Consider the following 132,762-nt stretch of genomic DNA (forward strand, 5'->3'; position numbering starts at 1 on the left):
TCATGTGGATAAGGAAATTTGCATGAGTTGGGCGTCAGTTTGGCGAGATTTAATAATTCCAAAAAAAATCGATAGATTTTTGTTACAATTGTTAATGTAGCAATTTTTCGCCCAAGGGGTTTGTCTATATAGAAAATTAATACAATGTGTGCTGCATTAGCTAACCCAATGTGCATTGTGTTATGAAAGAGCTAACCTACCATGCACAAAAATGGTAATCTAACATGTGTGGAGTTAATAAGTAGGTGTGTATAGGGTCACTAATCCGCCATGCACTAGGTTGCTAGATTAGCAAGGTCATTGCATTGCTAACCCCAAGAGTTCACTACATTGCTAACCCAGTGAGCTTGATATGTTAACCTTAATGTAGTGTTCTTTCCAACTTGTCTCTTTTTTAGCACTTTTTAACTTTTTGGGACATTTCTTGATATTTTGGGACTTAGTCAAGGGTAGCTCAGTGGGGGAGGTTCTTGTCTTAGTCTCTTGACAATTTGGAGGGCCATTGGTGTAGATGGCCTAGTTGCCCATGGGTGTGAATTGCTACCTTTGTCCTTCATATCGTGTAGGTGTGTGCAAACTATGAGAACCCTATTCACCTAAGTTGCTTCATGAGTGTGGACTCTTTGATGGTACATAGGGTGCTATTTTCACGTAAGGATCAGGACCCTATTGTGAGGACTACTATTATCACCTATGTTGTGGACCTCCTATTTTCACCTAGACCCGATGATATGATAAATAAAATCACAATTGCGAGGGCTTAGGTTACCTAGCCTCTTTCCAATCTGGGTATCTGCTAAGAGTGTCTATAAGATGGGTAGAGAGTTGTGCCTTAGAGTTATGGATGTATGGCATCATCAGCTCATTGATGTTAACTTGCCTGGTCCTAGCATGTGCATTTAGTGAAAATAATGTGGCCTTGAAGTTTTGGGAGACTTGTAGCCTTGAACATATCATGTGGTCTTGTTGCTACCTTCAATCACAAATAAGGCAATTAGTTCACTATTGCAAAAGCTTGTGCATCAAGAACCATCAAGTGATAAAATAACAAACTAAAAAGCTAAAGGAATATGAATTGAAACGCAATTTGTCAAAATTGACGAGGTCCCAAAATGCAAGACCATTCATTAGTGGCTTATATATTAAGTAGGTTGATATAATGTTCCCTTTATCATTAAGAAAGTATAAACCCTCAATTTATTCCTCAAGAGAGGAAGGTAATTAAAAGGTTACAAAAGAAAGGGCGATCATATCAAAGTAGGCTGACATAATCTCCATATTGTTACCACGAGCAAGAAACATTAGACTACATTAGTTGAAAAAATGAAGGCGAATGGGGATATGGTGTAATAGCAATTGTTATATGTTGTCGCCTTATGGACCAAAAGGTCTTAAAAAGGTAAGCATAGTTGAGATGCCACATAGATGCTTAGAACCAATTAGCTCTTAACAGGGCATTATTACTAACCATTCTCTTAAGTGGATGAGTTTGACCCTACTTGTTTTTAAAGAAAGTAAGAGTGGTTGAGATGCCACATAAATGCTTAAGAACAATTAACTCTTAACATGGATTATTTGCACACTTTCTTAATTGAGTTAGCTTGACTGAAAGCTAAGGAAAAGAGGGCATCAACCCTGACTAGTGTACCTTTCAAAGGCAGGCCAAAAAAATATTTTATCAATTTTATGAAATGTTGGTAAGCAATGGAGTTATAATTTATATGTAAGAAGAGGTGTCAAAAATTGGTTGAGAAAAATGAACAAAGATGATTGTAGCAAAAAGCACACACTCTGGATGATGCGTTCCTATCTTTAGGCAGGTAGCATTGTGGGATGAAATAGAAATCTGACCTCTCCTTGAGCCATGTGTCATGTGAGCCATAAATAATTAATAACATACTTTAGCTTTTACTATTATCAATTATCAATGCTCTCAGGACACCATCCCTTCCATCATCATGGAGAAATAACCACCTCTGCAAGACTAATGGATTGGTAACCTCTTCCCCTTCATCTCTCCCTCACCTTCCTTGATCTGTCAACAATCATGCCCCTTGCTCCCTAATCCTTTTTCCCCATCGCTTTGGTTCTTTTGACTCAAAGCTCTAGCTATGGTGATCACAACCTCTTCTACACACGAAGCTCTGGTTATGGCGATCTAGAGATTACATATGCTTTTCATCCCCTCTTTTCCTTCTTCCTCTGTCGCTATGTCCATCGTCAACCTTACCTCATCCCTGCACTCTCACTTCGATGTGCTCTGATGCTTCAGCACACCCAAATTCATCTTCTAGAATTACCACATGCTTGTACTTTCTTGCAGCTTTCTTGTTGCATTTCCTTGCCTGTATTGCTAGCTCATCGTATCCAGCAAGTAAGTGGCTATAGGTGGAAGAGGGTGTGAGCGATTCTCCTTCTACCACCGCAGCTGTTTGAAGGCTAGGTTCTATGCTAGTTACACAATAATAGAGGGGAAAGGGCATGGTCGTCTCTTTTTCAATCCAGTCTTCAAATCCTGGCGATTGTTTGCAAAGGGAAGCCCTTTGTCATCACCTTGGAGAAAGCAATACCTGAGGTTTGTGAATCCCAAAATGGCCCTCGATGGCGGATGCACTGTTGTGAAGTAGTTTTGGACACAGATCCTGATTCTCAATGCAGTGCAATGGATGCACTGAAGGGTCACGTTGAGCAAGTGGACATGAAGACTATGGCACATTTCCTTGATCAAAAGAGAGCGAGACTTCCCATCAATATGCAATCTCTCTATAAAGGGAAGTAGCCAGGGTGCACAAGCAGGAGGTGATCCCTTTCATTCATTGCATATTGCTCTGTAGATCGGAGGCCAAGTACTTGTTTTCCACAAGCAAGCAACCAAGTAGGCTTCTTCAAGCAATTTACAATCTCGACAATGCGGATGAGTAGTGCAAGACAAGAAGAAGAAGGCAAAGGGTCAGGGGATCATTTCATACATAGAATTTTTGTTGTAGATGCTTCTTCACTACCAGGTATGTCTTCCCGCAAGCAATTTCATGTCGTTTCTCCACTTTCATTGCTATAATCAATGCTTTCTTCCACCCAAGTTGCCTCTTCCTTCAATCCGCTGATAGGAGTAGGTGACTTTGATGAAATCAAAATCTTGTGGAGGTTTCTTGAAAGCGGCTGACTGAATCGATTGAGGACTCTTCCCTCCAATTGTTGGAAAATTCCGTTTCTAATGTTATGCCATTGCTTCAAGATTTTTGAAACTGGTAAAAGATGCGTTAGGTAGATGAGAAGCAGCCACGCTTTCCTCAATTGTTCATTTTGTGATCAATTGTATGCGTTGGTGCAAACTTTTTGACTCTGAGACTAGGTGAATCACTACTCACCTTAAGAAGCTAAGCTATGGCTTGAACATGGAGCACTGTGATCCTATTCAAGTTGCTCAGAAAGTATGTGCTAGGGTTTAGAGGGGCATCACCACCAGTCAATTGGATGAGCTCGCTGCCAAAACAACAATTGCATTGACTACCAACCATCCCCACTATGCCATTGTAAGAACCTAGCCTTTCCCATTGCGCATTGATTTGGCTCATTCCGTTTTTCCATAGCTCTTGTCTAATGATCTACTTTCCAAAAAAAATTCGCAACTGGCGGCTAGGATTGTAGTATTTAACCTCCACAAGAACACTAAAAAATCATTCTCCGAAACTTCAGTAGCATCTTGGCCTCACTTTTACATTTTGCATTCTTTTCATACTTCTTCAGCTAAGTTTTGTTCTCAATTGTGCTGAGACTCTGCTGCCTCAAACGATTGCTTCTCCAGAGTAAAGATTATGTTCAGCCATGTGAACGAGCGGTCAAATTTACCAGCTCCTCTAATTGCGGATGATGTTTTTGACATTGTGATGAAGGTAATCTGAAGCTCATGAAATCATGATGTCCATGTCTTCCTTGGAGTCATATCAATTTTGATTGATTGATTGATTTTCTTTGCAAAAAAGGTTCTCTTCTGAGTCATAAATGGACTTTTTGCTTGTAGAATTCTGCTTGCCTCGATAGCGAGATAATTTATGACTAAGACTTCATTTATGCTACTTTGCATTTAAGACCTTGAAGAGATCTTACCTCTTAAAGGTCAATGGAAGGGTGGTTGAGAGGCCTCACCATATGCTTATGATGGTATCTATAGGCATTCATAAGGAGGATATCGAAGCAACTATTAAGACTTATCATATGATGTTCCAGTGCTAGTTTACTCATGCCTCAAATAAAATAATATAAGCTTGTATGTGCAACTCAGTAGTTGTTTCCTGCTTTGTATGAAAGAAGATAGTATAGAAGGTATTTGTGCAACAAGTAGCTACATCCGAGGAACCAATGGAGCTTCGAATGGCATTGTGCCTATGCTTTGAGTATTTAATGATATTGCCCGCTATGTAGACTAGGGTGGAGGAAAAAGAAAGGGTATGGGGATTGCTTGAGAGTGTGCCATAGAATCACATTGGGATATTATATACCTTTGACCCTTTTGGACAAAATTTGCACATGCATGTGATTGTAGGTGCATTTGCAATTTATGTGGAGCCATGGAATGCATATATTTTTAATTGGTAATTGTATTGTGTGATTGGAGCATGGCATCTTCTTATGTAGAATACCTTTGATAGGAAGAAAGTAGAGCACGTGATTTATTTTATGGGTTATGGACGCCAGACTTGTTCATGAGGTGTGTTCAAGATAATGGACCCTGGTCTTTGTTTTGCCCTAATGAAGCTCCAAGATGGACAGATTGCTGGGGTGAAAAGTTTGAAAACCTTTATACCCAGTATGAGAGAGAGAGGGGTGTACTGTCAATGCTTGATATGCTAGGGATACATTATGATTCAAGCGCTTCTTTGATAAATTAGACATTGCCCTTTGCAAGGGAAGGCAAAGAAGGTAATCCAAGCTCAGAAGATATGGTTTGCAATTCGGAAGCACAAGTCGAGACAAGCAATTCTTATATGCTATTTAAGGTTTGCATTACTCCAACCTGAAAGTAGCCATTCTCCATTTTTTATGGCAGTGGTTTTGTTCATAGTATTTTCTCTGTTTGTCTACAGGACTCTTCCACTAGTCAAATATTAGGAAACAATAAATGTTTTGAGCCATATACCTCTAACATCTATTGTAGAAGAGTGTTGAAGTTAGCATCTAGATTGCCAATGCTCGTTGATTGTGTCATGCCAAGGTAAGAAGATTGAGCAAGTAAGACAAAAGGGCGAATTTTTTTCAACATTTTGCAAGGTATCAAGATCCCTTAGTCTCCATTTTGCAGTCTTTAGGCCACAACATACTAAGCAAATTTTGAAGTGTTGCATGGATCCTAGGCCAGCCACACCACGACATTTTCTCTCCTTATTGCAATGTTTAGGTGAGAAAGATTCATTTTCATTTCATTTATGCTTCAGGGATTGTGATGCTCCAGCTCTTTGTTTGCATGTATTAATGTCCTAAACAAGTATGCAGGTGAATGGCCTTTGATGGAAGCCATGAAACTAGCTTGTTTAAGCATGCGATGCATAAAGATATGTGTGCCGATTCTCCTCCCACATCAACAGGTGGTTACATATATGAAATGTAAAGTGCCATGTACAAAATGAAGTTCTAGGTACCGAATTCAAATTTTCATATGCTAAATGCAAATGTTATGTGAACAATTTAAAGTGATATATGCCCAAGCAAGGGTACTTTCCTTAGTTGAATAATTTTTTGAGAGGAGGTTCCCTAGACACGTGTGGTGATGTGGTAAATGCAAAGTATCATGAGCCAAATGCAAATTGCTATGTGCTAAAATCAAATTGCTATGTGCTGTATACAAATTGCTATGTCTTAGATCCAAATTGATATAAACCCAAGGGAGGGCACGTTCCTTGGTCTTATAATTTTTGGAGAGAAAGTGTGCTAACTCTCCCCCCACACAAATGAGTGGTTATGTGCTAAATGAAAAGTACTATAAGCCAAATGCAAAGTGCTATATGCCAGATTCAAATTGCTATGTGCAAAATTGAAAGTACTTTGTGGCAAATGCAAATTGAAATGAATAAGAAGATGAATTTTGTAGAAGTATCCAACAAGTGCAAAGTGCTATGTACCAAATGAAAAGTGCTATGTGCTAAACTCAAATCGCTATGTGCTACATACAAATCGCTATGTGCTAGATACAAATCGATATGAATCCAAGGAAGGGCACGTTCCTTGGTCTTATAGTTTTTGGAGAGGAAGTGTGCCAACTCTCCCCCCCCACAAATGTGTGGTTATGTGCTAAATGAAAAGTACTATAAGACAAATGCAAAGTGCTATATGACAGATTCAAAATGCTACGTGCAAAACTAAAAGTGCTTTGTGGCAAATGTAAATTGAAATGAATAAGAGGAGAAATTCTGCAGAACTATCCGACAAGTACAAAGTGCTATGTACCAAATGCAAAGTGCTATGTGCTAAACTCAAATTGCTATGTGCTATATGCAAATTGCTATGTGTTAGATACAAATCAATATGAACCCAAGGAAGGACACGTTCCTTGGTCTTATATTTTTTGGAGAGGAAGTGTGTCAACTCTCCCTGTATACAAATGTGTGATTACTATAAGCCAAAATGCAAAGTGCTATATGCCAGATTCAAAATGCTATGTGCAAAATTAAAAGTACTTTGTGCCAATTGCAAATTGAAATGAACCCAAAGAAGGACACATTCCTTGGTCATATAACTTTGGTAAGGAAGTGTGGTAACTCGCCCCCCACATAAATGTGTGGTCATGTGCTAAATGCAAAGTATTATGTGGAGAGTGTAGAGTGCCATGTGTTGAATACAAAGTGCTATGTGCCAAATTCAAATTGCTATTTGCTGATTCAATTTTCTAAAGATAATACATCTTGGTTATATGCTAAAATTACAAAATTCAAATAAAACATATTATCTATCAATAGAGCTACCTGTCCGGATCCAGTTTCTTTTTTGGAATGAAGGAGCAAGCAGCCAGCATCAACGTCGGACTGTGCGCCTCAATAAGCGTATTCTAATTCCTTTTCTATTTCCTTCCTCTCTCGTCTCACCATGCTCCTTGGTTCTCATCAGCTCATCCATGGGAGCTTTCTCCTGCTGCAGATCCGGATTTGCTCCCTCCAAACCTCAGCCCCTCTCTTTCGACCTCATGACTCGCGACTACGTCTTCGTCGTCAACCCCAACGGTCCGTATCGCCCCCGTTCTCTTGCCCTCTTTTTTGGACCTTGCTGCCATGATCATCCCCGCAATGTAGCTCCCTTGGCCAGTCGCTTTCGTTTCATCTCGCAGCCCTTGCGTTAGAATGGCACGATCCGAGAGTCAGAGTTCTCTGTTTGCTGCGTTCTTAGCTAGCCTGTTTGCTAATGTCAGTTGCAATCGGTTTTAGGGCAATGCGGTCGTGTCTCTCCTTGTAGCACGGAGCTCCGACTGCATTCAGTCCATAACATCGGCTCGGTTAAATTTAGACGTGCTCCTTCTGGGCAAAACAGGATTTTTGCTGACGTCCAAAGAAGAGAACAGCCAAAAAATTTATAACAAATCGAGCCTAATCAGAAATTTCTCGATGTCTGGGTTTGGCTGACATACTGGTCCAAGAGTCATCACAACATTTTGGTTGGCCTCTCGGCAAACCTTTTCAGCTCGGCTGGTGGCTTCAAGGCGTAGAGTGTGGGCTTTCCCCTGTCAGGGGCTCTGCGGGGAGTTCCTGTTTACGCACACTGACGTGGGCGAGTATGTCAGTCACTCCTTAAAACATGCGGTCATTGTCTCCACTTCTATGCCGATACACATCTACTAAACGTGTTCCTCAGACATAGTCATATTTAATTTATTGTGTTGTCTTGCACCACATGATCTTGCCAAACGAAGCCCTGGTCGGTCAGAGCTGGTTAGCCAGGATTGGTTTGCCATAATTTCCAGGTCAGCCAGCAGAGCATAGGTCTCAACATATTACAAGCCAGGTCGGCCAGCCAAAGGAGGGGGAGGGTACTGAGCATAGGAGGCTCCTCCCAAGCCCTCGTTCGAGCTGCATACAACGTTTAGAAGCTTTGTTTCACGAGATTTATTTAATTAAGACTTGAAACTAATTATGAACGTAAAATTAATAACAATCACTTCCATCATCCACACATAGTTTAGAACATAAAATAAAGAGAGATTGGAACACAGAAAGAGCGACATCACGTGGGGTATGAACAAGATCACCGCTAAGCACCGGGCATATTTTTGTATTTCACTAATGCATCTCAATGAGAATGGTTGTATGCTGTAAGATGTGTCAGCTGTGGCTACCCTCATGAAAGGTGCCACCACGTTTACTAATGCACCTCAATGAGAATGGTTGTATGCTGTAAGATGTGTCAGCTGTGGCTACCCTTGTGAAAGGTGCCACCACCATTGTCTTGCTCGTGCTATTTGGTGAAGCGGGCCAATCCTTATGCCAAACGTTTAGATCGAGTATGCATTACGGTGAAAGCCCAGGGCTTATCCTTTATGTGAAAGCTCTCTCAAAGGGAATGAGAATGGTTGTATGCTGTACGATGTGTCAGCTGTGGCTACCCTCGTGAAAGGTGCCACCACCATGGTGGTGTCAGAGAATAGAGGCTTGGTATGGCCGACTCCTATGCAGCGGAATATAGATGGCCAGGAGAAGCACACAACGAGTTTCAATTATAGCCTGTTACAGTTGAAGGAGGAGAGTTGCAATTTAGACTATGTATATAGCTTTTGGAGTATGTGCCAACTCCATTGGGCTCTTCATGACCTATGGAAACAAGCTGATTCATTTAGAAGGATCCCTGAGCTCTAGAGGGCATGATGACGTCGTGTCCAACAACCAAGGGGAGACAAACGAGAGCACTTCTAAGTTTTGATATGCAGAAAATACTCATATGTACAGCCCTCATATATAGATGTCAAAACCAAGTATAGAACCTGCCAAACACCTGCAGCAAACACACCGTGAAGTAGGGCACCGAACTCAGGCTCTGTTTGCTGAATGTCCTTCTTCTAGATTATCCCATGCCTCACACAGGCTTCTGTAGCTGCACTAGGTGAGTCCTCCTGCTCACCCTCCTTGGTCCACACTATGGCTCTGCTATGCTGGGATAGACCTGCTTCTGTGTGAGGTTCTGGAAGGCCCAAAACACTAACAGACTGAATGACTGAATGCCCCCCAAGGGGCCCCTTTTATAGGGCACTAGGTCCTCTGATCTGGCCGATCAGACCACAGATTGGGCCGATCCAGTCTGTGCACATCTGCTGTATGGTCAACTCTGCCACATGGCAGTGCCACTGGACCCTGCAGACTGTAGTCTAGCCTTGAATCTGCTGCTCAAATCACCGTACCTGCTGCTTCTGTACTGCAGACCTGTTGCAGGCCTTCCGCCCGCTGTACCTGCTGTTGCAGTAGCTGTACTTCCTGCAGTACCTGCTGCTTCATTTGCTGTCCTATCCTAGAGACTTTGACCCTTTCCATGGCTCATGGCTTACAAACATGCCCAAACACTGCCCAGACTGGTGGGCTGTCTCAGCCCTAATTTCTGACTTCGGTGGCCTCATGGGCTGCCCCATAAACAACCTAAGAAGGATGTTCTGTCACTGCCCATGTTTCAGCCTGTCTGCACACGTGGCAGTCTCTCCCAATCCTTCTACATGTGCCATTATGGCACCAAATACACCCTTACATAGAAAGGTGTCAAGCCCTGTCTCGCTCCTAATTTGGGTGCTGACAGGTGGGGCATTGACCCTACGCCTCCTCTCAATGTGTCATTCTGGTCCGATACCCACCGTGTTGAAGAAGAGCATGCTTCGTCAGCTCCCAATGCAGAAGCCTTTAGGAACAAGTCGAGGATGTGCTCATCATTTGGTCCACCAAACCGCACCTCCAGTATCTCTAGGTAGTGCTCCACATCATACAATTGGAACAACCTTGGTACATTGGTATAATTACTGAAGTCGTGAACATTCTGGAGTCTTCAGAATACCCAGGCACCAGCAGATCCATTCAGGAGTCGCCTCAGAAAATAGGAAGAGACCCAAAGTGCACAAGATCCTAGGTCTGTTTCAACTTGACATCAAACCAGCACCATCCATGTCCTAGTCCTTGATTCCATCAGCGTAAGATCCTTGTGGCTGCTCCACATTGACCCTCAGTGGTAGGAATTCCTCCAGCTGTGTTTGTGGTGTAACGTTGCACCCAATCATCCTTCCTTGATCTTTCAAATTCCTTATCTCCATTTGTAAGTCTTTGATAGGATTGCCATGTGGTTCTTCCAGCATCATGCAACTATGTCTGCTTGGAGAAGCCTCATGATCACCTCCATTGATCAACAACTTGGCTTGTCGAAGTCTAGAGCGAGTGCACATTTGCATAATATTTTGTGACATATTTAGGCCCATTTTTGGCCCAGAAACATAAGCATCCATAGTACCTATTATCCAGATTCCAGATTCATGAACCATGTGACATGTCACATATCAATGTTAGAAAAATAAAAGCACACCCACAGTGCATCCATGATCATAGTAGGAGAATGGAGAGGCTAGAGTAGGACAGCAAGAGAGTGGAGAGGCTGGAGCAGACGATTCAGGAGGCGAAATGAAGCATGGCGCGGCACGGCTAAAACCTCTGCTCATGGTTTTTTTACAAAAACAGAGTGTCCGAAATGGCATTTCGCCATTTCAGAAACAATGCCCGTTTTCGTTTGCATGAAACGGCATTTCGTGCAATTATGCTTACACAACGGGCAATACTTTTGGGAGGTACCTAGCTTGCTCCAATGGCAAGCAATGCCAAACTGAGTTTCCAGGATATGTATTCTCAATATACTTCATTGGAGAAATCAGTAGAGTGCTATGGGATGGTTGTTTGTACAGGAATTCTTAACTGGTTGGAGAATGAAGGGTGAAAGCCTTCCGTACAAACAAAAGGAAAATCTCTGATTGTGGATGCTTTCGACGCCTGCTGCAAGATTACACTTGAGATTCGAGACAATCTTCTCACTTTCAGCTCGGCTTTACCTCGGAGAGATTGGGCTCAGGTTTTGCAGTAGGAGTGATCGCTTGTTGCTTGAGATAGTGCTCATGTGCCCGCATTATTGGACGCTTGAGCAATGCACCGAGTTGTTTGGGATAGACATAGGTATTGAGTTAGTCGCGATGCTGGTAGGCTGGTGCACATATACAAATTACTCTCTCGCCAAACTCCCTTAGAAGTCATAGAGGTCTGATTCTCAGGAGCAGGTTCCCAAGCCTTGTTTTCTACCACCCCCTCTCCATGAGCTGGACCATGGTGAGATGGAACGTGCATGGGCTCCATGACCGTGCACGTATTCAGCTGCAGTATCTGATACTTCGACAAGAGTTGCAGAGAGCAGTGGTTGAACGAGCGGTTGATTTTCTTTTGATTCGGGAGCACATGTTTTCAGCAGCGGATATTGGACGTCGCCACCATCTCCTCCCTAGGAGGTTCCCAAAGGTTTGGTTCGTAGTAGTAGGCCGGATTGGAGAGGTTGGCATCTCAGTCTCCCAGGCAGTGGCCTGGGAGGTCTTTGATCAAGGTGAGCTCATTGCAGGTAGTGCAGTTTGGATGGGTCTTCGTGCAGGTGAGTCTAGGATTGGGATCCTGAATGTGTATGGCATATGCACCCACTTGTAGATAGCACCGCATTGCTTTTTGGAGGCGGTTGACAGAGTGCCTCCCAAATGTTGACTCTTGGATATTGTTAGGGGACTTTTAAAAATCTAGAGTTTGCGGGGGACAAGCACGGAGAAGTCTCTTTCGTTGAGATGCCGGCAACGGAGAGCAGTACCTGGCATACAGCTCATCTTTGTGATCAGTGGTAGAGAGCCTTGGAGGGAGGCATAGTTTACTAGGCTCCCTAACAATCTTCATTTTTCTTTTGGACAGAGGAGGCATGATTGCTTGTGGGAGCACCTCGACATATTTTACGTTGGGCACTGGGCGCCGCAGGGGGAGGTTCCATGGGCATTTTAGCGGGCACCATGATGTCAGATCATTCTCTGATTGTACTCCATCTAGAATAGTACCGCCTCAGACTACCCGAATGATCTCCTTCGGGAGGCAGAGGTGCAACAGGCAGTAGCCGAGATCTAGAGGCGACCAGAGGGGGGCTCAGAGAGGGCTGGGAGTCTTGGGTAGCAGATACGATCCAACGGAGCAGCTAGGAGCTACAGTCCAGGCCCTTAGTCATAGACATGCTCTTCAGCAGCGAGGGAGAGACTGCGGCGAGACCTAGCATCCATCAAGAGACTTGGAGAGAAGGATTCAAGTTCTTAGTGACTAGTTTGAGAGCGTGGTGCTCGATTTGCAGGCCATGGAGGCTCATTGGGCCGAGTTCTTGTACTACTACTCCCGGTCTAGATGAGTGCAGTAGGGGCGCATGATGACCAGGCAGTTCTTTCAAACCTTGGGCCATGGTGAACTGGGACTCAGCTTTAGAGGTTGCTGGACATGCAGGGGCAGACGCACACGGATCTTGAGTTGATCACAGACTTCTATTGGCAATTGTTTTAGTTTGAGTCGTCGTCGTCGCCGACTCTAGTAGCCGGAGAGGTAGTTTGGTTGCAAGTTCCGTCAAGTGTCCCGTAGAGCTTGAGCACTCGACTAGAGGCTCGTTCATGGATAAAGACCTTTGGGAGGCCCTTTAGGCTCTCCCTCCTCAGAAGCGCCCAAGGGAGGATGGCTTTCTTTTTTGAGGTCTCCGGGGCCTGGATCAACTGGACCAAATCAATTGGCTTCGGGCAGCCTTTGCAGGCTGCCTTCCCTGCTTACTTAGGCTGCCTTCCCTGCTTACTTGTCCAGCCTTTGGGGGCCCTAAAGGGGCTCCTAACCTAGGCTAAGACCTAACCTATAAGATGGAAACACTTAACCTACTGTTCTCCAGTGGGTACTAGTGAACAAGAACTGAATTATTGACTTGACCTAAGGTTGAGAGACTGACCTACGTAGCTTGTGCCTGATTGTCCCGGGACAAGGGCTCACAAAGGGGTCACAACATACGACAAAATCTCCTATTTGGAAACTATATAATGCACTTGTCAATGTCGCCAGTGTGTCACCTTGCACCCAAGTGCAGGGGTGCATGTGACATTCCCTCCTTAACTTGGCGGTAGGTTCATTGCTTCCAAGTAGTCCGCCAATATCTGGGGAAACTCTTGGAAAAAATCTTTGTCCAACCACACTGCTTCATGGGCACCTCGATCACGGAACTTGGTGTAAAACTCACGGATCGTGCATCCTGACCCATGCTTGAATTTATCAAGAAGGATCTGTTCTGGCTTTAAAACGTCGGCTTCATCAAGAAGTTCAGGTTGTTGCTCGTCATAAATCTTTGAAAGAGGAGGTCCAAAATATGGCTTTAACCAAGCTACATGGAACACGTTGTGCATAGTCCAACTGTCTGGTAGGTGTAACTTCATTGAGACATCGTTGATCTTTTGAATAATAGGGAATGGTCCGAAGCTCTTGAAGGATAGCTTAGGGCATCGCTTGCCCACCTGCTTCAATCTTTGCTTGATAATGCGTAAATACACCCACTACATCTCGTCTGGACTTGTTAGCCTGGCACGTATACGATGCTTGAGCTTTGGCGATGCGGCCTTTCACGGACTCCGTAATCTCTGCCATTGATTCGGTGGTTTTGTTGGCTTCAAGAGATGGAGACACCATCCGGGTCAGGATTGAGGTAAATTGCCGTCCAAACGCCACTTCATAAGGTGTGCGACAAATACGCGAAGAATAGGTATCGTTCAGATTGGCCTGCATAAGCGGAAGAAACTGCTCCCACTTTCCCCGACAATATGATTTCAAAATATCAAATGCCATACCATTATACTTTTTCGTCTCGCCGTTCAATTGCGGATGGAAAGCGCTAGACATCTGCAGCTTAGTTATCAAACAAGGCTCGCCAAAAGTTAGACGTGAACTTTGAGTCCTTGTCGGATGTGATGGTCTTTGGCAACCCTCCAATGGGATACCAATACTTGATAAACAAACGAGCTACATCTTCAGCGTTGGCCGTTTGTTTGCAGGGAATGAGCATGCAATATTTATTAAAGTGACAAACAATAGTAAGACATTGAGTATTACGCGTACCTGCGGATGCTAGAAGTGGCCCCACGAAATCCATACCTATGTCCTGAAAAGGACCGTTCGGGATTGGCAATGGCATAAGTAAGCCTGCCGCTTTCTTGTGGGAAGCCTTGACCTTTGGCATATTTGACAATTCTGCACATAGCCATATACGTCCTTTCGCATCTTTGGCCAATAGAAATAGCGCTCTAACTTCTTCAAAGTCTTGTTGATACCTCCGTGACCACCGATAAGGGCGTCATGGGCATCATGAAGAGACAACTGCCATTTGTCTTTAAGTACACATAATCTTTTCTTATAAAAAAGCCAACCGTTCTCTAATGAGTAATGGCTTGGAGCAAGCGTCGTGGCTAACTGGAATTGCGTGCCAAACTCAGCTGACTCCATGTACTATGCGTTCATGCTATCAAGATCCTTTCCTTTGATTTTGAGCACAGTGGCCTACTCAATGGTCTGGATGGAACCTTTCCGACTGAGAGTGTCTGCGATGGGGTTGTTTTTTCCGGGAACGTACTCGATCATTCTCCGAAACTGCTAGAATATCTGCCTCCACCGATGCTGCCGATCGCTCCATTGCATAGGCATTGTCTGAAGCCACTTAAGGGCTTGGTGATCTGTCTCCACTATGAAAGTCCGTCCGTATAGGAAAGGCTTCCAATGTTTTAATGCTTGGATGACACCGAGGAGCTCTCTATCATACATTGAATAGTTCTTTTCGGCATTGTTAAGCTTTCTGCTGTAGAATGCCACGGGCCTATCCTCTTGCTGTAAAACTGTCCCTATGGCGACATAGCTAGCGGCTATGATGACTAGAAATGGATCATCCCAAGAGGCAATCTTCATAATTGGTGCTATTGTGGCCAACTGTTGCAAGTCGTGGAAAGCCTGAAAAGCTCTGTCTGTGACTTGAACTTTTTGTCTGCGTGTCTTTACCCCCTTGAGTTAATCTGTAAGAGGGGATGCGTATGTTGAGAAACCCTCCATGTGCGAGCTGTATGCTTGACACAAATCCACAAAGGAGCGGATCTCTTGGGTCGTCGTGGGGACAGCCCAACTTGTGATAGCTTGGATCTTCTCAGGGTCCAATCGAATCCCTTGAGCACTAATGATGTAGCCCAAATACTGAATTTTCAGCAATCCGAATTCACTTTTCTTTGCGTTGAGATATAGCTGGTTATCACGTAATAACTGCAGGGCACATCGCACATTCTTAATATGCTGCTCGGCTGTTGCGAAAAAGATAAGGATATCATTGAGAAAGATGAATAGGCACTTCCCAATATACTCTGCGAATACTCGGGACATCATCTTGTTGAATGTTGGTGGTGCATTCTTCAGACCAAAGGACATGACGATGAACTCGTAATGAGCTCGCTCAGTCGGAAAGCTGTCTTTGGGATGTCAGCTTCAAAAATCCGGACTTGATGGTAGCCACTCTTGAGGTCAATCTTTGAAAAAAATCTTGCACCATTGAGTCTTTCCAAGATGTGCTTGATGCGGGGCATAGGAAACTTGTTGCTTACGGTAAGCTTGTTGAGTGCTCTGTAGTCGACACATAGTGGTGTGGACTTATCCTTCTTTGCCACAAATAGAATGAGTGCAACAAAAGGTGAAGAAGAAGGTCTAATAAACCCAGCGCGCAGTAATTGAGACAATTGCTGCTCTAACTCCCTCTCCATAGACTTTGAAAGTCGATAAGGGAACTTACTTGGAGGTGTCGAGTCCGGAAGTAAATCGATGCGATGGTCTTCCGGTCGGTTGGGAGGCAGCTGGGGTGGCAGATCATCCTGGAGCATGATGTCTTTGAACTCTTGGAGTAGATCCACCATTGCTTGCCCCATCGGAGGAGGGGCTTAAATTGCGGTGATTTGGCATTGGACATAGACAAGTGCACACATGGCACCCATGTGGGCGGCGCGACCTGCTTCAATATGAGAGATTAACGGAATCCCTGGTATGCTCCGATCACGGCGGGCTCAGGTAAACCTTTCACAATCGTGAAGGTGTCCTGCCGCCAATTAGACGTCGGAACATGCTCACGGAACCATTGAATCCCGAGGATTATGTTGCATCCCATCAAAGGAGTCGATATAAAATCCCGCGTAAACATGGCCTTCTGAACTGAAAAAGTGAAATGGATGGCCTTATGCGTGATGTGTGTGCGCAAGCCGGGTGTGAACCTGTCCACTGCAAGCTCGTGAGGCACCAAGGTGCACCCCACTATCTTGGCAAGCTGAGGGGAGATGGCATCTTCTGAACTCCCCATATCAAACAGGACAATAAACTGATGCCCGTTAGGTGTGCCGTATGCTCGAATGAGCGCTTTCTTTTGATCTGAGAAGTCGCCCTCCTTCTTACCTTGAAAGACCACCGTGGGAACGGCGTTCAAAGCAGGGAAGACGGCATTCATAGCTGAGGATGGAGGCAGGGTTGGAAGAGCCAATACATTGGTGACGGACGAAGTAGGTGCTTTCGCAGTCTTTTCGGAGGCCACTTTGGACAATCCTTCTTGCCATGCCCAGCGATGTGGTGGCAATGAAGCATCGATGTTCTTGGTGGTACCGCTTCTACTCGTCGGGCTGTAGATAGCCTCCCGTAATACCCACTTTAGCCTTCTCATCCGGAGTCATCTTTGGCTTGGACTCCTTCTTTTGACCGGCCGTCTTTCTTTTGGAACTGGTTGTCCTTCTTCTGATCCTTACCCGCTGTGTTGTTTGACTGCTGTGGGGCTTGGAATCTTTCTGGACTTGCTTGGGCTTTCCCCCGTTCAGCATCATCTCCTGATTCTGTGCGAGAGTCAGCGCCTGCTCGTAATCCGGCGGGTCGAACTTCCGAATGGTAAAACGTATGTTCGTGTCCAATCCTCGAATGAATTGCTTCATTTTGGCGCTCTCCGTCACGCCCAACTGTTGCGCTAGCGTGATGACCTTGTTACTGTATGTCAACACATGCAAACCATTCTGGGAGAGACGAGCGAACTCATCCTTTAAGTTAAGCATATATTGGGGTGGGAGAAAACGGGCTTTGAGGTTGGCCACAAACGTTGCCCAAACAAAATTTGTCTTAAATGTTTTTGGGTCAGTATGCTTACTAGCCCAATGCTCCCACCAAGTCACCGCCTCACCTGTAAGATGAGGGGCTGCAAGGTGGACTTTATCTTGCTCATCTTGAATCCGCGCTAACGGAAAATGAGCTACAAACTGATGAACATTGCTGAATGGTCACACTTACCATCATACTTAACAAAATTTGGAGTGGACCGAGTGAGTGGTGTTACCTTTGTCGATGGCGAAGCGGTGGCGGAGACGGCTGTTACGCTCAAAGTTGCTTGCATAGCGGCTAACATCTATTTGTGTTGGAGAAGCATCGCCTCTTGGTCTAGCTTTTGTTGCCTCATTGCCTGGGCAAGCTCTGCGCGTCGCAGTGCCTCCTCATTTTTGTATTCCTCACGCATCAACAAGAGCAGTTTTTCAAAATATGTGATTCTTCTTTCTTCCAGCGGCTTTTCTGCTTCTTTTTCCTCTAGATGTTGTTTTGTTCGGTCCAACTGTCTTCTGCTTTCTTCTAGCTTGGATGAATGTTCTTAGAGTTGGTGTAGGAGGACCGATTTTGCTCTAGAAGGTTCGCCATCACTTCTTGAGCATTTGGTGGAAGCGTATCTTGTTGGTAGTCTTTCTCCTCTTCAAAGTCTTCGAAGTTGAAATCTTTTCCTGACCCTTCCATGGCGCTTGATTGTGTCCTTTCCGGATCTCAACACAACCATACACTCGCGGTAGTCAAGCTGGATACAGACCGAAGCTCTGATACCAATGTAACATGCAACGGTAATCTGATCGAGTAATTCACAGCAAGATTTTCTTAAACCTTTAGCGAGGAATGAGCGTTGTTTACCATAGAGAGATAAACGAGATGAGGGTAGAGAGAGAGTAGAGTCGACAACCGATTGGGTCCCTGTACCCACTGAGGGCCCCGTCCCCCAATTAGGGGAGAATTTGCTTTATACTTGGAGAACTGAGAAATACAAAGAACACTCTTCAAGAGAGCACGGAACGCGCTTCTAAAGAGCTCACTGTGCACACGTATAGCAGACCCAAAGTCCTGAGAGGCAACGCCAACCAATACCGAGACCTTGATGCTGTCCACATTGACGATGTAGGATGCTTCTGCAAGGCAAGGAAGAGGCTTGTGTTGTCTACCGGAAGGCAAGGTTACTGCGTGAGTGAGAGAGTGAAAACTAGGAGTGATAGATCCTATGAGAGAACTGAGAGATGACTGAAATATAGAGCTGAGAGTGAGCTGTGTAAACTGTAAAAGAGAGCTGAGAAAGCTGAGGAAACAGTGTCCAAACCTCTCTCCGTTTGCTGGTCCAAACCTCCGACTGTTGTGCTGCGTGGTCATCTTTAGATCAGGCTGAACTGATGGCCAAGGGATCTAGGCTAGAGTAGGACCAGATCTGAGGATCTCACATGGAGGGTGAAGTGGAGCTGTAGGAGAGCTGAAGGCAGGAGCACTGAATGAGGAAAGAGGGCTGGAACTGAGCCAACCCAGTCTGTAAACAGTCGACTGAGTCGGTCTGTTTTACAGACTGGTGGGCCTACAACCAGCCTATAAAAGCCCTCCCTGGCTCATTTGCCAGGGGAGTTTTTGGGGAGCCTTTGCAGGCTGCCTTCCCTGCTTACCTCTCCAGCCTTTGGGGGCCCTAAAGGGGCTCCTAACCTAGGCTAAGACCTAACCTATAAGATGGAAACACTTAACCTACTGTTCTCCAGTGGGTACTAGTGAACAAGAACTGAATTACTGACTTGACCTAAGGCTGAGAGACTGGACTACGTAGCTTGTGCCTGATTGTCCCTAGACAAGGGCTCACAAAGGGGTCACAGCATACGACAAAATCTCCTATCTGGGAACTATAATGCACTTGTCGATGTAGCCAGTGTGTCACCTTGCACCCAAGTGCAGGGGTGCATGTGACAGAAGACTTGAAAGGCTCAAAGAAGAAGAAGCAAATCTCGTGAACGCAGAGTCCAACGAAGAAGCTAACAAACCATGGGTTCATAACTTCAACCTTGTGAAGGGGGGTGTTGGATATTGAAGCCTTGGTGTGAGATGTTCTAGAGTGAGTGTCCCTCAGGCGTGGAGTCTTGTGCAAGTGGACCACTTGTCCAAGTAGAACAAGTCTTAGATTAGATTTGATATGCTTCCGTGTGACCTCACCCATGAGGTGTCAGTGTGAGAGAAGAGAAGGCCTCTCAGCCTATAATATGAGGTTGTACTTGCATCTATCACTATCATCAAATTTCAGTTCAGTGCCTGAGCTTGTGTGCCCACTTGTCTACTCACTGTTGACTCTCACTACCACTATGTTTCTGAACATGTCAAACTATCTATACCCCACAGTGTAGAGCGAGGGATTATGGCAACAGATTTTTGACATAATGTAGGGACACCAGTTTTTGGGTGGGACCCTAGTTGGGCCTGCATTTCGCTTAGATCACTCATGTCGGATGGATGACAGGGTTTCCTATACACAGTCAGAGTGTATTTTTGCCTCCAGCTTCAATTTCCATTTCAGTTTCAATTGGTATTAGATCTTTAGGGGTGTACTAGACATCTCTAGTATCCCTACTGGGGGTGTTTTTTCCCTCATGATCTAACTTAGTCTTGGTTGCATAATCCTCGTTGGCTGTTCGTATGTGTATTCTCTCAAACTCAAGGGCACAAAGATTTGGATAGCGTAGGAACTTATTGAATTGAGGACCTCTAGATTGGGCTGTATCCTTAAAGTGGATAAAGACCCAAAACCATCGCTAGTACTTTGACAGTATTAATTAAGTCTCGTGTAGCATTATGTACCCTCCGAAGGACATATAATCTTTCTCCATTTTGTATCCACACGTGATGCGTCTACTGAGTTGGATGTAGGATCCTTAATAGTTCAGTAAAATTCTGGCTCAAATGTGCAATCGATTCAAGAAGTTCAATCCCAAGCATAAAGACCCTCAGACTGATATAATGAAGTTTTATTTTGTGTTGTTTTGGCCACACTATGTCAGCCATAGAAAGTATCATTGCTTATAAAATCTTTGGATATTCTTTTTTATTTTATTTCATAAAAGAGACTTTTATTAAGTATGAAACCCCGCATGAGCAAGCTCGTTGCGGAAATACATCGTGCTGGGCATGAGAAAAAAAACCCACTCTAGAGGAGTTAATAAAAACTCAAAATGAGCTCGAGAGAAACCAAGGTTGAGGCTCAAAATGCCATCTCAACCCTGATGTAGTCTCTGAGAAAAAGGTGAGCCCCTCCATTCCGTAAGGAATATAACCCTCCTGGTAGATGCTGCCCGGGAGGACCCTGCATGCTCGCCCAACTGGCCATTAGAGTATGAATAGTATCAGCCCAAATACCGGCCAGAGTATGAGAAGGGTGGACCTGTGATCCATCTATGTCCTCTGTGCATCTGGCCCTCCAGATCTGCCAAGCAGTAATACTAGCCAGTATCTCCCAGGTAGAATCCACACGGACATGTAATCATCTATACTGGGAGATAGGCACATCCTCCAGAGAGCAAGACTCAACTACGTGTCGTCGAATGGAGATGGCCCAGGAAGCATCTTGCCACTCATAGAAAATCTGAGGTCTTGACAAAGAGATCCAAGCCATTGATCCCCAAGTCATGAAGAAAGGAGAGGATCTTCGGAGATTCTTCATGTACTCATTGTGGGATATTCATGTGTTGGCTATCTTAAATGTCCCATAGACAATTTTTGGTTTTCCATTGATGTTGTTAGAACTCTCTCATAATTGGATATACTATAGTCTTATGAAGGTATATATATAGCATTATGTATACATAATGGTCTGCAACCACTGGTGGGCACTGACAATCATCAGTGGACTGTTGGGAATGTGATAGTAAGTGTTCCCAAGTGACTGTCATGAGGTTGACAGTTATTTTGTCTGGTTTTCTTTTACATGATGAATTCGGACATGGTTCTGGTTTCAGCTAGCTGTACATAGTATGGGTACATGTATCTACACAGATGATTGTGAATTTGATCATACAATATCCTGCAGTTCATGTTTTAAAAGTAAATATAAGGATGCTTTTAATGTGATTTTGATAGTGTGAAATGAAATAAAAAAATCACAGAAAGTTTTATGGGAGATTAATTTCAAAATTTGAGTTGACCTGCTTCCCATTGCATGGTTTGTTTGCAAAGCACCAAGCCGATAGTAATTGGACTTAATAATATTTGATAGTAATTGGACTTAATAATATTCTTTCTTTTCACATTCACTTATATGCTCTTGAAAATTGGATGTTAATTATGAAGCTCTTTGCAATGCAGGTGCAAATGGCCAAACTGGTAGGGAGTGGAAAATTCTCTTTCCAAAATTAACTGCTCGGCTCAGTAAAGATTACAATGTAACGATACCTGAAAGAATATTAACCCTTTGTCTATCAGTTTTGTAAGCTGAGATTTTTTCAAAGTAGGTTTCAGTCAAAAGGATTCATGAGCTAAGCCTTATTTCTTGTCTGCAAAGTTTGTGAATCTGTCTTGCTTGATTACAGGGTTGCAGGACAATTCCTTACAAATTCTTGTTTTGTCAGTAGCTATACATAACTCATGCATTTAGAATCAATGCTTCTTGCTGATGATATTTACATGGGGTTTTCTTGTATGATACCATCAATTCAGACAAGTCTTGACAAGATTGCCTCAAATCTCAGAGTTTCTGAGTTGTCTGTGGGTCGTATTCGAGCAATCTTGGTCAAGCTTTACAAAAGGAGGAGGAGAAGAAGATGTGATTTGTGTCTTTGGGGACTTAAAGGATCGGTACAGTATTTACAGGTCATTGAACACAAGATAAGCATTTCCTATTCAACGGCAGGTCTGTTAGACCAAGCCAAATACCATTTATGCCCCAATGAGGCAGAAGCAGCATTAAATAAATATTCTGATCGTACATGAGACAAGAAATTAGGCAGCATTTATAACCTTTCCCTTTTAAAGTTCCCAAATTGGACTCAGGATCAGAAAAAGAAATAATCGGAACGTTAAGATCTTAGAACATGAAACCTTAAAAATGGTAGATATAAATGTTGGGCTTATGCTCATCATGGATAGGATACTGTCCTCATGGGTCTACACCCACTGTTGGGCGCTGATGACGTCAGTGGGGATGTCATAGTAGCTAGTCCTTGCTATGCGTGATGGAGTTTATGGTTTTCAATCTTATGAGTGACTATCGTGAGATTGAAGCTGCACTATGTTGTGTTTTTAGAGGATGAGTTTGGGAATGTTCTCATCTAGGTATATACTGTCCTCATGGGCTGTGAACGAGTTCAGATTAAAAAACTGACTCCAGTTTAATTGAGGAGTCTACGGTCCCGAGAGCATGGTGCAATAATAATTTTTTGCAGTGTACATGTGGCACTTGCCACGTGTCGCTCTAGGACTTAATCTAGTTCTAAGGTTTAGGGTTTTCCACAAAGCCCATTGTTTCTTTGTATTTTAAAGTTGTGTGCAATTCATTAATCTTTCTCCAATGTTGTGTGTTCTCTCCTCCCTCACAAACTTCAGAAGTGTTATCAAAGGATAATTGAGCACGATATGCCTCTGGATGGTCATTCAGTCCTATGTGACGAGCAGCCAGCTCAGCTCATGATGAGCATATACCTTAGGAAGGGTGTTGGAAAGGTCACCTCCCCATCTGTAAGCCCCCATATGAGGAGAGCATGGGGGGGTGAACCTAGGGTTTGAGTGTTTGTCACATGGGCATCTGATTGGATGTCATGTGGACAAGAGCCGGAAGGGATTGAGTGATAAGATGGGGCTGCCACATGGACAGCATCTTGGCTGTCATGTGGGCAGCACATCTAGAGCTGTTGTGGGCAAGAATCAAAGAGATGGAGGGTACCTGGAGCTAGGATGGATCTGCAGCAGCAAAAGGCGAAGCAGTAGCCAGCACAAGGAACCCGGAATAAAAAGGGAGCACATGGCACTGACATCTACACGGTGTACGGCTCTGTACGGAACTGGGAGAGGGCTTGGCAGAGGCGCAGGATGTGCAGGCGCAGATGTGGAGCAGCAAATGTGGCTGTCAGTGGGCAGAAGGCATGCCTTATATAGGCGGTTTCCCTGCCTTGAATGGAGAGCCAAAGGCCCTAGAAGTTTGGGCCAAAAGCCCTGGGTTGTGAGCCCTTATAGGGCTGGACCAGCCACAGACTGGTCGGCCAGTCTGCTGCAGGCTGGTCGGTATTTTTACCAGCCCTTGGGGCCCTATAAAAGGAGGTCCTTGAGGCCTCACTTCTTATCACTTGGAGCAGCAGTTCAGGGAGCAGCAGATCAGCCACTTGTGGGTCTCTATCCAGAAGGAGACAAGAGAGCTGTAGAGCTGCAGACCTAGCTCAAAGTGCTGCCCACCTAGGCTGGTGCAAAGACAGCAAGGTGGAAGGGATCTGGACGGAAAGTGTACAAAAGCTCGAGGTGGAGCACGCGGGCTCGAGTCTAGAGATAGCCAGCAGATAGGAGAAGGACCTTGTGGTAAGATCAGAGGACCACTTCATTGGTGGGACTCTGGAGCTGTCTCTTTTGTATTGTGTCCATAGTTGTGGACGGAAATATATATTTTGGTGGTTTCTCTATCTGGTTGGTTCATTGTCTATTGATGAGTCTGTACACCTATTGTATGCACATAAGTAAAGAAGTTTGTGATTCCACACCCACACCACACTGAGAACGGAATCCGCTGTAGTCCCTATGATTATTGCCAGGGCATGGCCATCTCTGTCTTCCCAAGCTTCAAGCTCCTCTCTGTCTACTGCCATGAGTATCTCCCCTTTCCTGTCCACCATGTCCTCCGGTTTCGACTCCTCTCCCGTGGTCAGCTTACACAACTTCCGGGCCACTAAATGACTCCGGATCTTCACTTTCCAGATCGGGTAATTAGTCCCGTCTAGGTTCCCAGACTCTCCAAAATTAGGGATAGTGAAAGAGAGAAAACTGGGGGAGGAGGAAGGGAAAGCAGGGGCTGAAGAGGCTGTAGAGGTTGACATCTTTGCTGTTTATACCACACAGCAAAGCCAATCAAACTCAATTTCAGTAAACCAGAACTCTGAACGCACCTGACTGAACCTGAGTCACCCTCCTTCTCGCAAGGGCACAATCCTCCAGTCGTGGAAGTCGATTCCCTAGAGCTTCTGAATCAGGGTCGTCCTTCAGCAAGGTCCCTGCCTTCAGGCTCCCACACCTGTGAGCCTCCTACTTGGGCTCTGATACCATGTTAGAAAATACCCAAGAGAGGGTACGCACAGGGGAAGACTTATAGTAATGCCCAGGAGCTCACACAGTGTGCGGTGGGTGTGGAATCACAAACTTCTTTACTTATGTGCGTCACATAGATGTGCAGACTCATCAATAGACAATGAACCAACCAGATAGAGAAACCACCAAAATATATATTTCCGTCCACAAATATGGACACAATACAAAAGAGACAGATCCAGAGTCCCACCAATGAAGTGGTCCTCTGATCTTACCACAAGGTCCTTCTCCTGTCTGCTGGGTATCTCTAGACTCGAGTCCGCATGCTCCACCTGGAGCTTCTGTAGACTTTCCGTCCAGATCACAACACCTTGCTGCCCTGAGAGACAGCCAAGGTTCAGCCCTTGAGAGCTCAGTCTGCAGCACACCTTCTACTCTCCTTCACCTCCAAGATGAGGCCCAAGAAAATGTCTTCTGGCTGCTCCTGTCTGCTGCCGGTTCTGCTGAACTGTTGGATGATTGAATGAGGCCCAATGGCCTCTTCATATAGGCCCCAAGGGGGCTGGCAAAATACCGACCAGCCTGCAGCAGACTGGCCGACCAGTCTGTGGCTGGTCCAGCCCTATAAGGGCACACAACCCAGGGCTTTTGGCCCAAACTTCCAGGGCCTTGGCTTTTAGAAGATCAGTGAGAGGACCTGCCAATTTGGCAAAATGCCTTATAAATCTTCTATAAAAAGATGCTAGACCAAGGAAACCTCTCAGCTGGGTGATATTCTGTGGTATAGGCCAATCCTTTACACACTTTACCTTGCTGGGATCCACCTTAATGCCACTACTGCTGACAATATGGCCCAAATATTCCACTTCTTCAGCCATGAAAGTGCATTTACTTGATTTGGCATACAACTGGTGTGTCCTCAATACCTCCAATACTTGCTGGACATGCAATAAATGCTCTTCTTTTGTTTTGCTGTAGATCAATATATCATCAAAGAATACCAGCACAAATTTATGGAGGAAAGGCTGCAATACCTTGTTCATTAGGGCCTGGAAAGTTGCAGGTGCATTGGTTAAACCAAATGCCATCACTTTGAATTGATAAAGCCCATGTTCTGTCCTGAAGGCAGTTTTATGTTCATCTCCCTCCTTCATCCTTATTTGATGATAGCCTGACCTTAAGTCAATCTTTGTGAAGTACTTTGCCCCTCTAAGCTCATCCAGTAGATCATCAATTCTAGGAATAGTCAACCTATTCTTAATTGTCATTTTGTTCAATTTCCTGTAATCAATACACATTCTAAATGAGCCATCCTTCTTCTTAACCAATAACACAGGAGAGGCAAAGGGTGACTGACTGTGTGTAATAAATTCCTTGTCAAGGAGTTCCTTTATTTGCCTTGCCACCTCTTCCCTTTCAGCTCTAGAAAGTCTGTATGGAGCTTTGTTGATTGGCTTAGATCCTGGCTCCAACACAATTGCATGATCCACATCTCTCATGGGAGGGAGATGGTTGGGAAGATCAGCAAATACATCAGAGTATTGCTGTAATAGGGACTGCATGTCTTTATCCTCCACCAACAACCCATTACCCTCTTGAGACTTGGTCAACTGAATAGCATATACTCCACAAACACTTTTGAGGTCTCTGGCCATTCTTCTTGTAGAAATCAAGGACAATTTAGGAGATTGGTGACCCATCAAAGTGATGTGCTTACCTTCATGCATAAACTTCATATACAGCTTGTTAAGGTCCATAGAGAATTCTCCCGAGGTTCTCAACCATTCACAACCAAGGACAATGTCAATAGGTCCCATTTCTAAGACAAATAGATCTCCATGAAAAGTATAGTGTTGAGAAAGTTGCACTTGAGCAGCCTAACAATATTGCTTATCGTGGGAATGCTGACCATTAGCCACCTCAACTATGATCCCGTGATCCAAAGTGGATGGACATAACCTCACTGTTTGAAGTGTCTTTGCATTAATGAAGTTACGAGTACTCCCACTATCAACCAAAATGTGGACTGGTTTGTTATTGATTGTTCCTTTTAACCTAAGGGTTTGAGAGCCCTTGCAGCCCATAAAAACATCAGGAGATATGTTGTACACAACTGATTGTGTATCCCAAAACACTTCATCATCAACAACATCATTTCCAGTAGAATTTCTGATCTCATCCTCATAACCTTCAACAACTTCAATGTTCCATTGTCTAGATCTATTTGGGCACCTTGGCAAACTATCATTCATAAGCATGGTGTGAAACATGGATAAACCACCTCGATCAAAGGGAAAGGTAGTCCCCTTTTTGGAACTATGATCCTCATCATCATCAAGGCCTTCATTCACACAGTCCTGATATTCATGAAATTCAGATTCTGCTGCAGAATTATTAGGAGATAAATCCTCATCAATCTCTAGAATCAAGCTCAACTTTGCTCCTGTTTTTGCTTTGCACACATTCCTATGTTCAGGGGTCCACTTCTCACCACAAAGGTAGCACAAATTCTTCTTCTTGTCATCAATAATTGCTTAACCAACTTGTTTCTTTTATCACCTAGAACATCCTTTGGAGTGGGTTTAAAGGATGACTTTATATCTGTAGTCTTGTAAGCCTTAGGTTGTCCCATGCCATTGCCATACACTGTGGGGAACCTAGAAATAGAAGGAGTTGTAGCAGGTGTAGGAAGTTTGTTTTCATCATTGGAAACCCCGTTGACCATAGGCTTAGTTTCAAAGTAACCAATACCCAAAGTCTTCTCCTTCCAATTGTATTTGGGTTCATAAAGCTCTGCCAACTGCATGGCCTCTTTAAGAGAATTGGGCTTTTGAGCTGCAACATATGAAGCAATACTAGGGTGCAAACCATGGATGAACTTGAGCATTCTAACTCTTTTATCAATACCATGAACAAAGAGAGCCAATTTCCAAAACTGTTTGATATAATTTTTCACTGATCCTTGCTGAGTAAGATCATACCACTTACAAATATATTGATCTCTAGTGAAAGGAGATATAAACGTTTTAAGCATTTCAGCCTTGAATTCATCCCAAGCATTAAAAGTTAACCCTTCTTGCTGTAGATGCCTCCACCAAGAGTGGGCATAATCTTCCAGATGAAGAACAACAAATCTGATTTTACCTTGATCATCCTTTGGATATAGAAGGAAGTAGTCATCCATCTTGCTGAGCCATTCCTCCAATTCCTCAGGAGAGGTAGAATCACCTTTGAACTTGGGAAGTATAATCTTGTCTTTCATATCTTTGTCTTGATGAACAGGTCTTCTTGGTTCAATAGATTTAACTGTTTGTATATATTGCTGGAATTTCATTGCTGCCCTAAGGTCTGTTGGTAGCAACTTATATTCATGGAATTTTTGACACAACTCTTCAGCTGTCGAACTGTTATTATTAGGAGTCTTACCATGTGTTGAATCCTTATCCATATGAGGTGTAACTCCACTAGAGTGATACGTCCTTTGGATAGAAGCCATAAAACCAACCGGTTCAGTTACATGTATAGGATCATCATCATCATCATCTGAACCTGAGTCTCCATCAATTTGGGGATCCACAAGTCTCTTCTCATCATAAATTTGGCTTCTCTTGAACTCGTCCAACCTTTTATTAAAAGTGGCAGACATGTTCTGCATCCTTTGGTCAATCCTCTGATTATTGGTCTTAATCTCATTAGTTAGCTCCTTGAATATATGTAGCATTGGGTCCATACAACTCTTTATGATCTGCTCTTGGTTAAGGGATGTTTGTACTTGAGGAGTTGTCGCCAAATCCCCTTGAACATTGCCAACATGAGGATCACTGGGTTCAGAAACTGCAGTCTGATCATCAATTGCTTCCTTCTTTGAGATGGAATCAAGGATACCCATTGTCTGCTTACTAGCTTGACCCGTAGATCTCTTTACATGCATCTTTAATGACTCGAATGAAGAGTAAATGCACTGTCTTAAGCCCTGATTAAGAATAGCTCAATTTCCAAGGAGTAGCAGACTGTTGCAAGGCTCCTTTTGCACACTGTATAAACCTATCTGTGTAGAGACCTATGTAGGACTAAGCTATAGACAAAAGTGCTATTCGACAATATACTACTGTATCAAACTGCCAGTGAACAGTCAGGTCACTGTCCACGTCGCTGAACTTCAGTGTAATCCTTCTTCATTTGACATGAAGCTTTGTGGAGTGGCTCTAGCATTTAGAACGACACCTCAGCAACAACCACGAATAATTTCGAAGTGATATGTAGCCAAATTGTTTACTAGGCAGCGTACGTGTGAATTCCAAACAAAGAAAACTGGGGAAGATCCCACGCAACAGACCTGTATCTTGCTGGGACTAGGTGTGGGAGTTCCTAAAGCAGAGACGAGTCCTTGGAGGAAGGCAAATCAGAAACCGGAATTGTCAGCTCCTAGATCGTCGCAGATCTTCTTAGCCAGCAGTCGAATTCCTTCATAACTCCTCCATCCAAGCTTGGATCTCCACCAAACTTTGAGGGCAGACATTGGAGCTTAGTGCGGTTAGTTCAAGCCATATCTGACTTAATTTGGTGCAGCGAAGCATTAGATCATCAATTTCTTCACATTCTTGCACTAGAGAGAAAAAACCATCAATGTTGACCCAATCCTCCATCCTTTTAGGAATCTCACACATAGAAATGATCAGGGAAGCAAGGGCTTTCCACTGATGTAAGAAGCCCCAAATTCTGAGCATTTCAAAAATCAGGGTTTGTCAGAGCCTGCCCTGTGGCAGCTCACAACAGAGAGCACTTCTGGCGGTGAATTTTTGCACAGAGGTAGGCCCTAGGCTCAAGAGTAGATGCTCCAAATTTCAAAGTGATTGGACAAAGAATTTCCCACAAATTTCGACGAAAAGTGCTCTGATACCAATGCAATAGGACTGCTCCTAACTAACAGTAAACACTACTAAGTTTAGTAGAATTTGCAGGAGAGTTAAGTAGTGTAGTACCTTATGTTTAGGAAAAGGGTAGGAGAGGAAGATCATGGGCTGGATCTTCAACAAAGACTTGTGAGGGGCTGCACAAGGACAGGAGGAAGTCAATCCTTTTTAGAATTCAGCTGAGTATTGAACTCTTGCTGTATATTCTATTTCAGTAATGAAGTACAAGTCATGAATGAATTGCCAAGTACGACTAGAGCCCTTATATAGGTATGGCCCAGGGTGCTTATGGGATTACCTCCTAGGATGCCACGCGGCAACTTATGGTATCCCCTAAAAAAAAGAAAAAACACTTACAAGCCAATAAAGGCCTTTCTACTAACTTTAGCCTAAGTTTAGCCGAAGTAAAAAGTAACCCTTTGTTACAACTTTTGAAGCTGTTTTCGACTTTCTGTGCGATAGAAGTTCTTCTTTTCTGCATCCGAAGCCATATTCATGAACGCCTCTCTTCCTGCTCCTGCCTAATGCAAGGTGTTAGAAAAGACCCAACAGAGGGTACACACAGTGGAAGACTTATAGTAATGCCCAGGAGCTCACACAGTGTGGTGTGGGATGTGGAATCACAAACTTCTTTACTTAATGTGCATCACATAGATGTGTAGACTCATCAATAGACAATGAACCAGCCAGATAGAATATATTTCCGTCCAAAACTATGGACACAATACAAAAGATATAGATCTAGAGTCCCACCAATGGTGTGGTCCTCTGATCTTACCACAAGGTCCTTCTCCGATCAGCCAGTTATCTCTCGACTCGAGCCCGCGTACTCCACCTTGAGCTTATGTGGACTCTCCGTCCTTTGACCTCAGCTCCTTGCTGCCCTAGAAGACAGCCAAAGTCAGCCTCACACTTGAGCTAAGTCTGCAGCAACACTAGTACTCCTTCAGCTTTTGGATGTAGGCCCCAAGGGTGGTGCTCTGCTGGAAGCTGCACTGCTGAATGAATTATGCCCCTCCAAAGGGCTCTTTATATAGGCATCTATGGCCCCTTTCAGTAGCCGACTGGGCTGCCCTAACATGGCCAACCATGCAGGCCAGGATCAGCCGGGGCTACACCGCTCTTGCCAGGATGGAGCGACAGTGCTACCACTCCCACTTCCAGGACCCGCGGACCAAGTCTCTCCTTTTTGATTCTTTGGTCCGCCCAGCAGGCATGTACGGTAGCCCGTGGTGGGGAGCCGACCTTTCAGACACAGAGTGGGCTCGAGTCGAGTGCCTACAGATACTAATGTTTGCTCGGATGATCCGCAGCAAACCATCGGTACCACACCAGATCATTCTAGCAGAGTTTGGCGCCTCACCCCTACAGCTCGATGCGGCTTTCCAGGCTATCACTTATCTACACAGAGTCAGGGATTTCAGCTCCTCCTCCGACGGTCGCCTCCGCCTACCTTGGCTAGCCCTATCCTCCTCTATGGCCTTATCCGTTGATGGGGACCAGCGATGCTGGTATAGTCGTCTTTCCAGTTGGTTCACCCGACTGGGCCTCGACTTAGACCGGTTGCCTCCTTTTCAGTACAGCCTCGACGCTCCACCATCTCCCCTCTCCCCCACTGACCAGGAGGTCAACCGGCTCATTCGAGCGGATCTGCTCCAGCTCCACACCTGGCGGACATGGTTTCTTCACCCCGAGCTTCCTGTGAAGCTCGACTTCTACCGCCGACACTGCCTCCAGATCTCATAGGAGGGCTTCATTACACCTCCGGGTTACACACAGCTTCATCTACCACATGTGCTCCGGATCTCCCTCGGTCAGTTTAGGGTTTCGTCACACGGATTACGGATCGAGAGTGGACGTGCAGAGGGTATCCCACGAGAGGGTCACCTTTGCCCACTTTGCGACTTGCAAGAGATCGAGTCGGAGGAGCACTTTGCTTTCAGATGTCCTATCTATTATGCCATTCGAGGCCGGTACCATTGCCTCTTCCGCGACGGATTCGGCCCCCTCCCACACATGCTGCAATTCCCGGATCAGCGATGCCTAGCCGCTTTCTTACATGAGATGACTCACCACCGAGATACCTCTCTCCGAGCACGGCGACACGCGTAGCACACAGAGCGTGAGGACACCAAGCGGCCCATCACTGATTTCTTCCAGTCACAGGATACCTCTCCTTAGTCTAGCCGACGACGCGGACATGAGCGAGAGCCAGAGCCACGACAGCTGCGCCAGCAGACAGACTCACACATCTGGGTCCATGACATCTCGTCTCTGCTCTCTGCCCGCCCCACCGGGGTTACCATTGCCCTCATCCACAGGGCCACCCGCTGCCCCCGACGATCGAGCTCGACTAGGCCGCGTGACGTCAGAGGCCAATCATCTATCGCAAGGTTTTTTCCGGCCTCCCATTTGACGACCCCTCTATGATTGGTCTCTGACGATCACCACCTGCACATATATATTGTATCTCCCTCCTTTGTCCCATTTTTGGTGCCTCCCCCTTCTTTTTTGTATCATCTGGAGGACACAAATTTTTTTGTATCAGGACTAGACACACCGTCCTTCATAACCTCTTTTTTGTAGAAATGGTTGGCTGGTCCGTTTTGAGACCGCCACCGTTATGCTCATTGTATCAGTTATCTTTAGTCTCATAGACCTTCATGGTCTCCCGAAGACTTTAATAAACTTTCTTTCTTTCTTTCTTTCTTTCTGCCATAGAACCGACCCCACAGGCCCCTATTTATTGGGCTGTGGGCACTTCTCTAGGGCTGTGTGCTCCCTGCCTTTAAGTGGGGGCCCAGCCCCCCTTGCTTTGTGTGCCAGCCCCCTTCCACTCCCCTCTATGCATGGGGCTGTGGGCTCATAGCCTTTCTCATCCTAGGTGCTTCTGTTGCTCCAGATCTGCCCTCTTGCAGGCCCGCTCCATCACTTGGATGCCCCGCCATCTGCACTATAATTCGTGCCATTTGTTGCAGCCTTCTTCTCTTGTGAGGTGCTGCCCATGTGGCAGCCCCCTCTCTCTCTCTTTTTCTCTTGGGCACATCCCGTCCTAGGTCTCCCTCCCCCACGCTCTCCTCATATGGGGGCTTACAGATGGGGAGGTGACCTTTCCAACTCAATGCCAACACGTTGATGATGATGCTCCAGTAACTCCCTGGTCGTAGTAGTCCTTTGGAACTTTTCGATGTCGAAATCTTTTCCTGGCTTTTCATCCAGTGGCTCCTGCTCCACTAGGTCTGGTTTCGCTTCCGCACACCATTTTGGTACACAAGTCCATCTTTGGTAGCACCTCCTGGCACCACCTCCTTCAGTCACGTTCCCGCCTTCGAACTCGAGCAATCCAGTCGTCACAATCTTCCAGTTGTCCCTCTCATAATGAGTGAACAACCTGGAGTCTTCCAGGCACCATGCTCTGAGGGTCTGTTTGAACCCGTGCTTCCTTTGGCAAGGTCTGCAATCAATGAATATTTCCAGATAACCTGGACCATGAACTCTTGTTGGGTTCTCAAGCAGGTACTCTTTCTGGCTTCAGTACTCTTTGTCCATCACCTTCTAGCAATCTGCGTTTGAGATTTGAAGAAGCACCAATACTTCCCCTTCTGCCTTCGAAGAAGGCCAATTCCTTCCAATCTCGTATCACCTGAGACAAATGAACAACAGAGTCTCTCCACAGCATGCTATAAAGGCTCAAATGCAAAATATCAATTACATACCAGACTGTTGAACTGCCTGTGTATTTGCCCTGAAAGCAAACCTTGTACCTCATTGAGGCACCCACCAAAAACCTGTGTAATCCTGTACTGTCCCCTTCTGAAGTACAACATCCATCTGACCATCAGAATTGAGGGCTCTCCATGGAATCCACCCTCGTGTCAGTGTCGACAGCCACTCACCTGAAAGGTACCAAGTGCTCCATGCTGTCCTTCTCCTTCACCTTCACAAAGGCATCTGACTCCTCGTCGACCCACATCTCTATGTTAGACATCCTCATTGTGATTTCGGGATCAACATATTTGAGCTCGGTAACACTCGGTGATGTCACAAGGAACAACTCTTTGATTACCACATTTGCTTTGGCCTCTCCCTTTGAATTTGAGTCAGACTCCTTTTTGTTTTTCTGATCTGCCTTTTTCTTTTTGCAGTCCTTTGCAAAATGTCCTGGTGTATCACAGTGGAAGCACTTCTTCTTCTGCTTCCTCTTTGAAGTCTCCTCGTCATTAGAGTCGTCTTTCTTGGACTTGCCACTGTTAGGCTTGCCGTTTCCTTTGCCAGCATCATCCTTTGCCAGCATCGCCTTGTCGTCTTTGTCCTCGTTGTAGAGCTTCTCTCGAGCTTCCTCCTGTAGCAGTAATGGATCCAACTCCTCAAACGTCAGAGGTTTGGTCCTCTGTCCTGCTGTCACAGTTGTAACAAAGCTCTTGAAACTTCGAGGTAGTCTCCTCAGTACCATCAAGGCCAAATGGCATGAGTCTGTGTTCTGACCAACTGCTGCCAGCTGATCCCTCACCACCTTGACCTTCGTCGAGTGGCTATGTGCCGTATCTCCTTCTTCCATATCAAGATTGTAGAGTTGATGTTGAAGAAGCAAAATCCGGGAGGTGTTATCCGTCTCGTACAGATCCTTCAGAGTGGCCCATGCCTCTAATGACGTCTCGGCCAGTTGGATATGTGGAAGAACAGAGTCTGCCGTAGTCCCTATGATTAATGCCAGGGCATGGGCATCTCTATCTTCCGAAGCTTCGAGCTCCTCTCTGTCTACTGCCATGAATATCTTCCCTTGCCTATCCACACTGTCCTTTGGCTTTGCCTCCACTCCCGTGGTCAGCTTTCACAACTTCCGAGCCACTAAATGACTCCGGATCTTCACTTTCTAGATCGGGTAGTTGGTCCCGTCCAGTTTCCCAGACTCTCCAAAGTTAGGGATAGTGAGTGAGAGAAAACTGGGGGAGGAGGAAGGGAGATCAAGGGCTGAAGAGGTTGTAGAGATTGACATCTCTGCTGTTTATACCACACAGCAAAGTCAACCAAACTCAATTTCAGTAGACCAGAACTTTGAACGCACCTGACTGAACGTGAGTCACCGTCCTTCTCGCAAGGGCACAATCCTCCAGTCGTGGAAGTCGATTCTCTAGAGCTTCTGAATCAGGGTCATCCTTCAGCAAGGTCCCTGCCTTCGGGCTCCCACACATGTGAGCCTCCTACTTGGGCTTTGATACCATGTTAGAAAAGACCCAACAGAGGGTACACACAGCGGAAGACTTATAGTAATGACCAGGAGCTCACACGGTGTGGTGTGGGGTGTGGAATCACAAACTTCTTTACTTAATGTGCATCACATAGATGTGGAAACTCATCAATAGATAATGAACCAGCCAGATAGAGAAATTTCCGTCCAAAACTATGGACACAATACAAAAGATATAGATCCAGAGTCCCACCAATGGTGTGGTCCTCTGATCTTACCACAAGGTCCTTCTCCTATCAGCCAGTTATCTCTAGACTCGAGCCCGCGTGCTCCACCTCGAGCTTATGTGGACTCTCCATCCTTTGACCTCAGCTCCTTGCTGCCCTAGAAGACAGCCAAAGTCTCAGCCTCACACTTGAGCTAAGTCTGCAGCAACACTAGTACTCCTTCAGCTTTTGGATGTAGGCCCCAAGGGTGGTGCTCTGCTGCTCCTTTCTGCTCTGCTGGAAGCTGCACTGCTGAATGAATTATGCCCCTCCAAAGGGCTCTTTATATAGGCATCTAGGGCCCCTTTCAGTAGCCGACTGGCCTGCCCTAACATGGCCAACCAGTCTGCCATAGAACCGACTCCACAGGCCCCTATTTATTGGGCTGTGGGCACTTCTCTAGGGCTGTGTGCTCCCTGCCTTTAAGTGGGGGCCCAGCCCCCCTTGCTTTGTGTGCCAGCCCCCTCCCACCCCCCTCTATGCATGGGGCTGTGGGCTGGCCTATGTGGTCGATCAGTTTCCTGGCCCTATATAAGGTCAGGGTGCTGCCCACTGCAGCCCCTCCCTTCCCTGCAACACTTGTGTTGCTGCCAGGCCCTCTTGCAGGCCCTTTAACCTGCTCATAGCCTTTCTCGTCCTAGGCGCTTCTGCTGCTCCAGATCTGTCCTTTTGCAGGCCCGCTCCTTCACTTGGATGCCCTGCTATCTGCACTATAATTCGCGCCATCTGTTGCAGCCTTCTTCTCTTGTGAGGTGCTGCCCATGTGGCAGCCCCCCCTCTCTCTCTTTTTCTCTTGGGCACATCCTGCCCTAGGTCTCCCTTTCCCACGCTCTTCTCATATGGGGGCTTAGAGATGGGGAGGTGACCTTTCCAACACAAGGCGCACTGAAAATGGAGCTGTTTGTGGGCTGTAAACTCTGTTTTGGTGGACACATTCTTGGCTGATCTGCTACAGCTTGCTGGACACACTTTTCTCTGATCTTTTCTGGTGCTGGAAGACACTCCTAGGCAGCTCTCTCCTACCAGAGTTTGCTGTCCGCTTCTGATCCTATTTGTGGAGCTGTTTCAGTCTGAAAGAGGCTCTTTCTGTTGGCTGAATTCTCATCTTCCTTCTACACTCTTTGCTACAGCCATTTCTACTGAGTTCTTGCTAGGTTGGATGCCTTGCCGTTGGCCCGGGAGAGGATTGGGGCACTGATTGTGATACTCTCTTCCTAGGGGTGTAGTGGTTGGCCTTGGGCTCGGTAATGGCTTGGAAATGGGTAATGCATTGCTTGGCGTGCTGTCAGACTGGTCTACTTGTGATTATGCATGTCTACAAAAAGGAACCAAGGTAATAGCACTGGGAGTTGGTAATTAGCACAACCACGAGTTGGCGTTGTACTGGGTTGCACCTACGGGTGAGCCCTTGAAGGGAGTCCCTTTGTATCTTTGAGCTAACCAGTTTAAATAAATACCGCAAGGGGCCTAAGTGTTGGGGCCAATAGGTGTCACTCTCTATGTTTCTGAGTAGGGGCATTCTAGCCTCCCTTGTCTTGAATGGTTCCATGATGCAGTGCAGTGAAGTTCTATGCTTTGAGTTTTGTTTGTGAACAAAGGCAATCAATTAAGTTAGCTGTATTTTCATCTTTGTGAGATAGTAGAGAATGATGCACTACCCTTAGTGTTCTAAGGCCGGTTACAGTGGTTCCAGTGCCGGGATCCTCATCAAATCATCTAGAGGAGTCCCTGGGCAGCTTGGATAGAGAAAGCCTTTGCTGATTTTGGTGCAGCCATCCATTGCTTTTGGATATGGATAATATCAGGCTTGGTTATGATGTAGACTCAGAATCTGACCCAAAGCCACAGATAAGGGGAGCACACCCCGGAATAAGAGTGCAAAATGCAGCCCATGAAGGGCACAATGTTCAAGTAGATGCATTGGGGCAGCCAGCTTCACAAATGCAAAATCTTGTGGGTATAGTTGCATTGGGTGTTGACCCAAGTGTGCAGGCAAATGCTATGGAAGTAATGCAAACACAGATGGCTTCTGTGTTGCAAGTTTTGACTCAGCTCACTTAGAGCTTTGTTGAGATTGTGCATAATCCAGCTTTGATGCCAAGGGCAGAGGCACAACCCATTCAGGGTCCACAGATGCATGTGGGACAGCCACTACCAGAGCCACTGACACCAGTGGTACAGCCACTATCAGATCCACCTACACCAGTGGTACAGCCACTTGCAGTGCCACCGAGGCAGGGGCCAAATGGGAATGAGCATGGTAGCAATGCTTAGAATGTGCAGTAAGGGCAGCAAGCCCAACCAGAGTATGTGGTTCAGCCTACACACTTTGGAGGAGGATCGATTTTTCAGGCCATGACCTCACGGCCAGCCCCAAATTCTTTATATGCTAATGTGGGGATACAGCCTGGTTTGTAGGGAGGCAGCCCTATGATGTCACACACTCAGCTAGTACCACCTGTGCCTCCGAACCCAGCTGTGGGGGGTGTTCTTCAGGCTCCTGAAGGACCCCAAGGACAGCAGCCCCTTTATTTGCAGCCTCCTGGCTATGATCAGTTGGAGCCCAGGCTCAAGATGAAGGATTACAAGGAAGGGGGGGCAGCAGTGAAGTTTGAGACCTTCAATGGTCATGTAGATAGAATGAAGGCTCTTACTTTCTTGCAGCAATTTGTTTGGCTTTTGTTGGAGGGTACTTCAGAGAGTCTTTGAAAATCAGGAAGGCAGCCACATTCCTTAAGGGAAATGCCATGCAATGGTGGTCTAACCTTCCCCTTCAGGGCCAAACACCTGCTACATGGGTTGAATTTAAAAAGGCATTTTCAGCGGCATGGCTCACCACTACTTTTGAAGTGGATGTCATGAGTCAGTGGCATAAATTGAATGCTAGGGAATGCAGAAATCTTGAAGATTACAACAAGAAGTTTTGGGATGCCCTTCTACTTGTGAGCTCTTACAGAATAGTCCCTATTTCAGAGCAAGCTGAAAAGTATTGTTGTGGTCTTCCCAAAGAGTTGAGCGACTATTGCACCAAGACACATATTTCCAGCACGTCACAGTGGATAGAGAATGCCAACACAGCTTACTCACTCATGCAAGGCAGAGTCTCAGGTTTCAAGAGCAGCTTGAAGGAGGAGCCAAAGAAACCACAGCAAGCTGGAAAAGTCCCTCTTACATCAAAGTTTGTGGCAGGACACAGGAGAAAACAGCAGCCCTCTTCTCTCACTCCTGAGGAGAGGAACAAGTTGTTTACTGAAGGGAGGTGTTTTCTCTGCAAAGAGACGGGTCATAGGGCAGCAGATTATACTAACAAGAAGAGGAAAGAACCTGCAGCAACTCGGGCTGACACTAATCAAGGCAATAGAGAGGACCCCAGGGGCAAGAAGCCTAAGCCAAGTGCTGGCCATATACCCGACATTATTGGGGGTGAGCATGATGAGAAGAAGACAGAGATGTGCAGAGCATGGGGCAAGCTACGGGATCAGCATTGTCTGTACTTCTTTGATTCAAGAGCCAAAGAAAATTTCATTACTCCTAAACTTGCAGCTCAGTTGGGTCTTCGACCAGAGGAGATTGGTCCTCTTTGCGAGGCCAACATGGCTAATCCATTATGCTCTTTTAACAAAAGACGTTGAACATCCTTGTCATACACAGACGCAATCTTGAGAATACAGAAGGTCGTCCGTATAAGAATAGGATGAGAAGATCTTCTGTTCGGAAGTAGAAGGTTGATATTTTGAAAAAACTTGTATTGCTGTGCTGAAGTCTTTATCGTTGAGATACTTCCCTTTGAATGAATTCGGAACATCCACAGATAATGTAGAGATTACCATAGCTGATGCTAGAGTTAACTTGCTGAGAGCATCTGCAACTACATTGCATAGTCTGGAATGTACTCAATGGTCATGTGAAAGTTGGGCCAGAAACTCAACCCAGTGTGCTTGAAGAGCTTTCATTGCTGGCTGAGTAAAGATATAATTTAGAGAGTGATGGTTTGTCTTTACCAGGGAGTCGGCTCCCATGAGATAATGTTTCCAAGAGCGGTAAGCATGTACAATGGCAAGAAATTCCTTATCATAAACCAGGTATCTGGTTTGGATATCAAAATGTTTATGGCTGTCAAAAGAAATGACTAGAGGCCTTCTTGCATCAAGACTACTCCTATAGCTATGTCGGAAGCGTCGATCATGACCTCAAACGGAAGGTTTGGGTCAGCAATAGCCATAACATGTCATAGTAGCTAGTCCCTGCTATGCGTGATGGAGTTTATGGTTTTCAATCTTATGAGTGACTCTCGTGAGATTGAAATTGCACTATGTTGTGTTTTTAGAGGATGAGTTTGGGAATGTTCCTGGATTCATCTAGGTAAATAACAAGTGTGGTAGTGAGTGCTTGCTTGAGTTGTTGGAAACTATACTCTGTTTCGGGAAGCCATTGGAAAATTGCTGTGCTTTTCAATAATTGGACATTGGAGTTGCAATCTTGGAAAACTAATAGACCTTTGTATGGTAGAAGTTTTCCAATCCAAGAAAAGAGCGGACATTATGAACGTTCCTAGGAGTAGGCCAGTTTCGGATTACCTTGAGCTTCTTGGGATCCACAGAGATGCCTTGGGCTGAAATAACATGTCCCAAATATTCGAGTTGGGTTTTGAAGAACTCACTCTTCTCAACGTTGATGTAGAGAGAATTTGCGCGGAGAACTTCAAAAACTTGGTGAAGATGTTGTTTATGCTTCTTTAAGGATTTGCTAAAAACGAGGATGTCATCGAGGTAAACGATGACGAACTTATCGAGGAAAGGCCTGAAGATGTCGTTCATTAGTGTCATGAATGTGGTCGGTGCATTGTTTAACCCAAAAGGCATGACCAAACATTCATAGTGTCCATACTTTGTTCGAAAAGCTGTCTTGTACTCATCGCCTTCTCATATGCGGATTTGATGATAACTTGAACGAAGATCAATCTTTGAAAATTGTGTCGTGTGTAGAAGTTGATCGAAAAGGTAATCAATGCGAGGCAACGGATACTTGTTTTTAATAGTGAGCTTGTTGAGGGCTCAGTAGTCTATGCAGAGGTGCATTGACTTATTTTTTTTTTTCCACAAGTAGTATAGGAGATCCGAAAGGGAGGCGACTAGGCTTAATGCGACCTTGTTGAGTAGTTTGGTCACCTATCTTTGGATTTCTTCATTTTGAGTGTAAGAAACCTGATAAGGAGGTTTCGACGGTGGATTACTATTGGGAATAAGTTCAATTGGATGATCCACTGGTCGTCGAGGTGGTAATTGCTTTGGCGATTTCTGTGGGAGAACATCTAGGTAAGGCTAGGAAAAGGGTTGGTTGAGGTACTCAGGAGGATCCTTTGTCGGTGTCTCCTCAACTACCATAACCAACAGAAGTGCAGTCTTTACTTGACGTTTACGAACCCACTTCTTTACTTGTAAGGCGGAGGCAACTAGGGTTGAAGGAGAGTCCCTAGAACTAGTTATCTCAATAAGTTTTCCTTGGTGGAAAAACTGGATAGTATGGCTGCGAAAACTGATTGATGGATCATAGTCGTAGAGCCACTGTTGTTTGAGGATGACATTGTACCGAGAAAGAGGCATGATGTCAAAATTCAACTTGTTCGTATAATGTTGGATGTGAAAGGACAAGTTTTTGACCCTGGTGTTGCACAAGAAGGTAGTTCCATTAGCGAGTTTGATCTGATAGTCCATGGGACTAGGATTAGTGGTCAACTGAAGTCTTTCGACCATAGAACTAGCTAGGAAATTATGAGAGCAGCCATTGTCAATGAGGATAATGACTGTTGTTCCACGAATCGATCCTTGGACGCAAAGTACTTGAGTGGCTAGGGAAGGTTCGGGGTTGCTGGCAAGGCTCATGTAGATGGTATTTGCCAGTCAAACAGCTTTGCCTTTCTTGTCTTATGCAGGGTTAGCATCTTTTGCTTGGGAAGTGTTGGGTTCCATATTGGAATTTTGCATGGGTCGCTTTGGACAATTGAACCATCTATGGTCGCTAGTGCAGATGGTACAAAGTCCTTTTGTGCTAGAGGTGTTCTTCTTGTCAGAGGCTGCACCTTTGTGTTGGTGATGATGGTCATGACTTTGTGAAGAGGAAGAGGCAAGTTCTATCATGGAGTTCGTTCAGCCAGATCTCATAGACTCCCCCCGAGGCGAGTCCTCGACATGATGTGACCCGGAGCTTGTGACCCGACAGCTCAAACAGAGGGTTGACTCACAGATCATACTTGGGGACATCCCCTTCTTGTTTAGGGTCGGAGCCCGACCGACGAGGGTCACAGTGGCACTGGTTAGACGCAAAGCTACAACCAGGAGACGTACCAGGACTGCACCCTTGGGGGGGCGACAACGCTCTATTGCTAACCTCATGCCTCCACCTCCATAGCCTCTTCTATCTTGATGATATCCTGCTGCTGCTGTTGATGATGATGATGGTTATGATGATGTCGACGATGATGCTGAGATTGATTGATATATTCAGTCGAGATATGACTATGTTGTACTTAGTAGTACTACCATTTTGCATTTTTTGCATTCTGCATTGGTGTGGATGCTCATTTAGTAGCTCCACTACCACAGCTCATTGTATCAGTTTTTCACAGTTTCATAGACCCATTGGTCTTCCGAAGACTTTAATAAACTTTCTTTCTTTCTTTCTTTCTTCTTTCTCTTGCTTGTAGGCTCGCGAGCTCTCTTGCAGACATTAATACATCTCTCTCTCTCTCTCTCTCTCTCAGGGGAAGTCGCCTGTTTCCATCACAGATTTGGAGGTTTGGTACAGATGCGAGCTCACTCTATGACATCTTGATGTAGGCACCTCCTGATATATCCTCCATGCCCAAGCCCACCACATGTCATTTATTCATTGCACAGGCCACACTCCGTTGGCTCATGAGGAACTACGGACTTAGCATTTGGCACATGGGAAGGAGGTCTTGGCTCCGATTTTAGAGCAGATGTTCACCCACGTTGTGTGCCACGGTTTCTCACTTACTTGGAGCACTACCAGCATTGTGCCGATACACAAAGTAGGGACGTTGGGAACTACCACAGTCTTATGATTGGCCACGCTCTGGCCAATATTTATGGGTTGGTATTAGAGTGGGAGATCATTAGTCACACAGAGGCACATGGGCAGTGGGCTCTAAGATAGATATGTTTTCGACGACAACAGGCCACCCTAGACCACATCTTCACCTTGAGGGGTATCATTGAGGAGGCGAGATTGAGGAACCAGAAAGTCTAGGCTTGTGGAGAGGCATGGCTTTTGTCCACTCTCACAATTGATCCACGTCCATGACCAGGTCTGCATTGGGCTCTATTTGATTGAGATGCAGCGACACAAAGAGATTACTACGATAGATCAGATAGCAGCAGGCTGCAGGATGCTGAGGTAGACCGAGCTTAGCGACATGTGTCACAGGGGCGTGAAATTCTAAGTACTTTAATGTACTACAAGACTGTGACAACTTTGGTTTTAAAAGTCCAAGCATGGGCTTAATAATGTGTAATTAAACATGGCATGGTGCCTAGCACATAAGTGTGATTAATCCCTAGGCCCAAAGGCATTCCAAGGAATTAAAAGAGTCGTTGTTGGGAAATGATGATGTGGCATTTTTAATGGGGCCCCTAGAGGGCCATTTACCTTCAGTCGCCCTCCCTAGAGTTCTAGGTGGCTCTAGTGCCTTCTACATGCTCCTTTGCCATTCTTGGACCTTCCTGGGCCTTCTAAACTTCACATGTGTGGTTTTCTATCTCATCTTCTTCCTTTGTTGAGATTTTGGATTGGTTTTTCAGCCTCCTTCAGCTGAATTCCGTTTTTCTTCATAACTCCTCACCCGTTTGGATTCCTCGACTTCCGTTTGGCGCGATGGCTTCCCCTCTGCCTCCCCTTCGTAGTGATATGCTTTTCCCTCCGTGCGTTTGGTAGAACGGGCAGAGCTGAGCACTTCTTTTGCTGGTCGAATTTGCAAAAGTGGCTTTTTCTGGACCTTTTTGCTTCTACCGCCTCCTGGGCCTCTCCTCTTGCAAAGCTACAGCTTTCTGTTGAATTTCGAGTGGTCCCACGCGCTGGTTGACTGGTTTTTCTCAGTTTTGGAGGACTTTCCGGCGATGAAACTTCTTCGAAACCTTCTCAATGCATTCCTCTCTGAAGCACGCTTCTTTTGAGCCCAAGAACTCCCATTTCTTCGCGACAGAAGTGCTTCTTTTTGCATTTTTCAGTGGAATTCTTGCTGATCGGCTCTTGTAAATGCTCTTTCTTCATGCCTTTGCACTCCTCTTTGGCTGAGAATGCAATTGGGCATTGGCTACTATGTCCTCTTGGCGATTGAGGACTTGGTTCGAGTTTTTAGGGCTTGTTGAGTTGTGATTTTGCTGCTCCAATTTCTTTTTGCCATAAGCTATTGGCTGGCCTCGTGTGCCGCCTCTTTCTTGGCTCACAGGTGCCCAGGTAGTGCTACATGAGTCATTCTTTGGTTGGGTACTTTGCTGATTTTCTTTTGGAGCTTTGAAAAGCTTTGTGAATGCAATCTGGAAACCGCTCAAAGAGAGTGCAGCTGGGGTGTAGTGTGATTGCATCTGGACAGCCAATGGAATTGCACTCGGAAAAGAGAATGCCTTCGGGTTGAGCCTATGGGTTAAGTGCACTTATGTGATGGTGTTCTATGCTTGAAAGCCTTGCGAAGGCTTAGTGAATTGGGGCTGCGTGCTCAGTTGCAGGGAAGGTCTCCCAGATGCAACTTGTAATCATTTCACTGTGAAATATAAAGAAATACCGAAAGGGGCGCCACGGTGTTTGGGGCCAATCGGGTGCACTTGTCTATGTTTGTTGAGTAGGGGCATTTTAGCCTCCATCCCTTTTTCAGTGGTTTTGTTTGTGAACAAATGGGTAAATGCCAAATGGTGATCATGCAATGGTTAATGGTTGTGATATATGCTTTGTGAGCTGTAAATATGTACTGAAGTGATTAAAGGTTTAGTTCCACTGCCCTCTGAGTGATTAGAGGCTGGTTTCAACATGTCACTGACTTTAATGCATTTTAGTCGGCTCCAGGACATAGTGGGGTGGAGGAGGAGGAGTTAGCTAGCATGCGGGCAGTGTGGATTAGTGGAGAGAGATGACACGGCGCTACCTTGCAAGGGACACAATCTACACACGATCCATGGAGTACTACAGCATGCTCGATCGAGGTCCGGCCTATCTCTGCCCTCCTTAGAGGAGGCAGCCTAGAGATGAGACGTCACTCTTGAGATAGCCCATCGGATATAGAGGTCGAGGAGATCACTCCATCTGCTACAGCGGAAGACTCCTCAAAAGATGCAGACCTAGGATATCTTTGTAGCCCACCGGGAGGCCACCATGATGCTGGGTTTCAGTTTCAGTCTTTTCCAGGTCCGTTCTGTTTGAGCTTTTGAGCTCTTTAGCATAGCTTAGCATAGCACTCAGCAAGGGCCCTAGCATGCCTTTGCTCCAGCCCATCCAGGCTTGTATGAGTTCCTTCTCATTGGTATATTTTGTCCCATAGGCTTGTGAGGATTCCCGCAGAGGTTAATCTCTCTCTCTCTCTCTCTAGCTGAGATGGGTATGTTACCTCTAGAGGGGGAAGCATTATGTCAATTCATGGCCTATCTCAACAAAGTTGAGAAGATGGACGTGAGTAGTATACCACAGAAGTAGTATACCTTTAGAGGGGGAAGCATTGTGTCAATTCATGGCCTACCTCAACAAAATTGAGAAGATGGACGCCAGTAGTATACCACACAAGGCGATGGAAGCTACACAGAGCATGGGATTTCCCAGGAAGCAAATGAAATGGCTGGAAGCATGGGGTATAACAGCCACTGATTTACCAGAAGAGGCATGTGAAATCAGGGGGATTGCGAGCAGAAAATGCTACAAAAACTCTAGCAAAACCTGGGGACAATAATGCAGTTTTAGAAACAGGAAATTGACTCAATGGACAGCCATGGAATGCAGAAATACCTCGGGGAAGACATATCAACATTTAAAAGACATCTCATTTGCAAGATCAGAACTAGCTCACATGATCTCGTTTGCAAAATCAGAACTAGCTCACATTTCTTCTTTTTTCCATCAAAGTTTTTGTTGTTTGGTTGGGATTTCAAAGCTTAGTAAGCACTGGGTTACCCAAGAGATTTTGGAATCTTTCGAAACACAGATGGAAACTTATACTTCGGTACTGATGAAAATATAAGCGTAGCTTTGCTTACTAAGTTATTATTATTTGTTATTTTTCTCATTTACTCATGATTTTGTCTAAAGTTGCTTACAATCTCCCTTTCCTTTGTTCTTGCTTGTTCTATAAAGAATTTTAATTAGTTAATTTTCTCGTTTAGTCGTCTAAATTTGCTTACAAACTCCCTTTCCTTTGTTCTATAAAAATTTTTAATTTATAAGACTGGATATATTCTAGTCTTATGAAGGTATATATAAGACTATAAGAAGCTCATTCATAAGCAAGGAGCAACTCTGTACACTGGTACTTATAAGCTCCGTGTTTATAATTGGTATTTTGAGAATAAAACACATGAGTGAGGCTTTTTTCCCTGCAGAGAAAAGAACCATCTATTAGAAAACTTTGGAAAAAATAATAAAGATCAGCAATCCGTGCAATGCTTGACCAACCAAAACAGCATAGCAGCTTGCTTCTTAGGATTCCAGCTCATTGCCTGGAGTATCTTGGAACCTTCAGGATTCCATCGTCAGAGAGTATTGAGGCTGCTTGGTAGGGTCTCTAGAATAGTGCCAAAACAGGTTCCGATAGAGGACAAAATAGATTTATTGTCCTTGGGGAGGCTTGGGAAGTGGAGCGTGTAGGGTATCCATGTCATCCACTGTGAAATCCTGGTACGAATGGATGAAAAAACTAGACGAGTACCGAGGTACACTGGGCTGTACTCCAGCAGTGCGTGAGTCATGTTCGAGGAAGCTAAGTTGGAGTAGAAAACACCCTCTTCTAGGTGGTGACATCTTGAATGTGGTCACCTTTTGACACGCCCTCAGACACTTCTGCGACAGCCCCTCCTTCCCTGCCCCCCCCCCCCCCCTTCATTTTGCTCAATTTCGCCAGCTTTGGGGCTTAGCTTTGCTTTTCTTTTTCAGGCTAAGAGCAGGCCTCAAACAGGCTCTCCCCTCCCAGCCCTTTTTGAAGCCCCCAAGATTTGTTTAAGCCCCTTCAGGGGTTTTTGTCTTTCACGCACACACCCCTCCCCCTTTTTTACATTTTCCTAACAAGTGGTGTTTCTTGTTTGACAAAGGGACGGGTGTAGAAAGCTATACATCCCCTACAGGATAGAACAGAGGTGGGGTGCATTGTTGGCTTCACTCCCACACGGAGTCTGAATCCAAGCAGGTTTAGCCCTGAAAGGTGGAGAAGGCAGGCAAAGAGACTAAATAGGCCTGTTTGACCCTAGGGCCCGAATGACCCCCAGCGGCAAGGATGGACAACAAGGTCTATGCATGGCCTTGCTGTTGCAAGCAAAACACTCTGGGAAGCAGATCGGGATGGCGTGAAAAGGGCATAAGATGGTGGAAATGGGCAGCCCTCAAACGTGCTGCAGAATGGCCCACAAAGGGGTTGTGCCCAGACCTGTCACACAGGCTGGGGCGGAGAAGAGAAAGGGCAGTGAGGGAGAGGGCAGAAGCGGAAGTGGGGAAAAGGATGAGCGGGGGAGGAGGGCTAGCAGGCCAGGAGGCGAGCAGGGAGAAGCTCACATCTCTCTCTCTCTCTCTCTCTCTCTCTCTCTCTCTCTCTCTCTCATACACACAAGTGATCCTTTTTTTCCGGTGTCCTCTACAATGATGATCACCTAGTTAAATGCAATAATGTGTTGCCTTATTAGTAGTCTTGATTCTTTAAGTGGAGCGCAATCCTATGACATATAGTGTGTGATTCTCATATTCAGTTCTTGCTTTAATGTGCAGGTGCATGAAGCATTTACTTCAGGTCCACTGCATGCAGTAGAAATTGCAAAAGAGGTAAAACCTTGGAGTACTTATTCTGAAGTTTTTGTGGCGCTGTAAATTTTGGTTTCTTAAAGTGGTTCTAAGTGAATGAAGTTAATATCCACATCATTGCTTGGTCGCTAAAAAGTGGTCAATGAAGCGAAGAAGGATTTCCGAACAAGAAAGAAATTTTTTTTGGGTTGTTTACTTTCAGATGCCAGAGATCATGATTTGGGTTGATGAGTCTATACGAGTTCGTCAGAGAGAGAGTTTGTGCACCAAGAGGTCTATTGGATTGGGTTGAGAGCATGATCAAGGTGAAGCAGGATGCCCCTCTCACAGACTCTCTTTGGGCTCTACATTGATGAGATCACATCCTTTATAGATTGCCTAGGAGATGAGGAATCACTATTGGCTGACTTGATAATATAGATACTACTATATGCGGATGACATAGTGCTCATATCATCCTCAGAGACATGTAGAGGCCCTAGAGACATCTAGAGGCTCTAGAGGTGTTTTACAGAGAGAGAGACCTGACATTCAACCTTGGGAAAACCATGGTTATGATCTTGAACACCTCACGTGCAGTGCTTCCCTTACTGAGGTGAGCCAGTGGGGATATTGCAGTCCTACACATACCTAGGGGCAGTTTTCACAGAGCCAGTTTTCACGATGACCCATGCAGCTAGGGGACGACTCACACGAGGACGGGGTGCTTTGGCCTGACTAGAGAGGCAATGCTTCCAGGCACACTTTGAGGATCCACTGATGCAAGGTTGGCATTTTGATACCCTAGTGAGGCCGATTGCCATGTATGCAATAAATAACTTTTTGGAGGAGCGATCTCTTAGTGACAGAGGGATGGAGATTTTAGTGGCTATATATGACTATAGGGTCCAGGATGATTTGGAGTAAGCCCTCAGTTCTTCATGAGATAGTATAGACGGAGTTGGCCGTGACACCTCTCCATGTTGATGACATTTTTCAGACAGTGAGATTCCTCCATGGAGTTTGGGTCCGACCCGACCGATTGGAGATTATTGAGGTTGACACTAGAGTCATCTAAATGGATGGGATTTTTCCTGTTCATACATCATGGATGCACCAGTTGAGTCGATCTCACAAGATGAGATGAACCATGTCAGACGGTTAGATCTCCTCTAGCTCCATATTGTCTTAGACCTTGGGGGGGGGGGACCAGGAGTTCCCCACCAAGATCCAGTTCTATTGTGACTACTTTTTGAGAGTATCAAAGGATGGACTCATCTTCAGACCCTAGTACCTCGAGGATAGAGGAGTCTCACATGCATTGAGGATTGAGGCAGGGAGAGTTGTAGGGATACCCAGAGAGCATCAGATTTGCAGGTTATGCAAATTGGGGGAGCTTGAGACAGAGGAGCATTTTCTATGCAACTACCCAACCTACTATGAGATTTGGGGACGATACCACCATCTCTTCCAGGAGGGGCACTTCTTTGGTCCACTCTCACAACGGCTGATCCCCTTCCATGACCAGGTTTGCATTGGGCTCTATCTGATTGACATGCAACGACACAGAGAGACACTATTGTGAAGTTCAGAGAAAGAAGAAAGAAAGAAAGACTGAAAGAAAGTTTATTAAAGTCTTTGGAAGACTGATGGGTCTATGAGATTGTGAAAATCCTAGTACAAAATGAGATGTGAGGGTGGAGCTGTTGGAATTATATCTATAATTCAGCAGTGACCAATGTAATATAATAAGTTAGTTAGGGGCACTTTTCCCTCTTTTAGAGGTTTTTCCCCCTAACTGCAGTTAGTTCACTAACTATGGTTAGTGACTACTAAGGTTTTGTCACTATGACAAAACCTTATCTACACTACTTTGTGTTGTACTCTTTTACACACTCTATTGAGCAACTACTGCTTCCTAGCTTACGACTCTCTCACACTCTCTTGCTCTCATTCTCTCTATTCCTTCATTTGGTATCAGAGCAGGTCCAAGAGTCTGGTGCTCCTTGCTCCCTCTAGCTTCAACCATTGCCTCGACTTTCAGCCTCAGCAAATCTGCCCGTACAGTCCGTACGACTGTACGGATTTCTAACGCCTGCCGTACGAGTAAGCCTGCCGTACGATTTCGCCTGCAGTACTGCGCCCCTGCCGTACAGCTTCGAGCTTAGGTACATCGACGTACAAATCCGTACCTGCAGCCGTACCTCGCCGTACGCCGTACAGCTTCGAGCTTTCGTACCTGCAGCCGTACCTCGCCGTACGCCGTACAGCTTCGAGCTTTTGTACCTGCAGCCGTACCTCGCCGTACGCCGTACAGCTCCGAGCTTCCGTACCTCGTCGTACCTGCAGCCGTACTGCACCGTACTTGCAGCCGTACATCGCCGTACCAGTCGTACTTTGCCGTACAACGCCGTACCAGTTTGTACTGCGCCGTACATCGCTATCTGTGCTGTACCGTACAGTTTGTGCTGTACCGACCCTTCTGCACTCTTTACAGATTCGTGATCCTTGGCAGGTGATCTTTGACAGGCTGAGTTTGCAGACAGCCATTGTTTGGCTAAGTATTCTGCAAATACATTTGGGGCATTTTGCAGATTGCAGCCATTGCAATCATTGGGCAAGTTTGAAGCTATCACAAGAGCAAAATTGCAGATTTGTCTGAAATTTGGGGCTTTTGTATCAAAATTGCAGATTTGGGGTTTTTAGCATTTTTACCCCTTTCAGGCTGCAATTTCTAGCCACAAATTGGGGCTTTTGTGTTTGGAGAGCATTTTTTTTGGAGTATTCAGTATATACTGCCTTTCTTGGAGTGTTTGGAACACTTTTGGCAGATTTTGGAGAGTGTTTTATGCTTGGACAGATTTCTGACAGCTCAAGTGCAGAAATCTAAGTTACATATACAGCCCGTGCTTGGGTGTGGTTTTTGGGGAGTTGTGCATTTTATTCCCAGTAAGGGAATTCAGCCTTGTATCTGCTTCAATTCCTTTTTTCAGATATGGCCCATCAAAATCAGAATGATTTTCAGTTTGGTGGTCTTTCTCAAGAAGACAAATTAGATGGTACCAACTACTCCCTCTGGAGTTTCATGGTACGTAATATTCTGATTTCTCGCAATTTATGGGATTATGTCAATGGGGATGAAATCCGACCAGCAGATATTGCACCTGCTACCCCTCCTCACCAAGGAGGTGGAAGAGGTCGTGCACAAGGTGCAGCTGCAGGACAAGTTGTTGGTGCAGCTACAGTTAATACTCCTGAGCAAAAGAGATGGGATTCACGAGATGCCTTAGCCTTGTCTTGCATCTCTCTTTCAGTGAAAAGATCAATCATTCCGCATATCCGGTCGTGTAAGACCTCCAGGGCAGCGTGGGATATTTTGGAAAGCATGTATGCAGCACGGAATGATGCCAGGGTATCTTTTTTAAAAAGAGAGTTGAGCAATACACATATGGAGGAGGGTGACTCCATGTCAGCCCACCTCACTAAGCTACAGGATCTCAGAGAGCAGTTGTTAAATATAGATGAAATTATTCCTGATTCAGAGATGATTACAACCACTCTGAATTCTCTTCCTGAGTCTTATCTCAGCTTTCATACTTCGCTGAATTTATCATTGAGGGGGGGTGCAAATCCTCTTTCTTTTCATGAGCTGATAGGACTTCTGCTTCAGGAAGAGCAGACCAGGAAAAATTTGGCTTCACGTGCAGGTGAACAAGCCATGCTCTCAAAATTCAAATAAAAAACAAAGGGACAGGCAAAAACAGCAACAAATCAGCCTTCCAGTGGGTCAGGACAGCCTTCACAAAAGGCTAAAAGTGATGCAAGCAAGCCCAAAAAGAAGGGTTTCTTTCACTACTGCAAAAAGCCAGGTCATCACATAGCAGAATGCAGGAAAAGGATTGCAAAGGAAAAGAAAAACAGCTCAGGAATGGCTGTTTCAGATTCAGCCCCTTGTGCATCTGACAGTGGGGATGCTGCAGCCAACTTTGTTGGTCAAGATTATGCCTTTTTATCTTGCATTTCTGATTCTAAGTTGGCTGTTCCAGATGCTCGGGATAGTACAGCTTCATGCAGTGATGATACATATGCATTTTTGACTTGCAGTTTTGACTCTCCTTCAGATGCATCTGCTTTCAGTGTTGATGAAACACTGAACACATGGTATTTTGACAGCGGTGCATCCAAGCACATCACTTCGAGGAAGTGTCTCTTTACTTCCTTGCATCCAACCCCTGTTGGTAAGAAAGTCACTTGTGCCAACAACTCCTCATATTCAGTACGTGGCACAGGAGAAGTTGAGCTCACTGCAATTGATGGCTCAATTTTCAGACATACATGCAGCAAAAACAGTCCCAAACTGGCTGTTACAGACTCTCCGGGAGAGTAAACTTGATGCCCCGTTACCTGGCAGGACTCGCAGTGCAGCAAGGCACATGGAAGGTGCTAATTCAGTGGAATCAGCATATGCAGGTACTCTCCTTGATGAAGAGGAGCCTGCCACATTTGAAGAGGCACAAGGTAATGTGCATTGGATGAATGCCATGCACGATGAGTTGCAGTCCATTGCCAAAAATCAGACTTGGGATGTTGTGGACTTGCCACAGGGTAAACATGCTATTGGCACACGATGGGTATTTAAAGTCAAACGGAAGCCAGATGGCTCCATTGACAGATATAAAGCCAGGCTGGTTGCTAAAGGCTATGCTCAGAAAAAGGGCATAGATTATGAGGAGACTTTTGCTCCTACATCCCGGATGACCACCATCCGATCAGTAATTGCAATGGCTGCACATTTTGAGTGGAATGTTCATCAGTTGGACATCAAAACAGCCTTCTTAAATGGGGACTTGCTGGAAGAGGTGTATGTCAAACCACCTCCGGGTTTTGAAATTACAGCAAATGCACTTCAAGTCTGCAAGCTTAATAAAGCTTTATATGGGCTGAAACAGGCCCCTCGTGCATGGTATGCCAAGATACATGCCTTTTTGACCAGCAAGGGGCTGCACAATAGTCCTACTGAGAGCACCCTCTACATCAAGATGGATGGGGGGGAAATATTAGTCATCCTTCTTTATGTTGATGACTTACTGCTCACAGGGTCCAATGACGACAAAATTGCAGATTTCAAAACTGATTTGCAGACCCACTTTGATATGTCAGATTTGGGGCTGCTTCATTTTTATTTGGGGATCCAGTTCTCTCATGAGAGACGTGGCACTGTTATGTCTCAGTCCAAGTATGTTCAGAAACTTTTGGACAGATTTAACATGCAAGAGTGTAAGCCCATATCTACTCCTATGGAACCGGGGCTGAAACTCACAATGCATGATGCAGGAGAATCAGTTGATGCCACACTTTACAGTCAAGCTGTTGGATGCCTCATATATCTCTGCAATACTAGGCCTGATATTCAGTTTGCAGTATCTCAGGTGAGCAGGTATATGCACAGCCCTAAAACTATGCATTGGCAGGCAGTTAAGCGCATCTTCCGTTATTTGCAAGGCACCAAGTCTTTTGGCTTACTATTTCCCAGGGGGGGTGACTTGCAGATGCATGCCTACAGTGATTCAGATTGGGCTGGTGATTATGACACTAGGCAGTCCACTAGTGGCAATTGTTTCTTTTTGGGAAAATCTTGCATTTCATGGCTAAGCAAGAAACAATCTACAGTGGCTACCTCATCATGTGAAGCTGAGTACAGGGCAGCTTTCACAGCAACAGTGGAATGTGTCTGGCTGAGACGTTTATTTGCTGATCTTTATCTGTCTTTGGAGGGTCCTTCTCCAATTCTCACTGATAGTCAGAGTGCCATTGCAGTGGCAAAGAATCCAGTGTTTCATGCTCGCACGAAGCACATTGAGGTTCACTATCATTACGTCAGAGAGAAGTTACATGCAGGAGAGATCAGTATGATCTTTGTGTCCACACATGACAACGTTGCAGATATCTTCACCAAAGCACTACCACGTGAGAAGTTCGAGGCATTTCGCAGTGCCCTGAACTTATATCCGTTTGGTGATTGATCAGCCTTGTACATGACATTGGCACTGCAGGGGGGTGTTGGAATTATATCTATAATTCAGCAGTGACCAATGTAATATAATAAGTTAGTTAGGGGCACTTTTCCCTCTTTTAGAGGTTTTTCCCCCTAACTGCAGTTAGTTCACTAACTATGGTTAGTGACTACTAAGGTTTTGTCACTATGACAAAACCTTATCTACACTACTTTGTGTTGTACTCTTTTACACACTCTATTGAGCAACTACTGCTTCCTAGCTTACGACTCTCTCACACTCTCTTGCTCTCATTCTCTCTATTCCTTCAGGAGCTACTAAACGAGCATCCACACCAGTGCAGAATGCAAAAAAAGCAAAATGGTAGTACTAAGTACAACATAGTGATGTCAGTGGTCGACTACATATCAATTTGATCATCATTAGGACATCAAGGTGGATGAGGCAATGGAGGCATGAAATCGGCGATAGAGTGTTATCGGTTGCTCACGGGTGCGGCCCTGTGGCGTCTCCTGGTCATAGCTTTGCGCCTAACAAGGGCTACAATAACCCCTGTCGGCCGAGCTCCGACTCTAAACAGAGAGGGGATATCCCCAAGTGTAATCTGTGCATCAACCCTTTGTCTGAGCTGTTGAGTCACTGGCTCTGGGTCATGATCATGTCGAGGCCTCGTCTCGTGGCGGTCCGTGCGATCTGGCAGGAAGAACTCCGTGATAGAGCTCTAAGCGGGATCTGCCAAGGAAGAAGTTTTCTCCTGTCTCCGTGATCGAAGCATCCTCTTGTGGTGCCTGACTACCTCATGAATGAAGCCCGCCAAGGATCTCTGGTCTGGATAGGAGAGGAATCGGGACAAAACCCCATAGCTATCTCTGAAGAGGCAGTAGAAACGCCCTCGGATCTTATAGTAAATAGGACACCAAGATGAAGTGCTCCTCCGTCTCAACCTCCCGCATGTCACATAATGTGCATATGCGTCGGGTAGGCACTCTGCTCTGCTGCTCTCGATACGAAGTCTATGTGAAGAGACCCGGAACTGCCCAATAGAGATCCTTAGGAGGTGATAGCGCCATAGGTTATTGAGGCAGATAGAGCACAGAGGCATGCCACAGATTTCTATGCATTTAGCTTGAGGACACAGTGGGGTGGAGGAGGAGCTAGCTGATATGAGGGCAGTATGGATAACTAGAGAGAGCTGACACGATATTGTCAATTTAGGGGCGCAGAGACTACACACGACACGAAGGGCGGCCATAGCACATACAATTGAGGTCAGGCCTATATGAGCTCTACTCAGAGGGGACCGCGAGAGATGAGGCATCACTCTTGACATAGCTCATCGGATTTAAAGATTGAGGAGACCATGCCCCCCGCCACAGCACGAGACAACTTGATAGACGGAGATCCGAGATTTCCTCGCAGCCCAACTACGGTGTCGGGCTTCAACTTCTGAGTCTCAGCTTTCGGTTGGTGTTTGAGTTTTGTTTGAGCTCTTGAGCTTAGTGTAGCACTCGGTAAGGGCACGAGCATGCCCTTTGCTTCAACCCCTTGTCAATCAACTTGTGTGGTTGGTTGTGGTATCCTTGTAGTAGCTGTCTATCGAACAAGTGCCACTGTCCGTCGAACAAGTGCCACTGTCACCCTAGTGGACTATGTCCCCGGGCCAACAGACATGGAGGGGAGATTACCTTGTGCCAATGTGCTGGCGAGTTTGTTGTGTCTCTTGCTCTGGATCCCGGCTACGTTGTCTGCTTTGGGATTGATAGTCCATGCTATCGCACTGGGAAAGATTAGTAATCAACCTCTAGATGGGCTCTGATTGAGCCTCATGATTTCACCTTGTATCTTGAGCAATAGGTCTCTATGTTGTATGGTCTCGTGAGGAAAATCGATACTCACCTCTTCTCTAGATGGACCAGGAGGTTAGAGGAGGGTCGAATCCATTCGCTGAAAAGACAATGGTGGTGGCCTTAGATCTCATACTACATAGAACATCTAAAGACAGAGTGCTGAAAAGACAATGGTGGTGGCCTCAGATCTCATACTACTCAGAACATCTAAAGACAAAGTGCTCGTCTGACTCAACCTCCTGTAAGTCACATAAAGTGCAAATGTAGCCCTTCCTAGGTGAAGGGACGATCGCAAAAGAGAGAGAGTGTAGGTATGGAAGAAGTCGCACGATAGTTCAGCCGTCACGTCAAACTTAGATAATGAAAAATAGGAGTACAAGGTACTTGTACCTAGACCTAGGACTAAGTGTCCTAGGTGTCACATAGGACTAAGTGTCCTATGTGGCCTAAAAGGCACTAAGACAACAAGTGCCTACATTTATGCCTACAAGGCACATACCATGGCCTATAGGGCATCACTAGAACCACCAGAAGATGGCCTACAAACCCCCCTCCATGGGATGGGCTGAAGTACTCTCGAAACGTCTCAGAATACTTGGTTTTTTCTGGCCATGGTGGCACATGTTCATCCAAAAGGATATAGCCACCTATGAATGTACAAGGGATGTCAGATCATGTAACAAAGGGAACCAAATGTAAAGCTTGTCGAAAGCCTTCACACTTGGGACGAGGAAGTGCCTTTGTAAGCATATCTGCTATGTTGTCCTTTGTGGGAAGATAGGACAACTCTATGTCTCTTGCTGACAACCGCTCCCGAACATAATGATAATGAACCTCAATATGCTTGGTACGCACATGAAACACTAGGTTACGCGCAATGGCCAAAGCACTTTGGCTATTAGTGTAGACAATAGTGGAGGATGTCTGGCGAATACCAAGATTTGTAAGTAACCTTCGAAGCCAAACACACTCTATTGTCGCGGTGAAAGCTGCCCTGTACTCAGCCTCACAGCTAGATGTGGCAACTGCTAGTTGCTTCTTGCTGAGCCAAGAGATACATGAATTGCCAAGCAAAAAACAATTGCCAGTATGTGACATTCTGGTGTCGGAACATCCTACCCAGTCACTATCCGTGTAAGCATGCATGGTAAGTGAACCCTGATCACCATAGAAGAGGGCTAAATCCTGAGTGCGTCTGAGATATTTGAAGACTCTCTTTACTGCCTGCCAATGCTGTGAACTGGGCATGTGCATGAATCTGCTGAGCTGAGATATTGCATACTGCAAGTCAGGTCTGGTGTGACATAAATAAATGAGGCATCCAACAGCCTGCTGATAAAGAGTGATATCACATGGTGGGCTCCCATCATGAGCTGAGAATTTGAAGCCAGGGTCCACTGGAGTAGAGATTGGCTTGCAATCCTCAAACTGAAAACGATCAAGGAGCTGTCCAATATACTTGGACTGAGACATCATGATACCCCCCTCAACATGAGCAAATTGAATGCCCGAATAATAATGGAGCTGTCCCATGTCTGACATGTCAAAAATCTGCTGCAAATCAGCCTTGAAAGCTGCAATTTGCTGAGTATCTGGGCCCGTGATGAGCATATCATCCACATATAAAATCAGCACTACAAAATGAGATCCACTCCCAAGGACGTAAAGAGTGGGTTATGTGGGACTATTCTGAAAACCAAGGGATAGTAAGTGTGCATGAATTTTGGCATACCATGCCCTGGGTGCCTGCTTCAAACCATAAAGGGCTTTTCTAAGCCGGCATACCTTATTTTCAGAATTAACAACCTCAAAGCCAGGAGGTTGTGTGACATAAACTTCTTCTTGCAGATCCCCATGAAGAAAAGCAGTCTTGATGTCAAGTTGGTGCACTTCCCAATGATGATGGGCTGCAATGGCAATGACACATCTAATGGTAGTAATCCTGGATGTGGGAGCAAATGTCTCCTCAAAGTCAATGCCTTGTTGTTGGGCATACTCTTTTGCAACAAGACGGGCTTTGTATGGATCTATGTTGCCATCAGATTTCCTTTTTAGTTTGTAGACCCACCGCGTTCCAATGGCATGCTTGCTGGGAGGGAGATCTACTAAATCCCATGTGTCATTTTTGGCAATAGATTTTAACTCAGCTCTCATTGCATCCATCCACTCTTTGCTGTCAAAAGCATCTTTATGGCAGAGAAGCTCTTCATTTCAAGCTGTAGCAAGGAGTGCAAACTCAAGAACGTGACCATGCTGTCTGTTCCCTGATCTTGTCCGGGCAGCAAAAGGATAATCTTGTTTGCTGTCCCTCAATGTATCAAGAAGCCATCTCGGAACTCGCCTTTGCTGTCTATTGACAGCTCTTTCTTCAATGACTGCATCATGAATAGTGGGATCATTTTGTGCCGTAAGAGAAACCTGCAAATCAGCATGAGGTTGTGGCTGATTATTGCTTAGTGGAGGGCCTGCAGGAGGTTCATGGTGCTGGTCAAAATCCTCTTCTGATGATGGCAGAGGTAACCAAGATTCAAAGGCATCAAACATGTCAACATCTGGCTTTGCTTTGCAGTCCACAAGAGGAGAGGCTGAATGTTCAGCAAAGATTACATCTCTACTGACAATAATCTTCCTAGTATTTTGTTGATATAACCGATACCCTCTGCTCTCCTGGCTGTAACCAATAAATATGCATTTGATTGCCTTGTCATCAAGCTTATGTCTTAGCTGAGATGGTACATGAACATATGCAAGAGACCCAAAAACTCTCATGTGTGAAAGTGAAGGCTTCCTGCCTTTCCATGCTTCATAAGGTGTAATAGTCTTCAATGCCCGTGTAGGTGTTCGATTCAGCACATAGTTGGCACACATTATTGCATCAACCCAAAATTTATTGGGCAAAGACTTGGCCTTAAGCATGCATCTAGCCATCTCCATTGTGGACCTGTTTTTCCTTTCAGAAACATGATTCTGCTGAGGAGTGTAAGGAGTAGTGCATGAGTGAATAATGCCCTGTGAAGACAGAAATGCATGAAACTCCTTTGACATATACTCTCCCCCCCTATCTGTGTTGAGGGTGACAAGCTTGCATCCTGATTCATTCTCAACCATATTCAGCCATCTCTGAAAGCATAAGAAAACTTCAGATTTGGCCTTTAAAGGATATACCCAGCAATATCTTGTGAAATCATCAATGAGAGTCATGAAATACTTATACCCCCCAATGGCATTTGTCCTCATTGGGCCACAGACATCACTGTGTACTAGTTGCAATTTCCTTTGTGAGAGTTTTGGACAATTCTTTTGAAAAGGAAATCGATGCATCTTACCCAAAAGACAACCCTCACACACATGTTTGGAAACTGTGTGAGTCTGAGGTACATCATTTGCCATCTGCTGTGAATGTAGCTTTGCAAGAGCTCTATAATTGAGATGGCCCATTCTCTCATGCCAAAGATGAATTTCAGCAAGCTGTGAATCTGAAATAGCCAATGCTTCAATAGAAAGTGCAGCTGAATGATGATCAAAGTGATAAAGCCCTTTTTGCAAAGTGCCAGTGAGAACTATGGCATTATCATCATGAAAATCATAAACTAGACATCTGTAGCCATAAAAAATTACTCTGAAACCTGAAGTAGCAATTGCTGAAATTGAAATCAAGTTGACTTCAATGCCAGGCACAAAAAGAACATTTGTCAGAGTGAGAGGATGGCTTGAAATGGATGTGAGCTGCACATCTCCAACTCCTTTTACAGCATATGAAGCATTATTAGCACATGTAACAGTCCCCCCTCAAGGTGCATCAGCTAAAGAATGAAACCACTGCCTGTAAGAAGTGACATGCTTTGAAGCACCACTATCAAAGTACCAGGACTGATGAGCATCATTAGCAGTAAAGAATGCATCAGCTTTGGATGGATCAAATGAGCAATGGACAGCACATGCTTTGAAGCACCACTATCAAAGTACCAGGACTGATGAGCATCATTAGCAGTAAAGAATGCATCAGCTTTGGATGGATCAAATGAGCAATGGACAGCCCATGCCCAATCATCCTGAAGAGCATGTGCATGTGAAGCATCTTTTGGCTCATGGGATTCAATAGCATGAGAGGCATTGACTGTCAATCCTGCTTTCTTTTTCTCCGAAGCAATGCGGTTTCTGCATTCTGAAATGTCATGTCCAGGCTTGCAACAATAGTTGCATCTTTTCTTTCGCGTTATCTGCTGTATTTTTAGATGCATGAGAGGAATTGCAATTGCTATGCGCAGATTTTGGCTTGCCCATAGGCTTGGAAGCCTCGCCTCTTCCTGTCTGCTGTGAAGCAAATGCATGATTAGGAATAATGGCTTGTCTATTAGCTCTACTTTGCTCTTCCTGCAAGAGCAAAGTAACTAGCTGGTCAAAAGAATAGTGGTTTGGATTACCCATGGCCACTAATCGAAGGGTTGTAGCAAACCCTTGATATGTATCTGGCAGTCCATTCAATGTGGTACTGACAAGCTGTGAATTTGGCACCACCTCATCAATGTTGGGAAGCTGTTCCATGAGGTCTACGCTAGGTAGCCCTTAGCTTGTCTAGTCTCAATGAGTAATTGATGAGAAACTGCTCTGACTCAACCTCTTGTAAGTGATATAAAGCACAAATGCGGCCCTCCGCAGGCAGCCCTCAGCTTTTGTCCGGTCTCAATGAGTAATTGATGATAAGAAACACGGAACTGCCTGATTGTGATCCTCAAGGTGTGGGGGATGCTAGTCCATTGAGATTTGGCTTATTAAGTTTGATGCAGGAATGGGTGAGCTAAAATGGTAGAAGGCATTTATCTGTAACCATGTGGTTAAGGGTACATTGCAGACAACCAAGTTATGGTGTTAAGGTAATGCCATACAATGTATTAATATCAATTTTCATCAATGTTAGCTCAATTATGATTGGCTTTTATGCATCTCTATATGGCATAAGATATTTTCCTTCTCCTATTCCATTGGATTTATAGAGGATTTTTAAAGCTGAGATGTACATGGTAGTTTTTTGGGACTTGAGGTTGTTATATAGTCTTTATAAGCATGTGGTTGTTATTTATTTTTCACAAGCATGTGTTTTGGATGAGTATAATTGGTTGGAATTCAGTTTTGACCCTCAACGTTTAGGCAGTTTAAGATGGGGCATCTGCTGTGCTTGCTGTGGGCTTGGTATTTATAGAGGATTTTAAAAGCTGAGATGTAAAAGTTAGTTCTTTGGCACCTGAGGTTGTTTTCACAAGTATGTGTATTGGATGATTACAATTGGTTGGAATTCAGTTCTGACCCTCAATGTTTAGGCGATCAAAGATGGGGCATCTGCAGTGGTTGCTGTGGGCGGGGATGGCACTCTTCATGAGGTACTTGACAAGATTAGATCCCTACACTTGACATGCATGTTTAAAACTCCATACAGAACTATTATAGTGGCATACATGTAAATAAGGATGCCATGTTAAAAGGGGATTGAGGAATATTTTCTATTGTAACTTTCACAATAGAGCATATGTAAATATAGTTTCTATGGTCAGACGACATGATTGGGAAAGGTTTTGGGGCATTTGTTTATGCTGTTGTGCTTGTTTTCAGGGACCTGATTAAAATTGTTTTCAGGGACCTGATTAAAATTGCTTTCTTTTTGTTGAGACAAAAAAATAAAGCTATGTTCAAAGTTTACGGCTTGTTTTATTTTTTAAGTTTATTCTCTTGGAGTGTTGACAGGTTGTGAATGGATTTTTTGAAGACGGAAAACTTGTCAAATCAAAGGAAGGTGCTGATTTACCAAGGACAGCCCTTGGAGTAAGTGAATAAAACAGAAGATGCTCGCAAAATTTGAACACATTTTAGGGATTATATGTTTGTGGAAAGTCAAATTTGATACTCAAAGACTGTCAAATACTTTGATTGCAATGTTATAAGGGAATTACTAATTAAGTTCATGAGCTTATCTAGAGCTCCTCAATCACGAGGGCTTTCTTTGTCATTTCATTGTTCTAGTATTAAAGTGATCAAACAAAAGTTGTGCATAGATTGAAGCTTCTGTTGTGACTTTCAATAGAGTGGAGAGAGAGTAAGTGTTGCCTAATATTGTGATGGTTAGTATGGTAATGAAATTGTGGAGAGAGTAAATCTTGCTTGATATTGTGATGGTTAGTATGGTAATGAAATTGACCTTTTAGTTGCTAATTCTAAATGGACCCTTTTTGTACCCTTATGGTTATTATGGTAATGAAATTGACTTTTAGTTACTAATTTTAAATGGAGCCTTTTTGCACCCTTTCCTTTCTTTAAGATTATTTCTTCTTCAATATCCTATTTTCTAATAGAGCTAAGGTGCTAGCCACAATATCATCTTTGCTTGTGACCTTGTTTGTAGAAGAGGGGGTAGGGGCAGGTTAGAGCAAGAGGATAGAAGAACGGAAGGGAGGAAGACTGAGGGAGAGAAGGAAGGAGAAGAGGTATGAGAGAGAGAAGGAAAGAAAGAAAGATGTATTAACGTCCGCAGCAGGCCCCGCGGGCCTATGGGAGAAAATACAAAGTACACCAAAAAGGAAAACTCATACAAGCCTCAATGCGCTGGAGCAAGGGCTGGACCCTTGCTGAAAACTGTGCTAATCTAAAGAGCTCAATAGCTCGAGCAAAAAATCAAATACAAATTGAAGCAGGCTGAGAGCTGGGACTCAGAAATCGAAGGCCGGCACCGTGGTGGCTCATCTGTGAACAGTGAAAATATCTCAGATCTGCGTGTGTGGGCTGTCTCACAGTGTGGTGGCGGAGGGGGGGTGGTCTCCTCGATCTCTAAACCCGGTGGGCTATGTTTAGAGTGACCCTTCCTCTCGGGCGGTTTCGCGGGGATGTGATTTTTGTATGCAAACAAACCGTGCCTACTTTGGCTTTGGGGGGATTAGCCTAGAGTAAGTGAAAACTCCTAAAAGTCCCTAGGAAGTAATGTAAAAAGTGGGGTCTACTTCTAGGTACATTTACTAGGCCCAAATGCTAGGCCCAAGGAACAAGTGACCAAAAGCAGTGGGTTAGAGAAATTAATGAGGTGGCAAGGCAACTTGCCACGTGGCAGTCCAGGTGGCTTGCATGGCTGTGCATGTGTCTGCATGGCTGGGTCCTGCAGTTCCCTCCCTCCTCCTAGAGTGAGGGGAAAGCAGTCTCAGTTTCTGAGCTCTCTCTGGATGGGCGGACACTCTCCCCTGCTCTATGACATTTTGGGCTGCGAATTTTGATCTTCTCCCTTCCGAGCTGCTGACTTTTGCTGCCGCCCTCTTGCTGTGTCGATTTGCTGCCCTTTTGAGGTGTTCCAGCCAAAAGTCGACTTCCAGAGAGCTGGTTCGATTTCCTCTGAAGCTGGTTCAACTTTGTTTGCTGCTGTTTCCTGACTCTCTTGCTGTTGAAGGTCATCTGTGCTTTGCTGGGGGCTTGGATAGAGGATAGGTGCGAGGTCAGAGGTCACCCCTCTTCCATGGCCGCTCGGACCTTCCTTTCCATACTTTTGATCACTTTTGAAGCTTTTTGTTTCTTCCTTGTTGTTTGTACTTCTCTCTGGAAAATTCAGGCTGTGACTAGATACCCAAACACTGAGGGTGTGCCGAAAATTGGTGCCAGAGGGCCAGTTTGTGATTTTTCATCTCGTTTTGAGGGTACTTGTGCATTTTTGGAACATGTGCTGATGTTTTGTTGCCTTGAGAAGCTGGACATTTGATTCTCGGGACTGCCAAACACTCTTTTGCAAGCTGGATGCCTTTTGGAATGCATTAGACAGCTTTGGAATGCCTTAGCCTTGCCTTGGCAATCGGGTACTAGATGGGAGCCATGGCTAGTTCTAGACAGTCATTGCACAGCCCGATGACCATCATTGTCATGTTCTATTCTTGGTTCCATTCTAGTAGTCCCTCACCTTCAGGTCTAGGAATACACCAACATCTTGGAGACCCTAGCAAAGACAATACATAGCTCCCACAGTACATCCCCCTCTTGGCTCTAAGGACTAATTAGAGACATGGAGCCACACAACATAGATATGAAAAGCATTTTTTAGGAGGACTATCCAAGGCAGAGAACCTTTATTGACCCAACACACATCATTATTTAATTCATTTTTGGGAAACAACCCGGGGCAGAGTACCCAAATACATCAACCTCAGAAAATATACTAATCATCCTCGTCTACCTCTAGAGGGAGAGAGAGATTGCGGATCTCAGCGGTAAGTGCTTGTTTCGGAGTGTCGTCCTCTTCGTCTTCATTGGTGGCATCCTGCACCAAGTTTGCATGCTCCTTTGATTGTTGCTTTGCCACATTTTGAAAGGAACAATCTTCCAAATGGACAAGCTGTTTGCAGTAAGTACATTTGAAGGTTTTGAACTTGCTTTTGCCTTTCGAAAAAAGTGTCTGGTCTTCGTTGAGTCTTTTCATTGCAGTTGTGTCCTTGTTACGGCGATCCATCTCAAGGAGAAGAGCCACCATCTCATCAAAGGTGATTGTTGCAAGGCGAAGAACTTCAAGGGTGTTCTCAAAACGAGAGACCCTTCCTATACTTTTCATGAGAACCACCATTTTGTCCTCATCATTTGATGGACATTTTAAACTGGATAGTTGTTGCACAAGCGATTGCAACTTGGCTAAATGATCACAGAACTCATCATGATTCTCCATTAGCAATTTCTTTTTCAAGAAAATCACTTCATTAAGTATGAATGAAAACTGCGAGTGCAAGCTCAAATACGGGAATACATCATGCTATGCATGAGGAAAAAAAACAGCTCAAAAGGAGCTAATAAAATTCCAAGGCGCAGGCTGAAAATGCCACCTCAACCCTGAGGGAGACTCAGAGAAGAAAGGAGATCCTCTCCAAACTCTGAAAAAAGTAACTCTCCTGGCAGTGGCTGCTCTAGAGAATCCCTACATGCTCGCCCAGATGGCCATCAAAGTGTGTATTGCGTCGGTCCAAATACTAGCCATAGCCTGAGAGGTGAACCTGGGTACCCTCCATCACCTCTGTACACGTGGCTCTCCGAATATGCCAAGCTGCCATACTAGCCAGAATCTCCCATGATGTGTCGACTGAGGCATGAGTAGCTCTGAAAGGAGTGAAGGGAACATCCTGGAGGGAACAAGACTCCACTGAGTGTCATCGTACAATGAAAGCTGGATCTAGATCATGTCCCTGGAAGAACACCCGGGGGGTAGTCTCCATTTGCAATTTGTAATATTGTAATTTCAAAAACACTGTGGAGTTTGTAATTTTGTTACCGAAAAGGCTCTCCAGGCGCTCCCATATCTCCTTAGCAGTTTTCTTGAAGTCCACATGATGAATAAGTGAGTCGGCCAAGCATAGACCAATGATAACAACGGCCTTACCATTTTGCTGTTTCCATATCTTGCGTTGTGGCTGATCAAGCGTGGCCTCATAGTCTTCCTGATCAATGTCCCAGACTCCTTTGTGCATAAGAAGTTGTTTGCCAGGTAGGAAATTCCTCCCCTTTGAACTTTTCCACGAGCAATGAGGCAGAACTAAGAGAAGTCAATATGGTGCGCAGTCAGCGACAGCTCCAAGGTGGAAAGAATGTGATGTCAGGTGGAGCTAAATAGCGGGCAGTTAGAGCTTGAGCAGCTGGAGCGGCAAATGGCTGAAATATGAGGCGGAATCAACAGCATGCTGGAGCAGAAGATCTGAGGCATAGGCAGCAGATTACGGGCAGCATTTGCGGGCTGATTGAAGCGTGAATAGCAGCAACATCAGCAGCTGGAACTGAGGCAGAATCAGAGGCAGCAGCTGGCGGGAATTTTGAGGCTGCTAGCGAGGGCATCAGAAGAGCAGCCACACGTCGATGTAGATCAGCAGTAGGTGAATTTGCAGCAGCTCCAACAGCTTCATGGAGAGGCTAAGGTAAAGAAAAAAAAAAGCTCTCCAAGAAGAAAGAGATGGGGAGAAAGGAGGGAATGCAAGGGAGCTCAATCATGGAGGAGAGGATGGCTTCCATTTGCAGGCTTCCCTCATCCTCTAGATTGAGCATGGAGAAGGGAAAGGTAGGAAAGGAGACTTTGATACCTTATGATGGAACTAGATAGGTGGCAAGCTAGGCTAGGCTAGATAGCAAATATAATGAAATGGCAATGGAAAGCAAATGAAATGAAATGCTTAGAAAGAAATGAACAACCAAAGGAAAGTACTTACAAACCAAAGCGGCTTGAGGCTTGATTGATTTGACAATTGAAAGTACAATGCCTTTATAGGATAGGCACACACACACACACTCCAAGTATCAAATGTATATGGGATAACTCCCAACATGACACGTGGCACTCTTAGATATCAAATAGTCTAGAACTCACTCTAGGACTCAATAAAACATAGTACACACTAGAAGTCACTCAAATTGATTCCATTTTCTAACAAGCAAGTTATTTTGGAGAGGGTTTGTCTTTCAGGCAATGGTGGGACAGCCCACAGAAGGGATGAGAATGCGTGGCACTTGCCAAAGATGTAGCTTGGAATGCAAAGTTCTCAGCAACCACCCATGGTGGGGGGTATGCAGGCTGGAAATGCAAATATAATGTATTCCAAACCCGGAATGCAACCCGGGATGCAAATGGGAATGCTTGGGATGATGGGTGGTTCAATGGGCATGCCTCAAATGCAAGGGATGGGATGAGGAATGGTCAACCCAACCATGGGAAGTGGCAGTAATGCACAGAGCATGGGACAAATGATCCACCTCCATTTTTGCAGTCACCTGTATATGATAATTTAGCACCCAAGGGCAAGTTGAAGGACTTTAAAGAAGGTGGGGCTGCGGTAAAGTTTGAGACTTTTAATGGAATACAAGATAGGCTGAAGCCCTTAACCTTTGTGCAACAGTTTGATGCAGCTTAGGAAACTTTACTGTGTCCTTAAAGGTAAGAAAGGCAACCACCTTTTTGAAGGAAAATGCACTTCAGTGGTGGACAAACTTGCTCTTGCAGGGTAGAGTTCCTGCAACTCGGGTGGAGTTCAAGCAAGTATTTTCAGCTGCTTGGCTCACAACCACATTTGGGGTGGATATTTGGGAAGCATTGCTACTTGTAAGTTCATACATACGTGTGGAGCTGTTAGAGCAGATAGAAAAGTATTGTTGTGGGCTGCCGAAAGAAATAAGAGACTGTTGTACCAAAACTAAAGTCTCTAACATGTCCCAGCTCATAGAGAATGCCACTACAACATATGCCCTCTTGCAAGGAAAGACTTCGGCGTTTAAGGGCAGCAACTAGGAAGATTCTAAAAAGTCTAGGCGCTAGGTTTTTTGCAGGATAGAGGCGAGGAATGCCTCGACAAAGGATGAGACCCGAAGAGAAGAAGGCACTTTATGAGGCGAAAAAGTGCTATATATGCAAGGAAGAGGGCCATAGAGCATTTGAGTGCCCAAATGAAGAGAGAAAGAACCCCCTAGAGGAACATGCTGAGTAAAGGGAAGAAAAGAAGAATGAACAGAAGGGCAAGAGGCCAAAGCCCACGGCTGGTCTTATGCCGGATGTGATTGGGGACAAGCAAAATGAGGATGCCACGGAGCTATGCAGAGCATGGGGGAGGATCCGTGACCAGACATCTTTGTTTTTCCTTGTTCCAAGGGCCTGTGTGAGTTTCATCTCTCTAGAGCTTGCTGGAAAATTAGGAATCAAAGTAGAAGAGATGGGACCTCTTTGTGATGCAGATATGGCTTGTCTTGGGCACAGTGAGCCCGGTAATTGGAAAGTTACACATGCACAGTCAAAGCGATGTGTACACAGAGGAGTTTTATATCACGCCTTTGAATGGATGCGATGTCCTGATGGGTATTCCCTAACACTACAGAGTGGGGGCGGCTTTGGACACAAGAAACAAGAAGTTGACTTTGTGTCATAGAGACCCATGTTTTGAATGTAAAGTTAAAAGGGAAGTCTATACAAGTTGTATCTGCTTCAGCCATTTCTTCTGTAATGAAAAAGTATCTTTCAACGTACTTAGTTTTTGCAAGAGAGAAATAGCTAGCTGAAGAAAGATATAATCTTTTCAAGCGGAGAAAGAGAGGGCACATTTTCTCTTTGAGTTTCAAGATTGGAACTACCTCCAGAAAGACCTGAGGATCATACCATAGATATAATCCCAGGAAGCACCCTACTAAACAAGCCTCGCTACAGAGTTAGTGCAGCTAAGTAGGAGGAGGTCATGAACTACGTAAAGGATCTCTTGGAAAAGGAGCTGATTCAGCCAACCTTTTTTCCCTACCTGTGTTGCTTGTGCAAAAGAAAGATGGATCATGGAGGATGTGCATAGACTACAGAGCTCTAAATAAGATAACAATCGAGAATGGATTCCCTATACCCTGGATTGATGACTTTTTGGATCGGATAGAGGGGTCTACTATATTCAGCCGTATAGACTTGAAGAGTGGGTATCGTGTAGACTTGAAGAGTAGGTATCACCAGATAAGAATACGCCTGAAGAGTGCATAAGACAGCTTTCAGAACCACATTTGGCTTGTATTAATTCCTTGTGATGCCATTTGGGTTGACAAATGCATTTGCCACCTTTAATAGAATGATGGACAGAATCTTCAGAGAGCACATAGGTTTTGTGGGTACCTTCTTTGACGATATCATAGTGTTCACTAAGAGTGAAGCAGAGCATACGAAGCATTTAGTAGTTGTCTTTGTAGAGCTCAGGACGAACAAGTTGTTTATCAATACTAAAAAAAGTGAGTTCTTCATGCATGAGATATCCTACCACAGTTGAAGCAATTAGGAATTGGCCACCATTGAAGAATATTCATCAAGTATGTAGCTCTTTGGGTTTATGCTCGTACTATAGGCGGTTCATCCGCTATTTTGCTGAGATAGTCTCATCCCTTCATGCTCTACAGAAGAAAGGAGTGCCTTTCAAGTGGGGTGACAAGGAAATTGCAGCCTTTGAAGAGCTTAAGGAAAAGCTATGCTGTGATCTTGTCATTATCTTGCTAGATCTTCGTAAACCCTTTGCTGTCCAATGTGATGCCTTTGGGAACAGCATAGGAGGAGTGCTTATGCAGAACGGATGAGTGGCTGCATATGAGAGTAGGGTGCTCAGAGATGCTGAAATGCATCTACAGATTTATGAGAAAGAGATGCTGGCTTTCATACATGCTCTTTCCACTTGGAAACACTCTTTTAGGTGCTGATTTTCATGTGCAAACAGATCATCAATCGTTGAGGTACTTTCTCACTTGGAGAAAGCTGTCAGAAAAACATATGTGGTGGGCAAACTTCCTTTCAATGTTCCATTTTCAGATTATGCATGTGCTTGGCAAGAAAATGTTGTTGTTGATGCACTTTCAAGGAAGCCAATACCCGATGCAGTATCAAGAAAACCGCAAGTTTCAGCTTTCACAATTGCATATCACTGTGAGCTTGACGCTATGAAAGAGCAATATGCAGTTGATGATGACTTTAAAAGGATTTTGATCAACTGGTTGAGAGCCAAAGACATGACCACTACAGTTTGAAGGATGGTTTTTTGATGATGCATTGCAGACTTTGTGTCACAAAGCAGCAAAGGCCAAAAGTTTTGACAGAGAGTCATGCTCTACCATATGCAGGACATAGAGGCATAGATGCCATAGTAAAAGCAGTGGAGCGTTTCTTCTATTGGCCAGCTTTGAAGAAAGATGTTGAGGCATATGTGAAAGCATGCATCATTTGTTAGAAAGTAAAACATGACACCTGGATTGTTACATCCACTGCCTATCCCAGATAGACCTTGGCAGAGCATTGCCATGGACTTTGTGTTTGACCTTCCTCGTACTCCGACTGGACATGATGGGATTTGGACAATAATACGCAGATTCAACAAACAAGCCTACTTCGTTCTAGTGAGGAAGAAGATTACAACGGATCAGGTGGCCAAAATTTTCATGCCCAATATTTTTCAGTATCATAGAATGCCTCAATCCATTGTCAGTGATAGGGATCTGTGCATAGTTGGAACCGTACGCGTACGGTTGTCCGTATGTATTGGGTGTCTCGTTCTAGTAGGAAGCAAGAGTCATAGTGAAGATATGTGCACCTATTCTGAAGATCCTTCGTTTGGCTGATAGGGAAGGGGCTACCATGGGACTTGTATATGAGCTCACTGATCGAATGGTGGAGAAGATACAGATGATAGATGGCATAGGCTCCTCCAAGTTGGCTGTTAGAGCCTTGTGTGCTAATAGGTGGGATATGATGCACTCTCCTTTACATGCAACGGCTTTTGTTCTCCATCCTATTTGGAGAGAGAAAAATCCAGATGATGATAAGGAGGTGCATAATGGGTGGAGTACGCGAAGTATGATGTTGAGAGGCAGGGCATCTTATTTGATGAGTTTGATGTTTACAAGTCCATGTCAGGCACATTTGCTCGGGCAATTACGAAGGATGATAAGAGGATGCACCAAGGGGTGAAGTGGTGGGAGACATTTGGGGCTCACACTCCAAATTTGCAGCAATTGGCTATTCAAGTGCTCTTGCAGGGGACATGTGCTTCTCCTTGTGAGAGGAATTGGAGCACATTCTCTCTTATACATACCAAAAGAAGGAATAGGCTTCTTCCAAAGAATACAAAACAATTAGTATACATCCAGACTAATTTGCGACCGATCTTCAAAATAAAGATTTGAGAAGATAGAAGTGACCTTGGAAATGATTAAAAAGGGGAAGGATGATGAGAGGCTGCTAGCTTTGCAAGAGACTACAGAGGGAGAAGAGGAGATTCCAGCCGCACCAGCCCCTCTTGCTTTGCAAGAGACTAGAGAGGGAGAAGAGGAGATTTCGGCCGCACCAGCCCCTATTGTTACAGGAAGGATGAATGTTGCTGCAGCTTCAAGCAGCTCCATTTTGGAGTTCCATCGCAAGGCAGATGAGATTGACAGTGATGAGGATGAGGATGAGGATGAGGAGGAGGAGGAGGAGGAGGAGGAGGATGGCAATGATGCTGATGATGATGAGGATGAGGCACAGGATGGGGATGCACCTTGAGGCTTGAGCCTCATGAGTTGTGATGCATTTCAGTTTTGTTTCTTGGTTGTGGCAGCCTGCAGGTTGGCAGCCTTCTCAGTTTGTTATATGATGTTTTCCAGCTTGCCTTTAATGTAGTACCTGCAGCCTACAGGGCCCAGGATTCTTTCACTTTTCTAGTATCTACTACCTGCTACCTTTGATGATTGATCATGATGTTTTGGTGTCTATCACTATGTATCAGATATACAGAATCCAGTCCCTGGACTCTTCATGACTTTAAAATCAATAAAAGTTTGAAGTTGAAAGTTTCGCTCAAGTAAATGTGTACGATCTATATTTTTCTGTTTTTTTGGGGGTAAAATTAGGGTCACGCATGATTCAACCCAGGGGCTGAACCATACTCCAATCATACTTCCGTACTCGTATGACGTATGCGTATGGTAACGTATGGAAAAAACTATGGATCCGTGTATAACCAGCCTTTTCTGGAGAGGTCTCTTTGTGAACATGGGCACTACGCTAAGTTTTCATCCTCGTTTTATCCACAGACAGATGGACAGTCAGAAGAGATAAATTCTACTGTCTTAGATCTTTTAAAATGCTATGTCTCAGAGTATAATATAACAACACAATACATTCTTCCATAGGGAAAGCACCCTTTGAAATAGTAGAATTGGAAGAAAAGTCCCTCCCATTTTGCACACGAAGGAAAAGATCTTTGAAGCAGATAGATATGTGGAAAGTTTGGATGCAGCTTATAAGAAGGTAAAAGCAGCCCTCCAGAAAAGCTAAGAAAAGCAAAAGAGAGCAGCCAATTGTCATCGCCGTGGGCTAGTTTTCAAAGAAGGTGATTGGGTTCTGCTGCGTTTTTAGAAAGCAAGACTAAGAATAAGAAAGGCAAAGAAAGGCTGTACAGCAAGCTGAATATGAGGTATTATGGCCCTTTCAAGTCTTGCAGAAGATCAATGATGTAGCTTACAGGTTGAAGCTACGATAGCAATTGACAATTCACAATACTTTTCATGTGAGTTTGCTGAAACCTTTCCATCGGAATGTGCCCGAAGAGATGCTTGAAATGGAAGAGCAAGATGAGATATGGATCCGAGAGCAGATCTTGGCACATAATTTATAAAGAAAGAAAGATTAGAGGTAGATTTGCCCGTCGCTATCTGGTGAAGTTCAAGAATTATTTTGCATTGGATGCGAAGTGGATGCAGAAAGGTGAACAGGCAGATTCACCTAGGTTATTGTAGCTCTACTTGGAAGCATTTCAGGTTGAGCCGACTGCGGTTGAGGCTCGTTCAGGCTCAGCAGAGCAAAGGTCTAGAGCATTGCCTAATGCTCAAGAGGGGGGTAGCACCTCCACTCCCTCAGGACAGACAGTCTCATGTATCTAGAGGTCGCTTCATGAAATTGGATGTCTCACCCAGGGTACTTATTGCTGACACTATTTCTGTCACGGGACCTCTATGATGAGTGTACTAGTCACTCCGGATAGATGATGCATTGACATATGGATGGATTCGCTCGCTCTCCTAGACCATATGTTCATTGCCAGTTGTATATTACAGATGATGCACATTGTTGTATGGGCTATTCATGCCTAGTTCATTATTGTCTATATGCTGTAAATTTCAGCAGCAAGCCAGATAGTTCCTGTCTCAAGAGGGAGGTATGTCATGGGGACGTGATTTTGTATGCAAACAAACCGTGACTACTTCGGCTTTGGGGGACTAACCCAGAGTAAGTGAAAACTGCTAAAAGTCCGTAGGAAATAATGTAAAAAGTGGGGTCTCGTTCTAGGTACATTTACTAGGCCCAAGGCAAGGAACAAGTGACCAAAAAGAGCGGGTTAGAGGAATTACTGAGGTGGCAAGGCCGCTTGCCACGTGGCAGTCCAGGTGGCTTGCATGATGTGCTTGCGTGGCTGTGCATGTGTCAACATGGCTAGGCTTCATTTGGCCTTACCACACTCACGCTCCAGAGCTACTCTTCACCGTCATCTCCCACTCAACCCACTCTAGCTTCGCCCATCATCCAGCCCCATCCTCGTCCTCCTTCATTTGTACTAGCCCCCTTCGATCCACGAGGACCGAGCTGTCCTAGGGCCAGATGCTTGGAAGTCCCTCTTGATGGAGGTGCACATCATTAGAGTATGAGAGGTGGAGTTAACCCGTTTCACACGAGAGCAGGTCCGCTTTGCCCAAGAACAGGATTTTATTATACACAAGCAGGATCTTCTTATTCAGAGACTCAGACAAAGACATTTCATAGCTCCGAGAGGAGGCCACAGCCATACACACAGTCCAAGGGAGTATCCCAGTAGTTGAGGCATAGGTTGCGAGCATGCAATCTGTAATTGAGGAGACTTCCAGATGGGTTGATGTGGCCAAATGGAAACCTGCGAAGGCAACCATTTCGGCTACTCTCATGGTGCAGCAGTAGAGAGTCAGTAAGGCTCTCAACATCAGAGTTTGTGGCATCCCATGCACTGAGGCTACATCGATGAATGATGCGACTACATTTGTGGCCACTAGTCTGGGGGTAGCTGAGCACAAGATCGAGAGGGCATGGCGGGTGGGGAGAGACCCCAACCGAGATGAGCCCCTTATCATACGATTCCATGACACTCAGGCACGACTTTCAGCTCTACGGCGTAGGTCAGTCTTATGGGATCAGCCATCGATCTCCATGGATGAGGATCTCACCCCCCTACAGATTGAGAAGAGGTGCACTTTGTTACAGTAGGGATCAGGCCCGCAAGGATGAGAATTGGGCGATGGTTCGAGATGGACAACTACTTACAGGCCTCCGTCGGGCACCCATCTCCCCTCTCACATAGGGAGGCGGGGTCTTTGAGACTGAGACCTCCGAGATCCTATACTGTATTATTTAGAAATGTAATGGTACCTTATGGTTAGAACCAGGGAACTTCTCGGAATCCTATATAGGTCGTGACATAGTCTTTTATACAGAGACACATAAGAGTCTAGAGTGCCAACTACCAGAGTCAGCGGGTATACATGGGAGTCTGCCTACAGAGATGAGATGAGGGACTGTGTGCGAGGGTCAAGAGGAGTAGCAGTTCTTTACAGGTCCACCCTTTTGGGAACCATCTTAGTAGAGCAGAGAGATACACACTGTCACGAGGACGTGAAATTATGGGACTTTTGATTTGCGACTCCGTAATTTGCGCGTGACTGCCTTGAGCCTCTGGGGTGCGAGGGTTCGGCCATGGGGTGGGACTTGGGGAATTAAAATTCCCTAGTAGGCTCTTGGAAATTGTGAATGTGCGCCCAGTTACTAGGCAATTAATTCTTAGGGCCAAAGTGTGCAACAGGGGGGCCAAAAGACTGGTGCAATTAAAAATTGCTAATTTTAGCACAAGACTCCAAAAAGAGCCCAGAGTCCTTCTTTTGGATGTTGGAGGCCAAAATCAGTTCCAGAAGAGCCAAATCATCAGTTGTGAGCTGCCAGAGCATGCCAGGTGCTGCTATAGCCAGATCGTTATGTGCCAGGAGCTTCCAGAGCTTGCAAAGGAAAATCGGCATCAGCTAGGGCCAGCTCCAGTGCATCTAGGGCTTGCCAGAGAAAATTGCACCTGATCCAGGAGCCTGTTGCAGATTACGGTTTCAGCCAAGGTGTTCTTTGTAGATTGCGATTTCACCTCCAGGTCTTCCAGGCTGTGCCAAGTGACTGCGTCTTGTTCCAGGGATGTTTCCAGGTGTTTCCAGGCTGCAACAGAAGATTGCGATTTGTTTCCAGGCTGCTACAGGAGATTGCGATTTGCTACCAGGTTGTCCAGGCTTTGCAGGAAAACTTGCGATTTGATGTGCAAGAGCAAAAATCAGCTTTTCTCTGTAGCATCTAGGGTTTTTCAGCCCCGGTGACCTTTCTTCTGTGGATACTGGGTAGAAGAAGGCTTGTCTTTGCCTTCTTTTGCCGTTCCCGGACTGGTTGCTGGCTAGTTATTGCGTTTGGGTTTCTTTCCTCGTGAAGAAAGGTTGATTTATGCTGTTTGGCAATGGCCAGAGAGGCTATAGATTGAGGCAACCCGTTTGGAAGTGCTTTGTCAACTGATTGCACCAGAGTTTGGCTGTTGAGGGCTTTGTCTTGCAGTTGTTCAGCTGTGTGGCTGGTTGGGCACTTGGTTGTGCAATTGCAGGTGTGGCTCAAACAATGGATGCTAGTGGGGTCTCTGTTGCATGCTTTTTTTGGCTGAGGATACAACATTGTCTAGTGATTGGATGCGATTCACCATTTGAAGTTGAGCAGGGAATCATAGGGTGGGCTGGGCGGGGACTCTGCAGGCGTTGGTTTGCATGTGGTGCAGCTTCCTAGAGACCTTTGTAATCAGCCGCTTGGCTTCAAATGAATGTTAAATAAATACCGCAAGGGGCACCAACGTTTGGGGTCAATCGATGTCCTTGTGTCTGAGTAGGAGCACTCTAGCTCCCTTGTGAGTTGTGGTGCATATTTATTTGCCAAATTGCGTGTATGCTGTTATTAAGTGGATCCTACCACCCTTTATGTTGTTGAGGCTGGATCCGACACATGGACAGCCGGGATTTGTTCGTTGTATTATGCTACTTCCCTCCCGAGACCTCCCACTTTGCTCAAGATATCCAAAAGGAGGCTGAGACATCACCATTTGCATCTCTTTATCAGTCCATTGTTGACTTCTTGAGGCACGGGGAAGTCCTTATGCTTGGGGACTTAAACGTGAGGACAGGTGCTCGTCAGGTACCACTCCTTGACTTCAAGGACGATTCCATTCTACTGGTAGACATTTACCTTGAGGGAGTAGGTATGCTGCGTGTTTCGATTGACAGGCGAGCCCTAGCCACATCTTATGGGCATGCCTTATTATCTATAATGGTCTTGACAGATGGCTCGCTTTAGCTCACGTGCTTCCCACATGGTGGGGGCTCTAGCGTTGTCGATTATATCATGGGATCCCCTGCCTTCACATCTCGTATCACTGATTTTATTGTCACACCTCCTCCCCAAGGGGCTGATCATACATACCTCTTGTTTAGCATCTCTACACCCTGCCTCACAGCATGTCCCACTCCACAGATCTCCTACATCCCCTATCATGACATACATTTCGATCGTGATCTTTCATCTATATATTCAGCCCGCCTTTATACACTTCTCACATATATTGACTTCATACCCCTACTAGAGGACCGTGCTGCCTTGATCACCAGCTTACTACACGAGGCTACCTTCATGCTTTGCCTCACAGCACTCGCTCCAGTTGTCCACCATCACTTGGGACCGTACCTTGTAATAGCTGGTACAATAATGAGTGCAAGGCTTTATGCCGCTAGCTCAGATTCAAAACCAAAAACAACATTTCGAACAACCGGACACTACGCGAGTATTGTCGATTGGTACGCAGGATTTTGTTCGCCAGGAGGAACTATTGAACCTTCTGTGTAGTAACAACTCTAAGGACTTTTGGCAGAGATTTCTAGAGGGGGCGGTCCCCCTCACCCCTCACAGACACTCAGATCTGGTATAACTATGCATGCATGCTGTATGATATCCTAGATCACCAGTTCTTGACCTCTCACATATACGCCGCTCTACATCCTGCAAACTCTTCACTAGGGGGGGAGTGAAAGATGCCGTGATGAAACTTCATAATGGGCGAGCGAAAGGTCATGTGGGCCTATGTACTGAAGTCATTGCATATGGGATTAATGTCCCATCCCCGATCTTAGTAAAGCTCTTTAATGAAGCTGTTTGTTTGGGGTTTCCACGCTCGTGGACTGTTAACACTATCTCACCCATCCACAAGGTAGGGGATCCCATGAGCCCGGAGAACTACATGACCATAATGATTGGACATGCCATGTCCAAGATTTATGCATTAGTGCTTGATTCTGAGGGCAGTCGACTCGCAGAGTGTCGGGGAGCTAGAGCAGTTGGACAGGCTGGATTTCGATGTGATCATGGGACCATGGATCATGTTCTCACACTCAAGTGTGTCATCGAGGAGACGAGGGTACGGAAGTAGAGGGTATATTGCTGCTTTATGGATTTTCACAAAACCAAGGTCATGATCTTCAATACATCTCGAGTCGTTATGCACCGGGAGCAGTTCACGTTTGACGGGTCACCTGTTGAGATTGTTTCGTCATATACATGCCTTGGCGTTATCTTCTCTGGACCTATCTTCACTATGAGACTCATGATGCAGGCCCGCCTGAGCAGGGGATACGCTTGATTGGCCATATTAGAGAGGGAGTGCTTCCGCTCACACTTTCAGGATCGCAGACTAGGGGATTGCTGCTTGACTCCTTGATCCGTCCAGCAAGGATGTATGGCAGTCCTTGTTGGGGGCCGAATCTATCATATATAAAGTGGGCTCAGGTGTAGCGGCTATAGGTTCTCATGCAATCGCGGATGATCCACAGTAAGCTGTCCGTCCCTCACCAAATCATTCAGACTGAGTTTGGGTGATCCTCACTACAGCTAGATGCAATATTTCCGGTTGTCACCTACCTATACCGGGTCAGGGGATACAGGGATTGCACTCCTGGGCGCATTAGATTACCATGGATAGCATTGTCCTCTTCTATGGCACTAACAGCTGCAGGTAACCAGAGATGCTGGTATGCATGCACAGAGAGATGGTTTGAGCGACTGGGGCTCGACATGGATAGACTCCCTCCCTTTGAGTATAGCATTGACACGCCGTTTTCTCCTCTTCTTTGTCACACAAGGTCAACCAGGTCATCCGTGAGGAACTTTTACAGCTACACACATTCCAGACCTGGTTGGGACCAAGCAAGCTTCCGGTGAAGCTCACCTTCTACATGAATCATTGTTTACATATCACGGAGGAGGGTTTCATTGACCTGCCAGGATATATGTAGATCCACTTACCCCACTCACTAAGGATCTCTATTAGGCAGTTTCGGGTCTCTTCACATAGATTGCGCACAGAGAGTGGCAGGGCAGAGGGTCTACTTCGGGAGAGGTGCATATGCACATTATGTGACATACATGAGGTCGAGTCAGAGGAGCATTTCATTTTCTGGTGGCTAGTATACTACGAGATCTGAGGATGCTTCTTCTGCCTCTTCAGAGACAGTTCTGGGGTGTCGTCTCGATTTCTCTCGTATCCAGACCAGAGATGCTTGGTGGCTTTCATCCATGAGGCAATTAGGCACCACGAACGTCTACTTCGATCACGGAGACAGGAGAAAACCTCATCCTTGGTAGACTCTTCTTAGAGCTCTATCATGGAGTTCTTCCAAACAGAGCATGTGGACCCCGATAGGAGGAGGCCCTGACATGATCGGGATCCAGAGCCAGCGACACAACAGCTCAGACAGAGGGTTGATGCACAAATTTCTCCTACTCTGTGCCCTTTGGGCTGCGAATTTTGATCTTCTCCCTTCCAAGCTGCCAACTTTTGCTGCCGCCCTCTTGCTGTGCTGATTTGCTGCCCTTTTGAGGTGTTATAGCCAAAAGTCGACTTCTAGAGAGCTGGTTCGACTTCCTCTGAAGCTGATTCAACTTTATTTGCTGCTGTTTCCCGACTCTCTTGCTGCTGAAGGTCATCTGTGCTTTGCTAGGGGCCTGGATAGAGGATAGGTGCGAGGTTAGAGGTCACCCCTCTTCCGTGGACAGCGGCTACAGCAGCCCGACCTTCCTTTGGATACTTTTGATCACTTTTGAAGCTTTTGTTCCTCCCTTGTCGGTCGTACTTATCTTCTTGCAAATTCGGGCTGTGAATAGATACCCAGACACAGAGGGTGTGCCGAAATCGGTGCCAAAGGGTCAGCTCTGTGATTTTCCATCTCGTTTTGTGTGTGTTTTCAGAATTTATGCTGTTGTTCTATTGCCCTGAGAGGCTGGACATTTGATCTTGGGACTGCCAAAGCCCTGGTGAAGTTACATAAGGAAGATATGGTTGTGGATCTTCCCAAAATGCATATGTGTATCAGCACAATAGTGGAGTGCTCCAAGCAGATGGGAAGCCATGGCATATAGCCTGGTTGAACATCTGTGCTAGGACCGCGGAGCTAAGACCTCTTGCTCATGTGCAAAGTGCTCATGGAGAGAGAGAGAGAGAGAGTAGGTTGCAAGGAGGAGGAACGAGGGGAGAGTAGATAGGATTAGATGTCACATGAAAAGTACATTGCACATGAGGGAAGGGTACATATATAGTACTCCTTATCCCCTTTGACCTTTCTATCTTGCAAACATCCCCATGGCCTTCAGTACAAGCATCCCTGCTCAATATAATTTTGTCCTCATGTTTGTGACAGTATGCACCATCAGTCATTCATTCACTGCTTGAACGTTTTCAGTATCTATGCTAATATCATCAACAATGATGATATGTCCAAGATATAGCTGTCCTCCCTTGACGAACTCATATTTAGACATCATAACATAAAGAATTTCACGTCACAGAATAGTTAGTGATGTCCTGAGGTATTCTTTATGCTCAGGTAAAGTCCTACAGTATACGAGAATATCATCTACGAAAACGACAATAAACTTTCCTAGATATGACAAAAAATATCGTTCATTATCTGTTGGAAAGTAGAAGGTTCATTAGTGAGTCCAAAAAGCAAAGCTACGACTTCATACTGCCCATATCGTGTACGGGAATCTGTCTTAGGGACATCTTTCTTGCTAATGCAGATATTATGGTAGCCTATAGGAAAGATCAAGATTAGATAAATGCATTGCACCATGCAAACGATCAATGAGGTCATCATCCTGCGTAAAGATATTTATTTTTAATAGTAACTTTGTTAAGACTACCGTGTCCATGCACATTCAAATGGATTTATCATTTCCCCCCACCAAGACCACTTGTGCTCCCTAAGGAGATGTAGTTGGATGAATATATCCCATCCCAACATATTCAGCTGATTGTGTGGCAATTTCTTATTCTTCTCATAAACTTAGCCTATACTATTGTTTAAAAATGGCTGAGCTCCAAGAAGTTCTACCTTATGGTCCACACTGCAAGCCAGTTAGATGGAAAGACATTTGAGAATTCGCTTAATAGTTCCTGAAGAAGTCGAGATTCCTTAGTATCCACAGAGGACTCACGTCCAGAATACAAATAAAATTTTAAATCTGGAACCATAGCATGACATAATGGTCTATTTGTGGCTTCAACAATTGGTATTTAATGCTAGGTGAAATCCAAAACCCTACTATACTGTCCACAATCCACTGGACTGCATTCCAAATCCATGGAATAAGCCAAATGAGAAGAATATAGATGGCTGCCCAAATATTTCAGAAAATTAGTTACATTTAAAACTGAATTTTGAAATGCATTGTTTCGCCAATGCACGAAAGAAAATACATTTTCAGCTTAAGCATATGTTTGGAAGAACATGAAATTATAAAAAAGTAGGTCTAATGAAGCACACAAGAGCCTCACAATCAGGCTCATTTAACAAATTATTCAATGGCATTGCATTGTAAAATAAAGACAAAGGAAATTCAGATGAGACATCGTGAAACAAAACGGGTTTGTCTTTATTATCTAACTGCGGATTACAAAACTTGGCCACTGGGACATGTTAGAATTATTGGCATATTCTAGGCAGTGGCGAATGTAATTAATAAGTGAGTTAGGGGCACTTTTCCCTCACTAGGAGGTTTTTTCTCCTAACCACAATTAGTAGGTTAGTATAGTTTTTTCACTTGGACAAAACTATCCTTACACTGTACTCATCTTATCTTTTCTATTGCACACTCAACGTTTTGCTCTTGTTCTCACTCTTGCATTCTGCTCCCTCTACTCTCACATTTGGTATCAGAGCAGGTTCTTCCTGCCCGTGCTTTTGCTGCTCCCGCATTTTGTCTGTATAGCTCCCATTGGAGCTCAGCATCGGTACAATGTATGGATTCCATTGTACAGCCTGCTGCAAATGCATCGTACAGACCGTCCGCGAAGCTCCTGTACAGCCTGTCCGTGCAGATCCCATACAACCAGTCAGTGCAGCGCTGTCCGTACCAGCAGTCCCGTACGCCGTACTGCTTCAGCCGCTCGCTGTACAATCTAGCTGACAGTCCGTACTGTGTATGGATTTCGTACGCTGTCTGTGATCCAGCTCCATATATCTGTGCCGTACATTTTCGTACGGGTGTACGGATTCCGGCTGTACAGGCTGTACATCTGTACCTTGCCGTACTGACAGTTCTGTACTGTTTGAAGGCGTCTGTACTTTGAGCAGATTTTCTTTGCAGGTGATCTTTGGCAGGCGCATTTCGCAGACGGCCATTGCTTGGCTTAGTTTTTGGGAGCACATTTGGGGCATCTTGTTTGTTGCAGGCATTGCAGTCAGGTTGCAGAATCTGCTCCAGAAATTTGGGGTTTTTTGGTTCTGCTTGCAATCTTGCAGACAAAATTTTGGGCTTTTGGTTGATTTGCCGCCTTTCAGGTGCAATTTCGTGCAGGGATTTGGGGCTTTTGCATTTTGAATGCAATTTGGCAATCGAAAGGTCATTTGGGAAATTTGCAAGCAGTTTTGGACTCAGTTTGAGTCATATTGCAGACATTTGCCACTTTCTGCAGATATACTTTGCAGATTTTTGGGCATTTGTAGAGCATTTTGGTGCATTTCAAGCCTTTGATAGGCTGTTACAACAATTGTCATTGTGGGTAGAATTTTTGGCAGACTCTGGTTGTGCATTTTACATCCCAGGAATGGATTTTACTTGTCTAGTTTGCTGCATTTTTGAGTTTTCTGGGGTTGTTCCTCCAATGAGGTGTTTGGAGTCCTCACACAGGAGGATAAGTTGGATGGCACCAACTACTCCTTGTGGAGTTTTATGGTTCACAACATCTTGGTTGGCAAACATCTTTGGGATTATGTCACTGGAGATGAGACAAGGCCAGAAACTGTGGCTACACCTGTCACTCCTACAACTGGAGGTAGGGCTAGAGGTCAAAATGCAAGACAAGTGATTGGAGCAGCAGCTGCTACTCTAGTGGCTCACACAGCAGAACAGAAAAGGTGGGATGCACAAGCTCTTTCAGTTATTTCTCTTTGTGTCAAGAGATTTATTATTCCTCACATTTGGTCATGCAAGATCTCGAAGGTAGCTTGGGAGATTTTAGAGAGCATGTTTGCAACAAGAAATGATGCCAGAGTTTCCTTCTTGAAGAGAGAGTAGTCTCATACACATATGGATGAGGGAGATCATATGAATGCTCACCTCACAAGACTTCAGGATTTGAGGGAACAATTGCTGAATATAGATGAGATTATTTCGGATTCAGAGATGATTACCACCACTCTGAATTCGTCTTATCTTGGTTTCCACACCTCGCTGAATTTGTCATTGAGGGGGGGCAGCAATCCTCTCTCTTTTCATGAGTTGGTAGGACTCTTGTTGCAGGAAGAGCAGGCAAGAAAGAACATGGCAACTCGGGCTGGCGAGCATGCCATGCTTTCTAAGTTCAAGCCCAAAGGGAAAGGGCAGCAAAAGCAACATGGAAATCAGCCCACACATCATCATAAAGCTGATTCAGGACAGCCCTCTTATAAGGCTAAAGGTGATGTAGACAAGCCTAAGAAGAAGGGCATTTCTCACTACTGCAAGAAGCCAGGTTATTACATTGGTGAATGCAAGAAGCGAATAGCTAAGGAAAAGAAAAGGGATTTGGGTATGGCTGTTTCAGATGCATCAGCTCCTAATGCACATGATAGAAGGAATGTTACAGCCAACCGGTGTCACAAGAAACATTTCTAGAAACGTTTCTTGATTTTTACAGGCGTTTCGTTTAGAAACACCTAAAAATACTATAATTTATAGAAGTTATATATACTTCATAAATAATTGTCTTCAGATTTTCTCTCTCTCTCAAAAGAGTTCTCAGATATCCATATTGTGCACACAATGCAAAGAGTAAAAAGACGCGTCACACAGCCTATAGATTGAGGTTTACAAAGACATAGATCTTACAGTTTACAAATTACTATTAACTAATTAGTTGCAAGTGCATATGCCTGCTAGCATATGCCATGGCCCATGGCCCATAGTTCAAACAATAAACTTTTAACTTTATAATTTAAATTTCAGAATCAAATTTCAAGATTCAAGATTCAAAATATAACAAAATGTATTATGTATTACTATTTACATCATACACGTAACATGCCATAATGATATATTGGTAACTGTTTACACCTGGTAACTGTATGGTGTAAACTGTATACGTAATCAAAGCTTGTGGCCTGCAAGCCAGTTGCTAACAACTACACAGTACACTCTAGTCTCGACTCTCTAGAGCTAGGGACCGCTGCCCTCTGCAAGATATGCTGCCTCATCACTGTCATCATCAGCACTGGAATCAGCAGATGGATCTGCATCGTCTGTGGAGGAAGAGGAAGTGCCACCCTTGAACCAACCAGGGGCTCGCAACTGATCTGAGTCTACCAATGCCTCCTCCTCCTCTGGCTCATCTCTACCTTGACGTCCTCGGGATGACGATGCAAGAACTGATACGTGCAATCCCCCTCGTGAGGCTCATGCTTGACGTTGATAACCACGAATCTAAGGTGTCCCAGTATCCACTTCAACAGCAGCAGCACATACTCGTGGTGCACGAGCTCGAGCCATCGAACGTGTCTGACGTCAGAATCGAAGCATATTCTGTCGCAGGAACTCGTAAGCATCGTCATTCTCTCGACTGTACTGGATGATGGGCATGTCGACAGGTTTTAGCTTGATCTTGTCAGGATTGACTTGCTTGGGCTTCCACTCAATGCTACCGGTACCATCTGCAGACCTGTACTTCTCAAGCAGACATAGGTTAGCATTGACATATACCAACCTATTGAGCTGCTCCATGCTCAACCTGACATAGTTTACAAAGCATAAAGAAGGCAATTCTCAAGACTTAAGAATTGTTTTTCAAAATGTTACAAGCTTGACGCTATAGCCTATAAATAAGAACTATAAGAAGTTAGAACTTACTTGTTTCTCTTCTTGGTGTGTATGTCTGCACATATGCTCCATATCCTCTCAGCTGGGCCTGATGTGCAATCTTGCGAGAGGATGCGGAGAGCTAAGTTTTGCAATGAGGGATTTAAAATCCCAAGTTTTTCTCACCAAGTAAGAGCCAACAGCCTATTGTCTTTTTCCTTGGCAATTGCACGGGAGAAATGACCCATGTCATTGCGGAACTGCACTTTGCCCTCTTCAATGCTATTGTAATTTGCATAGGCTCTCTTTGGTCTTAACCAGCCTACGAAGGATAAAGTTTAAACAAATTTTAACAATGAATAATTTGAGGAATTGATTCTTGAATAATGAAAATTGAATCATGATTCATGAATCATACCTGCTAAGAACCAGAAAGATGTAGCCAAAGCGTGTCTTTGAGGGTGTCACAAGCTCCCACTTATACTCCCTTCTGAATAAGGCCAGTGTTATGCTCAAGTTGAGGTAACATGACCTCGGAAGGGTCAGTTGACATTTTCCTTTAAAGGATCAATGTTTGTATTATATTTGTTTGGGCTTCACGTAAATGATCACAAAGGAATCAAGGTCAAGGTCCTTGGTGAGGGTGACATGGCACAAGACTAGGTGGATCTAAGGCCAAGGGGTCTAAATGCATTAAATGTGCCAAGGGGCACATGATTTCAATGGTATCCCAAGAGAGGGGCAAATGATGCATTTAGGAGATGCCCTATTTTGTAGACATGTTGCATACTAGATCTATCTAGGGAATTGGGGCTTGGTGGAATCTGCAAGCTGGAGCCTTCACGTAAGTTAGTTGTTCTGTGAGTTTTGCTACCACCGAGAATCGGCTGGGAGGATATTTTTGTGCCTACCGCGTGATTGACTGTCGAGTTGACAAAGTAAATTGAGTGATCGTAATATTTGGTATCAGAGCCTGGCGATCGGTGAAGGTGTGAGAACGAGTGGCGGAGCGTTGGGCTGTTGAGTGGATTCTTCGTTTAGCCTTAGCGAGCTATGACCGTGAAGCCATTAGAGGAGCGGGGATCTTGTCTTATGGGATCAGAGAAAAAGACTAAGGTTGTATATCGTGCGTGTGTAGATGGTTCGTGTTGTCTGGTTCATGCGATCCAGTAGTTCGTCAATGTTGGAGCTGCGTTGGATATCAGAGTGGCGCACGCGCTGGTTTACGGGTGGTTACCTTCAGGGCTGCTTGGCATCGCGGGGGGCTAGCTGTTGTTATATTTTGGTATCAGATGGAGCGCACGTCCTATTGAGCGGACGAGGGATTTCCTGCATGCATATTATGATAGACAGGAGACTGCTTGTCGAAGTCCTAGTCTACGTATTTGCAGAGCTGTGGAATTGTGAACCTCCGCTCTTCATCTCTAGGCTTGAATTGGACGTTATATGACTTGCGCTGACTGGTTGATTGTGTGCCACCGGATCCTTATGAAGACATATTTGACGCTGCAGCAAGCTTAAGGTCTGCAGGAAGCCTTATAGCGTTCCAGAATGGTGGCATACATTCAATCACAACGTTGCAAATTAGCAGTGAGAGCCGGGGTGTTTTGGGTCTCCAACATGGTGTAGCTGAGCCACAACATGAATATTCATCTGGTTCGAATACTTGGAACAACCTAAATAGGGACAAATTGATCTCTCCATGCTGCATGTATGACCAGGGAGCTTTCTATGCCTTACAGATTTTGTGGGTTATATGCTAGTTTATTTGCCCTCGGTGTTTGAGTTATTTGAGATTGCAGGAGTTTCCCTAGTATAGGGAAAAGTGGTTTTGGTTGCAGTTTGATCTATGTCTGGTTAGCTGTAATTTCGGGAGTTGGACTTTTGATTGTAGAAACAATTCAGGTGTGTTTTAAAAAAAAAAAACACCCATCGACCTAAATGGAAGTTGAAGAAGAAGCTTCTAGGGTGGATCCCGTAGAGTCGGGAGTCCGGCCAATCCCGCAGGTGTCGCGCCCAGCAGGCCATACACTGTCTGGTAGAATTGCCTTATTGGAGGATGCCTTGCAACAGATTCTAGTGCATAGTTACAAGCAAATGTAGGGCAATCTGAGCTGAGGAAAATGGTTCATAGTATGTCTGCTAGACTATCTCGTGAAGAGAAGGGTAAAGCTCCAATGGAACCTGAAACCAGTGTTCATACGATCGAGCCCAGGAGGGCTAAGGTGTCTAATATTGCTAATTATAGACCAGAAAAGTATTGTGGTCGGATGTTTGACCGTAGTTCCGATATCGTAGAGACCTGGTTACACAAATGGGACGAGGCCTTCGCCATTTGTGAAATCAGGAATGATATGAAGAAAATCCACGAGGCCACCCATATGTTTAATGAGGCAGCGGATAGGTGGTGTGTAGGATCGATTGAGAGAGAGAGAGAGAGTGCAGGTAGCAAAGCGTCGCACAAGTCTTAGCCGTCACGTCAAACTTGGATAATGAAAAAGGAGTACAAGGTACAAGTACCTAGACCTAGGACTAAGAGTCCTAGGTGTCACATAGGACTAAGTGTCCTATGTGGCCTAAAAGGCACTAACACTACAAGTGCCTATATTTATGCCTACAAGGCACATACCCTGGTTTATAGGGCATCACTAGAACCACCAGGAGATGGCCTACAAACCCCCCTCCATGGGATGGGCTGAAGTACTCTGGAAACGTCTCAGAATACCTGGTATTTTCTGATCATGGTGGCACATGTTCATCCAAAACGATATAGCCACCTATGAATGTACAAGGGCTGTCAGATCATGTAACAAAGGGAACCAAATGTAAAGCTTGTTGAAAGACTTCACACTTGGGACGAGGAAGTGCCTTTGTGAACATATCTGCTATGTTGTCCTTTGTGGGAAGATAGGACAACTCTATGTCTCCTGCTGACAACCGCTCCCGAACATAATGATAATGAACCTCAATATGCTTGGTACGCGCATGAAACACTAGGTTACGCGCAATGGCCAAAGCACTCTGGCTGTCGAAAGACTTCACACTTGGGACGAGGAAGTGCCTTTGTGAACATATCTGCTATGTTGTCCTTTGTGGGAAGATAGGACAACTCTATGTCTCCTGCTGACAACCGCTCCCGAACATAATGATAATGAACCTCAATATGCTTGGTATGCGCATGAAACACTAGGTTACGCGCAATGGCCAAAGCATTCTGGCTGTCAGTGTAGACAATAGTGGAGGATGTCTGGCGAATACCAAGATCTGTAAGTAACTGTTGAAGCCAAACACACTCTACTATAGCGGTGAAAGCTGCCCTGTACTCAGCCTCACAGCTAGATGTGGCAACTGTTAGTTGCTTCTTGCAGAGCCAAGAGATACATGAATTGCCAAGCAAAAAACAATTGCCAGTATGTGACATTATGATGTCGGAACATCCTGACCAGTCACTATCCGTGTAAGCATGCATGGTAAGTGAACCCTGATCACCATAGAAGAGGGCTAAATCCTGAGTGCCTCTGAGATATCTGAAGACTCTCTTTACTGCCTGCCAATGCTGTGAATTGGGCATGTTCATGAATCAAGGAGCTGTCCAATATACTTGGACTGAGACATCATGATACCCCCCTCAACATGAGCAAACTGAATGCCCGAATAATAATGGAGCTGTCCCATGTCTGACATGTCAAAAATCTGCTGTGAATCAGCCTTGAAAGCTGCAATTTGCTGAGTATTTGGGCCCCTGATGAGCATATCATCCACATATAAAATCAGCAGTAAAAAATCAGATCCACTCCCAAGGACGTAAAGAGTGGGTTCTGTGGGACTATTCTGAAAACCAAGGGATAGTAAGTGTGCATGAATTTTGGCATACCATGCCCTGGGTGCCTGCTTCAAACCATAAAGGGCTTTTCTTTGCCGGCATACCTTATTTTCAGAATTAAGAACCTCAAAGCCAGGAGGTTGTGTGACATAAACTTCTTCCTGCAGATCCCCATGACGAAAAGCAGTCTTGATGTCAAGTTGGTGCACTTGCCAATGATGATGGGCTGCAATGGCAATGACACATCTAATGGTAGTAATCCTGGATGTGGGAGCAAATGTCTCCTCAAAGTCAATGCCTTGTTGTTGGGCATACCCTTTTGCAACAAGACGGGCTTTGTATCGATCTATGCTGCCATCAGATTTCCTTTTTAATTTGTAGACCCACCGGGTTCCAATGGCATGCTTGCTGGGAGGGAGAGCTACTAATTCCCATGTGTCATTTTTAGCAATGGAATGTAACTCAGCTCTCATTGCATCCATCCACTATTTGCTGTCAAAAGCATCTTTATGGCATAGAGGCTCTTCATTGCAAGCTGTAGCAAGGAGTGCAAACTCAAGAAAGTGACCATGCTGTCTATTCCTTTATCTTGTCCGGGCAGCAAAAGGCTGATCTTGTTTGCTGTCCCTCAATGTATCAAGAAGCCATCTGGGAACTTGCCTTGGCTGTCTATTGACAGCACTTTCTTCAATAATTGCATCATGAATAGTGGGATCATTTTGTGCCGGAAGAGAAACCTCCAAATCAGCATGCGGTAGTGGCTGATTATTGCTTGGTGAAGGGCCTGCACGAGGCTCATGTTGCTGGTCAAAGTCCTCTTCTGAGGATGGCAGAGGTAACCAAGATTCAAAGGCATCAAACATGTCAACATCTGGCTTTAGCTTTGCAGTCCACAAGAGGAGAAGCTGAATGTTCAGCAAAGATTACATCTCTACTGACAATAATCTTCCCAGTATTTGGTTGGTATAACCGATACCCTCTGCTCTCCTGGCTGTAACCAATAAATATGCATTTGATTGCCTTGTCATGAAGGTTATGTCTCAGTTGAGATGGTACATGAACATATGCAAGAGACCCAAAAACTCTCATGTGTGAAAGTGAAGGCTTCCTGCCTTTCCATGCTTCATAAGGTGTAACAGTCTTCAATGCCTGTCTAAGTGATCTATTCAGCACATAGTTTGCACACATTACTGCATCAACCCAAAATTTATTGGGCAAAGACTTGGCCTTAAGCATGCATCTGGCCATCTCCATTGTGGAGCTGTTTTTCCTTTCAGAAACAAGATTCTGCTAAGGAGTGTAAGGAGTTGTACATGAGTGAATAATGCCCCGTGAAGACAGAAATGCATCAAACTCCTTAGACATATACTCTCCCCCTCTATCTGTGTTGAGGGTGACAAGCTTGCATCCTGATTCGTTCTCAACCATATTCAGCCACCTCTGAAAGCATAAGAAAACTTCATATTTGGCTTTTAAAGGATATATGCAGCAATATCTTGTGAAATCATCAATGAGAGTCATAAAATATTTGTATTCCCGAATGGCATTTGTCCTCATGGGGCCACAGACCTCACTGTGTACTAGCTGCAATTTCCTTTGTGAGAATTTTGGACAATTCTTTTGAAAAGGAAACCGATGCATCTTACCCAAAAGACAACCCTCACACACATGTTTGGAAACTGTGTGAGTTTGAGGTACATCATTTGCCATCTGCTGTGAATGTAGCTTTGCAAGAGCTCTATAGTTGAGATGACCCATTCTCTCATGCCAAAGATGAGTTTCAGTAAGTTGTGAATCTGAAATAGCAAATGCTTCAACAGAAAGTGCAGCTGAGTGATGATCAAGATGATAAAGCCCTTTTTGCAAAGTGCCAGTGAGAACTATGGCATTGTCATCACGAAGATCATAAACTAGGCATCTGTAGCCATAAAAAATAACTCTGAAACCTGAAGTGGCAATTGCTGAAATTGAAATCAAGTTGACTTCAATTCCAGGCACAAAAAGAACATTTGTCAGAGTAACAGGATGCCTTGAAATGGATGTGAGCTGCTCATCTCCAACTCCTTTTACAGCATATGAAGCATTATTAGCACATGTGACAGTCCCCCCTCGAGGTGCATCAGCTAAGGAATGAAACAACTGTCTGGAAGATGTGACATGCTTGGAAGCACCACTATCAAAGTACCAAGACCGAGCATCATTAGCTATAAAGAATGCATCCGCTTTGGAGGGATCAATTTGGCTTGCCCATAGGCTTGGAAGCCTTGCCTCTTCTTGTCTGCTGTGAAGCAAATGCATGATCAGGAATAATGGCTTGTCTATTATCTCTACTTTGCTCTTCCTGCAAAAGCAAAGTAACTAGCTGATCAAAAGAATAGTGGTCTGGATTACCCATGGCCACTAATCGAAGGGTTGTAGCAAACCCTTGATATGTATTTGGCAGTCCATTCAATGTGGTACTGAGAAGCTGTGAATTTGGCACCACCTCATCAATGTTGGCAAGTTGTTCCATGAGGTCCTTGACCTTTGTCAGGTATGCATCCGTAGAGTCACCTTCATTCATGCTGACTTCTGTTAATTGCCTTCTCAAATATGCAGCACGTGCGTCATTGCGAATCTGATAGAGAGAAGCCAATTTATCCCAAGCATCCTTTGCTGTCCTGCAAGACCAGATGTGTGGAATAATGATTCTCTTGCATGATAAAGCAATACATGAATGTGCATTTGCATCTCTTGCATCCCATCTTGTCTGTTCCCGAGTTGGAAGAGTAGTAGCAGGAGTGCTAGAAGATGAGGCATCAGGAGGAGTACCCCTTGTAGAGGGACCAGTAGTAGAGAGAACCACTGTAGCATTGGCTAGCCTCAGATCAACGCTAGAAACAATATTCCACAAATGCTTTGTAACAAGAATATGTTTCATGAGATAAGACCACATCGGATAGTTGGTGCCATCCAACTTATCATCTTCACGGAGAACACCAAATAGATCTTGATTGTTCCGAGCCATAGCAAATGTGATACCCTGAAAGAGACCTGAAAACCCAAAAGCCTCAAGGCTATCACTGCAAAAAGCTCGCTGTGCAAAAATGACAGCAAATATCTGCAAATTTCCAACCCAAATCAAAGGGCAAATGCAGATTTGACCCAAATGTGACTGTGGCAGGCAATGTTCACTGCAAAAACAGCAAATCTGGCAAAAGCCCCAAATTTATTGAGGGCAAATAGGCCAAAAAGAGGGCAAATGTAGAAAAGTCCCAAAAAGAGAGCAAGTGTTGAGGTAAGATGACCTCGAAAGGGTCAGTCCATTTTTTTCTTTAAAGGATTAGTGTTTGTATTATATTTGTTTGGGCTTCACGTAAATGATCACAAAGGAATCAAGGTCAAGGTCCTTGGTGAGGGTGACATGGCACAAGACTAGGTGGATCTAAGGCCAAGGGGTGCCAAGGGGCAAATGATTTCAATGGTATCCCAAGAGAGGGGTAAATGATGCATTTAGGAGATGCCTTAAATGTAGACATGTGGCATACTAGATCTTGTAGGCCATCTCCTGGTGGTTCTAGTGATGCCCTATAAACCATGGTATGTGCCTTGTAGGGATAAATATAGGCACTTGTAGTGTTAGTGCCTTTTAGGCCACATAGGACACTTAGTCCTATGTGACAGCTAGGACACTTAGTCCTAGGTCTAGGTACTTGTACCTTGTACTCCTTTTTCATTATCCAAGTTTGACGTGACGTCTAAGACTTGTGTGACGCTTTGCTACCTGCACTCTCTCTCTCTCAATCGATGCTACAGTGGTATTAGAGCAGGGGTCTACACTTGTCTTCCAGCTCTCCTTAGCTTCTCGAGTCCTCCATTGCTCATTGGGAGTCTGCTCCTCTGCTGGTCGTCACTTCTTCAGCCTGTTCGCCGTACAGACTAGTTGGACCTGTATCTTGGCTCCGGATTTGCATCTACTTCTTCATCCGTACAATCCGTACGATTGTACGGACGCCCGTACACACAGCTTGCACACATTACCGTACAGCCCCATACCTCCGCCGTCGTACAGCTCTGTACCTGCGTTCCGTACACTGCACCTACGCCGTACGCCATACCTGATCCGTACATCGTTCTTACTCCGTATTTGCTCCGTACTCTGATTAGCACCTGTTCCGTACATCGTACAGCTTTCGTACAGGCATCGTACAGCCTCCGTACAGGCATCGTACCTGTTACCGTAGTGGCATCCATACAGTTGTGTTTACTCCAGGATTTGGTACAGCGTTTGGCACGTGTTCAAATTCTTGCAGTATTTTACTGTTTTTTGACAGTTTTTACTGACAAGCCCTAATTTCCAACATACAAATTTAGGGCTTTTGACATCTGGACCTTCAACCTGTCAATACAATACTTTTGACAAGGTTGACAATTGAAATCCTTCCAAAAATTGAAGTTTTGAGTTAATTTCAGGTTCAGGACTGTCTTATTGTGCCACATCATCACTCAGGTCAACAAAATTTGGGGCTTTTGTGTTGGGAGCTCAATTTCAACTGATGTTTGGGACAGTAACTCATATTTTTTCAGTTTAAAGCCTTGAGGCTATACATTGGGTCACATTTGCAGAAATTTCAGCAAAATTTGGGGCTTTTCTGCATTTGCCCTCTTTTTGGCCTATTTGCCCTCAATAGATTTGGGGATTTTGCCAGATTTGCTTTTTTTGCAGTGAACATTGCCTGCCACAGTCACATTTGGGTCAGATCTGCATTTGCCCTTCGCTTTGGGTTGGAAATTTGCAGATATTTGCTGTCATTTTTGGACAGCAAGCTTTTTGCAGTGATAGCCTTGAGGCTTTTGGGTTTTCAGGTCTCTTTCAGGGTATCACATTTGCTATGGCTGGGAACAATCAAGATTTATTTGGAGTTCTTCGTGAAGATGATAAGTTGGATGGCACCAACTATCCGATGTGGTCTTATCTCATGAAACATATTCTTGTTGCAAAGCATTTGTGGAATATTGTTTCTAGGGTTGATCTGAGGCCAGCCAATGGTACAGTGGTTGCCTCTACTACTGGTCCCTCTACAAGGGGTACTCCTCCCGATGCCTCATCTTCTAGCACTCCTGCTACTACTCTTCCAACTCAGGAACAGACAAGATGGGATGCAAGAGATGCAAATGCACATTCATGTATTGCTTTATCATGCAAGAGAATCATTATTCCACACATCCGGTCTTGCAGGACAGCAAAGGATGCTTGGGATAAATTGGCTTCTCTCTATCAGATCCCCAATGAGGCACGTGTTGCATATTTGAGAAAGCTACTACAGGAAGTCAGCATGAATGAAGGTGAGTCTAGGGATGCATACCTGACAAAGGTCAAGGATCTCATGGAACAACTTGCCAACATTGATGAGGTGGTGCCAAATTCACAGCTTGTTAGTACCACATTGAATGGACTGCCAGATACATATCAAGGGTTTGCTACAATCCTTCGATTAGTGGCCATGGGTAATCCAGACCACTATTCTTTTGATCAGCTAGTTACTTTGCTTTTGCAGGAAGAGCAAAGTAGAGCTAATAGACAAGCCATTATTCTTGATCATGCATTTGCTTCATAGCAGACAGGAAGAGGCAAGGCTTCCAAGCCTATGGGCAAGCCAAAATCTGTGCATAGCAGCTGCAATTCCTCCCATGCATCTAAAAATACAGTCGATAAGTGAAAGAAGAAAAGATGCAACTATTGTCGCAAGCCTGGACATGACATTTCAGAATGCAGGAAGCGCATTGCTTCGGAGAAAAAGAAAGCAGGATTGACAGTTAATGCCTCTCATGCTATTGAATCCCATGAGCCAGAAGATGCTTCACATGCACATGCTCTTAAGGATGATTGGGCATGGGCTGTCCATTGCTCATTTGATCCCTCCAAAGCTGATGCATTCTTTATGGCTAATCATGCTCAGTCCTGGTACTTTGATAGTGGTGCTTCCAAGCATGTCACATCTTGCAGACAGTTGTTTCATTCTTTAGCTGATTCACCTCGAGGGGGGACTGTCACATGTGCTAATAATGCTTCATATGCTGTAAAAGGAATTGGAGATGTGCAGCTCACATCCATTTCAAGCCATCCTATTACTATGACAAATGTTCTTTTTGTGCCTGGAATTGAAGTCAACTTGATTTCAATTTCAGCAATTGCCACTTCAGGTTTCAGAGTTATTTTTGATGGCTACAGATGCCTAGTTTATGATCTTTGTGATGACAATGCCATAGTTCTCACTGGCACTTTGCAAAAAGGGCTTTATCACCTTGATCATCACTCAGCTGCACTTTCTATTGAAGCATTTGCTATTTCAGATTCACAGCTTGCTGAAACTCATCTTTGGCATGAGAGAATGGGTCATCTCAACTATAGAGCTCTTGCAAAGCTACATTCACAGCAGATGGCAAATGATGTACCCAAAACTCACACAGTTTCCAAACATGTGTGTGAGGGTTGTCTTTTGGGTAAGATGCATCGGTTTCCTTTTCAAAAGAATTGTCCAAAATTCTCACAAAGGAAATTGCAGCTAGTACACAGTGATGTCTGTGGCCCCATGAGGACAAATGCCATTTGGGAATACAAATATTTTATGACTCTCATTGATGATTTCACAAGATATTGCTGCGTATATCCTTAAAAAGCCAAATCTGAAGTTTTCTTATGCTTTCAGAGGTGGCTGAATATGGTTGAGAATGAATCAGGATGCAAGCTTGTCACCCTCAACACAGATAGGGGGGGAGAGTATATGTCTAAGTAGTTTGATGCATTTCTATCTTCACGGGGCATTATTCACTCATGTACTACTCCTTACACTCCTCAACAGAATCTTGTTTCTGAAAGGAAAAATAGGTGCACAATGGAGATGGCCAGATGCATGCTTAAGGCCAAGTCTTTGCCCAATAAATTTTGGGTTGATGCAGTAATGTGTCCAAACTATGTGCTGAATAGATCACTTAGACGGGCATTGAAGACTGTTACACCTTATGAAGCATGGAAAGGCAGGAAGCCTTCACTTTCACACATGAGAGTTTTTGGGTCTCTTGCATATGTTCATGTACCATCTCAGCTGAGACATAAGCTTCATGACAAGACAATCAAATGCATATTTATTGGTTACAGCCAGGAGAGCAGAGGGTATCGGTTATACCAACCAAAGACTGGGAAGATTATTGTCAGTAGAGATGTAATCTTTGCTGAACATTCAGCTTCTCCTCTTGTGGACTGCAAAGCTAAGCTAGATGTTGACATGTTTGATGCTTTTGAATCTTGGTTACCTTTGCCATCCTTAGAGGAGGACTTTGACTAGCACATGAGCCTCCTGCAGGCCCTTCACCAAGCAATAATCAGCCACTACCTCATGCTGATTTGGAGGTTTCTCTTCCGGCACAAAATGATCCCACTATTCATGATGCAGTCATTGAAGAAAGAGCTGTCAATAGACAGCAAAGGCAAGTTCCCAGATGGCTTCTTGATACATTGAGGGACAGCAAACAAGATCATCCTTTTGCTGCCCGGACAAGATCAGGGAATAGACACCTGCTAAAAAGAAGGTGACATGTGCAAATAATTCTTCTGATTCAGTGCGTGGAGTGGGATACATCGTACTCACATGCATGGGTGGCACAGATTTCAGAATTACAGATGTTCTTTATGTGCCAGGTATAAAGAAGAATTTGCTTTCAGTGTCCTCTCTCAATTGAGGAGGATTTCAGGTCATATTTGATGATGCTAAGCATGCAGTCCGAGACGAAGAGAATGACTATGCTTTGGTGTTGTCTAGCACTTTGTATCGGGGTCTTTTTCAGCTTGACATTAATGAGAAAAGTTCCGATCTTGCACTTTCAATTAGCACTCCCACTGGTGCAATGTAGAATGCGGAGTTATGGCATGCGAGATATGGGCACATGAGCTATGGCAGCTTGATGACACTTCAGAAGCTTGCTATGGTTGATGCATTTTCTCCTTTGAGTCACCTCCTCCTCATGCATGTGAGGGATGCATCCTTGGCAAGATGCATAGATTCCCTTTTAAAAAAGATGGTGCAGTAAGAGCTACTCGTAAAGTATAGTTCATACACAGTGATGTCTGCGGTCCCATGAGGACACCTGTTTTTGGTGGTTATGTCTATTATGTTACATTCATAGATGACTGGTGCAGACTTTGTGGCCATGGTTGAAAATGAAACACTTTAAACACTTTGTGGCCATGGTTGAAAATGAAACAGGACTCAAGGTGCAGACACTTCGCACTGACAGAGGGGGGGAGTATATGTCTCATGAAATTGAGGCATTTTTGAAGGAGAAAGGCATCATGCATCAGCTTACAGTGAGGCTTACACCTCAGCAAAATGGCGAAGCTGAGCGCAAAAATGGCACTCTCATGGAGATGGATAGATGCATGCTTACTAGTAAGAAGTTGCCTCGAAGACAATTATGTTTTGAATCGGGCTCCCATAAAGGCTTTGAAGACAATTACTCCCTATGAGGCTTGGCATGGGAGAAAGCCTTTAGTGGATCACTTCATAGTTTTTGGTTGTGTTGCATATGCCCACGTGGTTGTGGAGTTTCGACATAAATTGTCAGATAAGACTCTTAAAGTGTATCTTTGTTGGGTATAGTGCACAAAGCAAGGGCTATCGTCTCTACAATTGCAGAGATGTTATTTTTTCAGAGAATTCAGCACATACACATGTTGAATTTACTATTCCAGCTTCTTTAAATGATGTTTTTGAGGCGATGCTTCCTATAGCTTTTGGTCCCTCAGCTGAGGCTCATGCTGAAAATCAGAATTTACAGCAACCTCCTCCTGATCCACATGCTGCGATTCAGCCACATGCTGATTTTGTTCCTCCACGAGGTATGGATGAAGTTGTCCAGCAAGAGATTCAAGAGATACATGCAGCCAAAACAGTTCCGAATTGGTTGCTTCAGACTTTCAGGGAGAAAGAAAGAAAGAAATTTTATTAGAGTCTTCGGAAGACCGATGGGTCTATGAGACTGAAAGAAAACCTGATACAAATCACAGTTAAGGGTGGAGCTACTGAAACGAGCATCATCACCCGTGCTGAATCCTAAGTCTGATCGTACATAATCAAATACATCTGGATGTAACAATGAAAAGGAAAGGACTGGAGCGGAGTGGAATCCTCTGTATGTCATGTCCCCCTGGCTCTGGTGCATAGCCGGTGATGGGACGCTAGTGTCTGTCAAGGAGTGCCGTGCGTCTCGGTCTCCTCGACGAGGCTCGACGCAAGACCAGAGCCACTGTGATCCCCGTGGGACGTATCTCGGGTCTAAACAATGACGGAAGGTCCCCCAGAGTGATCTGTGTGTCCCCTCGATGTCTCGTGTGTCGTGCTGCGATCGTTGGGTCGGGGTCTTGTCACGCCGGCGGCTAGAGACTAGATGATCAATGTCAGTCGATGGGAAGAACTCTGTGATCGTGCTTTGAGAGGTGTCTGATGATGTGGCCAAGCCCCGTCGCCTGAGTAAGTACTCTCTATGTCGGACTCCCTCGTGAATGAAGGCCGCAAGGCATCTCTGATCTGGAGCCCGGAGCCCTCTCTGAAGAGAAAGTGGTAGCGACCTCGAATCTCATAGTACACTGGGCATCTGAAAATAAAATGCTTCTCCAACTCAACCTCTTGACAATCGCACAATATGCATAAGCGATGCTCCCTAGGAATCCCCTCTGCTCTGCCGCTCTCTATGCGGATGCGGTGTGATGATACCCGAAATTGTCTGATGGAGATCCGTAGTGAGTGAGGCATATGAAGCTCAGTGTACCCCGGTGATGTGATGAATCCCTCCTCCGAAATGCAAAGACAGTAATCTCTGTAGAAACTCAGCTTCACTGGAAGCTCCCTCGGCTCCAACCATGTCCTAAAGGTGTGTAGCTGCAGGAGATCCTCTCGAATGACCTGGTTGGTATGTGGCCCAATCGGGACGGTGGGTGGGAGTACCGGAGGGGCATCTAAACTGTACTGAAAAGGAGGTATCCTATCGATGTGGAACCCTAGTCTCACAAACCATCTGTGAGTCCGTGCATACCAACATCACTTGTCTCCCTCTGTTGCCAACCTCATGGAGGAATCGAGAGCCAACCATGGCAACCTCTGTCTCCCTGATGTGCAGTCCCCATATGATCTAACCCGGTGTAGATATGTGATGGTCTGAAAGGCTGCATCTAGCTGGAGTGGAGAAGCACCAAACTCGACGTGAATGATGTGATGTGGTACAGACGGTTTCTCCCGGATCATCCGTGAGTAGGTTTGAGGCACCTTTGCCTGGCAGGACTCGTAGTGGAGTAAGGCATGCAGGAAGGGCTCTTTCTGTTGAGACAGCTTATGCAGGTACTCTTCTTGATGAAGAAGAACCTAACTCTTTTGAAGAAGTCAAGGATAATGTGCAGTGGATACATGCCATGCACAATGAATTTCAATCCATTGAGAAAAATCAGACTTGGGATGTTGTGGATTTGCCACCAGGGAAACATGCCATGGGTACCAAATGCGTTTTCAAAGTGAAAAGGAAGCCAGATGGGTTCATTGATAGATACAAGGCACGGCTAGTTGCCAAAGGCTATGTTCAGAAAAAAGGCATAGATTATGAGGAGACTTTTGCTCCTACATCCCGGATGACCATCATATGGTCGATTATTCCAAATGGCTGCAAATTTTGTTTGGAATTGTTAGAATTATAGATATAATTCAGCAGCGACCAATGTAATTTAATAAGTTAGTTAGGGGCACTTTTCCCTCTTTAAGAGGTTTTTTCCCCTAACTGCAGTTAGTCCACTAACTATGGTTAGTGACTACTAAGGTTTTGTCACTAGGACAAAACCTTATCTCACTCTTTCAGTTGTATCACACTTACACTCTTCTATTGTAACTAAGCTCTCAAGCTTTCAACTCTCAGCTCACTCTCTTGCTCTCTCTCCCCCCAAATCTTACATTTGGTATTAGAGCAAGTTCAAGAGCTCCATGCTCCCTACTCTCTTCAGCTCTTGCTCTCAGCCTTGTTGAGCGCCTGCAAGCTCCTGCTCCATCGCCATCGTCGTCCATATAGATCGTCCGTACAATCTGTACGGACTATTTCCGTACAGTCTTGAAGAGTACCTGCGTTGCTCGTCCGTACCTACACTTCCGTCCTTACTGTTCAGTACGTTCGTCGTACAACTTCTGTACTGCATTCCGTACAGCAGTCGTTGGTTGCTTCGTACGTTCGTACACTACAGCGCCATACAGTTACTGTAGTGCTCGTATTGTACCTGCGCTGACGCTCGTACCAGCACCCCTGCATCATTGCCGTACACGTCGTACAGCAGGTCGTCGTACTTGCTTTCGTACAGCTCCTGCGTACAAGTTATCGGTACATTTCTGTACAGCTGCGTACATATATTCTGTACAGCACGTGGCGCCGTACACCTGCAGTTGATTTTGAGCATGTACCGTACACTTCTGTACAAACTGCCGTATAGTTTGAAGGTGGGCTTGGAAATTTACAGTTTTGCAGGACTTTTGAGCAGGGATCTACTTGCAAGGTTCATTTGCAGGCAGATTCAGAGGTATAGCCCAAAAATCTGGGGCTTTCTGCTGAAATTGCAAAATTTGGGGCTTTCTATGCTTTTGCCCCTTTCTGGTATTTGGGGCTTTCAGTTTTGCAGTACAATTTTTTGTAGAAATTTGGGGATTTTGTGATTACACTGCAATTTTGCAGTGAAATTTGGGGCTTTTGCAGACAGAGCGCAATTCTTGCAACATTTGGGGCTTTTGATCAATTCGCCCTTTTCTGGTTGCAATTTCAGGCCTATTTTGGGGCTTTTGTGTTGGGAGAGCAATTCTGGAGATTTCAGTTCATACTGCCTTTCTTAAAGTGTTTTGCAGCACTTTTGGCAGATTCTGGAGAGTTTTTGATGCTTGGACAGATTTCTGATAGTGCAAGTGCAGAAATTTGAGTTGCATTTACAGCCAGTGCTTGGCTGTGTTTTTTGGGAGTTGTGCATTTCATTCCCAGTAAGGGAATTCAGTTTTGTATCTGCTAAAATCTTTTTCTCAGATATGGCCCAACAAAATCAGAATGATTACCAGTCCGGTGGTCTTTCACGCCATTGATGGCTCAGTTTTCAGACTTTCAGATGTCTTGTATGTGCCTGGTATCACCAAGAATCTCCTTTCAGTGTCCACTCTTAACAGGGCTGGATTTCAGGTCATCTTTGAGGATGACAAATGTGCTGTCCGAGACAGGGAAAATGATTATGCCTAGAGATTATCTGGTACTCTGCTGTGTGGGCTTTTTCAGCTTGATCTTTTTGAGAAAAGAGCAGCCCATGCTCTTGCAGTTTCTACTCCTACTGTTGCCATGCAGAATGCAGAGTTATGGCATGCCAGATATGGCCACATGCATTACAACAGCTTGATGACACTTCAGAAGCACTCTATGGTTGATGCATTGCCACCTCTTGAGATACCTCCTCCACATGCCTGTGAAGGGTGCATTTTAGGCAAGATGCACAGATTCCCCTTCAAAAAGGATGGTTCAGTTAAAGCTGTCCAAAAATTACAGCTTATACACAGTGATGTCTGTGGTCCTATGAGGACTCCATCATTGGGTGGTCATGTCTACTTTGTTACTTTTATTGATGATTACTCCAATTTCACTTGGGTCTTTGGACTGAAGCGCAAATCAGAAGTGTTCATGGTGTTTAAACACTTTTCAGCCATGGTTGAAAATGAAACTGGACTCAAGATACAGACATTGCGCACAGATAGAGGTGGGGAATACTTGTTTGTAGATTTTGATGCTTTTCTGAAAGGCAAGGGTATTGTGCATCAACTCACAGTGAGGCTGACCCCTCAGCAAAATGGCAAAGTTGAGAGGAAAAATTGAACTCTTATGGAGATGGACAGATGTATGCTGAAAAGCAAACACATGCCTCACAAATTCGGGCTTGAAGGTCTAATGTGTGCCAACTACATCTTAAATCGGTCTCCCACTAAGGCTTTGAAAACAAAAACTCCCTATGAAGTCTGGAATGGGAGAAAGCGTTCAGTGGATCATTTCCGTGTCTTTGGATGCCTTGCATATGCTCATGTGCGAGTTGAATTTCGGCATAAGTTGTCAGATAAGGCAATTAAGTGCATATTTGTTGGGTACAGTGCAGAAAGCAAGGCGTACCGTCTCTACAATCTTGCTACACGCAAGACCATTGTCAGTAGAGATGTGATATTTGCAGAAAATTCAGCTCACACTCAGGCTGAATTTCATATGCCTTTTTCTTCAGAGGATGTTTTTTAGGGGTTGCTACCCATTGCCTTGGGTCCCCCCGCTGATATTTCTGATGCAAATCAGAATTTACAGCCACCTCCCGATGCTCCAGTTCAGCCACAGGATGTCTTGCCATCTCCACAGGCAGTGGAACAGGTGGTTCAGCAAGAAATTGCAGACATACATGCAACAAAAACAGTCCCAAACTGGCTGTTACAGACTCTCAGGGAGAGTAAGATTGATGCTCCATTACCTGGCAAGACTTGCAGTGCAGTAAGGCACATGGAAGGTGCTAATTCAGTGGAATCAGCATAGGCAGGTACTCTTCTCGATGAGGAGGAGCCTGCAACATTTGAAGAAGCAAAGGACGATGTGCATTGGATGAATGCCATGCACGATGAATTGCAGTCCATTTAGAAAAATCAGACTTGGGATGTCGTAGACTTGCCACCAGGTAAACATGCCATTGGTACACGATGGGTTTTCAAGGTGAAACGGAAGCCAAATGGCTCCATTGACAGATACAAGGCAAGGCTGGTTGCCAAAGGCTATGCTCAGAAAAAGGGCATAGATTATGAGGAGACTTTTGCTCCTACATCCCGGATGACCACCATCCGATCTGTTATTGCAATGGCTGCACATTTTGAGTGGAATGTTCATCAGTTGGACATTAAAACAGCCTTCCTAAATGGAGACTTGTTGGAAGAGGTTTATGTCAAACAACCTCGAGGCTTTGAAATTACAGGAAATGCACTTCAGGTATGCAAGCTAAATAAAGCTTTGTATGGGCTGAAACAGGCCCCTCGTGCATGGTGTGCCAAGATTCATGCCTTTTTGACCAGCAAGGGGCTGCACAATAGTCCTACTGAGAGCACCCTGTACATCAAGAAGAATGGGGGGGGGAAATTTTAGTCATCATTCTTTATGTCGATGACTTACTGCTCACAGGGTCCAATGAAGATAATATTGCAGATTTCAAAGCTGATTTGCAGAGCAACTTTGACATGTCAGATTTAGGGCTGCTTCACTTTTATTTGGGGATCCAGTTCTCTCAAGAGAGACGTGGCACTGTTATGTCTCAGTCCAAGTATGTGCAGAAACTCTTGGACAGATTTAACATGCATGATTGTAAGCCCATAGCCACTCCCATGGAACCAGGGCTGAAACTCACAATGCATGATGCAGGAGAATCAGTTGATGCCACATTTTACAGTCAGGCTATTGGATGCCTCATTTATCTCTGCAACACTAGACCTGATATTCAATTTGCAGTATCTCATGTGAGCAGGTATATGCACAGCCCAAAAACTATGCATTGGTAGGCAGTTAAGCGCATCTTCCGTTATTTGCAGGGCACGAAGTCTTTTGGCTTGTTATTTCCCAGGGGGGTGACTTGTAGATGCATGCATACAGTGATTCAGATTGGGCTGGTGATTATGACACTAGGCAGTCGACTAGTGGCAATTGTTTCTTTTTGGGTAAAGCTTGCATTTCCTGGCTGAGCAAGAAACAATCTATAGTGGCTACCTCATCATGTGAAGCTGAGTACAGGGCAGCTTTCACAGCAACAGTTGAATGTGTTTGGCTGCGTCGTCTATTTGCTGATCTTCATCTGTCATTGGAGGGTCCTTCTCCAATTCTCACTGATAGTCAGAGTGCTATTGCAGTGGCAAAGAATCCAGTGTTTCATGCTCGCACGAAACACATTGAGGTTCACTATCACTACGTTAGAGAGAAGTTAAATGCAGGAGAGATCAGTATGATCTTTGTGTCCACACATGACAATGTTGCAGATATTTTCACCAAAGCACTTCCACGTGAAAAGTTTGAGGCATTTCGCAGTGCCCTGAACTTATATCCGGTGGTGATTAATCATCCTTGTACATGACATTGGCACTGCAGGGGGGTGTTAGAATTATAGATATAATTCAGCAGTGACCAATGTAATTTAATAAGCTAGTTAGGGGCACTTTTCCCTCTTTAAGAGGTTTTTCCCCCTAATTGCAGTTAGTCCACTAACTATGGTTAGTGACTACTAAGGTTTTGTCACTAGGACAAAACCTTATCTCACTCTTTCAGTTGTATCACACTTACACTCTTCTATTGCAACTAAGCTCTCAAGCTTTCAGCTCTCAGCTCACTCTCTTGCTCTCTCTCTCCCCAAATCTTACAGGAATGTCCATTAGCTGGACATAAAAACAGCTTTCCTTAATGGGGACTTACAGGAAGAGGTTTATGTCAAACGACCTCCTGGATTTGAACTTTCGGGCAATGCACTTCAAGTTTGCGAGTTGAATAAAGCTTTATATGGGCTGAGACAAGCCCCACTTGCATGGTATGCCAAGATTGATGCGTTCTTGGCTAGTAAGGGGTTACACAATAGTCCCACGGAAAGCACCCTCTACATCAAGAAGGAGGGGGAGGGATATTTTGGTCATCATTCTTTATGTAGATGAAATGCTACTCGCACGGTCAAATGAGGAAATAATTGCAGATTTCAAAGTTGAGTTGACAGCTGAAACTGGCCCTGACGTGCCCCGTGATGATTCACATAGGTCTACGCCTTTCTTTGCCCATGCAAGGGGGTGTTATAATTATTGGCATATTCTAAGCAGCGGCCAATGAGTTAATAAGTGGGTTAGGCGCACTTTTCCCTCACTAGGAGGTTTTTCCCCCCTAAGCACAATTAGAGGGTTAGCATAGTTTTGTCACTTTGACAAAACTATCCTTACATTGTACTCATCTTATCTTTTCTAGTGCACACTCAACGTTTTGCTCTTGCTCTCACTCTTGTATTCTACTCCCTCTAGTGTCACAGGACATTGATGTCAGCAGTTAAAGTGATTTGTTGTCCATGACAATAAAAGGTTGTGAGAGTGCGGCAGAAAGTGAACAAAAAGAGAAGCACACACACCAAACAAACTGAATTGTAAAAGAGAAGGAGACTGCAAGGGATCTCTGAGAAAATAAAAAAGAGATGATACAACAATGGAAAGGGGGGCTATGTATAGCCTCATGCCCCTCCTAGAAAGTCTGCTGTATAGGCCGACCAGACTGCCGCTAGGGGAGCTCTGGGGGGCTGACCAAGCAGCCACAAGTGGTCGACCAGCAGGTCGGTCCACGCCCCAACTTATACGTTCATTCACATATTCATGAATCTAGGAACTTCTTCCTGTATTACCTTATTCGGCTTACGGTCTAGAAAAAGCCACTACTGCTCAATATGGTGCCGAGCTCCACCTGCTCCTTCCACTTCCAGCAGGTATACTGGTTGGGGTTCGAGCCCTCTTCACATCTGGCCCGAGTGTTGGGGCTTGATGACCCGGCCAGGCAGGTCCGGTCTGCTGCACCAAACGGTGGCACGAATGGCCCCCTATAAATGCCTACAAATGGCGCCTCCAGGGGCATCCATCACGGCAGCAAACAGGCCACAAGGAGGCCTCGAACAATGCCGAAACCAGCCCTGACGTGCACAGTGATGATCCACATAGGTCTATAGCTTTCTTGGCCCTGGCTCAGCCTCCAAACAGCCAGGCATGGTCCAGAGATGGTTGGATCCACCACATGACCTTGGCATACACTCATGCCCAGGTATACATCCAAGTTCCAACCCTACCCAAGACCACCCTACATCCAACTGCTCACAAGGATCAAAGTGCAGTCTCTGGAATACCACACTGGGAATCATCTGACCCATCCAGATTTCCAATGACTCATCATACAACAACTGCAGCAGAACCCCAAGAAATCCGTCTAGTTCTGCCATGTTATAACATCCAGCTTGAGTTTTTGTCTGGAATCCTGACTTGAACAATAAACTCCTCCACCCCTGCAGTTATCCGATAGGTCCCGCTGCCACACACAAGCGAGCAAGCCTCCATTCGTAACCATAATGCCTTCTGGCAGTGCATCTTGCCACGTGCTGCTAGAAGGTTGGTACAATTGAAGTGAAGGTTGCGGTGTCAGCTTCAATCTTCTTTGGCCGCTCACCTGTCTGTTCACTACATCTCTGAGGACACTATCGCCAATAGTGACCTTTCTGGCCACAATGATTACACGTACATGAAGCTAAAGCGCTTCCTTTTCTGCATCTGACTTCTTATTTCTTCCCTTCAGCTCAATTGCTAAAGCCTCTGAGTACTGCCTTGGGAACGACTCTGAAATCTCTCGTTCTGGTCGAGCACCATGGGTATCAATTCCTCCCAGGTCAACGTATTAATCCTTCATTGGTAATCAAGGACAAATAAAAGGTAGAGTACTAGGAAGACAAGTGGATAACATTGACACCTCCAAACAGCAGCCGTAGTTCGCTGGCTCCAAGCTCCCTCCACGTCTCGAGTCTCTAGCCAACCTTTTCTTTGATATCACGTGAGAGGGCGGCAGAAACTGAAAAAAAAGAGGGAGCACACACCCCAGATAAACTGAACTGCAAAAGAGAAGGAGAGAGACTCAGGGAAAAGGCCTTTATTTGCTGGGCAGAGCAACCGCGACACCAATACTGAGGCAACCAAGATGGGATGTGATTTTCCATGTGAACATGGATGCTTCAAGAAATGCTATTGGGATGCGACCTATGGGCGATTGACTGGTGGATTCGAGAGGCTACAGGTGACTATGGAAGAACAAGAGCAGGTGCTACAAGTGTGGCAAAAGACGGCATTTGGTAAGGGACTGCAAGTCCAAGAGTAAGTCTCCGCATCAGAACTCGTAATCAGACTCTAACGAGGCAAGTGGTTCTAAGACATTAGGAGCTCACTGTCAAGGACCCCAAGATAGTACTAGTTTCACAGGTTATAGGTGCATCTGCTGTCCCATACCAGTTGGGTCAGGATACGATCCATGCATCAACAATAGATCCAGGAGATCCTCCGATGCCATAGAGATACACTTTCTCGCCCAGCGGACAGGAGCAACCTCCACTCAAATTTCCACAATCCGATGCTGGACATACTAGAGAGAGCGCTGGTGTACACATATTGACATCCTTTGTATATCACCTTTTTCATTTTGCCTTTTGAGTGTTCTTTTCCTTTTGTTTTCATGATGAGCCTTAGACAACTGGTTGTTGCACTTTTGGTCTCCTAGGTCGTTTGGACCTCTTGTAAACGTTTAATAAACTCTCTCTCTCTCTCTCTCTCTCTCTCTCTCACACACACACACACACACACACACACACACACACACACACACGAACCACCGTAGTGCCAGGTTTTGGTTTCTGAGTTCCAGCTTTCAGCATATGTTTTGTGCTTGATTTTGCTTGAGCTATTGAGCTCTTTATTTCAGCATAGTACTCAGCAAGTGCCTTAGCGTGCCCTTTGCTCCAGCCCCTTGAGGCTTGTATGAGTTCTTCCTTTTGGTGTACTTTGCACTCTTTGTCCAATAGGCCTGCAAGGCCTCCCGCGGACATTAATATCTCTTTCTCTCTCTCTCTCTCTCTCTCTCTCTTTTCTAATGTTGTTTTTAAAACAAATTTTCTATGATCAGATATTTTCTAATTTTATAAGGTATACAGCATTGGTCTTGCTCTTTGAGTGCTGTATTCAATTCTCTACACTGAAACGGCCTTGGCAAGCGTCATGTATTACAATTAATAATAAAGATATAGTGGGTCACAATGGTAATTTCAAGCTAGAAGCCGAAGTATAACAGTTTTGAAGTTGGCTTACTCTATCCTGCCCACTTCATAACCACTACTAAGACTTCTACCGGTTTTCCTCTCCTATATCATGGCCATAAGTCTCAGATTTCTCATACCCGAGATGAAGATTTACAAGTACATAAAAATAGCATGACGGGACATGCTCCTGTCGGCATTTAATAACTCTTTGCGTGAAGTAGAGGTCCGCTGGTTTCAGTCTGTATTTTTGCATCTCTGTAGTAGGAAGGACATGACCTCTATTTCTACTATCCTGTCTTGCCTGCTAATGTATACAGAAGGCAGAAAGGTTCTTTTGTGGTTCTGCATTTGTCATTTTGGGCTTTCACAATGCTAGGCTCTTTTGTCCCAGCATATATATGGCTCAGTAAATGGACTGTTTTGTTAAGCTGCTTGGTTTTTCATTAAATTGTGGTACCTATAGTCCATTACTGCTCCTTTTTTTGAGAGGGAGGCACGGGAGGGAGGGGGGTGAGGAAGGGTTAGTACAAAGAAAGCAACTGAAGTCCTTTTTGCAAGTACGCATCTACTTTCTTCCTTCAGCAAGAGCCTAGAGAATAGCTATTGACATCTCATCTCTTGAGTGAGAAAGTGTTAGAAAAGTGTAGCTGAGTATTTCCTTTGTGCTTTTGCAACAGCTAATCCCTCTCGGCACTGGTTCCGACTTTGCTCGAACCTTTGGTTGGTGAGAAGATTTAATGCAAACTCCTGGTTTATTTATGAGATTGTCTTATGCCTATTTTGGACATTATTCTTGTATACCTTTTTTGGGGGGTAAGAAAATGTTACTTTATCTATAGGACAAACAATCCTCTAGAGGCGGTGGATCGAATTACAAGAGGTTCAACCACATGCCTACCCTCAGCATAAAAGTTTCTGTGCTGTATTGTGAGATTGCAGAATCTTAAAATGTGTTTTAATTCCATCATTTTCTTAAAATCCAGGGCAAAGACGTCAAATCGATGTGGGATGTGTGAAAAACGATCAAGACCGTACTTGCCGCTATTTTGTGAATGTGGCGGATCTCCATTTGTAAGTTGTGAGTTGACTTTTCAGGTTGTTGACAAGGGCAAGTGAAGTTGAAGTCAAATACTTTTTGGTTTGCTCTAATTATGAAGTTTCAAAAAGTGTAGTCTTATGCAAAGTCTATTAGGGGCATATTGCATACTTTACATACTTTGAGAAAAAGCCTATGGTGCGAAGCCTAAATGTTTGATCTATTTGGTCCTACATAGATGTAGCAAGTCTTTTGAAGGCAAGTGAAAGGAGTCTTCTGAGGGTTTTCATGAGTGTGCTTAAGAAACATGATCTCTTGAACGCTTAATCAATGGCTGTTTTCTGGATCACAATGTCCGTTTTTATATTTACAGTTTCAGCTTCAGTCCATCAGATTGATCACAAGTTTGAATAATCAGATCGTACAAAGCTTTGGGGATGAGTTTAGGAAATGAGTTGGTACAGGCATAAGAGTAGCCCATATTCATCTTATATGAAAACTTAGCTTTGGGGTAAGAGTCCAATGTTTTACTCCATATGGAAAATATTGGGGAGGCAATGCCTGGTTGACAAATAAATATCGGATCTAATTATGCACACATGAAGGGCACCATTGATTGGTTGGCTTATATGTGTTGGGAGCGCTAAAGGCCTCTATCTCCTGGATGCATTTTTGGGTATGCAGGCTTGATGTAGGGGGATGGGGTTTCCTACACGGTGCTCATCACTCTGTTATGACATGGTATTGGAGCCAATTGGACTCTCCTGGGGTCACCTACATGTGGCCCACCAGTTTGTTACTGTGACCAGGTATCAGAGCAACTCAGACCCTGCTTATAGATGAGGTGCGGTAGCGGTGGTGGTCAAATGGTGTTCTTGGTAGGGAGTGCTCAAAACGTCTATTCTCTGGATTCATTTCGGTGTGCGAGGTCCTGCGTGGCTAGGTATTAGGGGATGGGTTCCTCTACACCCAGATTTTCTTTATTTTGAAGCCATTACACAGGAACTTATTTCCGTTTCGTTGTTGGCATTGCTACTGGATGCCTAGTAGACAATTAAGCACTCTTTTTTTCCCCCCCCCAAAAAGATTACTTCATTAAGTATGAACCAAAACCACAAGTGCAAGCTCAAGTGCAGAAGTACATCATGACATGCATGAAAGAATAAACCAGCTCAGGATGGAGCTAACAAAAATCCAGGGTGGAGGCTGAAAGTGCCACCTCAATCCTGAAGGAGAATCAGAGAAGAAAGGAGATCCCCTCCAAACTCTGAAAAAATATCCCTCCTAGCGGTGGCTGCTCTTGAATATCCTTGCATGCTCACCCATATGGACATCAAAGTGTGTATAGTATTAGTCCATATACTGGCCATGGTTTGGTAAGGGTGAACCTGGGAACTGTCCATCGCCTCTGTACATCTGGCCCTCCAAATATGCCAAGATGAAATACTAGCCAAAATCTCCCAAGATGTGTCTACAAAGGCATGGGCCGCTCTGAAAGGAGTGAAAGGAACATCCTGAACATGACTACACAAGATGGCGTCGTACAAAGAAGGCTGATTCTGAGTCATGTCCCTCGAAAAACACCTGATGACCACTAAGAGACAACCATGCAACTGATCCCTAGGTCATAAAGAAGGGTGCTCTATGAAATATGTAGAGTATCCTAGCAATACCCTTTCAGATCATCCTCACTTGTCTGCACTCCCAGAGGCAATGCTGAATTGACTGAACTACTGTGTGGCATCGAGGACATGTAGGGTCGGCCCCAAACTTGGATCTCCACAGGTTCACTGCAATCCCTCCGTGAACAGAAAGCCAAAAGAAAAGAGTGATTTTTCTATTCCTGCGAGATTTCCAAAGCCTCCTCCAGAAGTGTTTCTGCACATATGCAGAAATCTGAAAACTATCCCAATGATGAGCTCCAAACCTCTACTACTGAGCTGGAATCTGCTGGCATTTCTGAGCGTGTAACAAAAGAGGGTGATGCTCTTCTCTTGGTGCTCTTCATCAATCCACTCCCACTCCCCAAGGTCCCATTGCAAGGACCTAATGGGGGAACCACCATATAACCAGAGACTCCAAGAGCCAAGTGCGAGAAGAACAGGGTCAGGATCAAGATACCACTGTGAATCCTTCCCCCACTCCAAATACCGTGCAATCCTTAACGGCTGAAATGCACTCCTCAAAAGAATATTCTCCAAAGATCTGTGACGTCTGCCTCCTGACTGAACCTCAAAGACAAGGGCATTCTTGCGTGCATCTTGCAGATAACATGTAGAGGAATACCCGTCCTCATGAAAGCACCCAACCAAGTGGACTCTGTGATTGGCATGTCATCTGTATCCATCCACTCCCCTGGTATGGTTGCATCTATTTGCTGAATCCTGACTGCACTGCCTTTGAGGTGGTTGATTTATAAGACTATTTGATCGTGTGGAAGCTTCCTGAAAGCTTTCCAAGTCCCCACCATGGAGGTAGGTCCCCTCTCCCATCTAGACCACTATATGTAATGTGCTTCTCCTAGTGATCTGCCATGCTCATCCAATATACAATCATTCCACATGATAGCTGCCTGTCTATCTCTTCGCGAGAGGAGGGTGGAACTCTCTGAAGAGTGCCTTTGAAGCTGTCCCAAGCTTTCAAAATGGCAGCCATGAGAGGGGAGGTGGGAGATCTGAAGTAAAGATGAATCTCGAGCTGTCCATCCAATCTTCCCCCAAGAGAAGGTGTACAGGACTGAATGCTGTGTAAGAAAAATTCCTTCCAAGGCTCCTATCCAAGCATGAATCCTCTCACTACTATCTTACAGAGCAAGGCCAACATTGCAAGTCCGGATCAATAATAATCCCCTTCCCTTGTGGGGAGAATGAAAGTCTCCCAAGCCACCCTGGCTATAGCATCTGTAGTGCCATCTAATTTACTCCACAAAAATTATTGATAGGTCTCTTGAGTTGAGTGATGCTCTCTCTAGATCGGCACCAACATGAACAAACAAACCAAGCAGTAGCCAATCAGCTGCCTACGGCGGCGATGCGGGATACCTTTGAGGCCCTGAACATTCCAACTGACAATCCTCATCGACGAGAGGAAGAGGTTAGATAAAAACTCCTACCCGACCTGGTAGCGGAGACAACCCTCTCCTGGGAAAAATTCATCCTATCAACTGGGGAAAGCACTCCCACACTGAAGGAGAATCTCTGTCGAAAGGGATCCCGATAACCTGCTCCCCAAGAGTAGAGGGTACAAACTCCTCTAACTCAAACTCTGCCAAGTCTGCCAGGACTTCGAAGGAATTCCCAAGTGTGCGGAGGATCCCTGCATATGGTGGAGTAGAAGTGATAACCCCCTTGGCTCTATCCAGAGCTGAAGAAAGAGGAGCAAAGGAGGAGGGAGGTTGTTGAGGTGGAGGGTTTGGAGACTGAGCAATAACATGGGGGGTCAGCACCGACTCTCTCCAGAGGTGGTAGCCCCTCCTGATAACCAATTGAGGGGATAGGGGCAACCACATCAGCACTAGGAACCAAGACATGGATGATTTCTGCTTGTAAATATGAAGGGTCCGTGGCGCCAAGAATACCCTCCTCAAATGGATGGGGAACACCAACTCTGACTGGCACCCAACGGGGGATGACAAGAATAGGATGTGCTGAGGGTCTTGGTCGCGTTGCAGAAGAGGGTCCAGGACGACAGGCTATAGTTGAAGGTCCTGGGCGAGAGGTGGAAGGTCCAGTAGCGCGAGAAGAAGTGGTAGGACGTGCAATATGTGCGCCCGAGGCGGTTTGATGCGGCGTTGCACCCTTGGATCTTTTGGGTCTTTTCTTTTTCCATGGGCAATCTCTAGCGAAGTGCCCAGGAGTCCTGCAAATACTACACTGGTCATGTCTCCCAGCGATGTCGACTCTCTGCATGAAGAAAGAGCCATCTGCACGTTGAAGCATGATGTGGTCATCCATGATATTAGGGTCCGAGAAAATGACCCGAACATGCAGCCATAGTTGATTGTCGAAACAGAAGAAACGGAGTTTCCAGCCCCCGCCGAAACGAAAACGGAAACAACGGCAATATGATACAATTTATGTATAAAAATTTATTTTTTATACATCATATAATTATCAATAGAGTGCAAATCATACATAATACAATTATCTATACTTGAAGCTTCAAGCATCAATGCATCATGCATGCTTCTATGATTCTAAATTCCTAAATGATGCTTCAATACTCTGAAATCAACGTGTGTCATGACTAACAAGTTTGACGTCACAAGAATCTGAAATTTAGAAGTTTGAAGTACTTTAAAGTTAGCACACAAGTTGAAACTTGAAACTTGAAACTTGAAAGCATCCAATGTCCAAGCTCCATAGATGATCATGATTCATGATCCACAAATTCCATGATCATGACTAATGAGTCATGCAAGACTCGCACCCATGGATGATATTAAAAAAAGAAGTTGCCCCCTGACACCAAGGTCCAAAGTATACTCAGTAGTAAGTACTGTATCTACTATCATAAAAAAAGAAATAACATAGTCTAGGATGCATCATGCTGCAACCTACATGCATGATGCATCTGAAGTGTCATGACTTGGAGTAGGCTAGCACTGTAGTCTATACAATCATAGTCAAGGAGCAAGGTACATCACTACTGATCATCTGCATCATCCATAGACTCCTCGTCATCGTCATCCTCTGCCTCCTCAGATGAGCCTGAGACATCTGTGTTACTGTTTGAAGAAGAATCATCATCAGGATCAAGACCATCGGGTGCAGCTGAAGTACTAGCACCATCTCTAGATGGTTGAGTTTGCGATTGTGTGTGGTGTGCTGGTGCTGACAGCTCCTCATACAACATGGTGTATATGTCTAGCTCCTCTCGTGGAATATCTGGTAGGCCTTCATCTTCTCCACGTCCACCTTGTCTACATTCACTTGGCGAGGTTCGGGGCAGCTGGCAGCGAACTCAAGGAGACAGCTCTAATTGAGCCGTGCTTAATCTGTTCCTCTTCGTTGTGTGAAAGAGGGCCCAAGTGCTTTAGTTCCTCTCACAAGGACCGTAACTGCAGTCCCATGAGAGAACACGTATAGCAAGGCGTTTTTGCCATAAGCCATTTAAGTAGAGATAAGTATTAGAAACTTGATAACTTTAAACATATTTGTAGTAGATAAAACTTTAAATTGCTTAAGTACTAAGCTCTAACTGGTGACGTTGTAACTTGTCTCTTACCAAAGTAGGAGTACAGTTGTCATATTTCTCCCACCAGGAGATTGGCTGCAACTGTCTCTCTCGGAGCCTAGCCGTAGGTCGACTAAAGGAGAGGCTGTGATTGCAAAAAAATAGAAGTTCATCCTCCATTCTTTGTTGCATCTCCAAGTCACCACCCGTCCAATTTTGTAGATACTGTTGCATCCCCTTCAACAACTCGCCATTCTCATATTGCTCTTGACTGGCCAGAGGGGATGCAATACATGTGCCACCGCATGGATTGGGCGGTGGAACCAATTTCACCGCTTATTCCATATAGCATGGATGGACTCAACTCTAAATCACGCCACAAGAAATAAGAATCCATTATGCATGCAAAATTCATAGACTATAGTACATACATGATACATATCTGAAAATTCCAAGCTCCATGATAGCAAATTGCAATTTAGTAACTGCAATAATTATATATTACAAAAGTAAAAAGTCTTACTTATTAGGTGATAGGGAAGTGTTTTTGTTGAGGGCCTCTCCAATCTTGTCCATAAACTTGTACTGCAGCCCTAATGTGCTTCCTTCCATGTCCGTGATGCGAAGCATCGTGTAGATAGGATTAATCGATTTGATTAATGCCTCCGCTTGATTCCACCAAGATTCATCCATGATGATGTGGACAAATTTGATAGACTTTGCTTGGCCTCTATCATCCCAATCTCCCTACTCTCCAGACACAACCGTGCACAACACGCCCTAGCACACTCATACAAGCCTCTCCACCACTATGAACATGTAAGCAAACCTTGTGGCTGGAGGTTTCAGTAGCTGAAGGTCCTCGATCAAAAGATCAAGGCAATGTGAGGCACAGGGTGTCCACACAATCTTAGGCAACTCATCTTTTAACATGGCACCCATTGACACACGATTGCTGCCAAATGCTCCCAAATATACAACCCTGTAATCATTGTACCTGCAGTGCAAGCGTCTATGGTTCTCAAGAACATGGTTCCCTTGCAAGAAGACACTAAAATATTGTACACACTCCTCTTGCGTGTATCTGACCATCCATCGCATCAGAGTGTGTGTAATCGTACTCGTAAAAGATAGCAAAGATACTCTCATCTGCTCTCCCTCTCTCAACAGATACACTAGGGTCCAAGACAACAGTCGGGCTGGATCCCCCCGAAAAATTTTATTACTTGAGAGAAGAAGGAATATATAGTTCAGCGTGGAAGCTGTTCATACATAAATCCAAATATTACATGAGCTCTCAGGCTCCCCTTCTTGGCAACAAGCCACTTGTCAATTTCTACATTACTTTCCTAATTACATGGCACTAAGGGCAACTCTGGAGTCTTCAAAGCACTTGGTCACACGAACCGCCTCTTAGACTCTTGTTAGGCTCCCGTAACGCTTAGGAAAATAACTCTTCCTAGCACCTGAACAATTAATTAAAGCGCACCACCATGGCACCCATTAATTGTTAGCGCTTTGCATGCAAATAACACATTGTGGACTAATTCTAGTGATGGTGGGCGTCCCCACTGAACACATGTGCACACATAACAAATAAATAAATAAATTTATTTATTTTCTAGTTGACCGAAGTCAACGCTCTTGATCATAATTAAGGGGCTTTGACCAAGAATCGAGGTGCCTTAATATAGTCAAGTCTCTCCAATCGAAGTTGGCACAACTCTCCAACCGAAGTTGGCACATCTTGGTTAACCGTAGTTAACCCTCTTGGCGCATGCTAAGTCTCGTTGATCGAAGTCAACACTCTCTGACCGTAGTCAGCTCTATGGTTCTCTAGTTAACCGCAGTTAACCCTCTTGGTAATAAACTAAGTCCCTCTAACCGAAGTCAGGCTTACTTGACCATAGTCAAGTATCTTTGACCAGAGTCAATTCTTTGACCATTAAAAGAACTCTTTGACCATAATTAACACATACGAAAATTCTTTAATTATGATCAAATAAATGGTCAACTGTACCTTGACTTAGGATATTTACATTGTGGTGACATCCCCTCGGCTTCTATTCAGTTGACCTGAACTGAAAAGCTTCCTTGTAAACATCCAAAAGCTGTGGATGATCGGACAACATGTCTTCATCCATCCACTTGGCATCCAATGCCAAATAATGCAATAATTTTACAAATATCTGTAAAATTCTTTGCCTTGGGGGCCTTTGTGTACAGTATGGTACACAATCTACTCTGGCTAAAGAACCTCCTCCAGCTCATCCACCTCTGGTGGATCCTCTGATATTGGCTCTGTAGGCTCTGGCCCCTAGAATTTCTTTAGAAGACTCACATGAAATGCATTGTGAATCCTCCAATGCTCTGGCAATGCTAACCTGTATGCAACCTCATTTATTATTTCTATAACCCTGAAAGGGCCATAATATCTGGAAGATAACTTTGCATACACTTTTTGTTTGCCTTTGAACTTACGGAGCCTAGCTTTCTCAAGCTTTAAAAGTACTCAATCCGCTTCCTTGAGATCTAACTATCTCCTATGCTTATCTGCAGCTCTTTTATGCTTCTCTTGAGACCTTTCAATTGCTGTCCGGACTTGGCTGTAAGCTATCTGGAGGTCTCTCACAAATTGATCAGTTGCAAATATTTCATCCTTGGTCCTCAGGATAGGTGGCAGAATCACCTTTCCATAGACGACTTCAAAGGGGGCTTTCCCTGTAGAGCTGTGTACTGTATTATTATAAGCAAACTCTACCAATGGTAGGCACTTTTCCCAGTATGAACCTTGGTTACCCACGTAGCATTTCAGCATATCCAATGCTGTAGAATTTGCTACTTCACTTTGACCATCGGTCTGGGGATTGAAAGAAGAAGAAAAATTCAGATCCGTCCCCATATTATCAAATAAAGCTCTCCATAATATACTGGTCATTCTGGGATGTCGATGACTAACAATGGACTAAGGCATACCATGGTGCTTAAAGATATGTGTCATGAAAAGCTTAGCTATATGATCTGCCTTTATGGTTTTGCGAACCGGAATGAAATGAGCTTGCTTGCTGAATCTATCAATGATAGTCCAAATGCCATCATTCCCTGACTTTGATCTTGGCAAATCAAAAATGAAGTCCATTGTAATACTTTCCCACGGTGCCTGAGGCACGGGAAGAGGCATAAGTAGGCCAGGTGCCTCCCGTCTATCATACTTTACTTTCTGACAGGTAAGGCATTCAGTAGCAAACTGATGTATATCTTTTTGTATCCCTGGCCAAAAGAAATACCTCTCTAGTGCTAGAGTTCTTGCTGTAATTCCTCTATGTCCAGCATAGGGAGGTGCATGGCATTCCTCCAAAATCATTTTCCTCATCTCTTGGGTGATGCATAGGCAATCATCTTTCATTAAACCCATCTTTCAGGGAATAGTGATTGGTGGACTGCCCCTCTTGCATTTGCTGTAAAATCTCGCCAAAGTCTGCATCATTAGCATATTGCTCCCTCATGTCTTCCAGGTCCTGATGATAAGCAATAGTCACATTGTTGACTTGGGGTCTTCGGGACAAGGCATCTGCCACTCTTTTCCGAATTCCTGGGGTATGGACAATCTGAAAATGATACATCGACAGCATATTTGCCCATTTCACATGCTTCTCGGAAAGCTTTGTCTGAGTTAGGAAATATCTCAGACTTTGGTGATCTGTTTTAACAGTAAAATCTGCACCCAAAAGATAGTGTTTCCATGTGTTCCCAGCATGAGCTACAGCCAACAATTCTTTTTCATAGATTCCCAGATATCTTTCAGCATCACGCAATCTTTGGCTGTCGTATGCTACTACATGTCCGTTCTGATGTAATGCAGCCCCAATACACTCTCCACAGTCATCGCAATCAACATCAAAAGGTTGATAAAGATCCGGGACTACAAGAATAGGCTCTGTAGTCAACTTCTCCTTGAGTGTATTGAATGCTTTCTTCTGTGATATTCCCCATGTAAAGGCTGCATTTTTCTTAGTGCGAGTTTCTCACACACACTATGTATGCAACTGATGTAAGCAGCCTTTGCTTTTCAGAGAGAAAATTACCTCAACAAGAGGTGTCTTGCATTCGCAATCTATGCGAGTACCGGGCTGTCAACCCAAGGCATAAACTTAAAGCTGTGTGCCTCTTTTCTGGGTACTGCAAATGACTTCAAAAAGCATCTGTTTTTCCCTCTTTTCACTGCTCAAAGGCATGCATACTCTTTTTCTGCAAATGTCTGATTTTTTCTCTGATTTCTGCTTTTTCTGACAGTAAATACTCTCTCAGATAGGTGAAAACTGCTAGGAGAAACAGTCTCTGCAACTTCTTTTTTTTTTTACAGTAACCAGATGGGTAACTACTGGTTACTCTAACTAGATTGACTGGTTCTGGTCTGGTTAGTCTGTGACTGGATGGTTACTGTCTGGTCAAACTGACCGACTGGTTCTGTTTTGGCCTGGTTTGGTTGGGCCAACTAACTGGACCTCTGACCAAAGTCCAGCTAACCAGAGTTACACTAGCCACGGGTTAGCCACCTGTCCGCCACGTGTCAGTGCCATGTCAGCATCTGAGCTGGCTGCCACATGTACTGCCATGTCACCTGAGTACTTTGCCACCTGGCTGCCACGTGTCAACTAACTCACGCATGCCAGCGCCACATCATTGGTTTGCAAGCACCAGCGTGAAAGCTCCAACGCACAAGAAGGCGCCTATTAGTAGGGAAATCGCCAACTATGTCCTCTGTGGCATTGCTCTTCTACGCAAATATCCCATGAAGCCTTTCATACTCTCGGAAGAACACGACGCCACCTTGCTTTTTCAAGCTTACGCCTGTGTGAAAACGTCTTGCCACGTGAAGGAATCACTTGCGTGACCTCTGCAAGAGAACCCAACGTGTATCTCTTGCGCCTTAGCTGGGCTGGCCTCTTGGAAGGCTTCGTGCGCATCTGTTGGCAGGTCGTGCGTGGCTTTCAAACAAACCTGTACAACTTAGCAGGCGTGGACACTCCTCAACGTTCATTCTGTACGCCAATTGTGGGCCTCAATTACTCTCATTTGCTCTCCCTCCCTCCTGATACACTAGGGCCCAAGACAACAGTCGGGCTGGACCCCCCTGAAGGATTTTATTACTTGAGAGAAGAAGGAATACATAGTTCAGCGTGGAAGTTGTTCATACATAAATCCAAACGTGAATAAATATTACATGAGCTCTGAGGCTCCCCTTCTTGGCAACAAGCCACTTGTCAATTTCTACATTACTTTCCTAATTACATGGCATGGGCAACTCTGGAGTCTTCAAAGCACTTGGTCACTCGAACCGCCTCCTAGACTCTTGTTAGGCTCCCGTAATGCTTAGGAAAATAACTCTTCCTAGTACCTGCAACAATTAATTAAAGTGCACCATTATGGCACCCATTAATTGTTAGCGCTTTGCATGCAAATAACACATTGTGGACTAATTCTAGTGATGGTGGGCGTCCCCACTGAACACATGTGCACACATAACAAATATATATATATATATATATATTTGACCGAAGTCAACGCTCTTGATCATAATTAAGGGGCTTTGATCAGTCAAGTCTCTTCAACCAAAGTTGGCACAACTCTCCAACCGAAGTTGGCACATCTTGGTTAACCATAGTTAACCCTCTTGGCGCATGCCAAGTCTCATTGACCGAAGTCAACACTCTCTGACTGAAGTCAGCTCTGTGGTTCTTTGGTTAACCGTAGTTAACCCTCTTGATAGTAAACCAAGTCTCTCTGACCGAAGTCAGGCTTACTTGACCAAGAGTCAAGTATCTTTGACCGTAGTCAATTCTTCGACCATTAAAAGAACTCTTTGACCATAATTAACACATATGAAAACTCTTTAATTCTGATCAGATAAATGGTCAACTGTACTTTGACTTATATTTACATTGTGGTGACAGTGTGCATCCATATTTTTTTCAGAGTCTCTTTCAAGGGCTTCATTTGGTCTTCCACACATTCCCTCTCTCCTTTATAACTATCCAGGAGGGAGACATGGACCCAATAAGCATCTCTCGGCATTGAGGAGGATGGAGAGGTCACAAGTGAGAAAGGATGGAGAGGTAGAAGGAGGATGGAGAGCTCAGAGGTAAAAGAGGATGGAGAGGTGGAAGGAGCCTGGAGGATCAGAGGTAGAAGTGAAGGAGGATGGAGAGGAGGATGGAAAGGTTACAGGGAAAAGAGGATGGAGAGGAGGAGGATGGAGGGATGGAGAGCAGGCTGCCAAGTTGCCAAGATGCAAAGCGGCTCCAATGGATGATAAGAGTCGATGGTAAATGTGTGGGAGGTTGGGGAATCTGATGAAGAGTGAAGTGACCCAGCTATCCTCCTCCATAGGATTAAATACCAATGTGAAGGGTGTCAAGAAAATCCTCCTAGAGCTCGGTGTCAAGGGACCAGCCTCGAGCATTGTACCTGCTGTGTTCGGAGAATCAAAAACCACCTGGCAGAAGCCTCGACCAAGCATACGAACATTTGTGAGGTGATGTGCAAGGTCTCCAGGTAAAGCTGTGAGCATGCAGTCCTTGGCTTGTAACCTGGAAGGGTCGGACCCATGGATGCGAGCAAAGAGTGAAGTGGAACTCTCTTGCTCTGTATCTTTTTTGAGTTGTTGCAACTCGTCTTTTGAAACGTAATGGTTTTTGCGGCCGGTGGAAGCGGAGGAGGTTGGCTGAAGGATGGTCCATTGCCAATCGCGGTGAGAAGGCCGACTTGAGAACACAATAATAATCCGTCTGCTCTAGAAAATGCTGCCAGAGGATGAAGCCCAAGGGCTACAGGACGGCGGAAGGAAAGGGAAGGAGGGGAGGTAACGGAGGCAGGGGTGGGGCTGAAGGGGGCGGCGGACAGCCGGGAGAGGATGGTGAAGGGGCGGGGGGGATGGAGCCAGGAGAGGAGAGTGAAGGGGTGGGGGAGAGGGAGCAGAGGAAGGAGAGTCTAGGGGTGGGGGAAGGGGGGTGGGGGAGAGGGCTGAGAGCTGCGGGGGGCAGGGGAAAGGGCTGAGGGGGGTGGGGTAAGAGGGATGGGGGAGGCAGGGGAATGGAGCGGGGAGGAGAGCCGGGAGGGGAGAGGGAGATGGCAGGGGAGGAGAGCCGGGAGGAGAGAGAGAGATGGCGGGGGAGGGGGGCAGTAGGAGAGGGCGGTGGAGGGACTGGCTGAGAGGGGAGGAGCAGGCTGAGAGGGAGGGGAACGCTGAAGGCAGCTAGCTAGAGCGGGGAGGAGCAGCAGCTATCCAGCTTAAGCACTCTTTCTGTCAAGGCCTGCATTGAAAATATCAATAGAAAGGCTTTCATGAATGTTTCTCTCTTCAAACAGGTCCTCAGAGGTGAGTGATGTTTGCTTACAGAATCTTGGCTTTCATGGTTGTCTTACAGGTTGGCCCTCAGGCAGGGGTGGGTTAGTGACACATTTTCAATGGAATGCTCCGTATATGTAGTCTGCAATGAAATGTCCCTTCAAATAGGCCAGAGAGCTAATGCTTGCATTCTTTTTAAAAAATCATTCTAAACATGACGTGGCAGTCACATGTTATTTTGCATTGTTGGACACTCCCCAAGTTGTCCTTATTTTGTTACATCTTTTTTGTAGGTAAATGATCTTGCCCAAATTTTATGGGCTTATGTACGTACTTCCTCACAGTGATAGACTGTGCAATAGTGCCCTCATTTCACACTCCACGCAGTGCTTGCTCTAGCCATCCATGTACACTTACGCATTCACACACAAGCAGTGTTCTTACATTTTGATGCCCATACAGAGGCTGAGAGAGGGAGGGAGGAAGAGCTCTCTGCATGTATACTAATGATGGTTTTCTTTTGACGAGTGCAGAAGTGCAAAGGCTGGTTACCATGCATCCAAATATAAACGATTTGGCAACCTCTGTTATGTAATAGGTGCTTTGCAAGCTTTTATGAGTCATAAGAATCAAGACATGAACATCAGAGTATGTGAAAGTAGAAGTGCATTACTTTTTAGTCCACCCTTCAAGCCATCAATCACACCAATCCTGCCTCTTCTTTAGTGCTTGATACTTGCTTTGTTGATCTTATCTTAAATTCAGATTGATGGAGGAGATTGGAAACAAGTCAAGCAGGTTACTGCTATGGCCATAGGAAATGCAAAATATTTTGGGGGTGGGATGAAGATAACACCCACAGCTGATCCCTTCAGTGGAGATCTTGAAGTAATTACACATCACATTTTGGCATTTCCTTTTTTCCAAGAAGTTTTTTTCATGTCTGTCATGTTTTCCTCATCGTAAGGGTTTTAAATTATGAATGACAATTAGCAGAAGAAAGCGGGGTAGGCTGTGGTTGAATTATACACATTCTGAGTTCTATTCTCTGGCAGATTGTGACCTTACAAGGTTTCAAATGGTTTGACTTTGTCCTGAAACTACATAAACTGTATGGGGGGACTCATACATCTGTCAAGAATGTGTCCTGCAAGAGGTACGCAATTGTGTTGCCTGGTGCCTCTTTATGTCAAATATGCATTGAACATGTACGCTCAATTATGAGCCTTATGTATGTTGAAGTGCTTGCTACTTGTGTTTATTTCATCCTTTGACTTTTGGTTATGTGAGCCACTAGAGGATACTGAAGGGTTCAAGTGCTTGTACTGTATAGTTGTCCTTTGAGAAGTGGCTGCTTCAACTTTGTGGTGGTAACTGGACTAATGCTGCAGGGCTCAAACAATTCAAGTCGCAGGAGTAGGACAAGATGGGGGTAGCCCTCTAGAAAAGGATATATACGTTCAAGCTGATGGAGAACATCTTGGGTTTCTTCCTGCTACTTTTTCAGTAATTCCTAAGGCAATCGACCTTCTTGTTTAGTTTTTAAAACATGCTGCAATTTTATTCTTTGATGAAGTGTCCTACATACAGAATCTCTTTGTATCCAATATTCTGAAGAACTCATCAGAAAAAGCAGAGGATGTCCAATCAAGGATGCACTTCCTCACTATGATGATAGCTCTAGGCTCCATTTAATGCCCTTTGAAATGGCAATTAAAAATTTATCTGAGCAAAATATGGGTGGAGTTTCTATTGAATTTTCTCCTGTTAAAATGCATGACAGCATTGCTCAGATGATCAGACCAATACAGTTGGCCGGGTACTGCAGATTTATATGCGGGCATGTCCCTCATGATAAAAGTTAAACCTACTGCCCAACATTGTATGGCTGACTTTGCAGCACTGATGCTTTTTCTGTGTTAGTAGGGCCTGGTGATTATTGACAATAAATCAGACCTCAGGCCCGGCAAGTGCTTGCTGGCCTAAGTTCAATTTAGCTTAAAGGTTGAAGGACCATCTGGTATCTCCTAGCATTATCTAGGAGCTTGCCATGCAGCCGACTGAGAAGTTCACTTCAGGTCAAAATTCGGAGTGGTTTCAATTTCCTGTAATCGATGGAATTTTTTTTCCGTTTTGGACATTTTGGCAGGTCTTTCTCTTTCACACGAGTCTGTCAGGTTGACCTGGAAAGCAACTGTATGTTTTATTTCAGGAAACAGAAGCCTAGCATCAGCCACAGCTGGTGCCACATGGTGTAGTAATGCCTTTGTCCACTATATAAGAAGGCAGTTGATAGAGGTATCACTATGTTGAGTCTGGAATATTTGCGTCGAAAAGAATAATAAATTATTAGTTGGTCGATCAACAAAACATTTTAGTGAGGTAGTTGCCTATTTCTTGTGGTAACCCTCTTTATTGATGATGCACTAGGGCTACACGGCTCCATCGTTGAGTCAAATCTGAGTTTCTTCTGTAATAATATGACAATCAAGTTTCTTCTGTAATAATATGACAATCATACTGCTCTAAGCAGTAGACAGCTTTATATGTTAGATATCAATGCTCCACTCTCATGTAACTACGCGGGAATCAGCTAACTCTACTTGTAAGCCCCCCATATGAGGAGAAGGCATTTGAGTAGCTCGGTGATCCGGTAGGTCCTGGTTTGGACACCAGATGGGGGTCATGTGCGGCTTGATGGCTGGACGGAGTTGGCACAGTGCCAACTAGGCTACATGCAAGTGCGAGAAGGCATCCCATGACTAACCGCATTGAGCGTAGACGGAGCATTTCTCGGGGCAGCCCACTCTCGGGTTACGGGGCCCGTTTGGAGTCCCAGATGATCTCGGATGGCTGTGGGTCGAACGGAGACTGTAGGTTAGTTGCTCTATTTTGCGCATCGGTTCTATCGTGTGATCGGTGGCCTATTTTGAGACCGATCCCCAGTCGATCGTTTTGGGTGGATTGGGTCGGTCACCCAATTGAGCTTAACTGACTACGACTAGTGGCTATATAAGAGCAAGCTCGTGAAGCCCATTTCATCACTGGCTACAGCAACCTTGATTCCTTAGCATCCAGTCTCCGTCCTCTACTGTTTTCAACTCGCCATCGAAGCTTCTTTCACAAGAGCACACGGTTGGGAGGCAGCGCCATCTATTGTATCAGTTCTACAGTAATCAAATTTTTTATTCTTCATACTATCTGGTTTTCTTTCTTGCGTACGAGATCCTATTATCTGTTGAGCACAGACGTTGTATTGTTTTCTTATATGGTATCAGAGCCTGGACTCTAGCAAGAAGATTTAGTAGTGTGTTTCTATTTGCGAGCAGATTGTGAGATGGCTCAGCTTGCAAGACTGCGAATCCTATCGTTCGACGAAAGCGAAAAGTTGGACGGCTCTAACTATCCACTCTGGAAGTTCAAGATGAAGACCATTCTAAGCGCATATAAGCTTTGGGAGACTGCTACCGGGGTGGACGTGAGGCCGGTTGCGAGATCGGATCCAACCAATGCATGACAACAGATAGTACCAACTGTAGATGAGATTCTCGCGTGGACAAGAAGAAATGCAAATGCGCTGTGTTCTATTGTCTACAGTGTAAGTGATTCCGTCATGGCATTAACTCAACATGTCACCATAGCGGACGCATGGACAGTCTTGAAAAATCAGTATGAGCCCACGAATCAGACGCGGATTCAGAATCTGGAGACTTAACTTGCGAACAAGAAATTGTCTGAGTCTGAAGCGGCAAAGAAGTTCATTACCAGGGTGAAGAATCTGCGCGATCAGATGACTGTAATTGGCATCACCATCACCAATGAGAATCTAGCACGAATGTGTATACGGATTCTCTCACCAAAGTATGACGGTCTTATTACGACGTTAAATACACAGAACAAAAATCTGTCTCTCAACTTTGAGGATTTCAGCGTGATGCTTCTGGAGGAGATGCGTCAAAAGTCGAGGATTGGAGAAGATTGGGCTTTCTACGCTGGATCAAAGAAGGGTAAGGGTAAGGACTTTGGTAACCGATCTTCTGATGATAACAAGAGCAAGAAGAAGATCAAGTGCTTCTATTGCAACAAAGCAGGGTACAAGCAGAATGAGTGTCGAAAGAAGATTGCAGATAAGAACGGAGTAAAGAAAGAGTCCAGCAACAGCGCGTAGGCAGCACCAGCAGAGCTGCTCGTAGCAATTGAGAAGATTTGCACGGAGGCAGTTCATGTACTTGCGAATGAACCTTGGATCATTGACAGTGGTGCATCGCGCCACATGACCAGTCGGAAGGATTGGTATACCTCTCTACAGCCGGTAGGGAACGACATCTTGGTAGCAGTCGGCAATGATGCAAAATGTCCAGCAAAAGGAAAATGTATGATAGCTTTCAAGTCAGATAGAGTTGTAAAACAGTTGTTCGATGTTCTTTATGTGCCAGATATCAAGAGAAACTTGTCCGTTTTTGCAATCACGGATCGAGATCTTAAAGTTCAATTCGATAAGAATGGTGTATAGATTCTGGATCTTCAAGGAAAGGTCGTTGGTAAAGGTACAGGGCGCAACATCTATGAACTCTCATCTCTCAGTGCTCGAGTCGATGTGAAGAACACTGAGCTGTGATATGAGAGGTTTGTTCATCTAAAGCTTAGTTCTTTGAAGAAGATGCATAAAAGTGGAATGATTGCAGATCTACTAAAAATTTCAGATCTGTCTGATGTATGTGAAGCTTGCATGATGGACCAGTAGCATCGGCAGTCCTTTCCTAAAGAGGCCAGCAGGACAAAGGCTCCTCTAGACCTCGTTCACACGGATCTCTACGAAAAGATGGAGACGGAAGCTTTGAGTAGTTCCTACTTCATGACGTTGATCGACGACTACAGTAGAAGGATATGGATATACTTCATGAAGACTAAAGACGAGGCTTTTAGTAAGTTTAAGGAATGGCATGTAATGGTCGAGAAAGAAACGGGGAAGAAGGTAAAGAAATTGAGATTTGACAGAGGTGGAGAGTTCACATTAACTGAATTCGAGAGTTACTGCAAAAGTCTCGGGATAAGGAGGCAGAAACCCTCGCCACATACATCACAGCAAAATGGAGTAGCAGAACGCAAGATGCGCGTCATCTGTGAAATGGACAGGAGTATGATGAAAGGGAAAGATTTGCCAAAGACTTTCTGGGCTGAAGCATGTAACACTGCAGTTTACATTCTGAATCGTAGCTACACAAAAGCTGTGAACAGGATGACTCCACTGCAGGCCTTTTATGGTAATAAACCTTCAATTGCACATTTCAGAGTTTTTGGATGTGACTATTTTGTGCATGTCCTTGATGCTAATAGGATCAAATGGGAACTGAAGAGCCGGAAGTGTATTTTCTTAGGCTACAGTGAAGAGGCGAAGGGTTACCGTCTGTATAACCCTGTTACCAAGAAGGTAATAATAAGTCGCGATGCGTGGAGGTATACGTGGAACAACCACTAGGTTTTGCGGTTCCCGGTTTAGAAGATAAAGTCTATAAACTAAAGAAGGTACTTTACGGGTTGAAACAGGTTCCACGAGCGTGGTACTAGCGAATTGATGTCTACTTTTTGCAAAACGGGTTCAGGAGGAGCCCATCAGATGCAAATTTGTATATCTTCAGAGGAGGCGGTCCTTTATGTGGACGACCTTGTCATAAAAGGGAACCATGAAGAGATCTCGCATACAAAGCATTTGCTAGGAAGAGAGTTTGAAATGACAGACCTCAGATTGATGCATTTTTGTTTGGGGATTGAAGTTTGACAAGAGCCGAAACAGATATTCATTTCATAGCTGAAGTATGTTGGAGAGATAGTGAAGGTATTTGGCATGGCTAAGTGCAAGATAGTTGGTACCCCTATGGAGGTTGATGTGAAGCTCTCAAACGAGGATTCATCACCACTGGTGGACGAAGCGAAGTACAGAAGGCTTGTGGGCAGTTTGATTTACTTGTGCAACACACGGTCGGACATCAGCTTTGCGATTGGTGTACTAAGCAGGTTTTTCAATAAGCCCTAGGAGAACCATTGGAGGACAGGGATGCACGTGGTGAAATACATCAAAGGCACACTTGATTAAGGCATCATCTATACTAAGGGCAACATCTTAACTGGATTCTGTAACTTGGATTGGGCAGGAGACATGGAGAATAGGAGATCAGTGACAATACAGTGTTTCTCACTTGGATCTGGAGCTGTGTCATGGGTCAGCAAGAAGCAACCCACAACTGCTCTTTCTTCTACTGAGGCTGAGTACAAATTAGCATGCATTGTTTCTTGCGAGACAGTGTGGTTAAGGAGGATTCTAGGGAACATGGGTGCAGTGCAGAACAAGCCTACGCGGTTATCATGTAACAATCAGAGTTGCATGGCGATTACAAAGAACCTTGTGTTCCACGCTCGCACAAAACACATTGAGATTCAATATCACTTTGTACGCGAGCTCATCATGAATGGAGAGATCGACTTGGTATACTTTTCGACTACAGAGAATGTTGCGAACATCTTTACAAAGACTCTTGGAAGAGACTTGGTGGAGAGGCATCTTCATCGACTTAGCATTGGACCGAAAAAGTAAGTTCACTTGCGGTTGGACATTGAGGGGGGGTGTTAGATATCAATGCTCCACTCTCATGTAACTATGCGGGAACCAGCTAACTCTACTTGTAAGCCCCCCATATGAGAAGACACCAGATGGGGGCCATGTGTGGCTTGATGGTTGGACGGAGTTGGCACACTGTCAACTAGGCTACATGCAAGTACGGGAAGGCATCCCATGATTGATCGCATTGAGGGTAGACGGAGCATTTCTCGGGGTAGTCCACTCGGGTTGTGGGGCTCGTTTGGAGTCACAGATGATCCCAGATGGCTGTGGGTCGAACGGATACCGTAGGTTAGTTGCTCTATTTCGCGTACCGGTTCTATCGTGTGGTCAGTGGTCTATTTTGAGACCGATCCTAGTCGATTGTTTTTTGGCGGACTCGGTCGGTCACCCAATTGAGCCCAACCGACTACGACTGGTGGCTATATAAGAGCAAGCCCGTGAAGCCCATTTCATCACTAGCTACAGCAACCCTGATTCCTTAGCATCCAGCCTCCGTCCTCTACTATTTTCAACTCGCCATCGAAGCTTCTTTCACAGGAGCGCATGGTTGGAAGGCAGCGCCATCTATTGTATCCGTTCTACATTAATTAGATTTTTGATTCTCCATACTATCTGGTTTTCTCTCTTGCGTACGAGATCTGTTATCTGTTGAGCACAGATGTTGTATTGTTTTCTTACATTATATTCTCAATTGAATGTCTGGTTTCATCCTCATTTGTTCTAGGAAAGTCCAGAGTTAATCATCCATTACACTTGAAGTGTCCCAGCTATATCGTACAAGCACCACCCAAGAATCAAGGCTAGCGTTTAGGTAGGATTTTCTCATATGGAAAAACTTCACTCTTCTTGCAGTCTCCAATTGCATGAAACAATTGACCATGGTAATTTTACTTTCCTGGCTTGTTCACACGTCCATATGCCAATTAAGCTCCACAATCCCTCTTTGTGACTTTGTCACGTGGTACCTCACGATAATTTTAGTTACAAGGCAAGTCATTTCTCATGTCTATTTCGTGATTGTGTTGCCTGGATTGGTTTCTTATTTTACAATATATTGTTTATTGGATCCTCCAATCAAGAATTGTTTGATGGTATGTAACAGCACAAGTTGGATACACCTTACAAGATTGGTTGTTTGTCTTTGCAAGAAGTAAACATGGCCCACAATATCAAGGTAACAACTTCACACATTGTCATTATTTTGGCTCATCCATGGCCTTATTTTACTACTTGTATCTCTTGTATTTAGTACTAAGCATATGGCAAGAGCAAAATTAGCTAATGTGTAGCCTTGATGTATCTCAAGCAAATCCATCTCTCTAACTTTCTCTAATTGTTTGTACTTTTTGAAAATCATAATTGCATGTCTTCCATGACTTGGTTTATTATGCATGTGCTTGTTATTTTCTTGCCTACCCTTTGTTCTAGTAATTGATCCCTACTGATTTCAATGTTTCCTCTTAGTGTTTAAACACTATAATATGTGAATGATTTAGAAACAATGAAGTCTTTGTTGCCCCTGCAAAAATGTAGATAAAAAATGTATTAGTTACCTACTCTTTTGGCACTAATATTTTTTTTGGTTGGCTCTCTGCATGTCTTCCATGACTTGGTTTATTATGCATGTGCTTGTTATTTTCTTGCCTACCCTTTGTTTTAGTAATTGACCCCTACTGATTTCAATGTTTCCTCTTAGTCTTTAAACACTATAATATGTGAATGATTTAGAAACAATGAAGTCTTTGTTGCCTCTGCAAAAATGTAGATAAAAAAATGTGTTACCTACTCTTTTGGCACTAATATTTTTTTTGGTTGGACTCATGAGAGCCATCAAAGTTATGTTGGGATTTGGAATATCAATAAGTCCCATGGAAATAGTTTTTGTGGTAGGTGGTTGTATTTAATAATCGAAGAGGGCCATGTGGTCTGTTAAACTAACATATGCACTCAAACACTTTTTGTATGCTTAGAAGTATGAATATATTGCTAGTGTAATTTTAGAAGTATGAATATATTGCTGGTGTAATTTAAGAGGAAATCTAGAAGATGAAAAGTTTTGCAAATTTAATTACTTATTTCAATCTTTGTTCTTAGTGTTTAAGCACTATAATATGTGAATGATTAAGAAACAATGAAGTTTTTGTTGGCTCTATGAAAAATGGTAGATTAAAAATGTGTGACTTACCTAGTCTTTTGGTTTTAATATATTCTTTGGTTGGACTCATGAGAGCCTTCTTGGGTGATGAGGATTTCATCAAAGCTAGCCATGTGTATAAAAAAGGTCTTCAAAGTTGGGGAGAGCTATGGGACAAGATCCATCTAAGATGGAGGAGTTGGTGAGAAATTAGAAGAGAATTTGTCCTTGCAAATAGCTACCAAGAGCTGATTATGAACATACTAGTACTTTGGCAAGGGGAAACTCAATGGAAGGGGGTAACCTAACTAATTTATCGGAGAGGATTTAGTTGGGTAGGTAATTCTCTTTTCTACCCAATCCTCACTCTAACTTCTACTATTGAAGATTTATTCAGAATCCTAAATAAGAGAAGGCATCTCTTGACATTGTTGACAAATGGAGAGACATGGTTGCGCACATTTGGGCAAAAGTCATTCTTGAAAAAATGTCTACTCTTTTTGGCTTATTTTACACATGGCTTGTGTTGCAATGCTAGAAGCTTGAAGATAGGAAAAGGTGATGGTCAATGCAGGAGATGCCCAGAAGTTAAAGAGGATGTTTTTCACTTGTTTGTTGCATGTCCTCATGCAAGAAAGTTTGGAAAATGGTGCACTTGCTCACATGGGTAAGCACTTGAATTGGAAAGCAATTCTTTTGGGGGATGCCTCTAAAGTAAAAAAAGACAAATAGATGTAGAGTAGCGGTCATGTATTGCGTATACTTGGATAGCTAGAAAATTTTATTAGTTAAATAATGTGATTGAATTTGTTGATGCTATGTTTTTGGAATGGTGGGATTGGAACAAAGATGACTCGAGAAGGCCATTGCAGGATACAACAAAGCCCATATCTTGTTGAATGTGGAACTAGAGATCCATGCAGTCGGATGCTAGGATGGTCCATATGCAGTTGTTGTTAAGTGCCTTGTTAATCCTTAACTTCCCATTGTTACCACTATTGGCAATGCCATTGTTGCTCCTATTTTGGAGGTCCCTTCTCTTTTAAGACACCTGCTCTAAGAACTATTGTCGCTAGAGGACACACTACTAGTAAGGGTGAGGAGTCATCCAAGATGCACAATGAAACCAACCTCAACAACGTAAAGGGTGGTAGGATCCACTTAATTACACATAGTAAATTGATAAGTAAAAATGCACCACAGAACAAATCATAGGGGTGCTAAAGCGCTCCTACGCAGAAACAAGTACACCGATTGGTCCCAAACGTTGGCGCTCCTTGCGATATTTATTTAACTTTCATTTGAAGCCAAGTTGTTGATTACAAAGGTCTCTGGGAAGTTGCACCACAGGCAAACCAACGCTCGTAGACTCCTCATCCAGCCCACCCTATAATTTCGTGCTCAACTTCAAACAGTGAACGGCATCCAATCACTAGACAATCTTGTATCCTTAGCCAACCAGAGCATGTAATAGAGATCCCAATAGCATCCAAACACGGTTGAACAACTGCAAGACGCATCCCTCAATATCTGAACTCTAGTGCAATCAATCGACAAAGCACTTCCCAACGGGTTGCCTCAATCTATAGCCTATGTGGCCATTGCCCAACAACATAAATCAACCTTTCTTCGTGAGGAAAGAAACCCAACGCAATAACTAGCGAGCAACCAATTAGGGAACGATAAAAGCAAGCAAAGACAAGCCTTCTTCTATCTGATATCCACAGAAGAAAGGTCACTGGGGTTGAAAAACCCTAGATCTTACAAAGAAAAGCTGATTCTGTTCTGGCACAGTCCAAGGAGCAGCTTAGAAGCAAACACCCACACCTGGAAAGTTACCAAAATTAGCAACACCTGGAAGTCTTCAAAAATCAAATTGCAATCTTTTCTACAGACCCTGGACAGCTTGAAAACAAATCGCAATTTCTTGGGACAGCCTGGACAACCTGAAAACACTTGCAAAAAATTTGTAATTTTTTGTAGGAATCTGGAAACACTCGGAAATAGACCCAAAACAGGATGCAATCACCTAGCATAGCTCGGAGGACCTGGAACTGAAATCACAATCTGCAGAGGATACCCTGGCTAAAATTGCAATCTGCAACAGGCTTTGCGATTTCCTCTAGCAAGCCCTGGATGCATTGGTACTGGCCTTGACTGATGATGATTTTCCTTGGCAGGCTTTGGAAGCTCTTGATAAAATGCGATTTTGCTCTAGTAGCACTTGGCAGGCTGGCAGCTCACAAATGATGATCTGGCTCCTTCTGGAATCGATTTGGCCTTCTGAGCCCAAAAGAAGAGCTCTGGGCTCTTTTTGGAGTTCTATGCTAAAACTAGGAATTTTTAATTGCACCACTCTTTTGGCCCCCTTGTTGCACACTTTGGCCCTAGGAATTAATTGCCTAGTAACTGGGCACACAAACACTATTTCCAAGGGCCCATTAGTTAATTGCCCAAGTCCCGCCCCATGGCCGAAACCTCACACCTCAGAGGCTCAAGGCAATCATGCACAAATTACGGGAGTCACAAATCAAAAGTCCCATAATTTCACATCCTCGTGACAAACCCTCCTCTTGAAAGAAGGGAAACGTCCTCGATTGCCTGCAAACCAAAAAAAATAAAAATAAAAATAATCATAGCAATGGAAAAATGAAAAGCAAATGAAATAACCAAAGCTAAAATAGAAAAATAACCAAATAACCAAATCTGAAAGACAACCAACAATGCCATCAACAGATCAACCAAGTCTGAGATGAGAGCGACCCAACAAACCAACCAAACCTGAAAGGACAGCGTACCAATGCCGCCAATAGGTGAACCAACAATGAGTATGTATCTATAGAGCCATGGTAACAAATACATAATATATTGCACATAAGACGCATCATAACTAAGTGACTAGTACACCAATCAGAGGCCCTCATGAAGAAGATACTGTCAGCAACAACCAGTACCTTGGGTGAAACAAAATGCAACACCAAGTGTCCTCTAGATACATTAGCAGGTCTGTATAACAGGAATGGAAGTGCTAACTCCCCCCTTGTGCATTAGGTAATGCTATAGACACCTGGCGCTCTGTTGAGCCTGAATGAGTGCCACACAATGTGAGCTCCAACTGGAAAGGCTCAAGATAAAGCTATAACACCTGAGGACTATATGCCAACTCGTTTTCGTCCATCCACTTCGCATGCAATGATGAATAGTTATAAAATTTCACCAAATAGCATCGTGCAACTTTACCTCTTACCTTTCTTTCCCTATGTGCTAGAATCTACTCGGGTACAAGGATCTCATCCAAGCCTTCCACCTCTGGCTGGATCTATGAAGGCAAATCCGTAGGCACATCACCTTGAAAAGACTTAAGGAGACTCACATGGAAAGTAACTATAAGCGAAATACGTCATTAAGCTGTTGAGTTATCTTGAAAGGCCCATAGTACCTCATACTTCGCTTAGGCAATAGCCGAGTACGACCCCATGTACTTTTCAACCTTGCTTTCTGAAAACGTAACAAGACATAATGACCTTCCTTGATGACGTCACGCCTGTGCTTGTCTTCTACCTTTTTTTGCTTCTCTTGTGACTTCTGCAATCCTTGTTTCACCTTCTAATAAGCTATGTCCAAGCTCTCCACATACTTATTAACCTAAAGAATTTTATCTTTTGTCTGCAAGATGGGTGGAATCTTACGTCGGCCTTCCACTATCTGAAATGGAGCTTTACCTGTGGAAGAATGTATTGTGTTATTGTACCACCAAGGGTAAGAACTCCTACTATGACTAGTGCTCCGAAACATAGCATTTCAACAAATCTAGAGCTGTGGAATTAACCTCCTCCGATTGCCCATCAGTCTGTAAATAAAAAGTAGAAGAAAATAGGAGAGTAGTGCTCACATTCTCAAAAATTCCTCGCCAAAACAAGCTAGTCTTGCACGGGTCTCCATCACTCACAATGGACTTTGGCATACCATGGTACTTGAAGATATTATGCATGAATAACTTCGTCATATGATCTGCCCAATCTTCTTCCATACCAGAATGAAGTGTGCTTGCTTGCTGAAGCGATTAATGATTGTCCATATCCCATCATTACTTGTAGGTGTCCTTGGCAAATAAAAAAGAAAGTCCATGGCTATGCTCTCCGATGGTCCATCGGGTATGGGCAAAGGACGTAACAGTCCAGGAGTCTTCCTACGATCATACTTCACCTTCTCACAAGTTAGGCATGTGTGAACATACTCATCAACGTCGTGACGCATGGTAGGCCAATAAAAGAAATGCTCCACCGCCTTAACTGTAGCATCAATACCTCGATGTCCTGCATATGGTGGATTATGACATTTTGTCATGACCTTCTGCCTTAGCTTCTTAGTTACACACAACCTGCCATGCATCATCATAAACCCATCCTTAAGCACATAATGCACGTGCCTCTGTCCATTATTAAACTGGTCATAAATTTTAGCAAATTGCTCATCCTCTGGATAGTAATCCTTCATTACATCCAATTCATTGTGATAAGCAATTGTCACATCAGCTGAAACTTGTGGCTTCTTGGACAAAGCATCTGCAACCACATTCTTCTTGCCTTCAACATGTACAATATGAAAATGAAACATTGACAAGAAGTTTGCCCACCTCATGTGCTTCTTAGATAGCTTAGATTAGGTCAAGAAGTAGCACAAAGAGTGATGATCCGTCTGTACTGTAAAATCAGCTCCCAACAGATAATGCTTCCAAGTGAATAAAGCATGAAGTGCAATGAACATCTCCTTCTCATAAATCTATAAATGCAACTCAGCTAGCTATAAAATGCGACTCTCACAAGCTACAGGATGCCCATCCTGTGTGAGAACAGCTCCAATGCCATTTTTACCGCATGCACGTGAAAAGACTTCCTCAAGTCAAGTAAAATCAGCATCGGATTTGTTATGAACTTGCGCTTCAACTCCTCAAAAGAGTCATTCTCCGCTTGTGTCCACTGGAAAGGCCTTTCCTTCTTGGAAAGTGCATGCATAGGGGCTGCAATTTCTGCAGAGTGACGGATAAAAGGACGGTGGTAGAAACACAAACCCAAGAAACTACAAACTTGGTGCAAATTCTTTGGTTGTGGCCAGCTCCATATTGCTTCCACTTTAGCTGGATCCATACGAACCCCTTCC

At 44.6% G+C, this 132,762-nt stretch overlaps 1 protein-coding gene and 2 pseudogenes across 4 annotated transcripts; all 3 read left to right on the forward strand.

Moving 5' to 3' along the window:
- The first annotated feature begins 3,815 nt into the window (after positions 1–3,815).
- LOC147899711 (ribonucleoside-diphosphate reductase large subunit pseudogene) lies at positions 3,816–4,596 on the forward strand (annotated as a pseudogene).
- A 2,303-nt stretch (positions 4,597–6,899) lies between these two features.
- LCBK2 (Diacylglycerol kinase family protein) lies at positions 6,900–120,515 on the forward strand. Of its 4 annotated transcripts, none has more exons than XM_087378250.1 (13): positions 6,900–7,034; positions 7,129–7,211; positions 21,495–21,571; positions 46,751–46,804; positions 59,942–60,001; positions 60,363–60,440; positions 105,968–106,014; positions 106,130–106,170; positions 106,274–106,361; positions 119,383–119,497; positions 119,615–119,737; positions 119,905–120,005; positions 120,241–120,515. In XM_087378250.1, exons 2-13 carry the CDS (start codon positions 7,175–7,177, stop codon positions 120,386–120,388), a joined length of 969 nt encoding a protein of 322 aa, XP_087234376.1. In that variant the 5' UTR covers positions 6,900–7,034; positions 7,129–7,174; the 3' UTR covers positions 120,389–120,515. The 4 variants fall into 4 exon arrangements, with proteins under 4 accessions (XP_087234376.1, XP_087234377.1, XP_087234375.1 ...); XM_087378251.1 differs by having other exon boundaries at positions 6,983–7,034; positions 21,495–21,512; XM_087378249.1 differs by lacking the exon at positions 6,900–7,034 and having other exon boundaries at positions 7,041–7,211.
- LOC147899713 (uncharacterized) lies at positions 68,749–69,654 on the forward strand (annotated as a pseudogene).
- Positions 120,516–132,762: the final 12,247 nt, after the last annotated feature.

This window comes from Dipteris shenzhenensis, chromosome 8 (assembly GCF_047967505.1).
Source record: "Dipteris shenzhenensis isolate YYH24624 ecotype China chromosome 8, Dip_SZ_1.0, whole genome shotgun sequence".
Taxonomy (NCBI): domain Eukaryota; kingdom Viridiplantae; phylum Streptophyta; class Polypodiopsida; order Gleicheniales; family Dipteridaceae; genus Dipteris; species Dipteris shenzhenensis.

Bases quoted from the DNA above. Each gene is read 5' to 3' on its own strand.
- LCBK2 (XM_087378249.1), top strand. From the start codon at position 7,106: ATGGGAGCTTTCTCCTGCTGCAGATCCGGATTTGCTCCCTCCAAACCT. The intron at 7,212-21,494 runs GTCCGTATCGCC...TTTGCAATGCAG, and splicing joins CTTCGTCGTCAACCCCAACG to GTGCAAATGGCCAAACTGGT. The intron at 119,498-119,614 runs GTATGTGAAAGT...TCTTAAATTCAG, and splicing joins ATCAAGACATGAACATCAGA to ATTGATGGAGGAGATTGGAA.